Below are 123,152 nucleotides of genomic sequence, written 5' to 3' on the forward strand. Positions count from 1 at the left end.
GATTTCAAGGAAGTGGGAATTCGATTTGTCAAAAAGATTAGGAATTTAGGACTAGAATGGTTGCAAAATTTGTGTAGCCCACAAGTGGAAACACCATAAATGACATAAAACTTCTATGGTAAACATGCATTGACAACTATAAATATTTTTTATGGGCATTCACTTAAGCCTATCTCTGCCTATGGTACAAAGTTGTACTTGAAATTACCCCACACATTTAAATCTCCCTTCCCCACTTCTTTGGACTTGACATATTTCAAAACAATTGTCAAATTTGTCCCTTGTGCATTGCTCTGGGAAATTTCTAATCATTTGGTGTGTAGTGGAAAGCGTGCATCTGATAACATTCATCGCCTCAATACTACAACTAGATAACTCTATTTTGGGATATGTAGGGAAAAATGGCAAAATGCTGAATGAAGTGTATATTTCACAAGAATAACTTCGCTTAGATTGCCTCTATAGTTGTAGCATATTGAAGTGCATGTCCAGATAAGTCATTTCCTTCCCCTAAAATTGTGAAGAACTATATAATAGCGTTTGCTGAAGAATCATCAGATAATTTCAAGTAAGACTTTATATTTAGACGTAATTTTTTTTATCCAGAGTGCCTACCACATACCCAAAGGAAAATTCAGTGACTTTTCCTTGACTTATTTGGCAACATTAGCAATTTAACACTTGTTATTTGGTAATACTATTAACGATTTAACACTCAGTATTTTTGGCAACAGTGATTTAGCACTTGTTATTTGATGAAATAGCTCTCTTGCTTGCAAAATAACTTTTTTTTTAAAAATTTGGTGCTTTGACGATCAATAATATAAACCCCCTGGTTGTTTTTGTCGCTCACTGGGGAGATTGTTTTTACAGAATCCAACTCACATTCACGCTTTGAAGTCTGAAAACTATCTTCAGCTGACTACCACTGCACGATCGCGGTTGTTTATCAGGCTTTTGTGATGGAAAGACCAATAAAGGGATATGATTTTCTGCAATAGAACGGGAACTCTGCAAGAAATATGTTAACTTTTTCGTGACTTTTCCATGATGGTAGAAACAGTTAGTGTTTTTCTCATTAAGAAAGAAATCAGAAGAATCACTTCATCATTAACTGCACACACACAATTCTTTTGAATTGATAGCATAAATATAAACTTTTGAACATGCAGGTTCAAACATAATTTTGTAAAAATAAACTAAGCAGCACATTTCATTTCAGTGACCCATGACACAGTTCCAGAGAGAGCACTTAAGTAATGGGTGGCCTATTTATAGATTACTTGAATAACCTGGCACAGTTTCAAAGTAGTTGAGTGGCCTGCAGTATATTTCCACATCACAAGTGGCTTGCAGCACATTCTCAGATCACATAAGTAACCCATGGCACATTTCCATATGACAAGTAGCTAGCTGCATATTTACAGATCACCTGCTGCAAAGTTCCAGATTACTTAAGCGGATAGCTATTCAGTTCCACTACACCTAAGTTAAATGTGTCCCGCGTGCCACATTTTCAGATCACTTAAGTGAAACAGTATATTTAAAGATCAACCACTGCACAGTTCCAGATGACTAAATTGGCATGTGGCACGTTTACAGATCGCCTAAGTTGCCACTGACACGCTCTCAAACCAATAAAAGTGGCCCACACTTTCTGAAAGGTTCAGCCCCCGCTTTAGGAACCATTTAATATTAACTTCGTCGCCCCCCCCCCCTTGTATGGGTGCTCAAGTGAGATATGAAAGAAACAGGCAGAAATCAATGTTCAAGCTAGTATGGCTTTTTAACGTGGATTTAAAATTTAATATTAACTTCACAAAAAGAAATAAAACATATTCATGCAACATATATAAATTATTCAAATATATGGAATTTTCGAAGAAAACTATGCATATATAATTCAATATTGTATACGAGGCACTGGATGTTAAGTTAGTCAGCGGATAAATTAAAAAATACGATCCAGTTTACAACATTCTGTCAAGATTTCATGTCCTCCAAAAATGTGGGTTCTGCTGTAAGCGCCGCTGAAACGTCGTAAACCAATTCTGAACAGTACTGAGTGGGACGAATGTTTCGTTAGTTGGGGTCATCTGACTCTGGGTGATGGCGAACGACGCTACATAATTGAAGAAGTTCTCTAGCATTTTGTTGGAAAATTCCGTGAAGGAATCCATATTAGAGGGCATACTTTGTGGAGGTGGTGTCTGAAGCTCAAGCTGCTGAAGCGGTTCGACCGAAATGCCGATTTGCGCAACATGAGATATCGGTTGAACGCCAAATGGAGTAGTACTATCTTGAGCTGAAAAAGAAAAAATAACATTCAAAAACACATCTAAATTTTCTTTAATCATATATCATGCTGAAAAGGTTGGCAAAAATAGTGTAACGCTAACTTTCAACCTGTAACTGAGAATAGTTTGCATGAACAATCATGATTAAATTTGAACACAATGAAACAAAAACAATAATGAGGAATACATGATCCCAGATGTGTATTCACATGCCCGAGTGGCGCAATGGTAAGATGCTCGTTTTCCACTACAAAGGTTGTTGTCAACGTCTATGAGCTCGAATCCAGCCAAAAGAACATCCGAAAAAGTTCTTCACCTACTGAGCTGGGACGACCATAGATAAATGTCGCCTTCATTTCCCAGCCAACTCCATTAGTTGGAAATTGCCATACAGCAATATATGACTGGAGTTGGTGTGCAGTAAAGTAGTAGAGGTGTATTCATAGGAGGGCTTAGCTGGCTTTTAGCCGAGGGCAGCAAGTTCAGAGAGGTGGCGAATTTGAAAAAGGAATGCAAGCATCGTAGCATAATTGAGAGTTACAAGTATCTAAAGGAGAAAGGAAAAACCTAGAAAGGAGTGGTCAAGAAAATTAGAATGGAAGAAGGGAGGCCAAAATTTTTATAATAGCCCATAGATGACAAAAGCATATGTGTTTGCCGATAGACTTGGTCAGTCAGTAACCTACAGAGTTTCAAGAATGTGAGTGACCAGAAGAGTGAGGAACTAGGTCAATGAGCAACCAAAAGAAAGACTTGGAGTGTGAAGGAACAGGTCGGTGAGTGGCCAAAATAATGATCAATGAAGTGTGCAGGCATGTAACGAAAAGAAAAACCCAGAGAATATTTGAGCATAGGAGTGACCTAGAGAGTGAGGGACGATGTCTGTGAGCAACCAAAAGAGTAATTTAGTGGTACCCTTACAACCCTGTGGCCCAATTGAATTATTTTTTTGAGTGAAAGGCCTGGACATAAACACGAGTAATGGGAAATAAATGAAGATAAAACAATGAATTACTCATGGTCTGGCTTCACTGATGCCGGGGCCCGGCGACTGAGAAACGCTGATTTAGAATGTACAAACATACTAGTGACTAAAATAGTATGCAAGCATATGAATGATCAAAAGAGTTACCTACACAGCCAAAAGACAAAGTCAGTGAGCAACCAAATGAGTGACCAAGAAAGTGTGCAATCATGTGAATGACCATAAGAGTGACTTAAAGACGGGCATATTTACTAAGAGCTAAACGAGCTGTAGCCTAGGATGACAAATTTGAAGAATGAGTGGTCAAGAAAATTAGACGAGAATGTGAAAAGGGAGTCAAAATATTAATGTTGCCCACAGGCAGCCAACACTATAAATCCACCTGTGGTGGATTCAACTTGTCATGAAAAAAAAGTTGTAGGCTGGAGAACGCTTTAAATAGGAAATCTTGGTGAGAATTAAGAGTCTGAACCATGGAAATAAGTCATACTAAGCAAGAAAAGGTTTGTAACATATGGAACAAGAGGGAGATTAGCTGTAAGATGGAATTGAAGAAAATTAAGAGAAGTCATTGTTTGCAAAAGTCTCAGTTTGTGAGTTTGTTTTAACAATGAGCTCGTAACAACAGCCTTTTGCCCCCAAAAAACTTCCCTTCCAATTGACACAGGTTTTTTCTTTCTTTCAAACTGACTGGTCCAATTGCCAAAATGAGTTTTGCCGGAAGTGTGTATGTGTATCTAATAGTATGAGTACGCGTGTAGAATGCATGATGATTATGCATGAATTTTTAGTTCTGCCATCTATTGTTAAAACTGATTGAAGCGTAATAATTTTTTGAATATTTTTACCATTGTAGGTTCGTTTCTTTCTGTGGCAAGACTTTTTAATGGGAAGATCGGCTCATATTTGCCTGGAAGTTAGAAACCACAGCAAACTCACTTCAGCCGACCATCCCATTGCCCTTTAACTCCAAAAAACATCTCTTCCAATTGGCAAAGGCTGTGAAAACCTCATGAATTATTAACATATGGAATGTTCTTGCAACCAACAGTTACCAAATTGTACATTGTAAACATTTTCAGCATTTTGTGTTTGGGAAGTGCTGCCATCTGTTTTCCATATTGGTAGTGAGTGGCAGATAGTTGAATTTTCTTGTTTTTATACCTATTTTCTTCAAGGCCTGCCTACTCAAACGAGAACAAACTCCCATTTGCATCACGAAGTTGAGAAGCAAGAGGAAACCAATTTTAGCCAACCTCCGCTATGCCACCTGTGGGATTTGAACCTGGATCCTGAAAATAAGATACAAATACAACACCACAACAGGCAAAATGCCCAACGAGGTGTCCGAGAAAACACAATGGCTATACAGTAACTGAATGATCGCCAGAACTCCGCCTTTGACCTTTGAAGACTGGACACACCCCGCTTCCCATCTCAGAGAGATATTGAAGCGTTCCCGAAGGATGGGTGTACCGGAAAGTTTTATTATAAACAATAAAACATTGTCGCCTCAGACAATGGCAACAAAAATAAAATATATATAAAAACGATCGTCAATCAGAACTCTGCCGCTGGACTTATCCTGTTGTTGAGATATCTTCCAGCCTATCTTTGTGGCAGAATCAGGAACATTTTGAAAATTGAAAAAGAAATAAAATTTTAACAAACACAAAATTTTTACAATATATTTTCCCCAACAACTAGGTACCATCGCAATTAACATATTTTGTGATGATATAAGATGAGATGGAGTTGAGAGTTGTTGGAGAAAAGTTCCAGGGTTTCGTTAAGAATGAACATACATATTAGAATGAAGGTATATTTTAGACGCAATTGGGGGGGGGTGCCCATGGCATCTCATCTGTTATCTTACACTTGTCATATTATATACATAAAATACAACCTATACAGCGGCTGAATTTCTAGTATAAGCACTACTCACCTCCTTTGAGTTTTGATATTTTGAATATTGCACTGGGTTTGGTGTTGGCAATAAAGCCCAGAAATTGCCACGACGGTGCAGCTGTTGGATCAGGCCAGCTGAAGTATACTGAGGGAAAAAAAAGAAAAATTATGACAAACATGTATGCACACTATACAGTATAAAGCCTTGGTTTTTTACTTTGAAATGTCATCGAAAACAAAATGATTTGAGGAAAAACAGGAGTATGAAGCAATATTATTTGAATAGGAGGGAAGATGGGGAACAGTGAACCACCCCTTAAAAATTTAATCGTTTTTCATTTTTTGAGCTTGATATTTTTACTTATGTTAGGCAATTTCGTAACGAAGGTTTACAACCGAAAAAGTACATGGTCAAAACATATCTCAGCCATTTTGCAGAAGTTTGCTGTTTTTAGCTGCATAAAGTAAAATATTGCTCCATCAATATTTGAGATTTGTTAACAACAAAGACATGAATGAATGAACACCAGAACTTTGACACTGGACATTTATCCCATTGCTGAGATCTCTTCCAGCCTAGCTTCGTGGCAGAGTCTGGAACACTTTATTTTGTGTCAAAAAAGAAAAAAAAACATAAAATTTTTACAACGTATTGGGTACTGTCACAATCAACAAATTTCACGATTACAGACAAGATGGAGTTGGAGAAAAGTGTTGGGGTTTTGTTAAGATGGGATGAATGTACACCAGGGTTTAAGCTATGGTCACAGTTTTTGCAAAATGCGAAAGGAAATCTTAGAATGCGAAAGAAGTAGTAGCCACTTTTGCAAAACTGCGTACAGGAGGTACAAAACGACAAGACATCCAACAATAAATCATTGGCATTGTAGCATTTTGCTTAAAGCTTTTCCCTCATTTTCTCTTTTTGCTAAAGGAATTTTTTTATCTAAAACACATATTAGGATGGAGGCATATTTTAAAAGCAATTGGAGGGGGCCCCCCCATGCCATCCCATGTGTTATCTTACACTTGTCATATTATATACGCAGGATACAAAAAAACCCGAAATGATAATTTTATTGTGAAATATAAAATACCCATCATAGCGAGTAATTTCGCTTAACACCTTATTGGTGAGCAAATGGGTTTGATAACTTGCGGACTAGAAGCCAGCATCAGTTTTATTGGGTTGAGTTCACTCGTTCCGGTGGATTTGATGAAAAAATCCAAAATAGAAATATTGTGTGGTGGAATATACACAATTAGGGATCACCCGTGTCATCTTGCTTAGCACCTTATTCGGTGAGCAACATGAATACGACAATATGAGTGCGTAACAACAAAGAGAGGAAGAATGCAAGAAAAACACCAAAGCGTATGATACTCATTTACTTATAAACCTATATGAAATACATCTATTAATAGCAAATAAAAAATCTTGGATAATTTTCTTACTCATAGTCTACATGGAGTACAGTGTACCACTCAAAAATGGGGCACAGTGGACCGCATGTATGACAGTATATCTATTTATTTGTAAAATTTTTTTTATGATTTCAATTATTAAAACCTGGAAAAACAGATGCAAAACGCAAATTGTTAAAAAAATTATTTTAAAATTAATGCTATTTCAAGAATAGGTTCACAATACAATAATAAAATTTAAAATTTTGAAATACCGTATTATTTGGAAGTTTTAAAACCACTCTTAAACCTTGGAATAGTATTTAACAGGATATAGTTTGATTGTCAAACCAATAAAATGCAACATTTTTTCCCATCTTTAAAAAAAATATTTCGATCATTGCGTTCTCGTGTGATGGGTTTAAAATTATGACTAGTAATTTAAATAATTTACTCAGAAATGCACATTCAAAAATATTATTCTTCCTACGTACCCATACATAAACCAGGGTTACTTAACCCTCTTGAAACTAAGGAACAAAAATGCAAATGAAAGTTGCATAATTTTAGAATGACTTTTTCTCATACGCATTTCAATGTTCTCTTGTTGAACTTCAACCTTCCGTAATTTACATCTCATTTGTAGTTTTCTTGAATGATTCAAACTAAAATTCATTTCATTTAACGCAGCACTAATTCCTAGTACACCAATTCACACTCCAAACCTGTATATTTGTGTTGAAAATCTATTTCTATAGCATGGTCCACTGTTCCCCCCCCCCCCCGTCTGGGGCACAGAATTATCTCTTTAATTTTTTTTTTTTAAACTCTCTTAAATTCCTATGGATGCCATAGAAAAACAATAGGGATTGCGCCAACACTAAACACACCATACAATTTTCTAGTGAATGATGTTTAGGACACTGCTCTCAGTACTGCAGAGGTGGACACCTCTGACGTCCCCCAAAGCTGAACATGCTGAAAACTGTGTGACATATGTCGCAGAACAATAAGTGCTTTTACAGAACAATATCTCAGGAAGAATTTTAATAAAAGTGTGGAAAACACTATTAAGCCAGGATTACACTATAAAAGTTCCAAGTTTTTTATCAAACTTCCCAAAGATCTTTTATCAAACTTTTATAGTGTAATTTCAGCCTTAAAGCAATTCTTATCGCAGAACATTTTCAGTCAGCTGAAGGCTCATTGCAGAACAATGCAAAAAATTCTGCTTTAGCACCGACGTCATTCTACTTCCAGTAATATAAACTCTATCCCAGAAACAGTTCAGACCAATAACTATCCACTGCCGATACACATGGGTGCCCAGACTGTTATTATTTGACATAGTGTAGTATATGAAGTGAAATTGACTTACCTGATCCGCCCATACCATCAGGAAAAGGTATAGCTCCGGTCAAGAACACAACAATGTGATTGACGTTATCAGCATCAAGGATGTTGATCAAAAACTTCGTATTATCTACTTCTTGGAAATCGGTTTGCACCTACAGCCAAAAACAGAAAAAAAATGTGTTCACGTATCAAATAAAGGAATCTGTCACTGCAAACTGAGCCGAAAGAATTCATAATGATTGATTACATTAGAAGTCACAATCTATACAAGGTGGTGTTTGGGGAAAAAAAAAAAAAAAGTTACTGCAATCCAAGCCACTAGATGATCATAGGCACAGATTGACACGAAAGGCTGGAGGGCACTCGATAATGGAAGCTTGGGCATGATGATTGTGATGCCAATTCATGTACCGGGTGCATAGGTAACAGAGTGTATGGCATTTTACTGGCGAACCGTTGATCATAGAGACATACTTCCAAAAAATAGAAAAAGTATCCACATAATGTGTGTTGTTGAAGGAATGTGGCATCTGAAGACAAACACTTAAAAGATATAATTAAACATTTATTCATACAAGATATACGGAAGACTGGATGTTGTGAAGATATTTATTATTTGAGATGTTAATTTTTTTTTTTTTTTTAAGGAAGGAAAAAACTCATCTCTGCCTCTACCGGGAGAGATGAGTTTTTTCCTTCCTTAAAAAATTAACATCTCAAATAATAAATATCTTCACAACATCCAGTCTTCCGTATATCTTGTATTAACAAGTGGAGAGCGACATTCATGTCATAAACATTTATTATATAATTAACCTACCAAAATATACAAAGAACCTACAAGAATGAGCGGACCACATGACTGTCGGGTTCGAGTCACAAAATGCAAGTCTAGTTCCTCCATTGCGCTCCCCTTCCCACCATGCAGACAGCACCACCCAGTGGTGAACACTGTTGCCACGTGTATAGTAATCAGATATGCCATTCGTGTTGCAAGGAGTTGAATAGTTATTAAAATAAAAATGAAATCTTTCTATAAGCTCAAGAATGGGTATATATGCTGGGTTTTCCCAACTTTCCTCTGTTTTTGAATTCGAATATCTCAATGTTATATTTCACTTAGAAACATGGACTTTTTATAGTTGGTATCAGGAGAGAGAGAGAGAGAAATAACTGTCTAATTGGGTTTTTTGGGCACACCAGGAATGGTATAAAAATGTTAATTTTTTTATTTTAATAACCAAACAACCCCTTCCAACATGAATGTCATATCTAAGCACTACACACTAATTTGACACTTTTCCTAATTGGAAGTATGGCTCTGGCATAATTACATCATTCGCCAGTAAAATGCCATATGCCCCTGTATATGGGTGTACATTTGATCAGTCGGCTCCGTCATTGATACTGGGGGGGGGGGGAAGACATTGCTCCCAACATCTCTGCTCATGTAGATGATATTACATGAATCATGATGCACGAAAACTCTTTGACATACCCACATACACTAGAGAGCAATTGCGTGAATCGAATCAGAGATATGTGGGATTAGATCTAGTAAGACAATGGCGTCTATACCCCATAGTGAGGAAATGATTCTGGATGCAGTGGCCGCTTACACATTTTTGGTGCGCCAGCATTAATGAGCGAGTAATTTGATTAAGTCCCACAGTTAGTTGATGTACACATGCTTGCCATACTGAAAATAAATAAAACAAATAATTATTGCATCTGTATTATAATTAGTTAGAACACAATTTCGCTTTTACTTTGTTGTGATGGCTGGCACGGGGGACCGCTGGCCGTGTTTCCCTCACTTATCCACCACCTGACGCAGAAAGCACATCACGACCCTTCAGCCCCGAATATAAGGACCCCACCAGCAGGCTAGAAAAAAAATTGGCAAAAAAAAAAGTCTCCAACGAAATAAGCGATTATACTATAGCTATTTCCTGTTTTGTTCACTCGCATACTTGCACACTACTTTCGAAAACACCAACTCTGGCCATATCACTATATTGCAATTTAATGCCATTAATGAGATGGGTTGGAAATGAATGCGCTGTTTATCGGTGGTTGCCTCAAGTCCGTTAGGGAAAATATTTTATCTATATCCTCCCTTGGGTTCGAACCCGGGACAGCAACCTTCACGGTGGTAGACGAGCACCTCACCACCAGGCCACTCTCGGGCGTTCACATACTTGCACACTGGTCACTCACACGCTTGTAAATTTATTCAGGTTGCTCTTTTGTCATTAACATGCATTCTGACATAAATTGCTCCGGGCCTCCCAGACTACTTCATCGCATTCCAACTTCGGAACAGCTTTGGTATAAGAGACATGCCAAATTGGCTACTTTTTTCTGGCAATAAGTTGCCATCGTTGGCACACTCTGGATCGGTGTTGTTCTGCTGGGTTGTCGCTGCTCTGGAAAATCCTGCCAGGCGGCGTTAGTTGTCCTAGCACATCTTTTCAAACAGCGTACAGCCATATTGTCGTTTGTGCTTGTTCCGAGTGTTTGGATTACATTTTCGTCGCTGGTCAGGTTGTATTGTTCCCTTTTTTTCCCCTTTATTTAAACAGTGCCCGTATTTTATTTATACCCTGATCGCTTTATTATTTAAACAACGGTCCAGGCTTTATTTTAAACAATGCCCGGGTTTTATTTAAACCCTGATCGATTTATTATTTAAACAATGGTCCAGGCATTATTTAAACAATGCTCGGGTTTTATTTACTCTCCAGCGCGACCCAACCCGCAAGGGTAAAAGGCTTATATCCCTGGAGGGACAGAGCCTGGGCCGTGACTGGTTTTATTTAAACCCTGATTGATTTATTTTTATCCACAGTTTTATTTTTTAAACAATCCAGAGCTTATTTTTGTTTATACCATTTGTTTCCTATTGTTTTTTACTGTTTTCTATGCTGGCGATTTTTTTTCCCGGCGCACGTAGTGTCTGGCAGCTTTTTCTCGGACCATTGGATATATTTGGCGTCGGAAAAAAAGTCGCCAACCTGTCCCTTACACCAATGTTGTTCCCCAACTTCGGCCATATATTGCGATACCACAAAGTCCAACAAGTAAAGTTGTATGCAAAATGAAAAGTTGGGTGCGTCATTTATCAGTGATTACCCCCAGGTTCGGTAGGTAAAGAACTTATTTCTGATGGGTTCTGCCCAGATTAGAACCCGTGGACATTGACAGCAACCTTCATAGAGGAGAGCATCTCACCACCGTTGCTCGGCCTCCCTGGCTGTCAGCCCCCTGTGTAATCCCAATTTTTCAATTCTTGACCATCCACTTGTCACTAATGCGCATGCGCTCTCACATTAATTAGACACACAGAAGTTACGTCACCTTTTGCTCCGCCGTACACCGAATAAACGTCCGGCTCCGTGTACATGTCCACAACTTTCTTCTAAAATCGCCGTGGCGACAGGAGATTTGCCAAGCCCTGCCAAAATAAGGGTGACAAATCGCCAAGAATACACCTCCGAACCATCGAAACCGGTTAATTAAAAATTACAAATGAGATTTTAATCTCTTCGAAATCACCCCTTATTGATCGGAATGAGAAACATTATGAAATCAGTATAATTTTTAAATTATTCGATTACCAGTCTCCCAGAGACGATTACGCCAAACATCGGGGCAGCCATTCTTTGTTGAAAATGATGAGAAACAATGAAGTCTCTAAATGTAAACAAAAGGGAACTAATATTCAAAATTCCCACGGGAAAGAAACAACAAATTACTGCACCACTGGAAAAACAACGTGAGTAAACAAACTTTACACTTCCCGTAACTTGTAAGTTTACAAATATTCTACAAGCTACATAGCAGTTGTGGGCTTTTACGTGCTTTTTAGAACTAATCATTTTCATGCGCTGCCATCTAGGAGACAACACACGAAATACAGTTTGACGGTAGTTCAGCGCTATTTTTTCTCTTAAAAATACGGAAAAGCGGGGGGGGGGGGGTGTGGGAGCAAGGTCCCACACTTCCTAGAGCAGGGCCTTTAGGCTACCTTTTCACGGTCCCTTCTATAGTTAATCGCCGCCCTTGTGGGGGCCATAATTGGTGGCACTGCCCCACCACACAACGTCAATGGTAGAGACGACTGACATAAATACATAACGTCAATTCATATACTGTATATCCATGTATATATGAATCGACATCATCATGACCCACATGGGGAGGGGGCTGACAGGGTTCTATCCCTGGGGCTCGTGACGATTATCATTTTCTTGCTTTTTTTCTTTCTCGCTATAAATTAACTACAGAAGGGGGCCCGTTAAAAGTCTGACCGAGGGACCCGCAAAAGATCCCAGCCTAGGGGCCCCGCTACAGGATGAGGGGCCCCCCCCCCAGCCTTTCCAGTCTATCACCACCTATGGTATAGTTTTTCATGTATAGCATGCTTCTGAGCCGTTTCAACGCAAGGACATACCCGGCATGAACTTGAGTGTACAGGGGCCCTCATGCATAGCTCCAACAAGGGTGAAGCTGGCAGTGCTCCAACCCTGGAGCCCGAGACAATTACCGCATTTTTTTCCCTTCAATACTATGAATTCCCGCATTGATGGTGGATGGCAGCACTATACACATACCAAGCAATACGCAGAAACAAACTTCACGTTAGGCTCACAACACGGACACGCCCTTAGATGTTCCGCAGAGGAATGTGAACCAGAGGTGCATATGTGTGGTTTAGTGGTAATGCTATAAAATTCGGTATAGAAGAGCACATAAAAAGTCTAGCTTTTCAGTCCGCCCTCTCGGTGGCCATAGGGCAAAATTTTTCTTGGGGGGGGGGTCTCTTGAAGGGGTTACTATTATGTCAAATAAATGTACATTTTTCCAGAGCCCCTTCATTCGGCTCGGTTCCTTGAGGCAGTGCCCTGGTTGTCCCAGCCTAGTTACACGCCTGTGAGGAACCCACCAAAGATCTCACCCTAGGGTCCTTGCTCCCGATGTGGTCAGGGATAGCGTTAGGCAGGTGCGAAGACTTGGCTAAATTTTTGGGACCGCAAAAGGGGGATAAAAATATTTTGGTGACATTTTTACCGTAAATTCTTAACCAAGCATATGAACTTATTAATTTAAATGTAGTTCAAGATAGAGAACCACTAAGATTCAGTCATTGAACCACCTCACTTAGGGTTTGATAGACCCCCCCCCCTCCTCCAAGACAAGAAGGGGGTGCAGGTCGATTTAGTGTCCTAGGCATGGCCCCGTAGGCCGGGATCTTTTACAGGCCCCTTTATGATGGGTTTATAGCGTGAAAAAACAAAAACATGATGGAAATCATCCCGGGCCAAAGGGATGGAGCCTTGTCAGCCTACCCCTCGTAGGGGCCATGGTCCTAGGACCGGGAAGGGCACTAAATTCTTCTTTTAACCACCTATTCCACCTATATGAAGGAGACATAATGCGTGCTTACCCAGCTGAAAGAGTATCCAGTTGAGGCACTGGGTAAATTATCGGTTTTCTAACCCTTTACAGCTCTAACATTTGAGTGCCAGGGGGCACACTTCCAATTTTCTAGCTGGGCGGCGGACACTTTGTCCGTAATTATTGCTAAATGGCCTTTTTTATGACCATCAAATATAGTAGTTTGATAGTAATTCTCGGGGGAACCACAATTTTGAACCCACCAGACACCAGAGTACCTATGGGCACTGGGGTATTGGGGAACCCCCCTCTTCAGAGGACCGCGAAGCATTTTTTGCACCAGGTCGCAAATTTTTTAAGTTCGTCCCTGGATGTGGGAGAGCGCCCCCCCCCCAATGGCTCGAGATAATGAAGTTTGGAGCAATGATTTGGAAGAGCATGTATGGTACAAGAATTGGCAGGCAGGCTTTGTAGGGCTCTTAGTTCTATTAAGACGGCCTTGATCCTCTTACTCTGTTGTGGGGGTCCTACTAGATTCTAAAAGCAGTCACACGTTTCCCCACTGTATATTTTTTTCAGCTGAAATGTTTCACATCTGTTTCTTTGGTGGTCCCCCCATCCTGTAGCAGGGCCCCAGCCTGGGATCTTTGGTGGAGCCCAGGCAGATTTTTCACGGTAGAGTGAATTTATAACATGAAAAAAAATGAGCATTTTTTCGGGTCCTCGGGATGAGCCCTGCCATCCCCACCATTTGTTTATTTTCGCAGGTCTCGCTCCTGTCAGGAAGAGAAACACCTATATCAGGTGAGGACTGAAGTGAATGAAAAATTTCTTTGTTCCGAGGCAAAGAAAAGAAAGAAAAATAGAAAGAAATTCACCAAGAACTACTACTGCTACAGTTGAATCCCGTTATAACGAACTCCAGGAGACCGGAGAACCACCTCGTTATAGCGAAATTTCGTTATATAGGCATTCGAGGTTAGTCCTGCATTGTTCCTATGTAAACTTATCTGGGAATCAGAAAAGTGTTCGTTAAAACGAGATTTTCGCTATAACGGTATTCGACTGTACTAAACCATATATGCACCTCTCGTTCATATTTTCCTCTGCGGAACATCTAATGAATCCTGTTGGAATGTGCGTGTCCGTGTTGTGAAACTATCGTGAACGTTGTTTCTGTGTAATAATTGTTATGTACGGTGCTGCCATCTGCCATCAATTTCTCTAACTATGACTGAATAATTGTATCGTTGTAGGCCTGCTGCTCTCTATCGGCCATATTCACCAACACAGTTTAAATTGCAATCGCAGGTGAAAGGATTGGAGATCGAAACGGATTTTGGTTAAATTGAGGATTTTAACTAATCCGTGTCGATCGCTAATCCTGTAACCTGCGATTGTAGTTTAAACTGTGTTGGTGAATAACGGCCGTTAGGGGAGACTTTCTAACGGGTAGATCTGCCCGCATTTGCGCCTCGAAATTGCGATCCCCAGAAAATCAACTTCAGCAGACCGAGGCGACGGTGGGATTCGAACCCGGGTCACCGAGAACACTAGTGTTCCATGAGCGCAATCAAAGCCAAAGTCGTATTTACAGGGTGGCTTAGTGGGGGTATAGCTTAGGGATGCCGTTAAGTTCGAATGGCCGTTAGGTTTGGTTGAACGAGTAGTTAATTAGTGTAAAGGGAGAAGGGCGGCAAAATTTGTATAGCCCGCGCCTCCCTCCCTCCCGCTTCTCAACTAGGCGGGTCTGGTGACCTGGCCGCCAGACCGGAGAAGGAAAAGGGGTGGCGCAAATTTCACTCTTTAACCACTCTTTCTACATTGCAAGGGAGCGACAAATTGCGTGCTTGCCTCGGCTGACCAAGCATCTAGTTATGGCCCTGGCCCACACGTGGTGAAACTAAAGTCCCTAGATACTACCTAGTCTCCTAAGAGGGCTACCTAGACTCCTAGTCTATCTAGGAGGCTTTGGTAAAACCCATCAATCCGCCTTTTGTCTAGAGAATGAGGGACTAGGGCAGTCAATCACCAAACGGATTTGGCATAGACAGTTTACAAGGATGGGAGTGACCAAAACAGTGTGCAACCATGTGAACGACTAAAACAATGCGCAAGGCATGTGAGTGAACAAAAATGTGATCTAGATAAAGTGCGAGTCCAGGTCAGTTAGTGACCAAAATAGTGATTTAGAGCGTATGCAATCACGTGGATGACTAAAAAAATATCCTTAAAATCAATTGATTGTTGAATATACGTACTGTAAATCGATGTGCAGAATGAAAATGAACACAACATGTATTATGAAACTATTTTGTATTTTCATTCTTATGCTGCATATCGGTGCGAATTTTATGCGACAAGATACCGGTTAATAAATTTTAATGTTTTTCGCTGAATATATAGGGGCCGTTCAAGTATTACACATCTGCTTTAGAAGGTGTTGGCTGGCTCTGCCCCCTATTTCCTAACGCATATTGGTGGGATCAGAGACGTAGGGGGGGGGGGGGGAGCCCCCAAAAGGGGAGGCCTCAACGAATTTCTTAAAAAGATTTTGAGTGCTTAGCCTTCAAATGACATTGAAATTGTCATTTGAATGACATTGAAATTGTCATTTGAATAAATGACTAACCCATCTATGGGTTAGAGGGCTCGTGGACCAAATGTGGCCTCACCCCACCCCAAACCTAATTTTGTAAAAATGAACTTAGCGGCACATTTACAGATCGCATGACACAATCCAAGAACATTTAAGCGGCCCGTGCCACATTTTCAGATCACTCAAGTAGGCTCGTGGCACATTCACAGATCATTTAAGTGACCCGCGACACAGTTCCAGAACACTTGAGCGATCCGTGTGGCGCATTTAGAGATCCTTGAGTTAGTGACATGTGGCACAGTTTTAGAACGCATAAGAGGCCCCCAGTGCGGTTCTACATCACTCAAGTCCCCAGATTACTTAAGTGATGCGTGGCACAATTCCAGAGCACTTAAGTGGCCCGGACACATTTCCAGATTACTTAGATCCTCGAAACATTCAGAGATCACTAAAGTGGCTTTGTAGGGGACTTAGGAAGCATGTTAGTTCAAGTGCCCACAAACTATCGAAAGGTCTGTCTCGTTTTTGGGCACCGAGTAAGATGCCATTAAGAAATCTTTCATATTTTCTAAAAGGGTGGTTGATGACGTAAGCATCATTCAACGCCCTCCCCTTTGCCATCAAATCGGAAACCCCCTCCACCAATGCTGAGAAAAACCTGATTGTTACAAGGAGGTCCTAACGAGTAGCAATAACTCGTCAAGACCCTCTCCACGATCGATGCAGCACAGATACGTTAGCATAACATAAAAAACTCCTCATGTTGTTCATTTTTATTTTGCACATTGGTTTAAAACCAACATCCATTTTCTGTTAAGAATTAAAACAGATAGTTTTGTTTTTATTTGATAGATGGCAGCAAATATGTTCGAACAAATTTTTAATTTATCATTTTAAATTTCGAGTAATATTTATGCGTACTTCTCATCTATACAGAGAATATCGGTACGGGAATGCGAAGAGCTCGCTCATAATCCTCGATTATTTTCCTGTGTCTGGTAAAGGCATGTGCAGGGCAGTCTTAAGAACATCATGGGTCCCTGGACCAAGTGGTTTATCCTAAGACCCCTACCTAGCGAATTCTCAAAAATTTCAACCAGTTCTCATTTTATTGAGCCCACCCCCCCCTCCTCCTCCCTTCTCTTGAGGCCCTCGGGTCGAGCCCGGGGTGGGCCCAGGCGTTAAGACGACGGCACTGAGTGTGTGGCTCTGATTTAGCGACCCGCTGGCGCCTCCGTACCGTAATGATGTGCAAGATACATATTCTGTCCAAACTTGTGGCCGTGTTGATGAGAAAGCCCTCTCGAGAAAAAGGTTGAGGTACTGTGGTTTGAAGCTTTAAAATAAAACAATTTGTTTTTAAAAAAAAGTTATGTTGAAATTTTTTTTCTTGTGAAAGAGAATTTTATTCAGCAGCTTATACACTCATTGCCATAAAAATTTGCGCACCCAGAAGAAGTCAAAATGAAACGAAATTTTACACATGTAAGTACTACGTTGATATAAGTAAGTGATTAGAAAATCCAAGAAAAAGGATCATTTATTGCAGAAAAAAGTACAGATGAACAGAAGTTTTAGTACTCTGTTGGACCCCCTCTAGCGCGAATGCACGATGCGATACGAGCGGGCATTGAGGCATACAAGTTCCGTATGATGTCCCGAGACATCTCGTTCCACAGTTGCTGTAAATGCGCCTCTAGTTCGACCAACCTCGTAGGGTGTCCAACTTGCCGTCCCAAATGATCCCAGATATGCTCAATTGGTGACAAATCTGGGGATAGAGCAGGCCAGGGTGCTAATGTGGCGGAGGCAGTCTTGTGACATCCTTGCTGTGTGTGGCCTAGCATTGTCTTGTTGAAAAATGGCTTCTGGGAGCCCTGCCATGAGTGGCAACACATGTGGCTGAAGGATGTTATGGACGTACCGCTGGGCTGTCATTGTGCCATGGATCAATATTAGGGGTGACCGTGTATCGTAAGCAATGGCACCCCATACCATGACACCAGCTGTGGGAGCGGTGTGTCGCTGTAAAGCGAAGGCAGGATTGAAGCGTTCACCACGGGGCCTCCACACACGAACACGATTGTCATCACTGCTCAAGTTGAATCTCGATTCGTCGCTGAAGACGACCTGGTTCCATTCCGTTGCAGTCCAATCCCGTCGTGCTCGACACCACTCCAAACGGAGGCGTTGGTGGGTGGGTGTCATTGGCAGCACACGTAATGGGCGCCGCGATACCAGATGTCCTTCAGCCAGGCGCCTTGCGATGGTTCGGGAAGACACAGGGGCCCGTAGTGAAGCTGCTGCCTATGTCTGGATAGCGACCAATGAAGCAGTTAGCTCTACGCGTGCGTTTCGGATGATGTGACGGTCTTCTCGACGACTGGTCTGTCGAGGGCGTCCTGAACCTGGTCGCCGTGTAAATGGCGTCTTTTCTGTCCACTGGTCCCAACACCACCTCACAGTAAAATCAGAACGGCCTAGTTGACGAGCTACTCGCCGAGCTGACCACCCAGCTTCCATCATCCCGATGATTCTTCCCCTATCGAACTCTGACAACTGCTCATATGGTCTTCGACGGTGGCGTAACGGCATGTCTACCTCAGCATTTCCTTTGCAAACGATTAAATACACTCCAGCAAGCTCTGCTTACCTGTTTTATACTCCAAGGAGAACGAAGTTCAACGCCCTCTAGTGGCATTACGCAATGCGCAATCACGCTGCATTTCTAATCATTTGCATATCTGCCCGACATGTACCTTCAGGCCAACTTTCGTTTCGATCCCACAATTATTTCTTGGTGTGCAAATTTTTATGGCAATGAGTGTATATAGAGATGGAAGAAGAAGTTCCATCTTAAGGTCATAAAAATCTGAGCCCTAATTATCTGTAATAATCCAATCAATTTAATTTCATTGAAACTTGAATTAACTGAGAAAAACACCGGAAGAACACATGTATTATTCCGATAATCTCGAGGTACAAGGTAATCTCGAACTCGGAGTCCACTTTAGACTTGAAAGGACCCTTGATAGGAAAAAGCACACATTAGAAGACCTCAACTTTAGAAAAAATGTCTGACTTTTTTCAACAAGGATAATCTGTTTAAATTTGAAGCCCTAAATTCGTGAAGCCCATGCATAAATCAGGTCTAGCTCGAATAGTCCCTAATGTTTCAAAAACCTTAGTCAATAAATGAACTTTCGTTACTTAAACTGTTCTGTTTTGATACATAGGCTCTTTTGATGACTTTCAAGCATACGTCAATGCTGTTAACAAGCACCTGTTTTAAAGGGAGCCACAAAAATAATCTGGTCCTCTCTCACACAAACTTTTCTATAGTGACGAGTTAACCGAAATTAGCGACGAGTAAACGCGGGTTTAATAACATTGTTGTCTATGAAAGCTGGAAGGGAATGAAGAAAACCGACGACTTAACCGGAGTGACGACTTAACGAGGTTTTACTGTATTTATTTTTGGGATGTTCGAAAACGTTCATTAAATAAGTTCATTATATCCAGTTCAGACTAGCTCACAAGTACGGTCATTTAAATAAATCTGGTTCCATGTAATTCCGGTCATGTATCGCTATTTCCAAACTTCCAACCAGTAGAGTGGGTGGAAAATGAAAGCGCCATCTATCGGTTATCACCCCAGGCTCTCTAGGTAAAGAACTTGTTCCCGATGCTCTTGCCTTGATTCGAACTTGTGGATCTTGACGAGCATCTTGCCACTCGGGCGTGGGCGCAGTACTGCCTAACTGTACACGTAGCTCAAATATTCCTCTGCGGAATTTTTCACGAATCGGCACGTCCAGGAAAGTGTGGTGTGTGTGTATATGCGTAGCTCCTAACGTATTTATTTCATCAGAATTATGATTGTTTCGTGTTATACTGGTGCTGCTATCTGTCTTGCAGATTTTGAGGTAAAAGTGGCAAATGTCTGAATTTTCATGTTATGTAAGTTGAAGGTTGAAAGTCAACCTGCTCTCTACGGAGAGTTCTTTTTCAAATGGAAAACCGGATCGCTTTCGTACCTCGAAATTGGATTATGGGAAGACCGTCAACATCGAGACCCCCCCCCCCACTCCCCGTCAATGCTATCTTCATGTTGGCGCTTCTCTTCCTAAGAGCATGCGATTTTTCGAGCAATGTGTTCGCGGTCATACAAATGAAAAACAAAACATATAAACAGTGGATCCCGCTTATACCGTTATTTGAAAAACTTCCATGAAAAACAATGTAAGCGGGAAAACGCTTCTAACGGGAAATCTTAATGAGCATTAATAAGAGTTGGGAGAGCATGAAAATAAGTCATACTAAGCGATAAAACGTTCTAAGTGGCAATGTTATTAGCGGGATCCCTGTTGTAAGCGGGAGCAACAGGGTGCTCTTGCGTACGATCCGAACATAATAGAATTATTTCAAGTTTTAATCATTCTGAGGCCGGAAATTCTCTATAAAAGATTTAGAAACGTTCTTTTATAAAACTTGAAAATTGCAACTAATAAGCATTTTGGTTACCAATAGGCTTATCAGTTTCTTTCCAAGTGTTGTAAAAGATCTTTTAACCAGCTTTTACAGTGTAATTTACCGTCCTTATTATTACAATTACGAAACAAGCGTACTAACCATTTACACACAACCGCGATAAATATAAATAATTAATAATGTAAAAACGAAATTATTCGTCTCGCCGCGATTATTCTCGCACCGGGATCCCATACTAAAATCTAGTGAGGGTGGTCCTGGGAATAAAGCCGGGATAACGCCATAAAAGTTGGATAAAATTTCTTTTACAAAACTTGAAAAAAAAACCCAATCAATAAGCGTATTGGATACATTCACTCGAATTGTAATTGATACGCTTATTGATTGCATTTTTCAAGTTTTATAAAAGAGCTTTTTAAAAAATTTTATAGTTTGATCTCGAGCTTAGTGATATATCGAATTAAACTATAAAAGTTTCATAAAAGTTCGTTTATAAAATAGAAAAATGCAATCGATAAGGCTATCTGTTGCATTTTCCAAGATGTAACCAATGAAGTTATTGGTCGCATTTTTCAAGTTTTATAAGTGAATTTTTATGAAACTTTTATAGTGTGCCGGCCTTATTCCGGGATTACATTATAAAAGTTTTGTCAAACTTCTTTGATAAAACTTGAAAAAAACAACTAATGAGCCTATTGGTGACATTCACTCGAATGAAACCAATGCTCTTATTGGTTGAATTTTCCAAGCTTTATAAATACATTTTTATAAAGTCTTTATAGTGTAATCCCGGCCTTAGAAAATTTATTCTATAAAAAAACTTGAAAAATACTACCAATAAGTGTTAGCGAATAGCCACCAATAGGCTTTTTAGTTTTTTTTTAAGTTTTGTAAAATATCTTTTATCAAACTTTTCGTCTGTGTGTTCCTGTTTTTTTAGTGTGATCCCTCCGCCGGGAATCCATCCCGATGATAGAGACACACATAGGTATAATGCATAATCTCCGGAAAAAGTGATAAATTTAGGGAAATTTATCATACTTACCAAAACTGTCGGTGATTATGCATAATAACCGAATTTATTTCACTTAACGTAACGTATTTACATATTATTAGAAATGTAATACGTTGCATAAAAGCAGCGGTTCTCAACCTTTTTGACTCGCGGAGCCCTTCTCAGTATATAATTTCTGTGGCGGGGCCCTGTTTGACTCTAGGAGCCTTTTTTACATGTAATTTTTATGGCGGACCCCTGTAAACCTCTTTTTTTATTCATCTACCAAATTTACTGATTTATTTTCTTTTCCTCGAGTCGCCGCGGAGCCCCTGGGAAGTGCACACGGAGCACCGGTTGAGAACCGCTGCATAAAAGTATTATCGTGTTAATTGTCAATACACACACACACATAGAACGTCCTTTTTTTTTTCCAATGTAAACAAGTTCCAAAAACAGAGAAAAGACGCCAATCTAATATAAGGATCACGTACACCTTTTGGCGCTTTTCTTCCTCCTTTTTGGCTCGTTGATTGATAGAAGCTGAGCTTGGCGATGGGAAAGAGTTTTTTCCCCCCCCCCCCCGTATAAATGCGAAGGTTTTTTTGATAGTGTTGTCAGTGATAATCAGATCGATGTAGAGTTCGGATCGGGTATCATTTGTATTTCCTTATGGGCGAATGGGTATCGGTGTATCGTGTGGCGGTGGAAGTTTTCGCTTCCCTGGTAGGAAGGATAAGAAATGGTTCAGGTGAGACACACTTTGAACCAATTATAAAAATTACATTGGAATTTTAATTATTCTATTAAAAAAAATGCGAATATGATGTCGGTATATTTGTTGCAGTAAATGTTATAAATCAGTTATTAGGCATTAGAACCAATCACCTCGGTAAGTTTGATAAATTCATTTTTACCGGTGATTATGACACCCAAGTTTGTCAATGGTGAATTTGATAAATGCTAAACAAAATTATACGTGTGATGATAAAATGGTTCGCAATATCGGGATTTGTTCGAAGAATTTAAAATAGGACTTCGTAATATCGAGATTTGATTGTAGAATAAAATAGGATTTAATTGTATCGGTACCCGATCACATATAGACTTTGTTAAATAGGAATTTGTTATATTGGAGTCTGATTGTATATGTACAAATTACTTGTAAAAATCCGATGACGAACTCTCCTTTAACAAATTTTTCGATTTGTTGTGGGTACGACAGTGTAAAATTTGTTAAATAGTTCATTATATCTGGGCACGATCGTAAAATTTGTCAAAAAGGAGTTCGTTATATCGAGGTCCGATTTCAGAATTTGCCAAATAGTTGTTTCGGAGAAATTCGTGAAATCGAAAAATTTGTTGAATGGTAATTCGTTACATCGGGCACGATAGTAAAATTTGTTAAATATGGTTTTATTATGTTGGTGTATGATCGTAAATTTAGTTCAAAATGAGAGTTCGTTATATCGGGGTACGATCGTAAATTTTCTTAACTCCTATAATTAACTATTTATTTTTGGTTATTAAACGTTCATTAAATCAGAGTTCATTATATCCGGTTCAGATTCTAGCTCACAAGTACGGTCATTTAAATAAATCTCATCACGGAAATCGGACTGATCTATCATAATTACTAATACGAAATAGTGATAATGCGTAATAACCGGCAAATGTGATGCATTGGTGCGATTTGTTTTGCCAAAATGGTCGGTGATTATGCATAATAACCGAATTTATTTCACTTAACGTAACGTATTTTCGTGTTAGAAATGTAATTGACACGATAATATTTATTTCATGATTTTCTATTGATCTTATCTGAAAAGTTTGGGGTATTCTGACGGGGGTTAGGGGATTTTGAAGGATGAGGATTTTGGATAGGGGAAAATATGCAAATGTATTATTCTAAGTATGGACAGCTGCTCGATTTATCTCACCGTGTTTATAGAACTACTTTTTAAACGTGTGAATCATGTTGGAACTCACGATCCCCAGGAGTAAGCTATTCCATTTATTAATATCCCTATTAGTGAAAAATTCCCTGCGACACAATCTGGAATTAGCCTTTATTAAACGATACTGGTCTCCCCTTGTCGAAGCAGTTGATTGACGATGGGTAATAACTCGTGGTCCATCTTATCCATCCCGTTGAAAATTTTTAACACTTGATCGTGTCACCCCCGACACCTTGTTCTTCTAATGCAAACATGTTCAAGAATTCGGGTCTTTCTTCGTAGCTCAAGCCTTGTGTGCCAACAAGATTACGCGTAGCTCTTATCCGTACCCTCTCAACCAAGTCTATGTCCCTGTGTGTAGGTATGGGTCTCAAAACCTTACTTCATATGCCAGTGCAGGACGAACTAAGCCTCGGAAAAGTGGAAGGATCAATTTAGGAGAACGCGACGAGACCTTTTTAAGTATGAAACGAGCATTCTATTCACTTTTCTCACCACCACTGAACAATGTTCACAAAACCTAAGCCGCTAACGATGAGAATTCACAAATCGGTGACCCTAGTTGCATTCGGAATACTTTTAATACAAAGTTGATGTTCATTCAGCTCGTAAGTGAAACGTAGGTTGTTCGAACCAAATGGCGACCATGCACTTGTCAATGGTAAACGTCATGCTCTATTCATTTTCCCATGCTGCAGTCCTGTTTAGGTAGGTCTGGAGCAACTCCCTATCGCTTCGATTCTCTACCTACCTTCTCCCCCCCCCCCCATTAGCTTCACGGCATCTGCGAATTTGCTAACAGTCCCACCGATAAAAAGTGAAACTATGGGCCCAAGGACACTTCCTTGTGGAATCCCACTTTCTACACCTGTCCAATCCGAAAATTTCCCGTTCACAATTGGCCGTTGTGACCTACCTCTCAACTACGATTCTATCCAATTCAACAAGTTGCCTCTCCACTCCCAATCTCGTTAACTCTTCAAGAGTTTACCATGTTGGACCCGATCGAATGCGTTCTGGAAACAATAAGCAACATCGACATTTGTCATTTTCTAAAGTGATCGTAGAAATAGAGGGTTAGTTACACGTGACTTCCACTTCGGGAACTCGTGCTTGTTTTCTGACAATACGTCGAAGCTTCCAATCCCCTGGAGCGATACCCTCAGCAACATTACTTCTGCAAATCTGTGCAACTGGTCCCAACAGTTCATCTGCACATTCCCTAAGGATCCCGAGATACCTGGTCCCGATGCTCTGCTTCCACATACTTTTAGGGCTTTCACATTTGCCACCTGAATATCATTGAGGGTTTTATTGCCCCGGGACACACCCGTACTTTGGATACCATCTTCCTTATTAAAAACCGATGCGGGAAAAGTCATTGAAAGTGCTACAATGCCTACATTGCTCTCTGCCCTAGATCCTTCTGTTGAGAGAGGGACCAACTGTCTCCCTTAGCCAATAATTAAAATAAAAAGCTCGTTACGAGCTTTGGATGAACACGAGTCTCAGTGATTTGTAGTTGGTTGCTTGTCATAATAGAAATAAAATTCCCAATCGTTTAAAATTGTCATTTTTGGTATTCAATTTGAAATTTTGATAATTTTTGTTTCCTTCTTAGGGCCGCCCTTAGAAGTCGCAGGGCTCGGTGCGAAAATAATTTCTGGGCCAGGGACGTCTTAGCAGTCTCGGGGGGGGGGGGTGAACTGCATACAATAACTCGTACAATTATGAAGAATATATAGGCACGCCGAAAAATACACGCACAAAAAAATACAATTTAAAAATAAATTAATATAAATTTAGGAAATTTCGAATTGATAAATTCAGAACGGAAGAAAATTTTTAAACTAATGAAAAAAATAATTCACGAATTGATGAAAATTCAGGATCAATAAAAGAAATAACTTGAGAATTGTTTAGTGGATTATGTACAGGTTGACCCATGAATTTGTTAAAAATTCATGAAAATTGAACTCTCTTATGCAGTGCCAGCAACAGGAAAAATCAGAAACGAGCTGTTAGTCGTACACCCTGCATTTTATAGGACTCTGATTTGCATATTTCAAGTGATTTCTTGTCCTAATGTCATTCACGAGTTATTAGTTGATGTACATAGCCATTCAATATATGTATATACTTTTCAAGGAAGAACTAGTTTCCATAGAGCTCGGGGATTCCATAGAACCACTCGTCAAGGCAAACGAGACCGGATTTAGTCTTGGTGACATGAATTTTCTTCCTACAATCATTTCCAAATATAACCAGTCTTTACTAACGTTTCGGACAAAGAAGAGATTAAAGAAAGGTCCAGGTCCAAAATTCTGCTTTCGCGCTGCGATCTCTATCAACAAAAATTTAAACTAAATTTTCTTTCCTGCCATAAAAAAATCATCCTTCGTGAGAATGACTTTTCCGCAAACCACTTTCGAATATACCAATTCCTTCCAGTCCCGTAGCCAGAAATTTCGTTCTGGGGTGGGACCAAAATAATAGAATAGATTTGGCCATCTTTTTCCAGTCATTTTCTAACATTTCGTAGCGGGGAAGGGGGGCAAGTTCCTCCCCCCCCCCCGCTACGGCCTTGGGCAAACTTTCATAAAATTTTAAATTGTGTACGAATTTATGGGACACCCTGTACATTTAAAGCTAACCAAGCCAGTAGCATACGTCCTATATCATTCATTCAATAATTTCTCAATGTTACCAGTCTGGTCCTGAACTTTCCAGTTTTTTATTTCATAGCCCCCCCCCCCCCACAAAAAAATTCTGATTTTTCTATCGCGTATGCACGATCCGCATTCTGCTCATTGGGATGCTGGATACGGATTTTGTTTTCCTTTTTTTTTTTTTTATCCGGGTACGTCTCTCCGGGATATGGACTTGACGGGAAAAAGGTTAGTGACCGCCAAATATCAATATGGAAAGTCTGTATGAAAGAGATTCCCTCTAGGGGGGGACGGAACAGGAGATTGATGTCTGAATATGGTACGAGAATCTCGAAATAAAAGGGATATTCCCCCAATTCGATTTTCTGCTTCCATGGAATATCATTCATGTTTTTGATTACGCTCCTTCTCCTCTATATCTCACAAAAGAGCCCATCTGCATTGCAGCAAAAACCACGTTATGGACATTCTATCCCTGCGTATGCTCGCGTGTTATATACGAATTTGAATATTATAACCGAGATCGCGGAGATGTAGAATACATATTTTATGACTAATTCTATGCCATACGTGCATTTTATCAAATACTTATTCTATTTTTGATATCGGAGTGCGCATCGTAAATTTTGGACGTTTATTTCCTGTGTATAAAGCTTTTATAAAATGAGTCAGATGCTAGGATTATCTGGTTTTAGTTCTGAGGAAACCCAACTTGAGAATCCGGATATTGCGAGTCCGAATGCGGCCTCTACCTCATCAACCGTTCGTAGTAGAGGTATGATTTCTGTTCAAAAATCACTAAATACCAGTTTTGAGAGTGAAAATAGTCACAAAATAAAAAAATTTATATTTTTAATACGGTCTTCTAATTAGAAAATTATTATCCCGTATCTTCCGAGGCCAAAAGAAAAAATAATCTCGATTTTTCTGGTATATTTTCTCCCATTTTTTGAATTCAAATATACGAAAGGACAACTAACGGACACCTTTTTCCTGTTAATTCTGTTCTTTTCCACATTCTCTGATTAGGAAATTCAGATACCTCAGCGAATAATGCATAAAAGCATGTTTATTTTTCGTCTCCTGGTGACAGTATTTCCAATTTTCTAATTGGAAATTAGAGGCAGAGGACCGTATACAATTGATTTCTGGGCAGCCTTACGATCATCAGGGGTGGTATCTATAAGTCGCCAGACAGCCTGCAAAAGCTGGGCAGCGACGGAAACGTTCAATTTCAGTTTGCTGAAATTACAGAATTTAGTATATTAATAATTAGACTAAAACTTATTACAAAATACCCCGCATATACATTGTTTGTTCTATAAATTCGTAAATAGTTTAAAATTTTATAAAAATTCAAAAAATTGACGCTTGATTGCGATCCGAGGGAAAAAGATTCTCATTAAAGAGAATTTTTCTTTTTTGATACTGGAAAAAAAAAGTTCAAACTTTCACCAATAGAAAGCACTGCATAATTACGAATCACTAGAAATACGGAGATCGGAGTCTCCTATAAAATGCAGGGTGCATAACTAACAGCTCCATTTCTGATTTTTCCTGCTTGCGTAAAATTTCACCGCCACCAAATCAGAACATGACTCCCACTCTGACATAAAGTTTCATAGTGATGTTGACACTCGTGGATAAAGAGCTATTGCGAAAATTCTGCGTACGCCTATGCTTTCATCAAGAGGGGGGGGGGGGTGGTGGGTGGGTTTACATTTTTTCCTGAAAAATAACACTGTAATCTCAGCTTGGGAACCCAATCCCCCCTCCCCCCCTACGTACACCAATGGATGGAGGTTTTTAATCTGAGCCACGAATATTGCCCGCTGAGGCTTTACGAAATTTCCGGAGATTGAAGAAACGTTTAGAATTCAGTCGTTTGCTTTGGGGGCCATTCAAGTATTACGTAAGCAGATTTTTAACCATTTTTGACCCCCCTCCCCCCTTGTCGGCAGCTTAGAATATTTCATATCTTCAAAAAGGGTGGTTGATGACGTAAGCAACCTGCAACCCCCCCCCCCCCCTTTGTTATCAAAAGTCAGCAAATCCGAAACCACCTCGATGCTGATGTAATACTTGAATGACCCCTTTCGTGCAGTGCTGTCTACCAACAAAAATTCGGAACTTTTTCTGTTCCGAAAGAATATACCCCCCACCCCCACGTGATAACCTTTTCGCAAACCTCATTCAGATATACAGATTCCTTTAACATTTATTTTAAACTGTGTACGAATTAATGGACACTTTGTACATGGGACTTGATTGATACAACTTTTCTGATGTTGAAACGGCCTTTGATTCAATATCCAGTTTCAAATTGGGGTGCGTAGCCGTTTATCAGATACACGGAATTTCTACCACTCGCGGGTCAAAAACTGGCATATGTATATTCTGCGACAATGTGGCCCATATTTAAGACGTTCTCAAATTTTTCATAAATGTGCCGTATTTTCAACGAAGCTAAATTCAGCTTTTTATTTACTGAAATGAGGGATTGGATTATTTTTTCACGATTATCATAATTAATTGCAGCCATAAAAATATTCATCTCGCATATTTGTCCCGTATATACTTTTTTGTGTGGATATATTAATCCCATTGAGACTTGCAGTAGCCCTCTATTTCCTGCCTTTTGTACATTTTTCAGCAATTTCAGTAACCTTTCAACAACATTTGGTGATAATTAGCAGTGTCCCGTATGAATCCAGATTTCCCTTATTTTTATGATAGAGACATGGTCGGAGCTGAACACCTTTCGCCGGGCTGATGGAATCTTCTGGTGGGCCGCATTTGGCCCGCGGGCTATGGTTTGAGCATAAATCTGCTGTAAATGATTCAAGCGGTGGAAATTTTTGAATATCGATGACAATTTTTGACGTTATTTCCGTTTAAAGGAAAAAGTGACAAGTGACGTCAAAAATATACGAGATGACTGCTCAAAGCCTCTTATTTCAGTATTAACAATCCCATATATATTTTGTATAAAGTTGATTTCTTAATAGAACACTTTCTCCCTTTACCCCTTAGTTTGCAATTGCTGAAAATCTGAAGAAAGCCTAAAAATATATGGCATTTTATATTGGGGGGGGGGGGGGGTGTTTAGTGATTTTTGCTACGCTGCTTAAAGGATTAAGACCTTGAGTAATGTCAGTGACTACTCATAAGAATGTGAAGGAAATAAATTTTTCTGAATACTCGATTCACATCGCCTCTAATATGCATTTATTTTAAGCTTGACGTACTACGTGACGTTCATGGACGATCGGAAATTGCGAGGAGGAAAAATTACATTCTCTCATATGTGACCGTGACCTAAACCTGTCATCCTTATTAAATATAATGTTTCTTAGAAAAAATAACGTCTTTTCAAGTTCATACACTAGGTAGAAAAAAAATCATCTTTAAAGAATTTTTAGGGAATTCGTTTTAATAGAAAACTTGATTTCTCGAAATTGTTATTGGGAAGTGCTGTTATTAAATAATTTTACAACAAAAACTTAAAATATTCCAATTTCCCCTTTTTCTTTAAAACCCATTTTTGACTGACATTTGCGCAACGCTTCGTTATAATTTTTTTTTTTCAAATACTTTTCATCCAAGTTTTATATGAAATGAACATTTTTTGGAAGCTACAAGGTCTAATAAGTGTAGTAGTATTTTTTAAATTTGTTTACAATGTGTGAAATTTGGTTTTTTTTTATTTTAGGATTTTTCAAAAATGAAATTTTATTCTGATTTTCGATCTGAATTTTTTTATTTTTTTGACCATGAGTACAAATAAATTTTTTAAAAATGGAAGAATTTCCCCGAATTTTCTGTTACCTGGTACATGAGGTTTCTCAAAATGATAACTATTTTGATTAAACTAGGACCATTTAGATTAACTAGAAAATTAATTGTAAATTTACATAAAATTTTCTTTGTAACTAATGTCTAATTTTTTGAAACTTCCAAAATAGGTTATTTAAGCAGCCAGAATTGGCGAAGGAAAGTTTTCGCCATTGTTACATTGGAAAAATTTTGAAATGTAAAGAAGTACATCTTTATACCATGGGAATTAACAGCCACTTCCACAGGAACTAATATACACTGATAATTGCTGCTAACTAATTACGTGATAATGATGCAATATGAATAAACGATAGTCACGATACGATGAGTAAGCTGCTGAAGATGAAACATGTTAACGGTGATATAATTATTGATATGAGTATGGTAATGCAGATAAAAATAATGGTGAATAATACTCAACTTGAGGTTAAATAGGGAATATAATATGTGTAAGAGTCATGAAGCATTTATACAATGACTTATGCAGTGTATCGATTCTGACAGTACCAGACGAGAGAAATTAGTCATATAATACAAGTACATGTCAGAAACCAGGTTTGGACATCTCGAGAAACATTTTAGGTTCTAAAAGCAACAGTGCTATTTTAATTTGACTATTAACACCTTTGTGAAATCTCAGTTGTGTAGAGAATCGTAGCAGTTTCTGGAGAGCCTTTTGTGGCATAATCAATGATTGCTTCTATCTTGGTATCCCTACGTATATCTCGTGAACAAGGGCAACCCGGTAAAACCTCGGAGTGTTACGTTTTGGAAACGTTCAAGAGCAATAATATTAGGATTTCTAGCATTCATCCAGGCAAGAGCTGCGCAAAGTAATGTAGGACGAATTGATGAATGTTTCCTCGCACGTTTACAAATGCATTGGGGAGCTTAATTTTTCCAGTTGCTCAACGAGCGAGGTATCGAGCATGAAGCTCTTATCTCCCTTTTTAATAGTGGTAAACCGTCAGATGCAATTACTAATAAAGGAATACAATATGCATAAAAAAATCTCCCAAATTTAAGGTGCTAGTTACAGTAGGCTGACATCCGAGTGACATGGTGGTAAGATACTTGTTTACCACAATAGAGGTTGTCGATTGGTCTCTGGTTTGATTCGGGGGGAAGGAAGAATATAGATAACAAGATATTTCACTTAACGAGCTTGAGCTGACCACTGATAGATTGCACTTTCATTTCCAACCAAACTCGTTTATGGCAGCAAATTTCAGTGTAGAGATATGGCAGGAGTTGGTGAGTGGTGAAGTCGTTACAGTAAGCTATTACTATCATAATTAATTTGCAAGTTGCTTCAAAAAGATGAGGCCAAACAGCAATTAGTGGTAGAACTCGCACAAAGAAATTTAAGAGATGCATGGTCAAAAAATGAAACTGAAGGTGTAAGAGCCCCCTCTTGTGAGCAGCAAGCTCCCCATTCACTTGCGTTACATAGATTGCTCGTCATGACCATTACGGTTTTTTTTTTTTTTGCAGACAAAAACTCTGATAAAATTAGATTGCTGTCCGTAACCACACGATGTGACTGGTTCCAGTACAGTGGTTCTCAAACTTTTGCTACTCACGCGGCTCGCTAGTCCTGATAGTTTATCAGCGACTCCCCAGAATGAGCTACAAAAGGACCAGTTCAAAGCACTGAATAGGCGATCATCAATGTCGACAGCTCACTGCGACGCGCACTTTGGAATATACTGGTCTAGTAATACGCCATGCAGTTTGCCCATACTCTACCTCCGAAACGTTCACCATACTTGTAATTTGTTCAATGATTATGATGCGCTAGTGGGTCCAGGGCCGTCTCAAGAGCACAGGGGAAGGGAGTAGAAATGATGTTCAAGGATTATCTGGCTAATCGAAAATTTCATTTACTAAGCCTTCCTGTTAAGCAAACTATTTACTCTTGAAAATTTTCGTATATATTGCACCAGACCTTGTAATCACACCCCTCCCCCCTTCAAAAGCGTGTTAGAACGGCACTTGCTTGTATTTACTTTAGCACAATGTGTGTGGACTAACTACACACTGCTACCGTCTACTGCGGCCGCTGTCTTTCCAACGAGAGAGGAAGGATAGGAAATTAAAATCTGCATTACCTTTAGAACAAGGGTGCTCAACATTTTATGGGTGTCGTACGTGCCATTTAATTGATATGAAAACGTGTCGCGGATCAATTGAGTGTTATGTAAATGAGCTGTGGGTCACTTGAGTGATGTAACACTGCGCCACGAGTAACTTCACAGGCACGCGGTGCAGGCCCGCGTCACTCAAGTGCTCCGGAACCGTGCGGCGGGTTACTTAAGTGATGTTGAAATGAGCCTTTTAGTTCATTTTAACAAAATTAGGTTTGAGGTTGTGGGCCACACATCTCCGAGGGCCACATTTTGGCCCGCATGCCCTGGGTTTAGCGTGTGTGCTTTAGGATCTCCTATAAATCCAACACTCGTCCCAATCTTTAAAACATTAGAAATGAGCGACAGGCTCACACCCCCCCCCCCCAATGGTATCATTCGATACCATTTGCGGTTTTCAGTCTTCCCGTACTTTAAAGAAACCTCCAAAAAGTGCCTTTAAATAATTCAATTAAATTTGAAATTTTCTTTTTGAAAATAGTTTTTGGCATTTTAAATGTCGATAATATGTTGGATAATCACTGAAGTGACATCAGCATCGATTTACAATTCTCATGCAATAAGGTTGGCCATCCTTTGCATGGCCTATTGATTTCAGATATTAGCATTGTTTATCTGGATATTATGTCGAGGTTAACTAGGGAGGAAAAAAAGGTCGTTCCCTCCACTCACCGGGAATCGAACCAAGAACCTCTTGCATACCGGGCAAGCGCACTGACCATCACATCATAGATGTTTTTTCCTCTTGAATCACGCACAGTAGCGTGACTTGCTGAGTAGATACATTGCAGCTTCATTCAATTCCCGCGAATGGTGTGACCTTGCTGCCACCTGTGCGTGTTTCAAGGGGGGGGGGGAATCTCCTCCCTATGGTAGAATGGTCAGTGCACACCCAGTATGCAAGAGATCCTAGGTTTGGTTCCCGATGAGGAGAGAGTGACATCTTTTCCAAAGTTCACCTCGCATAATATTCAGATAGCCTATTCTCATGTATCGTAGCCGCGCAAAAAATTATCATCCAATCGTGATATCGTTTGTACTAAAACAAAATGAAATTCACCGAAGGCAATTTATTGTAACTTTATGCTTCAAAGTATCTGTAGAGTGTCTTATACCATGCGTAAAGTGTAAAAATTTCTGCTCGATCGGGTTTTTCCGAGGAATCTCGCGTTCAAAATCAGTCACGAACAAAGTAGACCTTTTTTTATAACTATGTTAAAGGGAAATTTGAATACTTAACCTTGTTTCATGTTTCGGCGACGACAAAACATTCAATTTTTCTTCTTTTCTTCAGAGAGAATTATGGCGGTTATATACAGTAAAATAGGGTGATGCCCGTTTTGTTTTTTGAATCCGGAAAAGGCATTTTTGTTTTAAAAGGTCGCGCGTTTTTTTCTTTGACGGCGACGTCGTTCCCATTCCGACAAATGGACTTATTTCGCGTGACACAAATACGACGTTCAACACTCGTATATTATTATATAATCGTAGTAGTTTGTTTTTTGTATTTTTATTTCAAGTTTTGTTTCGTGATTCAGTTTTTCTAGAATCTCGTCGAGGATTTTATTTACCCCGCATGCGTTTTCAGACAGGCTGACTAATCTGTGTATTTATTTCCTTGGTTTGAGGAAACACGCGATCAAACGGCGTCTTTTTATAAGCAAGTCTTGAAGATTGTGTTTTAAGACGTATTCAGGGTGTCCCATAAATTCGTAAATAGATTTGAAATTCGTAAAAATGGAAGGAATAGGTAATTCTGGATGCGATTTGGGAAAAATTTATTCTCACAAGGTGGGGGGGGGGCGGTGATTTGTTTTTGTTTGGTATAGAAAATATTCAGTTCAAATTTTTGTCGATAGAGGCACGGAAGTCCGGCAAGAGTGATTGGAACAGAACATTTCTCCAATCTCTTGTGTGTCTGAAACGTTCGTAAAGCTTCAGCTGCGGTTCGTAGCTGAGGTGAAACAACTTCAACATTTATCCACCAATGTCAACAACATAACCTTGTTGGCACCAGTAAGAGCAAAATTCAGAACTGAGCTGTTAATTGCACACCGTGCATTTTATAGGACTTTTCTTCGTATTTACAGTAATTTGTTTTCGTTCAGCGCCCTCCATTAACAAAATTTGAACTTTTTCCTGTATCCCAAGAAAATTCCCTTTCATAATTTTTCGCAAACCGCATTCAAATATACCTATTAAATTTTTATGCATTTTTGAAATGTTCCAGAATTTATGAGACACCCTGTATTTAATTAAGATACTAAACTTATTTTTGTTCAAAGATTTTGCTTAGAATTTAAAATTCATCGTCATTGCATTCCTAAAAAATTTAAAAAAATATTTCAGCTTTGCGGTATATGAATGTACAGTATTTTACTCGTGCTCGGAGCATTAATGCTCTTTACTTGGGATGAATCTGGGGGTTTTTAAGGCCAACTAGCAAATTTAGAATGAAGGTCCTCTGCTCTATGATATGGGAGAAGTCCTTGGGAATACACACTGATAAGGTAACTACCACTAAACAGTACCTACGTAAATATTCCTGAGGACTTTTTAACGAACCGGTACACGTGCCGGTGAGTTTGGTGCAGGACAGGGGTGACAAACCTGGGGCACTATCTCGTGAAGGCGCGGAATGGACCAGACTGAAGCAGCGTCATCTTTAGCTACTACTACTAAACCACACATGTACCTCGTCCATATTCCCCTGCGGAACCTCTAACGAATTGGTACATGCGGGAATGTGTGTGTACGTGTAGTGTTACCTGACGTAAAGTTTGCTTCTGTGTAATGCTTGTTATGTGTGGCGCTGCCATCTGCCACCAGTTTTTCTAACTATGAGTGAAGTGTGTAATGATTGAATAATTAATCGTTGTAGGCCTGTTGCTTTCTGTAGCGACTTTTTAATGGGGAGATCGGCTCGCATTTGCGCCTCGAAGTTAGAACCACAGGAAACCAACTTCAGCCGACCACCACTATGGACGACGGTGGGGTTCGAACCCGGATCCTCGCGATGCGAGTCCGTCATCATGACCACTCGACCACCACAGCGGCCGTCATCTTTAGCTAGATCTCTGCACTAGAAAGTGCTTGCCGAAGAATACAGATGGTCGTTAGAAACGTACGAGCGTAACCATGTATATGAGGGAACCCGTATTTTACGGGTCATATAAGATTCTTTTTCAAGATAAGACCGGAAAAATGGTCCCCATGTAAAATTACAATGAAACAGAGCATACACAAAATAAGGAATTTTGACATATTAAAAAACGATTTGTGTTTATTATCGCCAGTTTTTCTCCGATTTGAAGAAGGTAAAGACATTTCTTGAGTTTGCTTCAGATTTCGTAAGTTTGATTAAAGTGCCAATAACTTATATCTGTGCTCTATGCGAACGATTCGAATTATTTCGATTTTTAATCCTTCTGGGAATTAATCTTCACGTTCGAGACATTAATCTAAACACGTCTAGTCGCTCGAGGGCGTGCTTTAAGCACATGGCTAAAAGGACGGACGGATCATAAATGACCTAATGCCTTTAGTGACCCTTTGAATACCAAATATGTAATTAAATTGTGCGGCGACAAAACTGTTATGGAAGCCGAACTTTCAAAATAACGCCGTCGCTAGTAAACGTGCGTCGGGTGTGTTAATGACCACATTGTACGGCACGCAGTTTTTTTTCAACTCGGGGCTTTTCTTCACTTAAAATTTTAACTGTGGTTGATCTCGCTGGAATATAATCGAACGGCATTTAACATCCGCGAAAGATCTCCAGAACTTTACGGAGGAGGAGGTGAAGATTCAGCCTTCAAGACCATATGATGTTCCACTCGTTAAATAAAAAACAGAAAAAAAAAACCACAGGAAATCGTGGGTTGGAAAAAATCCAAACCACCCATCATCATCAAAGACATCATTAGAATATCCAACGAGGCTTTTACTATTCGGAAAACAAGACGCAAGAAAAATGGTTTTTTTTTTGTTAAATCGAGCTTCTGTTCAGATTTGTTTGCCTTTCGTCCATCTGGATATGTACGTAATCTGCGACGCGTAATACAGGTGCGTAACTTCGAGTGGTTTATCCCATCAATAATACGCAGGCACGACTTCGGAGAATTGATCTAGCGTCGATCTAGGTTTTGGGTGAGGCTGCAGATTTTCACGTGAAGTCAATACGAACGGGATTACAATAAAAGTGTAAGTTCTTTTGTAAAACTTGAAAAATTCAACCAATAAGCGGTTACATTCGAGCTAATGTAATAGGCTTCTTGGAGGTTTTATTCAAGTTTTGTGAAAGATATTTTATGAAACTTCAATACAACAAATGAGGGCATCGGTTGAATTTGCTCGAATGTAACCGATAACCTTATTGGCTGAATTTTTCAAGTTTTATAAATGCACTTTAATGAAACTTTTATAGTGTAATCCCAGCCTAATTCACGTTCAATAAAATGTTAGACTCGTTAAAGTGAATTTAATTTGAAGTTTGACAGAGATCAGTTAACGTAAATTTAGACTCCTTTGGTCAATTTAAAAAAAAAAATTCAAATTGACTTTCCAATAAACCCAATGTTATAACAGTAAAACCTCTTTTGCGGACACCTGTGGGACAAAAATCCGTCAATAAAAGGGGAGGGGCGATCGTTAATCAGGGTTTGAAATGCATAATTTTATTATCTAAGGGGTAATTATTTGGCCGTAAAAGAGGGGTGAACGCATCTCTGAGGGGTTTTACTTCTAAGTTTTGGTAAACGGTTTTTTTTCATGTCGATAGGCTCTTATATTATGTATATATGTAAAGGATTTTTAAACTTAAGATTGGATCAAAATGTTTAATTTTTTAATTATGTTGCCGTTGTTGGTACCTAACTTTGACCCATCATAGCTTCTCATTTAATACTTTAAGATATTTCTTGAACCTGGGCTCGTAATAAAACTTCAATTTTCGAAAAAACTTGTATTTCCACTTGTAAATATAGCTAATTTTATGATCGTTTCTTTAATTTTCACTTTATCTTAGGAGTCTTTTCTTGGGCTAATTTGTAACACATAAGAGGCTTTAGCGGTTTCATTATTGGGAGCCTATAACCCCACATTCCATCGTGACTAGCAAATGCTAGTTCTTCGGCAATAAAAACCTTGGGATGACCTGGTTTGCTAGAAAACGCATTTTTAAAATTGCTTTTAATGGTGCTTTTCGAGGCAGTTTTAAGTTATCTGCAGCTGGCGTTCGGTTTATTTCAACAGATCTAATAGCTTCTAAACAGTTTTGAGGGTGGTCGTTGCTGTAGTCTGCATAACTTCGACCTCCAGTGTAATACTTATACGCCATCTTTCCAGTCTGAAAACAAAAACTTGAAATAAGATAGACATCTCGTCTACAAAATCAAACATAATTATTTGATGCATAATTATGCTTTTAAGTGTAGCTACTCACAAATAAGTTACCAAGGGTTGCAAAAAAAAAAAAACAACCCTACTTCGGCCCATCAAAATGTTGGGCCAAAGTAGGGCTTATTTTTGAAGTTTCATTAAAGATTAAATTTTCAATTAATGTAAATAATAACAATGTTTTTTGGAAAAAATAAAATCATAAATAAAATTTTAATCATATATACTACAGTTAAAAGCATTAAATTTGTTTTAATTAGGCGACTACTATGTGTGTTGCCATGAATTTCTCAAACTATTAGTAAAGTGTAATGCTTGAATAATTGTACCGTTGTAGGCCTGTTGCTCTCTGCGGCGAGACATTTTAACGGGGAGATGGGCTCGCACCACAGCAAACTAACTTTAGCCGCGTTTATTCATGTCTACAGGGCCGGACTTTGGCAGGGCGCAGCTGCACCTGGCCGGTAAATTTTAGGGCCCGCAAAACGGAATAAAAACGCTTTGATTTAAATGGCTTCACAAGCAATAGCTCAAAATTACGTCGAAGACAGGAAATCCACAAAGCAAGAGTTTTGACAAAACCCTCTCCCAGCCATTGCATTAAGCTCGTGCTCTGGGCAAATATGAAATTTTAGGGCCCCCCCCCCCCTTCATATAAAGTGTTCTTTGAGACAGGAATGGGACTTCTGCCTGTAATGCAAAAGGCAGCCAGTTTCGTAGCCTTGAAAATTTGAGGGCTCTGAGCTCGTACCCCGTTTGTTCGTGCGAGAAATAGGCCCTGCACCAAGCCAAGAGTGTACGCGGGTTTGATGCCCCGGGTGCTGGATCGGAATGAGAGCTGAATTCTTCCTTTAGCGACGTATTTAAAACTATACGTGGGGGAGAGGGCGTCAGAATGCATGCTTTGCCACGGCTGAAAGAGTATTTAGTTGCAGCTCGTATTTAGTTGGGGTAGATAATCCGTCGTCTAGCTCTGACACTTTCCATTGTGGTGCACTGAGTGACATGACCCCCCCCCCCCATCTTTCAGCAGAGGTTCCTTAGAATGTGATCTTTTGGCGGGCCCTAGGACATTTTTCAAAGTCCCCTTTATAGTAAATTTATGAGGTGGTGGAAACAAATACGAATCTTTGCTTCCACCGGACTGGGACCCTGTCAGACCCACCCTCTTGGAGGGGGAGGGGAGGACTCGGTGATTATAAAATAGCGGTTCTCAACCTTCAATTGTTCGGGGGCACACTTGCAATTTTACTCATTGGGCAATACGCCAAAATTTATTGGAAAGTCGATTTTTTTTTACCATAAATACAAAAACTATACGTAAGTACATAGTTTGATAGTCGTTCTCCGGTGCTAATGTAAACCTGGCGTACGCCAGTGTGCTGAAGACACTGGAGGATTGGGGAAAAACCATTTTAGTGGGCCGCGAAGCTGTTTTCGCACCGGGCCGCAAAATACTTAATCCCTTCCCTGCCTGTCTATCTGATCAAGTACAGTATTTCACACGCACGCATCATTTTCTCTTTGACCAGGATCGATCCAGTGGTACTGTCAAAGTCAGAGGTGAACGAAATACTTTCCCGTGACGGTCAAAAACCCGGAGTCTATATACTGTATGAAGATATAGAAAAAGAGAGGGTCTGTCTCTCCTTCAGGTGAGTGCTCGGAAATATTTTCTATCATCACGGTGACTTCACAGTTAATTTTTCAACCGTCATTATAACCATACACCATTCATACGCAGGACGCAAGATGGAAGCATCGCCCACTATTCCATAGTCAAGTTGAACGATCTCTATTATTTCAATGACTTCCCATTCCCGTACCTGGAGTCGATCGTCCTATATTACAAGAAATACAAGTTCAAGGACACCAGGTTAACCCACCAGGTAAGTCATTTCTGCGAGACTTCTTTTTTTCCAATGGTGTTTGACCTTGTCGGAAGCTTGTGTAATCTGTTCCTAATGCCTTCGGGGCCACATAAAAAAAAAAAGACCACGGGGTCGCTCGAATGTTAAGAAACTGATGAATAAAAAAAAACCAAAATTGTTTTGGAGAATCTGGTTCAGAAATGCCGCCTATTGAGATAGCGAAGAGCCAAATCCGTGAACCCAAAGGCGAATAGATACATCAAAACGTAGTACGCATTGTTTTTATCTTTTATGTATTTTTCTTGGGGTATCTATATGATGTACAACGGGTATTGAAATTGATTCCATTGTGAAGTATATATTTTCAACGCGATTCTGGTCGGAATATTCAGTGGTGTTTTCAGTGTATGGGGCCGAAAAAAGGGGCCCCACCCCCTTCGTTAAACGTATTCTTAAATTATTTTATACTTAATTTCTAAATTGTTAATTTAAAACTTGTTTCAATTCAGTTTTTTTGTTCGGTTTGCTGCTGCATTTTTTGTTTAGGGGCCGTTCAAGTATTACGTCAGCAAGTTTTTAGCTTTTTTTGACCCCCTTGTCAGCAAAATTTCGTCGGCACTGCCCTCTACCTCCTAACGCATATTGGTGGGAGCAGAAGCGTACGCAAGAGGGGGGAGCATAGGGGGCTCGTGCGCCTCTCCCTAGACGAAAAACGTTTTTAATGCAAAGTTTAGAAAAAAAAAATCGAAAGAAAATACCTTTTTATGCTATAATCATTTTCTGTTACTTTCAATGCCATTTGAAGGGTAAGAACATGAAATTTGTCGTAAAGTGTGGGTCGTAATGAATTTCTTAAAGCCAAAATACGCTAAACATTTGACCCACAGACCAAATGTGGCCCTGAAGGTTATCTAATGCGGCTTGCCCCCTCAAACCCAATTTTGTAAAAATGAACTTGGAGAAAAATAAGAGGTGCAATAAAAAAACCAATAATTATGATAAAATATAAATGTACTACCCATAGAATAAGTCGGGGCCATGATTTTTTTTTTAAGTATGTATAGCTTCTAGATTGATAAAAACTGCATGTTAATTGCCAATAACTCCATGTCTCTGAGACGTAGAGTTAGTATTCTAACCTCAATTGTTAGAATCACGACTCCTGGAAGTAAGCTGTTCCATTTATTCGCAACGTTATTAGAAAAAATTCCTCGTGACGCTACAGCCTGGAATTGTCCTTTAGAAATCAATACTGGTGCCCCTCCCCCTTGCATTACGGAAAAGCCGGATAGGCCAGTTCTATAGATGCTCGCTTCGTACACCCCCCCCCCCCCCTCATAACATCAAAAACACCATTTTAAAACCAAAAACCAGCCGACTTTCTCCGGTCCCTATATATCCTTAAAAATCGATCCCTGATTCGGTGTGGTCATCACGTTGGCGTTTTTTTTTGGTTTTTGTGATAATTATGGCCATTTTTAAAATTATCCATATAGCTAACCATAACGATGAAAGAATCTGAATATCATATCAGTGATCCACTTACAGGGATTCGACGAAAGCACGAAATTCGGATATTGACCGAATCAACTGGGCCGGCCGAAGCGGTTTCTTCGTTTTTTGGCGGTATCATGCACATGATGTAAATGTTGCGTACTGTACGTTTTAAAAAATTTATTACAGGAAAATGTCCAGGAATATAAATATCCTTACGAAAGTTATGTGGACAACGTATATTTCTTATCATTTATGCCATTTTTCGCCTGCAAATAGTCATTATCTTATGTAGAAATTAAAATTTACTCATTTCTCTGTAAATATCGCCGAATTGGCAACAAACTTGGGGGAATTTGGGTGATAGCTCCGATAATTTGGTGACATCGTGGCTTCAAGAGACTAGACCGGGTTAGACCCCTTAATTTATATGAAGGCGTCTTAGGCCGGGTAGTCGAGATTCTATTGTGAATTGAATGGGGTCCCCTTATGGAGAGAATAAGCCTGTCCCGTAAAATGCAGGACATCTCCCTGAATCCGTGCTGGGAAAGTAGGTAGCAAGCAAACTCTAGTGAAAGCTTTGATATCTTATCGTACCGACTGAAAGCTTCGATACAATTTCGATTGCTTTGATCACTGACACAGATGTAATCGAATACATAATCACGAAAATTTCCGGTACTTTCTCTTGTATTTGTTTGCGCAGCCATCGTGAAAGCCAAAATCAAGGTTGCTTATTTCTCCGTCCATTGTCTAAAATGAAATGATCGCCATTGATGCGAAGCTCATCGTTCTCGGGAGAAAAACTCACGGAAATCGGTTTCTTTTTCTCGGAAACTTGAAGAAAAAAAAGCCGTTCACCTCTTTTTCTTGATTTTTATTAAGAATTTTTCCAAGTTCGTGTGTTTCTCGTCTTCAAGATATCACGGTAGGACGGACACGTCGTCCGGCCAAGCGTATCCTATGGGTAACGCGAATTGCTGCTTTTTCTTTTAAAGAAATAAGCCTTTCTTTTGGATAATGCATTAATTCTTGAGCAGTCTGTTCCGAGGTGAATTTACGAGCAATTTTTCGGTATTTTCGATCATGCACGAGTGTTTTTTCGGTTTGTGAAATTCTTGGTGGTCAGCGTGACGTGGAATTTTCCATTTATGACCGCTGAGAGAAAGTTCGACCGTAACTACTGAGAAAAAATTATCTTGGCGGATAAACTTGTATAGTTATTGGGAGAGAAGACTAATTTTTTTTGTTTATTTTTTCGGAATTATTGTGTGCGCGCACCAGTCGAGGACAACGATCTTGGGCAGAGCCGCCATCCTCGCTCACGGTAATACGGGTCCCATGGCCCTCCACAATGGTGGGGGCTGGCAGGGTGCGGAATGAATCTGATTAATATTTGTTTTTCACGCTCTAAATTAAGTATAGAGGGGCCGTGAAAAGTCTGGCCTGGGGGAGCCTACCGAAGGTCCCAGCTCCAAGATGGGGGAGGGGCCATGATTGGCGCATAGCCAAAAATGTGTTTCTGGGGGGAGGGGTGGCGGCAAAGTGATTAAACAAGATTTATACACGATATTCCATATACAGTCTCCCATAAATTTGGGCGGATCAAAAAAAAAAACTATAAAGCACCAAAAATTGACTTCGTGGGATTCGGTTTGTGCCCTTAGACTTTTTATTTTTTTTATAATAACGTGATACCCACGTATTCCCAACGGATCAGCATGATCCGTCCAGGGAATTTGTTAGTGTTAGTAAACATCCATGCCCGAACCGGGATTCGAACCCAGAGCTGCACAGTCCAACCCATCTCACTAATGGTAGTAAATTGCAATATAGCGATATGGCCAGAGTTGGTGTTTGGTGAAGTAGACCTGCTCAGTGAGCAGCTAGTTCCCTAACCACTCGACTGCCAGGTGGCCGGATATACATATGATGCTTGACACATGAAAAAAATAGTTTACATGGTGACACCTTTCTTTTGAAAAGAAATCAACAAAGTAGTACATGAAAAGCATCTAGATCAGGGAAATGAAGTAAGGGAAATTTAAATTATTTTGACAAACTTTATTATAATTGAGCATAACTATAGCAAAATTCAATGCAGTCAATTGTTGGTTAAGAAATTTTGGTTTAATTCGTTGTGGTGGATAAATTTTGTTCCGCTTCGAAATAGTTTCGGTATTCAGTCCGTGCAAAGATTAATTAGTTTCGGTTTTAAGCGTCATCTATTGTCTTTATCCAATACTTGATTTTACACAAATAAACTTTGGCAATCTATAATTTTATTTTCACACAAAAAATCAATTTTTCAATTTTTACAGAACATTTTGATTATTTTGTTAAGTCTCGCACGCTTTTTAAAATCTAGCATATTGAAATATCGGTTAATATACACAATGTCTTAAAATACTCTATATGCGACACAAAAATGCATCCAATTCTTCAGTCGATCGGATGTTTTTCTGCTTTCATGAGCCTGAACCACCGAAATAACGTTTATAAACTTGATGTTCGTTGCAATATATGTTGATCTTATTCAGTGTTTTTGAATGTAGGAAACGGGGCTAGACAAATCTACTGTGTGTGCCCGACATGCCCGGGTTATGTAAAATTTTGACATTCGATACATAATTTTCCTTATACAGTGAAACCTGTTCCCGCATGTACCAATTCGTTAGAGGTTCCGTAGAGGAATATGGACGAGGTGCATGTGGGGTGTAGTAGTGGTGAAACCTGTGTATAACGATAATGTCTATAACGATAAACCTGCTTATAACGATATTTTCTTTGGTTCCGGCGGAATTTGTATTTAATAGGAAATCGCGCAAACTGTCTACAACGATAACCCCGTTTAAAACAATATTTTTTTCTAGGTCACCAGAGTATCGTTATAGACAGGTTTTACTGTATCTTCCCAATCGTTAACGTTGGTGCTCATTTCGAAAATATTATTTTTTCTACTTGTAAAAATTTTCAGAAAGACACCCTACCGCTATCCTTTTAGCTTCATTGCGTGTTATTTGCAGAGATTATTTTCCGGTTCGTTGAAAATGTCTTGCAATGTTTACAGAATATCTTACAATGTCTCGATGTCTATTGCTCATTTTGACAATACTATATATGTGACTGTCAGAGCCCGAAGTGCGGCCAATTCGCGAAATGACAGTTTTGACCAAAGCCCGATTTGCAGAAATGGTTCTTTGGCCGTCCAAATTAAAGTGGCGGGAAATCCAATGTTCGATGTGCTGAGCAAGACGGTCCGGTTGGACCCAAATATATTTTTTCGCTAACGGGTGATTGCATAGCTATATATGAAATGTCCAGTTGCAAAACTCATTAAGCACCAAGTAGAAATTGAAAACGAAACTTTTGTAGAATATATTTTTTGAGCTGACTGCTCTTGAAATTTAAAATTTTAACGACATGATATTAACATTGTAACAAGCGTCAGCTCGAAAAATACTCTCTACAAAAGTTTTTTTTTTTCAATTTCTGTGAAAAAATCTGGTTGGTGTTTAACGAGTTCTGCAACTGGTCGACTCATAGTTACTGTATTGGATAAGCTGCATCTCACAGGAGAAATTAGAGAAAAACTATAGACTAGTGGTTCCCAAAATGGGGGTCACGACCCCGTGTCAATGAACTAGGGAGTGTGACCATTCTCCAAAATAAAAACAACCAAATAAGAAATTCATTTTTAATTTAAAAATACACCAAAAATGAAAAAACACGATGACCCCGAATCATGTCATTTCTTTTCGGACTTTAGCCGGGACTTGCCACTTCACGATCTGGCTGGCCAAAGCCCGAAATTCGGACATTGGTCGGGTCAACTTCCAACGAAATTGGCCAATTCGTGAACTGGCCGATTTCAGGCTTTGACAATGTTTCGGTAGATGTGATAAATCTGGTTGTTATGCATAATCGACGAGCATTTTGGTAAGTTTGTTAAATTTCCTCCACATTTCATCACTTTTACTGGCGATTGTGCATAGTACCCAAACGTCGCGTCGTTGGTAAACAAGATAAATCGTACTATGTGATGTACTACATACGATAATTCATATATGTACTGCATCATTATATCAGGGTCAGACTATATTCATCACGCATACTAGACTCATTTGAATTTTTTATATTTATCAAATTTACCAATGACACTAAGGTATTCTGCATAATCACAGATAAAGGCGATAAATTTCAAGTATTTATCAAATTTACCAACGACGCTTGTGTGGGCGTTACGCATATTCGCCGGTAGGAGTGATAAATTAAACTTACCAAGATGATTGGTAAATATGCACAATAACTAGCTATTATACATATCCGATCTATCACATTTACTACAACATATATGTAGCGTATTTTTCCATGTATACACGCTGGTTATAACATTATTCTTTACTATCCTTAGGCCGTTCTGAGTCCACGTGTGCGGTCGCAGAGATCTAAAAGGCTATCCGGTTACCTGAGGTTGGATACCATGAGGGATGTCGAACGAGTTTCTCATGTTTGAATGTTTTTCGGGACTTTGACATGCAAAAGGACAAGAACAACCGAAAGAATATGCACGATATTCACATTTGATTGAATCTGTTTTATGTTTGAATCTTTTTTGTTATATTTGATTTGAGGTTTTCCTACGACTTGGAGTAGTTTTTGAAAAGTCTTCCGAACTGTCTTTTCCGTCGTTAAAAAAAAGTACATTAAATGCAATAATGTACACAAGTGCTTTCTTGTTCGTGAAAGTACGCTATCCCCACTTTTTCTGATGTCCAGTACTAATAGTGTCGATAGAGACGAGTGTAATTGGAGTCAGCTGTATATATGTAATTTAATACCATTTGTAATAAAGTTATGTTCCCTTTATAGTGAATAACTCGTTATTTTCTCGATATAATGAATAGAAAATGGCTAATTTTCACAATTACTAAATTTACAGTAGAGGTAAGAAAAACTTATTCCTCCGGAATGGACTGCTTTACAAAAAGAGGGAAAATAACATAGTGTGTAGCATATGATAATTGTAGAAAATTTTTTAAATGTTTCTTTATCAACACACATTCAAGGAGTTATCTACATTTTACATTTTGGAAATGTTCAGTTTTGAAAAGTTTATCGAAATGTTACTTTTTCATTTAAAATTGGAGCTGGTTTAAGCCTGAAAAATTAGACATTTCTGTGCCACGTGTTGATTCCAGGTGGTTTCCACCTAGCCAAGGAAGGTACTTTTACTATCATTCGATGTCAGGGGTTGCCAATTTTGGCGCAAAAAAAAAACACTTGTGGGAAAATTTATCCACATTTAACAAATCATTTGAGTGACCCGCGATATGTTTTCAAACCAATGAAGTGGCCGGTGCTGTCATAATGGTTGAGCACCCTTACTTTAATCGCTGAGAAAAATGACATCGTATAGTTGTGTAGAAAAACCGATCAAGTTTAGTCACCATGATTGGCAGAGAAAGGGCCCATTCGCTGGTGTCTGAGTGTGAAGCATTCCTGCTTTAAAGCTTGCGTTGTAAGTGTTCCGTGTAAAAAAAAATGTCCATGTTTATAGTGTTCCCCGCCGTGACTTCAAAAAGATTGAGAACCAAGACTTTGTTATCGGATAAAATTTTGTTTTGTGGGGTGTCCGTTATCGAAAAGTTCTACTGTTAAATGCGACTTTCAAAACGGCACATTTTTCAGCTTTTCAGCTCAAAGAAATCGCTTAACGCAAGTCCAGGGTAACAGCTTTGTTATATTCCCCGTTTATATGTACAATATTGCGGTGGCATTGGGAGTTATAGCAAACGTTTTTGATGACTTCCTCCTCCCGCTCCCGTAGGGAAAGAAATCGGGAGCAGAAATTGCCCCTTCGTAGGGAAATCCTTGCGCGGAGAATTCAACCGGCAACGTGGCTTCTGATGACACCTGAAAAGTGGGAGTGCCGGTCCACATGAACGGGTTTTGGTTAAAATCCTTGAAGCTCGTTTTAAACCCGCTTTTTCCATTTCCCATGTAAACGAGGCTTTGAATGAAAAGGGTGAGTAACGCCTTATTTTTGATAGAAACTGCTGGCTTTACATTGTAATTTCTACCAAAATATCCGTTCAAATAAACTCTGTTGCTAAACCCGACCAAGCTTATCCTTAACGTTCGGAAACAGATAAAAATGAGTTTCGGAAGTTTCCTTTTGAAAAATTAAAACATTAGTTACACCCCTTACGTAGACAAACGTCAGTAATAGTTAAATGATTGTCTACGTAAGGGGGTGTAACTAATGTTTTAATTTTTCAAAAGGAAACTTCAGTAATAGTTAGAAACGTTTTCCTCGACTTTTATTTAATAGGATTACACCCGCATAGGGCATTACGGAGTCCCGTAGAAAGGGGATCGTCCTCCATTTCTTTGAACAAAACTATTCTACAGCACGCCAACTCTGGTCATATCACCATGCAGGAATTTACTACCGAGAGATGGATCGGAAATGCAGGTGTCGTCTATCTGTGGTTGCCTCGGGTTCATTAGGGAAAGAACTTGTTATCTATGTTCTTCCCCGGATCGAACCCGCAGACGAGCATCTTACCATTCGGGTGACTAACAATAATACTGGTTTTGCCTCAAGTGATTTCTTAAAAAAAGCAGGATGGGAACAACGATTTTCTGTAATGACGGTTTACAGAAATTTCGCCAATCCCATTTCACCCGCCCTGACCGTATGGGTGACTGAATGTTGTCTGAGTGAGTGCGACATTTCTTTCCCTAAATGTAAATATAATTGTTAGGCTGCAAAAAAGGGAGTAACACAGTATGATTTTTGAATACAGTAAAATTACGATGAAAGGATGCCATACTCTCATATCAGTCACTCATACTTTCAATCACTCGGCTACTCATAGGTCACCCATACAACCACTCACTCGTGCGGTTAGGGCAGGTGAAATGTACCGGGAACGAAATTTCCGCATCCCCCAATATTGACTTCACCCAAAGATTACTGATTAGTTGGCCAATGATTAGTATTTCAAGGAGCTCTAAGTCAGGGTTTTAATTTATCTGACATCTTTTTTCCGAGGTTTAATCGAACCATTTCTTTGAGAATTCGTTATCCATTACTGTTGATTTTTGCAGGTATATTAAACATGAAGGATTATTAGTGGGTGCCATCATGAACATTTCCGTCCCTAATTCTCTCTCTGTAACAAAGCTTTCCTCCTAGTTCTACTTCCATGATGGATAACGAGTTGTATGCATGATGGTTTTCTCTTTCGAAGTGTTCCGATGCATGTCAAATGATTCCTGAAACTACGTTAGCTGTAGATATAACTCTGGTTACGATCGGATGAACCGAAAATGCCATGGAAGGGTAGCAAATCCTACTAATAATACCACTCGTATAATAGGGTTTGCTGATCGCGCTGAGTGTAAGGAACTGGTAATTGAACGTAACTACGTGAATTCTATTCATTATACAAGGGAAAAGAGGTCTTAAAATCGGATCTTGGTGAGTGAACGCTAGCGGAGGAATCTTATTCGCGGAAAATATACAGGCGGCAAAGATCGCCATGCAATAGTTACTCTCGAGCAGTGCTGTCCGAAAATACAATCGAAATAATTTCACTCCTGTCCAAAATTATAAGGGATATTTTTTTTATCAGTGAGAAAAGTTCTATACTACAAAAAAAAATTATCTGATATTTGAAGTATTTTCACTCCAACGAAATTCGGAGGAGTAAAACTGAATTTCGATGCGAGAATCACGCATCAAGATGTGTAGTTACGAACACTGGTACCAGGCAGGGCTGTCTCAAGAGCATCGTGGGGCCCTACCTGGCATTCTCGAAAAATTCAACTTCTTATCGCTTTCTGAAACCCCTCTTCTCTTGAAGCCCACGGAACGTTAAGACGGTAGTGGTACCAAGAATCCCTTTTTTTCCGCAGATAGGGTGCATTCTGTGCAAACGAAAGAAATAAAATAGAATATGCGAAAATGTGCAAAATTCTGTTCAATTTCGATATCTCGGTGGAATGACGAATAACATGCTACCTTATTCAATATAGTGAATTTTTTCTTTTTTGCGCAGCAAAAAATTCTGTGCTCACGGAGCATTCCCATTAATTCCTAGACTCTAGAATGTCCATATTTTGTAAACTTATTCCCTATGGAAACATGGTGCGTTTCTTAGCTACTTTCGTCCAATAAACGGGTAAAAATAAAATTTTAGCAAAAATTTGTGCCTGCTAGAAATAAAACATAACTATATCCGTAGTACAGCAGTATTCGCCAATACGCCATTTAGATGCGTGATTCGCTCATCATAATTCGATTTTACTGCTTCAAATTTCATTGGAGAGTGAAAATACTACTTCAAAAATTTTAGGTATTTCTTTTACTAGTTATTTCTGTTTTTCTTTAAAAAAAGTCTGTTTTACAAAACTACCCCTTATAATTTTACAGTTTAGAGAAGAGTGAAAATTACATTTCAAAACTATTCTATCGGATAACACTACTGTGTAGTATTACATAACATGTAAGAAACCCCATTGACCTGGAGCTTCTGCTGCCACTTATCATATAAAACACAAAACTTTTAAAAATTTCCGATTAAAATTGGTAACAGGTTTTTATTCATGTGCCGTACAAAAAACAATGTGATATTACTAAATATTTTATAAGCAACATAGGCGTACGCAGAATTTTCTGGAGGGGGTTTTCAGATTTTTGTTCCTTCTGGGGGGTGTTACGTTTTTTTCCTGCCAAAATAACACTATAATCTGGGCTCGGGGTGGGGGGGGGGGAGTTAGAATCACAAAACCCCCATTTTGCGTAAGCCAATGATGAGCAATAATATTAGTTTATTAAGTTTGCATCGAAATTTTAAGTTATTATTTGTGTGTTATAACATAACATTAGTGGAGAAAAATGTAGTTTTCCTCGACTTTCAGTAATTGTAATCGAAAGCGGGGAACTAGAATCGACCTGTTTTTGGTCTGCTTGGTCACTCATAGAGTCAATCGCACACTCACATACGGTCACTCACTCCATTTATTACACAGTCAGTCGCTCACTCGGTCAGAGCAGGCAATATGTCAGGGACGAAATGTACCGGGAACGAAACGTAGCAGAGGCGAAATTTCTGGACCGCCTTTGTTTTTGAGTAACAGTAGACAAATTGAGATCAATGAATATCCGCAGATTTTCCCATGTATTAATTTTATCGCTGATAAAAATTTAAACGCAAAGAACTGATACATTCAAGGTGTTTGTACACGTTTTATTGCATACACTTTTCTTTTATATACACTCTCTGTATTGGACGGAGGTTTGATAAGGGTTTTCACTGATTTCAAATTACATCAGAAGTGGATCAATATACATAGAGGAGAAATGATTACAGTATTTACAGTTTATAAGAATATAAATAATTTACAATATTATATTCACGTTAAAAGCATTCAACAGGAACACCGCATCATTCAGGTATTGAAAGTATTTGGAATAGTTCGAATACAATTGTTTAGCCATTTCGAATCGAAAATATACATGATTATCAAAATTTTCATGGTTATACATTATATACATCTTTATACGAGCAATTATTTTGTAATAATCATTGAAAAATATTCCAGTAAATTGGTTATTAATTCCATTATTTTTCTCTAGAACTGCCAAGGGATCCCAAGGCGACAGACATCCCAAAAGATTATGACAAAATTTAAGTACATTCATCCAACCCAGAAACAAAAAATCAAACAACTAGCGGTGGAATGCAATTGTTAGCCTAAAACATTATTAAAAATGATAACAGTTGGCTATTCATCACCTTTTTTGCACTTCTTAGCAATATCTATAAAAAAAAATGTATTTTCCCTTCTTTCCTTCAGTTTCTAATTTTAAGTTATTTCTCTTTCTTTGTTCTGCCGACACCATCTATAACAGAAGGCCTACTCGCGAAGCTCGTGACGTCACTAAAGAAGGCATCCATCTCCCCTATAGCTATTGGATATAGCAGGCTAACGCATGCGCCTCCTTTACCCTTTTTTCTAGTATATCCAATAACTATAAGTGAGATGTGATCATCTTCAGTGACGTCACGAGCTTCACGCGGAGACCTTCTGTTAAAGATGGTGTATTGGCTCTGCACATGATCATGTGTTGTTTGAATGACGTCACTCTAACAATCTAGGGATGCGGAATTTTAAATTCATTCTTGGCCTCTACAGGTGTTCAAAATATTAACATTTCTTTTTTTTGAGTGACCTATAATCATTCCGCCGGATTTTTTTACATTTTTGTGCATATATAAATGAGTAGAATTAGTGGCAATTTGTTCAAAATGTTTTGAAGGAGTCACCTTGGGACCCTTTCCTTGTGAGTGAATTCTGTTTCTCTTGCTAGAGGACCCCAAACATTGTGTACAAACACTTTTTGTCAATCAGATAATGGCTTGAGAAATTTATATAAATTTACTTTCTCACAGAAAAATCCCTGCAAAAATTACCTTCCCTCTAGATGGAACAATAGTTCCTAACATTTCAATATTCAAGTAATCCTCGTAAATGCGTTGAAGGCGTGCGCACCCATTGAAATCTGGAAGTTTTTCATATCCCTTTATATAAAAGTCGTATGGGAATCGCTTAGCTCTAGACATGCGCATTCCTAGAAATGCGTAGGAGACTGACTGACCATTAAAAAATGCGTAGTAAGCGTTTGTACTCGTTCAAATGCGAATAAGACTTGCGTACCACTAGAATTTAGTGTGTGTATACTTTAAAAGGAGTAGGATACTTGCGAGTTCATAAAATTCTATCATTTTTAGAAGGCTTATGTATTTTTCAAAAAAGTTCCGAGATTTGTTTGCCCTTATAAATGCGTAAGAGCTTTGCGTACCTCCAAAAATGTCTGAGAGCTTTGCGTACCCCTTGAAATGCGTAGGGAGTTTGCTTACTCTTACAAACGTGTAAGGCAGTGCTTCTCAAAGAGTGCGTCGTGGCTCTTTGGTGCGTTGCCAGCGTTTCTCAAGGATGTCGCGGTGAGCTTCTCATATTAATGAATGCCTATTCAGAGTCATGCAGCGGTTTTTTTCGTGTCTATTTTTGGGAACCACGAATAAACAACAACTGAGGGCACAAAGGAGACGCAGAAGTTTGAGAATCACTGGCGTAGGGGGTTTGCTTACTCCTACAAATGCATAAAAAAGAGGCAAACAAACGTAATCGGACGAATCGTGGAGCATTTCATGAGGTTTCGCATTGATTAAGGTACGAGCATATCAGTTTTCTTGCCATTATCTCGATTACGTAAATATTTGTAGGCAATTTTAGGGTCTTTTTAGCAAGAGAATCACACCTGTATGATTTCAGGAGGGTCTATGATGAAAGACAATAAATTAGGGAAATAAATGGCTTATAAATTAATTTATGAGAGAAAATACCTTGAGGCTTACGGAGGTTTGGATCCCGTTATGGATTTCACGCCGGTCCCTAAATTATTATGCGTTCGCGGTTAATCGCCGCTGAAGTAGATGAGATGGGGTGATTATATGTGTATAATGGTGTAAAGTGACCTCTTGTTTCGTCTTCACCTGACCGTCGGTATCCGCATCCGTTTCTTCTTCTCGACTTTCTTGCCAGTGGCGTAAGGGTCGTCTTCGACGGGATTCTTCGATAATTTGCAATCGATGAGGAAAGAGGCGATCAACGGTAGACGCCACTTGCCTTTCGCTTTGGGCTTTGGCATGCCGAAAATTAGAAGCTTGTACATGCCGATCCTGGGCGGAGTTATCGTGTACGATATCCTCGTTACGACGCTCTCGTCTCTCTGGAGGATAGTTCGGGTCTCGACCTCGTTGCCTGATGCGTCGAAGACCTGAACGAGAACCGAAATGAGTATCAATTACCTCACATTATCAATATTTGATACAGGGGTGGACAAATTGCAACCGCCAGGTCACCATTTAGAGTAAAAAATTGGTATTGTCGCCAAAAAGTTTCTTAGTGTGGTTACTAAATTGCAAGCTTAGAGCCGCACACAATGTTTGGCATTTTTAGCAGCATATCTGCCAACATGAAAGTGAAAGAATGGCCATGCCCTCGAAAAAGTGAAAATAAACATTATTTCGCGGTTTTTTTTTCTTCGGGTAGAAGTTTTTTCGGCACTAAAATTGTTTTTTCTGGAGCCTAGATTTGTTTTTGCAATTTTTCCATTAAATGTTTCTCTTGGTATACGTAGACATAGGCGTACGCAGAATTTTCTCGAGGGGGGTCAGATTTTTTTCCTTCTGAGGGGGGTGGTTTACGTTTTCTCCTGCAAAATAACACTATAATCTTGGCTCAAGGGGGAAGGGGTTAGAACTCCAAACCCCCCCCCCCACTTTTGCGTACGCCAATGTACGTAGATATCTCTGGAAATTTCGAGATGGGAAAACACCAGAGTCTTCTGGTAACGTAATACTACGTATTTTGTTACTTATGGATGATGTTGAACTCAATAAATCACACCGTATAGTCTTTCCGCTATGCAAAAGAAGCTGTTATCTGAAACTAGCTTTGCACATTTTTCTGAGTTATAATGGAAAATCCACGCAAACGCGGATTCACCCCTTCCGGTCCCCCCATTCCACATTATCGGCATAGGCTTGAGAGTGGAAAATTCGTCCCCCCCCCCCGTCCACTATACAGCCACGCCTTCCACGTATCCGTTTATGATCTATCCTACGTTTTAGACTTGTCTGTGATTACTTTTCGTTACTAAGGCCGGGATAACACAATAAAGTTTTGATGAAAGATCTTTTTTATAAAACTGGAAAAATTCAACCAGTAAGCGCATCGGTTACATTCGAGCAAATGCAACCGGTGATATTATTGGTTGAATTTTTCGAGTTTTATCAAAGAGCTTTTACAAAACTTTTATAGTGTAATCCCTGCCTAACAGGGACGAAATCTTTGAAAGTCGAGCATTTTTCTGTCCTAGAAGGTGGTTTGATTCTTGGTTTCGCAGATGGAAATCTGCACAAGACACTAGAAAAGCTTAGCTTATTCAAAAGAATATGGTTCAGAACTGACCTGTTGAGAGATGAGCATCTCACCAGGTGCCTCGATAGCGAGCTTCCTCTTGCCACCCCAAGTCACGATTACCGGTCCAGCCTGGTTTATAAGCTTCAGCTTATAGTCAAAGAAACTCTGAGTTGGACCCCACGGGACATCATTCACGGGATAAGGGTTGATATGCTTCTTGGCCTTCACGCACTCCAGTAGAAAAATGGCGACGTTCTTCAAGGTCGTGTCGTCATACATTTGCCATTCTGGACGGGCGTAAATCTGTGAAATGTCATAAGCAAATTATTTAGATTATCGTTAGTTTTATCATCGATGTAGTCGTCAATTTATGAGATTGTGACGTAATTAAGGAGCAATTACTTTGAAATAATATGTCCCTTCAACAGGTGGGGATATGGCGAATGATCCGAGGAGTCTGTCTTCTTTCAACTGGCAGAAAACGTGTCCGTTCAGGGATCCGTTTTCCCGATCATCCGCAGAGTACAATTTGAACTTGTACCTCATTGGTCGATGAGCGGCAAGCTTCAGTTCCGTCTGGACGCGAACGACGACTGGATTCTGTGGCCTGGATCGGATCCTGAGGTTATACTCGAAGAAGAACGGAGTCACTTTCGGCAGGGCGTTGAATTCTTCCAGTTTCAGAGGTTTCTCCAGTAGCTGCCATCTATGGGCGAAGTATTGAGAGTCAATTCAACGAGAGAATTCGATCAAACAACAACATAATAAAAAAAGGAACGCTACACGAGTGTCCCAGAACTCTGCCGTCATAATGAGAGGGGCGATCAGTACACACGCCAAGGTAAACAGTTTCCCCGCAAGAACCAGGGGTCGTAAATAATTTTGTATCCACAGCATGTGTTGACATGCAATATAAGATAGGACTACTCGAAACTCTAGGCTAACTCGTTAGGAGTAGAGTATTTTCCCCCCACGCGAATATAATACGGTTACAGAGGGAAAAAGGGGACGATATTTTCCGCCCGTAATTGGATGTAGAGAGAATTTTATATTTTGTTATCGATTAGGTGTTGATAGAGCTCCTTAAAATACTAGGCTAGCTCATTCGCATCTTTAATGCACCTTGAAAAGAGGGCGGCCTCATCATCCTCCCTCCTAGAACAAAAAACTGGTTTTGTCGCTCCAAGTGACGTCAAAATAACTTGGAATCAGTGATGTATAGAAAAGTAATCACACACACTATGTAAAGACTTGGAACCGAGTTTTTTTGGTGGCATATTTTGCCAAAAGTCTAATAGAATTAAGGCCTTAAATTCACGCAATTTTTTTCGCATTTCTTTTCTGCACAAAAATATCAGAATTAATATCTCCACAAAAATATAGGACCTCTGTCGCCACCTATCAAGGGAAAACAAAACTATCTGTTAATTTTCAAGTAAAATTGGTTTTTGATTTTTACCGGTATGCAGCATAAAATTTACACCGCTATGCAGTCTGAAAACATTCAATGTACGGCATCGTACCAAATAGCGTTGAGGTTCATGATACGCACCGGTTTAAAACCAACAACAAATTTTACTTGTGAAAACTGACGAATAGTTTTGGTGTTATTTGATAGCAGTGCTTTTGCTCTCGTGCACAATATTAGAGCATATTATTGTTACACTAAAACTCCTGTTGCGAAACATGGCCTCCACATCCTGCAGCGCAGCAGGGTCCCTAGCCTGAAATATTTCTGGGAGCCCATATTGAGAATTTATAATTTATAGTGAGAAAGAAACAGAAAATGATTAAAAAATTATTCCGGGCCCTCGGGAAAAATAATGTTCTCGGGCCGTTACTTATAACTGGAAGCAAGAGCTTACGCATTAACTCACTCCGACAAATCAAGGTACCAGATCGATCCCATCATGTAGACCACCCCTATTGACATCAGTCTCTGGGCCATGCTTCAATGGATCCATGCGTTAAGATGGCCTGGTTTAAGCAGGGCCATTTTAGAATCATCCGGGGGGGGGGGCTCTACCTGAGTGCGAGTACCTGTATACCAATATGCGAAAAAATAGCATCAGATCTCATTACCATGGGGCCCCCCTACGTACTCAACGCTCCGGGCCTTGTACGGTAGGCCCATGCTTTAAGATCGTTAGGATCTAAGGGCAGTTCTGCTCGTTCTAAAGTATTCGCTTTTTTTCCCCCAACCAACCTGCGTCTAAAGTTTCATTTTTTCACATCTCAACACTTTTCCCACAGTTCTTTGTGGCCACCTTAGCAGCTTGTCCTGGACCCCCTTCAAATTGCGTATCACCTTTGGTACATCTCAGAATCACAAGGCCGGGCCTGTGTCATAACTTCAGGCGTTGGAAAAATGTGAATTTTTGGGGCACTTCATATACAACGTTCTTTGAGGTAGGCAGAGGCACCGGCATAGTCAGTATTAAGTCACTTAAGTGATATAAGAATGTGCCACAGGCCACTCAAAGTGCTCAGGAAACGGGCCGCGGTTCCCTTAAGTGATGTGGAATTAACCAGTGGGTCCCTTGAAGGGAAATTTGCCTCTTGGTTCATTAAAAAAAACAAAATTAGGTTTGATGTCGCGGCCACGACGGATGACTCTGAGGGCCACATTTAGCCCACCGCGAGACATGCATGTTGTAACTTATTTCACAAAAACAAACGTATTTGAAATTCCAGGAATGCCTATTAAACGAACTGCATGTTTCATTTTTCTATAATTTCCCACTGTTTCCAAGCTCTGCCATTTGAAAGTCAGGCAGTCTTTTCTGAAACACCCTGTATATAGCGTGGAGGTAATTTTTAATTACGTGTAGCCTGGTATCATCTCCTGAGAACAGAATTACACGGCGTATTAGGAATTTTTCAAGAAGAGTTTACTTGTTTTATTCAAGAAAAAATCCAAAGAATAAAATTGAAAAAACAAACAAAATGGCGAACGTCTTCAAGGAAAGTAAGTGCAAGGCGAAATAAGAAGCGATTTCGCGTCTCATTAGGCCATTACATATCTTTTATAATCCTCTTACGAACCATCTGTACGTGAAGTAATCGGTTTTGATGACGGTATTCGAAGCCATTGTCCATAACAGAACGAAAAAAAAAATTGAATACTTAATGAGATCGGTTTATTCTCTAAGACGTTCTTAATCACCGAAAGGAGGACGCGGTCCTGTTTAATTGGCATCAATAAAAGACATCGGATAATATCGAATCGTGCTGCCAATGTATGTATTTACTCAGTATTAAGTCCATGGATTGTGTATAATAATAATAATACAGGGTGATTATAATTAAATTTCTCTGTGAATAGTTTTTCTCAAAAACTACTTACCCGAATACAGCCAAATTTTTTAGGATATCTATATGAGACCATAGGAGAGAAATATATGAAATAAAAAAAAAATAGTTCGATTTTCGACCGCCGGGTGAAAAAGTGGAGCAAAATTTTTGATTTAAAATATATTTTTAGATGAATGCTAAATTTTTCATTTGAAAAATGTTTTTGCAGATCAATGCTAAATTTTTTTATTTGACAAATATTTTCGCAAATGAATGCTAAATTTTTCATTTGAAATATGTTTTTGCAGATGAATGCTAAATTTTTCATTTGAAATATGTTTTTGCATATGAATGCTAAATTTTTTTTTTGACATATATTTTTGCAGATGAATGCTAAATTTTTTTATTTCACAAATATTTTTGCAGATGAATGCTAAATTTTTTTATTTCACAAATATTTTTGCAGGTGAATGCTAATTTTTTTATTTGACAAATATTTTTGCAGATGAATGCTAAATTTTTTTATTTGACAAATATTTTTGCAGGTGAATGCTAAATTTTTTCATTTGAAAAATGTTTTTGCAGATGACTGCTAAATTTTTTTTATTTGACAAATATTTTTGCAGGTGAATGCTAAATTTTTTTATTTGACAAATATTTTTGCAGATGAATGCTAAATTTTTTTATTTGACAAATATTTTCGCACATGAATGCTAAATTTTTCATTTGAAATATGTTTTTGCATATGAATGCTAAACTTTTTTATTTGACAAATATTTTTGCAGATGAATGCTAAATTTTTTTATTTGACAAATATTTTCGCAAATGAATGCGAAATTTTTAATTTGACAAATATTTTTGCAGATGAATGTAAAATTCTTACCTTGAAATTTTTTTTTGCGAATAAAGGCGAAATTTCCAATTTGAATTTTTGGTTTTTTTTGTTTTTTGCGAATTTTTACGCATCCCTACCGATAATTCTTTGAAAAATGGATGGATATTATTCAAACCTGGAATAATTGTTCTCCATTTCGCTGAAAGGATAGTGTGTCCATATCATGACCTCGGGATCCGTCAGGAAGAAATGTTCGTTCAGTTTTCTTTGGAATTTTCCGGTATGGTCCGTATAACCTTCGATAGGAAAAACACAAAAGAAACAAGCAAATATTGATTTAGGGATTAAATTCATGCTAAACACTTATATTACCTAATTAGTAAATTATTTCTAAACAGATTCACAGCAATTGGTGGATGATATATTGCTCATATACACTTCGATGGTCGTTTTTTCTGCGTGAATTAGGGGTCATTCAAGCATTACGTCAGCATCGATGGGGGGGGGGGGTCCGATTTGCTGACATTGATGACAAGGGGGGGGGGGGTGTTTGAATGATGCTTACGTCATCTACCACCTCCATGAAAATATGAAATATTTTTAATGGCGTCTTACTCGGTGCGCCAAAAACGAGAGAAAGCTTTCGCTAGTTCGCGAGCGCCTAAACTTACATTATTCATATTGATAAGTCCCATATAGAGCCATTTTAGTGATCTTTAAATGTATCGCGGCTCCAAGTGATCTGGAAATGTGTCGCTCATCACTCAAGGAATTCGTGATTATGCTGCGGATCACTTAAGTAATCAGGGAATGTGCAGCGGGTAACTTGAGTGATGCAGAACCGCACTGGGGGGAGCCGCTAAAGTGCTCCAAAACTGTCACTCAAGGGATCTGAAAATGTGCCACGGATCACTTAAATGCTCTGGAATTGTGCCACGGGCCACTTCAGCGAACTGTGAAAACGTGCCGCTTAGTTAATTTTTTTTTTTCAAAATTAGGTTTGAGGAGGCAGGCCACATTTGGTCCTCTAGCCAAGGGTTTGCCATATATGCCTTAGAGCATAGTTTCCCAACCTTTTTTGTCTTATCGCCCCCCAACGCGATTTAACCCATAGGATCCTATGATATACCCGTAGCTTCTACCGCCTCCCAGGGGGCGTTAGCGCCCTTGTTGGGAATCACTGGCTTGCAATGAATTTCTTAAAAAAATATATATTTTGAGTTCTTAGCCTTCAATTAGCATTGAAACTGAAAAACAGAAATCGTATATAATAACACATGAAGGCGTTTTCTTCCGAAAAATTCCAACTTTAAAAAAAAATATTTTTTTGCGTAATTTTTGATCGTGTCTTACGGGGGGGGGGGGGGGCACGAGTCTTTCCTCCCCCCTCTCCCCCCGCGTACGTCTGCTGATCCCACCAATATGCGTTAGGAGGTAGGGGGCAGAGCTGACAATGGGGGCCGGGGGTCAGAGTTTTGCTGACATTTGCTGACAAGGGTGGGGGGGGGAGGGGAGGAGGTCAAAAATGGCTGATATTTTTGCTGACGTAATACTTAAAGGGCCCCCTACGAGTGAAATGATCGCGAATGACTAGGGTGACCATACGTCCCGTATTTCCCGGGACAGTCCCGGTATTTTCTGTTTTTTTTGGCCGTCCCGACTTTTTGGCAAAAGTGTTCCGGTTTTTCCCGTATTTTACACGACGCCTTCTTGAATTTTTATTCTTTATTGAAGTCAAAGATTGACATTATTTTTCAACTCATAAATTATTTTACGATAATTATAACTATATATGAGAATATTAATCTCCCACATTTGTCTTGAACGTTTGTTTTCGTGGAATACATTTTAATCCACTGCAATTTGCAGCGATGCATCATTTCCCGCCATTGTGATTTTTCCTTATTTCAACAATATTTGGCAACTTTGTTTGGTTTTGGCGTTGTTTTTGGCGATGTCCCGTATTTCCCCGTATTTGGAATCCCAATGTCCCGTATTTCTCTCGAGGAAATATGGTCAGCCTACGAATGACACGTGTGTATAGGAACTTATAAAGAGGATTCACGTATACTCCGGTCAAGGATGGTCAACTTCTCGACTATCCTTAGACAGAGTTTTAATACCTTATGAGTGTGTTCGATTTCGTACTCGCATGTCATCGATAGATGGACAGAAAGAGGACCGACGGAATAGATGGGCCGACCCTGGCCACCTTTTTCCACTGATTCAAGTTTTTTCCCCACTGATTTCTATAAAAGAAAATTTTTCCCTAATTCTATAAATATTTTTTCCCATTAATTCTGAATTTTCACGAATCTCTGTCTGGTATATGCTAGTTTTTATGTATTGCCGTTTTTCTTGAAAATATTTCTGTGCATTATATAATCACGTAAGCCCTCTGTGATGCCGAAAGTTTTCTGTTTGAATTTTTTGAATTGAGGGGTCCTGTCCATGGCCCCCACAAGGGGTGGGCTGACAAGTCTCCAGTCCTGGGGCCCGGTGTGATTTTAATCATTTTTTTGTTTTTTCACGCTATAAATTCATCATAAAGGAGCCCCGTGAAAGTCTGGTCGGGGGGCCCGTAAAAGCTCCCAGCCTAGGGGCCCTGCTTCAAGATGTGGGGGCCATGTTCCTGTCCCAAAAATTTGGGGCCCCCAGAATTCACACATTTAGTCATTAGGTCCTGGGTGTTCACATCCAGGGTACAATTCCATTGTCCACATTGATTTCAATTGTAAGATCAAGTTGGATATTTGTGGTTTTCTTCGAATTTTAGGAAAAATGAAATATCATTGGCATTTGCAATTTATTGTCGAACTGAAATTTCAGGGAAAAAACAAAATTCATCCGATTTTGCAATTTTTAGCGCTACCTAGTGAAAACTTTGTGAGGTTTTTATGTTGCAGTTTGTCTGATCGGCAGTAGATGGCAGCAGCACGCTTACTGAATATCGCTGATAAGGGTAACCAGACGTCCATGACCTCTACGGGTCTATAGTTAATTTATAAAAAAAGCGGAATGTAATTAGAATTGTCCCGGGCCCTAGGGTTAGAGCCCTGTCAGCCCGCCCTTGCGAGGGCAATGATGACACCCTCCTTTTTGATGTCATTTCGAGCGTCCTCCTTACGTTTTAGAAAATTCACCCTTTTGTCCTTCTTTTCAGGTTTCTGGAGTTATTTTTCTGAAACAGAGTCGTAAGAATGGTGGGGGGGGGGGGGGGGACAGCAGCCGGGTCTGGTGCCCCGGACCACAATGGGCGCGAAATTTCACTCTTTAACCTTTCCTTCAACGTTACAAGGGGGCGACAAAATTGGGTGACCAAGCGTCTAGTTTTTGTTGCGGCCAAAGCTGCATTAAGCCATCTTTCAAGTGGCTTTGGTTGCAGCTCTGCTCGGAAATATATATACAGTCGAATCTCGTTTTAACGAATACCGTTATGGCCAAAATCTCGTTTCAACGAACACTTTTCTAATCCCTCAAATACGTTTACGTAGGAACAATGCAAACAACCTGAAATGCCTTTATAACGAAGTGATTTGTCTGGTCTCTTGGAATTCGTTGTAACGGGATTCGACTGTATCGCTTGTTTGTCCCCCCCCCCTTCCCCTATATGTTTGCAGGTGTTGACCGATCGCCATCGAAATTCCCAGAATGCAAGAGCCCAAGTTGTCCCCCAAGCGGGGCAGATGTTATTCTAAGTATGGCTCACCCTGCTCCAGATAGACAAAGAAAGCCAGAGAGAACGAATCATTTCGTTTGTTCTTTTCATTTTTTCCTTTCAGAGCTTTTTGTTTTAGTTGGGGAAAAATTATTGCGGAAGCGATTTTTTTCGTTAGTTTAGTGGCGCCATCTGTCGTAAAAATTGAAAAAAGTGACTTTACGAAGTTTGCGCGCAAGCCTCCTCCTTTTTTGGTTTTCGGATCTGGTAACCCCACGTGTACTGAAGTGGGAGGGAATGAAGGGGACGGACCCCCCTCTGCCATCCCTCTCCCGAATAAAGAAAATAAGATGTAAAAACAACACTCAAATGCTGATTATTATGTCGAAATCACATCTAGAAAAACAAAAACGCTTTCGATTGGGGGAAAAAACCTTCTGAGGGTGGAGAATGAACATCTCTCACCTTGCTCCAGGCGAAATAATAAAACTGGCCAGACTGCGTGGAAAATTCATTATAAGCTAGGGGGAAGACGAAACGCGCGTTACTCATTTTTTCTCCTCTGTTTTTATAGCGGTTCTTGTTAGTGAGGTGGCGCCGTCTGTTATGGAAATTGGGGAAATTTACGTTAACAAGGGCGTGAGCTGAAATGTCTTCCTTTCTCAGTTTTTCTAATCTGGCATTGGCGTACGCGGGGGGGGGGGGGCATCTTAAGCAGAAATTATAGTGTTATTTTGCAGGAAAAACATACCTCCCCCCCCCCTCCCCGAGAAGAAAAAAAGGGAGGGGAGATGTACTGTGTGAGTAGGGGTTCGTTGGATCGTCCCGTATTTTACGAGGTACGCCAATTTTTTTCCCCTACATTGTTCGGTTCTTGGAAGGGCGGGGGGGGGGGGGAGTCGATCATGATCCATCGCCCCTCCCCCGGATCCGCGCCCTGCATCTACAAGTCTAAAACACTTCCTGTTATTAATGAGAAATATTTTAAATATTGATAATGGTATGTACCGACCTGTTCCCCAGGTGACATCCATGAGACGCCAAGCCCCGAAAATGAAGACAGCGTTCCACGCATGCGTTATGTCCTCTCCAGGATGGAATTGGTGTCCCGGGCGGTAGTCATAACCCTTGGCGAAACCGTGAACTCTCTTCACTCTGATATTAGACATCCTATGAAATAAATTGACAAGCATTAAATACTTAGAACAAGCTTCTAACACCAGGGCCGTAGCTTGGTTCCTCAGGTCCCCGGAAAGACTTTTCCTGGGGGCCCCCTTGAAAGAGTTATACTCAGAAAAAAGCGGGGGTTTGTCACTCCCCCACCACTTTTGGGGGAGGGACAAACCCCACCTCCAAGAAACTGTCAAAATGTCTAGGGAATATGCAAAATAAACATTGCTCGGTTGCCCCTAGCCTAGTTACGGGCCCGTGTAACACCCATCAGTAAGAGAAACGTCTGGAAATTAATAATACAGGGTGTCCTATAAGTTCTTAAATAGTTTAAAAATTCATAATAATTGAAGGAATTGTATTATATTCGAATGCGGTTTGCGATAATGTCATTCTCACGAAGGGGGAATTTTTTTTCACAATTTTGTCGATAGAAGGCGCTGAACGAAATCCCGGCAGAAGCGATTGGACCTGAGCCTTTCTTCAATCTCTTCTGTGTCTGAAACGTTCCTAAATGATTCGTGGCTGGTGTGAAACAACTTGATCAATAGCTCTTTGTCTACAAATGTCGACATCACAATTCAGAAATTAGCTGTTAATCGTACATACTGCATTTTTAAAGGACTCTGATTTGCATATTTCCAGTGATTTTCTTTCGGGCAGCACCCTCTATCGACAGAAACGTGAACTAAATTTTTTTCCTGTATTATTTATTTACGCAATAAATGTTGGCCGAGGCCTACAGGGTGATTCAGAAAAGATGAGGAAAAACTTTAACCAAGGTTATAGTACACACCAATACAAAAAAATTGTCATCAAAGAATGCATAGTCTAACATTAAACGCAAACGCGCGTTTCGAAACAACCGCGCACCGCAAACGTTAAAACGAGATTCCTGTTGAAATTTATCGGGAGAAAAAGAACACCATGCATGCAAATACAACCTGGGGAAGAAGAAGGAGAAACCGTATGCAAATCTGCGTCACAGTGAACAAAAGACGCGGACGCCATCCCGTACGTTGCAACTGTTAGAACGGTTGCACGCTGGGATAACTTCTTTTTTTCCTGCCAAATTTTGGAGACAAAAAAATTATTACCGCAACGTGACCGCTGTTTGATGGGTTGCCATAACTGACGTCACATGATTATCGCGAAAAAATTCGCCAACTTGACGATGATCCTGAATCACGTCTTCTGTTATCGGGCATCGGCCAGGGATCACCGGACACTTCGCGAATTCAATAGCCAGTTCGCGGGTCAATATTTAACGAAACTGGCAGTAATACGTACTTTTATTATACAAGGGGTAATTATTATTTGGCCGTAAAAAAGGGGGCGAGTGTCCGTTAAAAATGATTTCACTGAATATAAACCAATGTCTTAAATTTTTATCAATTTTTTTTAAACTGTTTACGAATTCATGGGAATATCGATCCGTGAATTGGTGTCGATCGAAAAAATTTTGTTTGCTTTTGTTTTTTTTTGTTGATTTGCCGGTTGCCATAAATCCTACAAAGATGCGTGTTTATTGGTAATTATTCATCGAAACGGTCGCAGGAATTCCCCATTCTTGACGTATTTGTGATCGATCCGTCGTATTGCATTAGTGTTGAGAGGGTTGGAAATTCTATTTTCAAAATACACTTATTTTGCTTTCGTGGTACACATTCGTTGCCATGTTTGATGATGTGTTCATTTAGTCCCAACGTTCATTAAAATAATGTCGTGAAAGTCTATCGGTACTGTAGCCAAGTGAACCATCTTAATTTAAATCAATGTAATATTTTGTGTCTGCGTATATGTGTGTGTATGTATGTATGTTATATTCATTAGATGATTTCTCTGTCTTGCGTTTTTTCATTGTTTTGTTTGTTACTTATTTATTTATTTTTTACTTGTTTTTTTGTTTAATTATGATTAGTTTATTATTAATATTTTACTATTCGTGTTTGAAAATTAACTTCATAATAATCGTGTCCACCAGTATGGATCGACAACGATCCCTTGGATGGATTTTCTTCGTTTTGCCAATGTAAGTTTTATGATGTGATGAATGAATTTGAATTGAAATTGAATTAAATTTGACAAATTTGAATTGAAATTGAATTAAATTTGACAAATTTGAATTGAAATTGAATTAAATTTGAGAAATTTGAATTGAAATTGAATTAAATTTGAGAAATTTGAATTGAAATTGAATTAAATTTGACAAATTTGAATTGAAATTGAATTGTGAAATTGAATTGAATTGAAATTGAGTTGAAATTGAATTGAATTGAATTGAATTGAAATTGAGTTGAAATTGAATTGAAATTGAGTTGAAATTGAATTGAATTGAATTGAATTGAAATTGAGTTGAAATTGAATTGAAATTGAGTTGAAATTGAATTGAAATTGAGTTGAAATTGAATTGAATTGAAATTGAGTTGAAATTGAATTGAATTGAATTGAAATTGAGTTGAAATTGAATTGAAATGAATTGAATTGAATTGAAATGAATTGAATTGAAATGAATTGAATTGAAATGAATTGAATTGAAATGAATTGCAATTGAATTGAAAGTCCTGTTGAATGACACCTAATTTTTTTTGCTATGTGTGTGTAAAAATACCAGCTGAGGGCCCATTAAGTCTAGAGTGGTCCAAGGCCGTCCTAGTAGCAATCATAGGTTCCCAGGTAGAGTGTTCTTGCAGGGCCTCTACCTCTGCTATGGTCGTATGCGCCCAGTGATTTACGTTCTTACTTTTGAAAACTGTAACCAGATCTCATTATCATGAGTCACTTGAGGGCTCAATGAGCTGCACTTGGGTTGCCCCCCCCCCCCCACCCATACGTCCAATACAGCACTGGAACGGTGTCTCAAATCTGAGAAATTCTGCTATTTCTTAGGTTAGGATTTTTCACGGAGGGGGGGGGGGGGTGTCTTTTCCCTCAAATTTGGAAATTTCGGTCACTCACCCAATCAGTTAGTCATTCATACGGTCAGGGCAGATGAAATATCAGGGCTGAAACGTCGGAAACGAAACTTCCGGATCCCGTCGTGCCCAGGTGGGTCCAAGCGTTACGATGTCCGTGTGGGGTCCATGATCAGGACTTTCTAACAATTTTTGGGAACTGGAGAGGCAAATTTAATTTTTTGGGGCCCCCCTCACACGTTTGTGATATAAATATCTTTGGTTGAACAATAAATCAAATTTTCAATAAGAAAATTGAGTGTTTAAACAACTAGAATTATTTTGTTGTAGTAAATTTGGAATTTTTTTTTTTAAATGGACTTTGGAGCCCTTATTTGTTACCACCCCGTTTCCCAACGTGGAGCTCACGCCCCACGGGGGAAAAATGTGATTTTTAAGGAGGACAATTTGATTTTTTAGTTGGAGCAATCAAGATTTATGAAAATTTATATTTAAGGAAAAAATAATTTCCCAGAATTAATGAAAATTTTTTATTTAATAAAAAAAGAGTGATCTTTGAATAAATAAACTTCAATTAAGCAGGCCTGTTGGATCCACACATTAAGACACAGTGTGAACAGAAATACCACGTAACTGGGAGACCATACGTCCCTTATTTCCCGGGACAGTCCCGGTTTTTCCTGCTTCTTTTGCTGTCCCGACTTTTTCGCAAAAATGTCCCGGTTTTTCACGTATTTCCAACAAAGCTAACTTGACTTTTTATTCTTCAAATTAACGATTATAATTACCTTTCCAACTCAATGAATTACATTACGATTTGTAATTACGACTACAAACAAGAATATTCATCTTAGATATTTGTTTCTTTGCTAATTCACTGCAATTTGAAAAATGTTGCTTCATTTCCCGTGATTGGCGACTTTTCTCTCAGTTGGTGACTTTACTTACTTTTGCCATCATTTTTGGCAATTATTGGCTATGTCCCGTATTTTGAAGCTCAATTTCCCGTATTTTTCTCGAGCAAAAGTATGGTCAGCATAGACATAATGATTTGTTGGTCATTGTGCTTCACGGAAATTTCATTTTTGGCCTGCGCAGTGGTCGCACACAGTACACGACAAGACAAGACAGCTTCAGACAAGCTTAGCCATTTTCGTTCACGTTCATTTGTATGGCGCAACGTTTCAATTTGTCTGACTAACTAGCGTGTGTGTTGCGCCATACAAATTAACGTAAACATTAATCTCTTCTGAAGCTGTCTTGTCTAGTCGTGTCTAACTGGTGTGCATCCAGCCTCAAAGGTTGAAAACCCATTGGCAGATTCTCAGCCCTTTTTACCTAATCGGTAAGACCAGGTTAATAATCTTTTGGGCTTCCTTCCTGTGGATAGAAGATCCCTCTCCAAATAATAAAGGCTACAGTAAATTCCTCAATTAACGGACACTCCTCGTTAGTGGACACACCTCCCGATAACGGACACTTTTTTTTAAAAATTACGTCGATGGGCCTCAATGTATTTTGATATCTATATTAAGGGATATTTTTTGATATCCTCGTTAGCAGATAACATTTTTATCGAGAGTTATATACACATCACGGAGCTGTATACGTCACAGAAAGGGACAGGAGCGTAAGTAGGACATACTTTTGGGGGGGGGGGGGAGAGGAGCACACGGTCTAATTTGAGGTTTCAGACGCTCACAGAGAGAATCTCTCCAAGGAAATATTTTGAGTTTTTAACCCTCAAAAAGCATTTTAAATTCATATAAATTCAATAAAACAGCAATTAAACAATTTTCATTCAATATTTTAACTTTTCTACTAATTTATCTTCAATTTCCGGTAGTCTTGCCCCTTACCCCAAAGATATCTCTCAAGGGAAGGGCATCAGGATTTCCACAAGATGCTTCGGTGGGGCATGGCAAAAAAAAAAAAAAAAGGTTGGGAATCATTGATCTAGCACAGTTTCCCTAACTTTTGGTTCCATATTGCCCCCTTCTACAGAGAACACCCCCTCCCCTCCCAAATCAAGCCAACCCGTAGGATCCTATTCTGAATCCGTCGCCCCTCGGGCCCAAGAGGCTGTTTCCAATGTGGGCAACACCGTTCTTGCACTACAGGATCTGCCTTGGCGTCTCCTTCGTTCTTGAAATACTTATTCATACAAAACAATAATCATGTACCTTTTATGAATGAAAAAATGTATCTAAAAGTATTAGTAACTCGCAAAATATTACGACTCTTAATAAATAATATTAAACACATTTTTAAAATTAGGAAAATGTCACAGACTACAGTATCTCACAGATATATGTTTTTAAAATTTATCTGCCTACTTATTCTACACTGCATAGATGGCAGCACTGAAATGAAAATTTGCAGTAGGATTTGCGGTAGTTGTTTTTTTTTTTACCCCTCTTTAAATTCTTGACCAAATTCCATAATTTTTACTTGTTACTTAAATGATATTGAGAAGTTGAAAAAAAATATTGAGCATTAATTTGGCATGCTTTTCTTTCTAATTGATGTAACTTTACTAATAATTGGCTTTGCAACTAATATAAATTTACTGAATTTAATAAAAATAATTAGTAATTATGATTTTGAGAAATTTATTGTGACCAAAAAAAATAAATAAATAAAAAAAAAAACCCTTTTTTTTCTGTCTTATACACGTCACAATTTTAGTTCTGTCCATGGTCATGGGGAAAAAAAATTCAGATTGAAAATCAGGATAAAATTTATGAAAATTTTAATTTTTGAAGTCAAGAATAATCAAATTTTAACTGTAAATAAATTAAAAAAAAATACTCTGGCACTCATTAAACTTTGAGTTAAATGAAATTAATTTTATACTAAAAATATTTTTAAAAAATTTTAATGTAAACTACTGTCAAACATTATACAGGGTGGATAAAAAGAGTAGGAACTTTAAAAATTCATAAGAACCAGAAAAATAATTGAAATAAAAAACGGTTTGCACAGGGATAGCATCACTAGGTCATGGAAATTTTTTTACAGGAAAAATAACCCTCCAAAAATAGCCGATAGGTGGCGATGACGTACACAAGTCAAAGAAAAGATATGGAAATAACAAACAGAATGCCTCCAAATCGTTTATTACAGCAGTGTGTGTTCCACATGTCCACAGGGAAAAACACATTGCAGACACATTGTTGACCGGAGTCAACAACTTGCAACTTCAACAACATGCAACTTTTCCAGAGATCACCAAAATTTACCCATATTTTGTGCAGTGAATATTTTTTTTTAAATACTTTTAATAGAAACTCCTCGTGTTAACGTATGTAACCTTGCCGCTGTGGTGGTCGAGTGGTTATAGTGCCGGACTCGTGATGCGAGGATCCGGGTTCGAACCCCACAGTGGTGGTCGGCTGAAGTTGGTTTTCTGTGGTTCCCAACTTCAAGGCGCAAATGCGAGCCGATCTCCCCGTTAAAAAGTCTCGCCACAGAGAGCAACAGTCCTACAACGATAAATCATTCAACCATAACACTTTACTCATAGTTAGAAAATTTGGGGGCAGATGACAGCACTACACATAACAAGCATTACACCGAAACAAACTTTACGTCAGGTTGCACTACACGTACACGCACATTCCCGCATGTACCGATTCGTTGGGGGGTTCCGCGGGGGGGGGGGTTGCATGTGGGGTGTAGCAGTAGTAGGTAGGGACTCAAAAAAATGGGTTGGGGATCCATGATGTTCTTAAGTCAACCACCTCGTTGGGCAGTTTGCCTGTTGTGGCGTTGTATTTGTATTTGTATTTTGTATTTGTATTTGTAACACCGTAGTGTTGAGAGACACACGAAGTTTCGAGACATTTTATATAATGAGTGGTGTTCGAAACATGTTCCCTCTCTAACAAACAACTTGGTTTTAAGAAAAGAACATTTTAATGTGGAAAGCATTAGCATATATATAATGCCTGCCAGCAGTTCATGTTAAAATATTTTAGAAATATTTCCAGTACAGGTAGAACAAAAACTTAGAGGTTAGAGGTAGAAAATTTCATATAGTATTTGAAAATTTAAAAATTCGAAAATGTATTTTTTTGGAAAATTTGTGTGCACCAACCCCCTCAAGTAATTTTGACAAAATTAAAATGTGTGTGTGTGTACGCATTTTATAAATTTTATACTCCTTTCGAGAGAGAGAAAATGGAAATATAAATTTATCGTTTCTATATTTACTTGCACATTTCACCAAACAGCTTACAGTAGTCCTTACAGACCCCTTCCCTAGTCCTGAGCATTTCTTCGGCGGTCAGTTTCACGTCCATGTATTTCCAGTCATACCTGTTGGGAATTATTTGAAAAGGAAATCGTTATAATTGAAATGAGACCCTTTTCAACATGCATGTCAAGGAAATTTGGTTAATAAAGAGCAAAAAAGTTTAAAAAGATGTTTCGACAGAGTTCCGTAGATTTCAGAAATAATGAATTCAATAAGGAATTGAAAATCCCAAATAAACCAATAGACTAATCTCAACATGTTGAGCATGTGTAGTGACCAAAGACACAATTTTTTATTCGTTTTTGGCATTCGCCTGATCCCACGATTTGCATAACACAGGTTCGCGATGAAAAAAATTTTCTTAAAACTTTATAATTAGTGTTTTTTTATTTGTTTTTTGGATGCCAAAATTATTGGAAAAAATAATTTAAAAATTCCATCGCGTGTAGTTTTCGATGCAAAGTGACAATTAAATTTCAATACTAATGCATAGGCAGCGTATAAACCACATTGAAACTGTGCGTTGTAAACAGATATAGTGAATCATTTCCAAAAGTATTTCAGTTATTTTAGAATAATTTTGGGGCGCTGATTCCAAACCTGGCATTAAATTGTTATATTGGCTCTACTTTTTTCGAGAAAAAGTGAAAATCAAATTTCAATGGTAGTACAGGGTGGGCAAAAAGTCCGTAAAAACTTTAAAAATGAATAAATAAAAAAACCGGAAAAATAACCAGAATAAAAAACGGTTTGCAGGGTTAGCATCGCTAGGTCACGGAATTTTTTCCCATAAAACAGCCGATAGGTGGCGCTGGCACGAGTGACTTCTGTGGAAATATTCAAATATAAGACGGCTATAATAACTTGCGCTCCTAGTCCACAGCCAGTTAACCGTTGTAAACCGTGTATGTGGGCCTGCTGCACTCTACCGTTGCTGGATTTGTGACTCGCCTGCAATGTGTTACCCCTTGTGGTCATGTGGAACACACTTCCTTTAATAAACGATTCGGGGACATTCTATTCTTTATTTGCGTATCTTTTCTTTGACTTGTGTACGTCAGCGCCACCTATTGTTTTAGTTATTTTTTTCCGTCTTAAAAAAATTCCTCGTGACCAAGCGATGCTAACCGTGCAAACCGTTTTTTTATTTCGCTTCCGGTTTTCATGAATTGTTAAAGTTTCTACGGACGTTTTGCCCACCCTGTACTTAAGCAGCGAACAAATCACATTGAAACTGTGCGTTATGAATAAATATACTAAATTGCAAATATATTTTATTGGATTTAGGGTGATTTTGGGACCTATCATTATAATGACAGAGTTAGGATATAAATGTGAATTATGTATTTATGAGATGAGATGAGATAAAAATAGCAATAAAAATTCCAAAGTACAGTCAAACCTCGTTAATGAGTCACTCTTGGGAGAGCAAAAATATGACTTAGTAAGCGGAGTGACTCGTTAAACGGAGTAAGCCATAGCTTTGCCAATTCCTACCTGAGGACAATTGGGACTTCCAAAAAGTGACCCGATAAGCGGAGTGACGTGTTAACCGGGTGACGCACTAACGAGGTTTGACTGTATTTGGATTTGAGTTATTTCCTCCCAAAATATGAAATCATTTTGTGAAAAAAAAAACCTTACGTGACAGAAAGAAAATGGATTTCATTTCTAGAATCGTCACTGAAAACACAGTATAAAAATCAGTGATCAAAACTAAAACAATTTTTAAAAAGTATTTTTTCGTAGACCTGTGTGATTTAGAGGGAGCCATCGTATACCGGGTGTCCTGTGAGTGAGTCCTAATTCGGCCTTTATCTTATCACCCGTTCGCCGCAAAGATTATGACTCTAATCCAGCGTTTCCCAAAGGGGGCAATATCGTCCTCCCCCCTCCCTCTCCCCCGGTGGGTGATGGAATGGTCCAGGGGGGCGATAGAAGCTACGGGTATAACATAGGATGGCATGGGTACGCTTGAGTTAGGGGAGAGGGGCGATGCGAGAAAAAATTTCTGTATAAGGGGGCGATGGAACAAAAAGTTTGGGGAACTATGCTCCAATCGAAAAAATTCTCGGATGTGTTTAGAAATCACCATGTTTCGAGAGTGGAAATACAGTGTACTGTGAAATAAAAAAAATAACTTTTTATATGGGCACCCTGTCCTCAAAAAACCCCAATAAAAAAGTTGTTGCCCTGTCTCTCTTGAGGCCAACAACAACAAAAAAATGTTTACTTTGAGATATTCGAATTAAAAAATGAAGCGAAAAAAGAGGAAAGAACAGCATATAGTGAGTTTGTCCGTTAGTTTATTATGGGGGGCCCCTGGTCCCGTCTATGGCCGGTCCGTTTAAATTTAACCAATGTAAATTCTCGGGGAAAGGGGAGTGGATGTATTAATTTTCTCAGTGATAACAATTCATACAAATGTTCTCACGTGATGTTGTGGGCGATCCACCTGAAGAATGCTCGGACTTTGAACAGCTCGTTCTTGGCACTTTCGGTCAGGTACGCCACCAGTTCGCGCAGAGATGACGTCATCGATTCTGGTGCCTGTCGAGAATACGAAAATACAATCATGGAAGCAATCAAAAGAGCGATGTTCTTATGGAATGCAGAACCTTACATTCTTAAGTCACGGCTTCTTGCCAGTCCTCAGGCAATAAATCTCCGACTGTGAGATTAGTGCACCGGCGTCAGCGTTAATGGTGCTACAGGTACTATTTTTACGCCATTCGCGACTTTTTTTTACTGCGCCAATCACTTAGCAACGCATAAAAGTGAGTTTTGGCATTTGAATTTTTTGAAATTTCGTTGCTGTAACCGCAACCGCGCGAAAGCTACAGTCTTGTTTTTCTTTTCGTTCTAGAGCACCTATATCACGAATTTCCTTCGCATTAGTTGATTCTTGCGGCCGTTATGGGCACGTATATCGGTAAAGTTATTTTATAACCACCCAGTACATGCCTTTGGCAGTGGTTGTCTAGCTATATTACGCTAAAGCGGTCTTCTACCACGAAGGTTGCCGACCACCAAAAGGTCCGTGTGATCGAACCTGGGGAAGAACGTAGATAACAAGTTCTTTTCCCGAATGAACCTGCGGCGATCACCGCCAGATGGTGCCGTCATTTCCAACCCAATTCCATCGGTAGTAAATTGCTGTAAAGACGATTCCTCCTTCTAACCAAATCATGGTCCGCCGCTCCGTCTCAATGAAGAGATTTTAGCAGGGCGATGGAAGAACACACGAACCGTGCTGAAGAATGTGCGCGCATCTGTTGTGAACCTAACATGAAGTTTGCCTTCTGCGTAATGCTTGTAATAGTGCTGCCCACTGCCATCAATATTTCAAATTATGAGTGAAGTGTAATGATTGAATAATTGTACCGTTGTGTAGGTCTGTTGCTCTCTGTGGCGAGCCTTTTTGGATCGCAGACATAGGCTCACATTCGCCCCTCAATGTTGGGAACCACAGAAAACAACTTCAGCCGACCACCACTGCGGCGACGGTGGGGTCCGAACCCGGGTCCTCGCGATGCGAGTCCGTCTCTATGACCACTCGAGCACCACAGCAGCAGCAGCAGGTGATATGACCGGAGTTGGTGTGTTGTGAAGTAGTGTTATAGCTAGGCAGAGAGAGTAAGTAGTCACGAATGCGAGCCGATCTTCCCGTTTGAAAAAAGTATCTCCTCAGAGAGCAACAGGCCTATACAACGATCCAAACACTCAATCATTACACTTCACTCATAGTTCGAAAAGCAGCACTATAACAGGCATTCCACAGAAAGAAACTTCACGTTAGGCTCACAACAAATTCCACATGCACTTATTTGTTAGAAATTCCGTAGAGGAATATGAACAAGGTGTGCGCGTGTTTTAGTAGTAGTAGTAGTGGTTTGTCACTTCTTTAATGCTGCCTGGAAAAAAAGAAGGGAAACCCAGCAGTGCCGCTTAATATTATAGCTAGTGCGATAATAATATTCATCCCGGGCTTCTAGGCTGGATCCAAATCAGTTTTACCATTTACATGGAGAGCCATATAACATTGCAATATAAAGTCGAGTACACTTATAACATACCCTGGATATAACATACGGTTGCGTAACCCTTGAAATTTGGCCCATTCACTTGCATATATTTTTACTTCTGTTATAACTAGAGCCCGGATTATATGCACTTAATATGCAAAAATATGCACTTAATATGAAAAAATATGCACTTAATATGAAAAAATATGCACTTAATATGAAAAAATATGCACTTAATATGAAAAAATATGCACTTAAAAAGGCAAAAATATGCACTTAAAAAGGCAAAAATATGCACTTAAAAAGGCAAAAATATGCACTTAAAAAGGCAAAAATATGCACTTAAAAAAGCAAAAATATGCACTTAAAAAGGCAAAAATATGCACTTAAAAAAGCAAAAATATGCACTTATTCTGAAAATTGTTTGATTTTATGCATTTATATGCGTTAATGCTAAAAAAGACCAAAATATGCAAATTCATATAATCCGTGCTCTAGTTATAACACACCCTGCTTAACCACACTGTGAATATGTTATTGCCAAAGTTTGCCACTCCGCGAAGTGGCCGGCCCAGCGTTCGAAATTCGGGCTTTCGCCGGCTCCTATATGTCGATCCCTATATATGTATCACTAATACATCGATTTCCAGATTCCTTCGATCGTAAGGATTGCTGTAGCCTGACCATAATTATTATGGTTAGCTACGGCTATATATAAAAACGGCCATAATTATCACATAAGAATACTCCAACGCGGCGATGAACCCGAATCATAGAGATCGATATCTCTATGTCGATACATAGGGGGCCGGCTAAAACCGGGCGAAAACCCGAATTTCGGACATTGGCCGGATCAATTGGGTTGACGTGAATTATTCCAATAAAGAGAAATTTCATTGCAAATGTTATTGCATTTGTCATCGTCAGATTAAGCGATTAACTTTTTTCCACTTTACTGACATCTGTCAAAAATAAATGTAACTATTTTGACAAAGAAATTTTCGGAGCAAATTGCATCATCTATCAAACAATTCGAAAACCACACATTGTGTTTTCCCCGAATTTTTACTTATTTTCCCATTTCTTTGTGATAATTCCCCTTATGGTTGGCAGTAATAAAAGAGAGCAACTGCTTCAAGTCAACTCAATCACTACGTTGCAAAGTTATGCTAATTCAAGAATATTGATTAGTAACAAAGAGTAAATATTGGGCTGAAATTTTCTAGAATTGGTTTCAGAATAAGTTGACGTTGTGTTCAACTTCAAGTTTTAGTACGAACGCAAAAAAAAAAAAAAAATTAACAAATTTGCTAATGTTAATTCAATGCTCTCAAATGTTAATTTTATTGCTAAATGGGGCATTCTAATTGCTAAACTCTTGCTAAATGCTGAATTCTATTGCTAAATGGTGAATTCTAGTTGCTAAATGCCAAATTCTATTGCTAAATGCCAAATTCTATTGCTAAATGCCAAATTCTATTGCTAAATGCCAAATTCTATTGCTAAATGCCAAATTCTATTGCTAAATGCCAAATTCTATTGCTAAATTATGTTGTTAAATGCTGAATTCTGTTGCTAAATGCTGAATTCTATTGCTTAATGCTAAATTCTGTTGCTAAAAGTTGAATTCTGTTGCTAAATGCCGAATTCTATTGCTTAATGCTAAATTCTGTTGCTGAATTCTATTGCTAAATTATGTTGCTGAATTCTATTGCTAAATTATGTTGCTGAATTCTATTGCTAAATTATGTTGCTGAATTCTATTGCTAAATTATGTTGCTGAATTCTATTGCTAAATTATGTTGCTGAATTCTATTGCTAAATTATGTTGCTGAATTCTATTGCTAAATTATGTTGCTGAATTCTATTGCTAAATTATGTTGCTGAATTCTATTGCTAAATTATGTTGCTGAATTCTATTGCTAAATTATGTTGCTGAATTCTATTGCTAAATTATGTTGCTGAATTCTATTGCTAAATTATGTTGCTGAATTCTATTGCTAAATTATGTTGCTGAATTCTATTGCTAAATTATGTTACTAAATGCTGAATTCTATCGCTAAATTCTGTTTTTAAATGCTAAATTCTATTGCATAATGGTAAATTCTGTAGCTAAACGCTGGATCATGTTGCTAAACGCTTAATTATGTTGCTAAATTCTGTTTTTAAATGCTAAATTCTATTGCATAATGGTAAATTCTGTAGCTAAACGCTGAATTATGTTGCTAAATGCTGAATTTTATTGCTATATGTATTCATGGAAAATTGAATTTCAATTACGAGTTGCACACAAGCTTATTTTGCCCGCGACACTCTCGATAATGCACTTCGTGAATACGTGCTCTTGCTACGTAAGCCGGATTCAAGACCTCGCTTATAACATTCACTTCTCGAATCACCAAGAGGGTATGTTGTAACCGAACTCGACTGTATATTACAGTTTTAAAGTTTAAAAATCTCAAGACGCGCAATCGGAAGTTTTGATGATGATGCAACAACGCACCTGGATGGCTCTCTCGTCGATGTCGTCGAAGATACTCTTATCCGGGATCATCTCCACTTTTTTGCAAGGCGGAGGCCTGGCTGCGTATTCCGGAGCCTCGTCCGTGATGGGGTCGTTGTCGGTCTGGACGCCGACCTCTCTCAAGCTGCCAGTGCTGTGCCTGACGTAGTGCTGGTTCAACGTGTCCTCGACGTCCAGCAGAAGCCTGGCGATGCTGTCCTGGAGTCCCCTGGTGTGCGCGGCGTCTTCTCTCGAGAATATCGGCTGCCCGAGCTCCTTCTGTAAGTGAGCGAATGGCGACAGAAGCTCGTTCACGCACAGCACTCCTGCTGCTTCGCTGTCAGCTGAGTTGGCAGCTATCGCTGAAACAGACAAAAGTAGGCACGGATGTTTAAAGTAAAACCGTAAATCTGCCTCTGTGTGGGTCAGGCTAGAGGCTAGGTCGGTGAGTAACCAAGCGAGTGACCTAGAGAGTTTGCAATCATTTGGGTAAGCAAAAGAGTGAACTAGAGACGAGGGACCAGGGTGATTGGTGAGCTATAAAGTTTGCAACTATATGAGTGATCAAAAAACAGCCTGAAAGCACGTGAGAGACCAAAAGAGTGACCTAGGGAGCAAGAGACCAGTCAGTGAGTGACCAAAACAGTGACAATCAACAGTGTGCAATCTCAAACCTAGAGCCGAGGGACCAGGTGGGTGAGTGACTTGGCATCAGGGGGTTTGCAAGTATGTAAGGGACCAAAACAGTGTGCCAGCCAGTGAATGACTAAAAGAGTGACCTGAAAAGAAAGAGACCAGATCAATGAATGACCAAAAAGAGTGACCTGAAAAGAAAGAGACCAGATCAATGAATGACCAAAAAGAGTGACTTTGGCTGAGTGCAAGTATGTGAATGACCAAAAGAGTGACGGGGAAACAGGTTGGTGAGTGAACTACAGAGTTTACAAGCATGTGAGTGACCCAGGAACTAGATCAAAGAATGACCAAAAAAGTGACCTACAGAGTGTATAACCATGGGAGTGGCCAAGAGCATATGTCATGTGTGTGACCAAAACAAGGTGCAAGCATGGGAATGACTAAAGTATTAACATAGCGAGTGAGGGATCAGGTCACTGACCGACCAAAAAGTGACCCAGAAAGTGTTGGAGTATGGTAGTCACTAAAAGAGCGGCCTAGAGGGTGTATAAGCATGAGTATGACATAGGAAACGGGGAACCAGGTCAGTGACCAAGAAAGTGTGTAATTATGAGAGTGACCAAGAAAGTGTGCAATTATGAGAGTGGCCAAGAAAGTGTGCAATTATGAGAGTGACCAAGAAAGTGTGCAATTATGGGAGTGACGAAAAGAGTGTGCAATTATGAGAGTGACGAAAAGAGTGTGCAATTATGAGAGTGACCAAAAGTGTGACCTCGAGAGTGTATAAGCTTGGGAGGGGGACAAAACTGTGTGCAAACATGTGAATAACCAAAAGAATGACTTGAAGGGTGACGGACAAGGTCGGTAACCGACAAAAAAACTGACCTAGAAAGTTTGAGTGACCTAGAACACGAGGGACAACGTCATTAAATAAAGTGTGCAAGCATGTGAGTGACCAACAGAGTAATTTTTATACCTTTGGCAACGGGGTCAGTCTGTGATTCCATACTGGTCATGACGGAAATCGGATCGTCATCGACAGAATACTTCTTGGCAGCTCCGACATTCCGACTGGCATCCTTCTGTTCTTGTTGCACCACCCGATTCCAGTTCGCCGGTTGCTCAAAGGGAACCAGATCGAGGCTTTCCGTTTGAGCCGAGGAGTCGCTCCTCGAATACTGAGTTTGGATGCCGACGCTCTCATACCCGGAGCTCTTGGACTGGTCACTCGTGGCAGAGTTCGTCAAGTCCATCTGGTAAGCTTTCGCGAGAATTCTCTCCAGCTCTTCGGAACCATCGTCGACGGGGGTCTGGGTCCCGGCTTCTGACCGCTCGCACGGGACCGGGTAATAAGCGAAGTCCGTCTGGACTGTGGTGTCGATGGCGAGAGCCTCGTGCTCCGTTTGCACTCCCGTGTTGGTCCCGAGCGGGAAGGGCCTCTCCCTCAGAAGGGTCTGTTTCTTGAAATGGTGGCCGTGAGTCGATGACCACGCCGTCGACGGTATCACGATTGCTTTTCCATTCGTGTGGATTGGGGTGACCACTCGCAGACTACGGCTGGAGCCACAACCCATAGAGCAAACCTATAATACATCATAAGTAGAGCCCAGATTATATTTGCATTAAAAAGAAAAATGGCGAAATACGCTATAAAAATATGCAATGAACTCGAAAATGTTATTTAAAAGCTTTAAGTAAATTTCAACTATTTACTTCGGGCTTCGGCCGGCCATTTCGCGAATTGGTTGTTTTTGAGACATTAGTCGTAAGGGGCCGTTCAAATACAAATACAACGCCACAACAGGCAAATTGCCCAACGAGGTGGCTGACTTAAGAACATCACGGATCCCCGAGCCATTTTTTGGAGGCCCTACCTACTACTGCTACACCACACATGCACTCCGCGGAACCCCCAACGAATCGGTACTTGCGGGAATGTGCGTGTACGTGTAGTGAAACCTGACGTGAAGTTTTTTGTTTCTCTGTAATGCTTGTTATGTGTAGTGCTGCTGATGTGGCTTGCAACCGCAAAGCTAATTTTGTAAAAATTAACTAAGCGGCAATTTACAAATCACTTAAATGACCCGTGGCACAATTCCAGAGCATTTAAGTGGTCCGGGGTACATTTTCAGATAACTGAAGTGGGCCTCAAAGATCATTTTCACATTCAAAGATCACTTAAGTAACCCGCGACACAGTTCCAGAACACTTAAACGATCCGTGGCATATTTAGAGGTCCCTTGTGTGATATGTGGCACAGTTTTAGAGCCCTTGAGCGGCGCTCAGTTCGGTTCGACATCACTCAAGTTATCCGCGGAGCATTCCCAGATTACTTAAGTGATCCGTGGTATAATTACGGATCACTTGAGTGATACGTGCACGGTTCCAGAGCACTTAAGCGGCCCGGACACATTTCCAGAGCACTTGAAGGATCCGTGAAACATTTAGAGATCACTAAATTGGACTTATGCTACAAAGTTTTTGGTCATATGAGTGACCAAAAACAGCCTGAAAGCACGTGAGAGACCAAAAGAGTGACCTAGGGAGCAAGCAAGAGACCAGTCAGTGAGTGACCAAAATAATGACAATCAACAGTGTGCAATCAATCATGGTGATGATCACAAGATCCCTCTTGCGATCATCAACATGATGATCTCAAACCTAGAGGCGAGGGACCAGTTGGGTGAGTGACCTAGCATGAGTGGGTTTGCGAGTATGTAAGGGACCGAAACAAGTGTGCCAGCCAGTGAATTAAAGAGTGTCCTGAAAAGAAAAAGACCAGATCAATGAATGACCAAAAAGAGTGACTTCGGCTGAGTGCAAGTATGTGAATGGCCAAAAGAGTGACCTAGAGACGGGGAAACAGGTCGGTAAGTGACCTACAGAGTCTTCAAGCATGTGTGTGACTCAGGAACTAGATCAAAGAGTGACCAAAAAGTGACCTACAGAGTGTATAACCATGGGAGTGACCAAGAGCATATGTTATGTGTGTGACCAAAACAAGGTGCAAGCATGTAGGGGACTTATCAATGGGGAGAATGTTAATTTCGGTGCCCAATAACTATCGAAAGGTGTTTCCCGTTTTTGGAGCACCGAATAAGAATATTTCATACCTTCAAAAAGGGCGGTTGATGACGTAAGGATCATTCAACCCCCCCCCCTCCCCCACTTGTCATCAAAAGTCAGCAAATCGCCCCCATCGATGCTGAGGAATACTTGAATGACCTCTAACACAAATAAATTTCTCTTTCGAAATTTCTCTGTGAGAAATCACAGTTTGTGGAAAGTCCCCTCTCTTGAAGTCCCACCAGTGACTTTGATTTTGACACAAGAGCTCTCATTATTTTTCATGGCAAGAGCCCCTCGGGTTCACCTGAGTGTGACAAATGGTCATCTCAATTGATCGGAACGGAAACATGAACAACGACACGAGTACACATGCCAATAACGTCCGAGACATGTTACTTCGGGGGGAGCTGGAAACACGGCGCGCGAACGCGTGAAAGAAAAACATTCGCGCTAATCACGGAATCTGTCATTGATCGGCCATGCGTCATATTTCATCATGACCCTGTCAATTTTAAACGTGTCTGTTTTCAATATTTTAGATTGGTTTTCTAAAGAACCTTCATATTCACAGCAGCTGCCCCATTTCCAGTTCCTCCCTATCATTTCTAGAGAGAAAATGTGCGTTTTTAGTACCCAATCTATTCCCATGTTAAGCTCCTTTCTGCCTACCGCTTTCGGGAAATGTAAGTTTTAAGCAGCCCTATATATAATAGATGGCAGCAAAATGACTTGTGGTCATTGTGAATGCAGGAACATGTTTCCCATGAAGACTCGGAAACGTTCGTATTTCTCATTATATTATTGAAAAGAGATTTCAGCAAGCGAGAGAAATTATTTTCCATGATTACACAAGCAGGGTTTTGTATGGGAAGTCACAAAGTTTCGGAACTGACTGACTGACTGACTGACTGAAGTAGATGCATTTTCTCAGATCTTACCGAGTCTATTGACTCCCACAATCTTCCCTGTTCGATGCTGCTCCGTACGAGCTGGATGAAGATTAGAAATTGTTTGTATGTGATAGTTGGGTGTACGGGTATGAGAGGTGTGTCAATAAAAGATAATAAAATATACAGCCTTAACTGAACTCAGGGAGTCAGTATATATTAAATCAATTAAGCAAATATGAATTCGATAAGTTGTGGCTTACTTATCATAGAAGTTGGAGAGCTAAGCTAAGTCCGAAGGAGGTCGAGAATATCTCTGCAGTATTATCTACAGGAAAATCACAGATGATATTACAGCCCGCGTAAAAACCTGAAAACGCGATGTTTTTTGGCTCTTCGCGATAAAACCCCTTTAACGCAGGCATCTTCAACCCGTTGCTCGCGACGTACCCAGCTCTCTGTACCCAGAGTGCACGATGCTCATCCCCGATTTCGTGCTCGCAACGCATCAACGTTCCAATTAAACACCTTGTACACATTGCATTCAATGATTGAAGTCATCCTGATTTCATGCATTTGTATGTCAAACTTGCCGTAAGGGTGCTCTTCTTTTGATAATGGGTACATGCAGTGCGCTCACGACTTGAAAAAGGTTGAAGACCTCTGCCTTAGAGCTTAGACTGATGGTATTGTCTAGAAAATAAAAACCCCAGTATATGTTGTTATCATATTTAATACTGAAGTATTAACTTCAAGAACATTGAGCACGATACCTTCAATGAATGGAGAGAGAATTACAACTATTTACACATTTTACACACGCGCCCCGGTATATCACCGAAGTATTTTATCTTGTCGTACTTGTAATTGCTTGATGACAGAAGGTTTTGCTGTGGAAAAGCATGGTGCTGTATATGCCTGGTCACCATGGTCTCGTTGAAAATCGGCACCATGGATATAAACATTAACGACAGAGTCTGGGAGACGAGACATTTCCAATTCGACCTCTAGTACCTAAAATGGGTGCTACCGTTTGTGATGACCATGTATTTGCAAATGAAACTCGGAATTTTACGTATCAGGATATTCGGCAGCTTCTGGAAATCGGAGTATCAAAGTACGTGCAAACCATTTTGCATCTTTTCAGAATAAAGTTTCGTAAGGTGCTACATCTATTGGCAGAAGCAGAGAGACCGACTCGATAGATCTGGTGAAATTTTATGCGCGAGATATTCCGCTATAGAAGTTTAAAATAAGGTACAGTGCACGCTGCTTTATGTGATTACATCGGCAATCTGGATTTAAGATAACACACACACAATAACCCCTTAATAACTACATTCCGAAAAAAGATGGAAATGCCTTATGTGTGTGTCACGAATTAAGATAATTTTTATAATGTGCGGTAGGTTATATAGATTGCCTTGTGAAAGTCTTCTAGCCGAGGAACGGCGAATGTGGTCAGTAGAAAGAAGCTGACTAAAAACTGAAGAAAGGGGGATTTTTGTTTTCACCTTACACTATAGAAAACCATTGCAAAATCACCGCTACGCGAACACGGATCATAGCGGCCTGATTAAGATATTGCGAACTGAGTACGGAAATTTTGGTCAACAAGGTAGTCTTTTGATCTCTTTCAAAGTCTTGCAGGTTGGTAACGATAAATTATAGAGAAAAAATAAGTCAAGCTCAACCCTTTAGCTTCAAAGTTGCCCAAAAAGAAAAAAAAAAACTTTCGATGAATAAAAATTGATAACGTAAACGGAAATCCTGATAACAAAAAAAAATCCCATATTATGATAATGCTTCGTTTCGTACTTTGCGAAAGTGATAACAATACCCGAATGATAACATTATCCATGGCTATAATAAACGGCATCGATTGCATCTACCATCGTTGAGATCATCCATCCCAAGATGATCACTCTGGGCGGTCAGCGGTTATGTCTGTATCTGTCATAGTCAAAGGTTACAGAACCTGGATTTACGCATATGATATGCAAACCCTACAGCAATAAAAAAAATCTGTGTATACGATGAACGAACCTCCTTCAAAAGTGATCGTTAGCGTAAACTTATATTGGATCAATGGGCCGAACTGTAATGTCCAGTATTTCAAAATACTTATTAAGAAGTAGTTTTGAAGAGAACGCATAAATGCGTGTTGAGAATGCTTTGAAAAAGATGTAGAAACTGAAATTAGCATTGAAAGTGTGGAAATGTATTTTTAGCAAAAACGTTTTTGGACTGACCCACGTGAGTTTTAAAAAATCGGTATTACACGATAATTCCATTTGAATATATAAAGCCTGGAAAATAAATGCCTTTCTGGAGAGTGCGGCTACCCCCACTTCCGTATTACGCATTCAGCGTATATGACATTACTCGTTGTAGGCGGTACATCATTATGGCTGAATGCCAGCTTACCTGGAAGATTTATGTCAGGAGTGACCAGCCGCTCTTCGAAAACACGATGGCCTTTAGAAATATGGCCGAGTATTGATCGCCATCTTCAATGTAGTAACAGGTCCAACATTATATTTTATGATGTGTGTGTGTGTGTGTGTGTGTGCGGAACCTCTACCGGACCCCCCCCCCCCCAACTCGATTTTTCTTATAAGGACACATAGTCAGTGGCGTAGCTTCTCGTTTCTGGCCGTAAAGACCAAACTAATGACTTCTTCCTTCCTCCCCCACCCCCCCCCCCCTTTTCAGACACAAAGTTTCGTGTCTCAGTACCATTTTGGAGAGACTTCCGACGTCATCACCAAGGGCTGAAGGACAAACACATGTAAGGGCAACCGGCTCCAAAGCCAAGAACCAAGGATATCAGACATCAGCCTTCAAGGTAAATACGGGATGATGAGCAGCCATCTTAACAGATAAATGGAAAGCTATAGTATACTAAATATGTTTCGAATGAAAACGAATAATATGTCAAATAAGAATTGTGTATACGAAAGAAAAGGGGGATACACAGAGAGATTATTTTACCACGATGTAGCTGAGACGTAAAGATGACGTTTAATGGCTTGATGAGACAATAACACGGGAGCTCTCAAAATAACCAAAGTAGAAATAGATGTTTTCCAATTATGGCAGCAGAAAAGTCCATTTCGGGCTTTGAACGCGTATTTATTGGTCTTCAACTGACAAGGAAAGGGTCCGAAGGTGTCGTTCTCAAAAAATTATGAAAAAATTTAGGTATGTTAATCTCACCGAGAAACACATAAAAACAAAAAATTAGTGTGGGAATGCAATTATTAAAGCTACAAAAAATTATAAAAAATGCCAACAATTGGCTACTCATCATCTCTGGCGCTTCTTGGCGATATCTATACAAAAATACTTCTTTCCCTCTTTTCTCCAGCTCTTTTTTTTTCCCCCTCCACAAGAAAAAAAACTCTCTCTCTCTCTCTACAGTTGCTTATTTTTTTCCCTCTCTTTTCCTCTGTCTGTGCCACAGAGTAAGAATAATATTTAAATAAGAATAATATTTAAATAATAATATAATTTAAATAATAATATAATAATATAATTTAAATAATAATATAATAATATAATTTAAATAATAATATAATAATATAATTTAAATAATAATATAATAATATAATTTAAATAATAATATAATAATATAATTTATACAAATAATATAATAATATAATATTATAATAATAATATAATTTATATCTTTAGTCTATGGTCTGTGCTAAGGCGACTTGATAAGGATTATCCTAGTGGCTATAGTCTGTGCTATATCTAATCTTGTATTGTTTGAATGACGTCACTCTAGGATTGCGGGATTTTTAATTTCATACTTGGCTTCCATTGGCATTCAAAATATTAATATTTACATTTTTTTTTGAGTTATCCAAAATTCCTTGCCGAAACACAAGTTCTATGGTTTCCTAATGAATCTATTATCATTATGAACCAATAACAAAAAGGAATGCGCTGGGCACTCGCTTCGCGATCCGTTATTATTGTCAACTTGATGCAACTGAACCACATTTGGAATTGTACGGACGGGGGTGGCCCCCCCCCCCGTATCACCAAGTTCGCTGTTTGGGATCAAACCTCCCCCCCCCCCCCCATCATTCCCGTGCATCTGAAAATTTTTGTGGTGAATTATAATATATTAAATCATACTTATCCTGTGCAACGGTTAAAAGAAATTAAATGTAATAAGAATTTAAATTTTTCAAACGAAGATGTTAGGAAAAAAAATTGGATGGGTTCGAAGGGACTCGAACTTATAACCTTCGTTTTATGCGTCCCGCGAGCGAACTTCCCACTGTACCAATGGTGGCTGCCGAGCTGAAGTTGAATTTAGTATATCCTTTATTAAATGTCGCCAGGAAATATGGTGGCGCCAAACGGATCAAAATTTGCGGTAGCCTCGCGGGCTACTTTGGCGTTTCTATGACGCTACAGTTACTCGACTCTAATTGGCTGGTAATGTGGAGATCTCAGAATTTCTAAGCGCTATAGCCGTAGTTGGGAAACTATGTTCAAAAAGAGCAACAAAGTCTATTTACTACCATTTTCATAACCGCATAAGAGATGGCTGCGTCGGAATTAATTATTGCAGAACCTAACACTTCATTTATATGACGCTAATTTTCATTTATATGACGCTAATTTTCATTTTTATGACGCTAATTTTCATTTCCATGACGTTAATTCTTCATTTATGTAAGTTTCGTGCATGTAGGGAGGGTTACAAGATTCGAAAACTGGCAAAGGAGGGCACCCGCACGCACAGTAAGAAATACAAATTCAATGGCCGCAGTGGACAAAATGGCCAAACGCGGTGGCCGAAAAATACCCGTAAAAAATATGGACGTCGAATATACAGTCGAATCCTGTTGTAACGAACTCCAAGAGACCGGAGAAATCACTTCGTTATAACGAAATTTCGTTATAAATTAATTCCAGGTTTCTATGTAAACTTATCTCGGGAGGGGGGGGGGGGGGTTAGAAAAGTGTTCGTTTAACCGAGAGATTTTCACTATAACGGTATTCGTTAAAACGGGATTCCACCGTATATCTGAAACTACATCAAAAATACAGCAACCCAATAAAAGCAAAAAAAAAACCAATAACTATGATAGAATATAAATATACTGCCCATAAAAACATTATGAATGTCTTATTATTCTAAGCACGGATAGGTTCCCGATTTTTCCCGATACTGTAGAATGGTACAATTTTGTGCCCCTTTTTGAGGTTTTTAAAGATTATCTCCTTCAATTTAGCACTTATTTGTCTGAATGTTTTACTCATTATACCTACACATCTCACCTATTGATTGATGTGTCGGGAAAAAACCTGTGTTTAATAGGAAGGGAAGGGGTTTTTTTTTCCTGCGGCACAATCTTGTACCCCTGCGGGTTACAACTTTGGGCCACCTCTTTTTCTGCCTTTAAAATTCATTACAAACTCGATCTGACACTTCTTGTCACTGCTTTCATCGTTCCTACGTTTATATCTGCTTTAATAAAAATCCTCCAAAAACATTACATTTCCCCAATTTTTTCTCCGTTATTTTTATTGAAGAATGAAAAATGACAGAAAACAATGAAAACAAGTTTAAATTAAAATTGTTTTATTGAGGAACTGTTTGCGTAGGTTTGATACACACAAACCTTTAAAATTTTTAAACCCCCCTTAGGGACCATTAAAGTATTACGTCAGCATCGATGGGGGGGGGGTTCCAATTTGCTGATTTTGAGGACAAGGGGGGAGGGGGGGTTTGGATGATGTTTACGTCATCAACCACCCTTTATGAAATATTATTAATGGCATCTTACTCGGCTCGCCAAAAACGAGAAAAACATTTCAATAGTTTGTGGGCACTTTTGAAGTGATATCCCCCTTATTGATTAGTGCCCTTCAGAGAGACTTTAGTGATCTCTAAATGTTTCGCGGATCCAAGTAATCTGGAAATGCGTCCGGTGTCCGGGCCGCTTAAGGGGTCTCACTACTCTTTCGACTTAGAAAAAGTCGAATTTTCAAAAATGACTTCAAAAAATATTTCATTCGATTGCAAGTAAAATATTAAAAATTTCGCGTCAATCGGTTAACTTGTTCTTCCGTAATTAAAGGAAGAAATACTGGATTATAGTGTATTACTATTTATACTAGATTTTTATTACTAGATTATAGTATACTAGAAATTTTTGAACGCGATTTTCTGATTGTAGTTTTTGAGCTCATCCGTAAGATTGAAAGAAAACCACTTCCCAAAAATTCTGAATTTTTATAGAAAATTTTAGTCGTTATTTAATGTTATTTGACGGCTATGAACTCAAAATGTATCTTTAATAAATTCATTACGACCCACCCTCTAAGCCATATAATGGTAAATCGCATAAAGGCCCTTGGGGGTTATCTGGTGTGGACTGCCCTCCTCAAACCTAATTTTGTACAAATGAACTAAGCGGCACATTAACAGATCGCTTAAGTGTCCCGTGGTACAATTCCAGAAAATTTAAGTGGCCCCTGGCACATTTTCAGATCACTTAAATGACCCGGGATACAGTTCCAGAACACTTAAGCGATCCGTGACACGTTTAAAGATGCCTTGAGTGACATGTGACGTGATTTTAGAGCATTTAAGTGCCCCCCCCCACAGTGCAATTCTACATCACTCAAGTTACCCGCGGCACATTCTCATATTATTTAAGTGATCCGCGGCATATAATTACAGATCGTTTGAGTGATGTGTGGCACAGTTCCAGAGCACTTAAGCGGCCCGGATACATTTCCAGATCACTTGGATCCGCGAAATATTTATAGATCACTAAAGTGGCTCTGTGGTTCACTTATCAATAGGGAGGATGTTACTTCAAAAGTGCCCACAAACTATTGAAATGTTTTTCCCGTTTTTGGCGCACGAGTAAAATGCCATTACAAATATTTCATATATTCATTAAGGGTGGTTGATGACGTAAGCATTATCTAAACCCCCCCCCCTTATCATCAAAAGTCAGCAAATCGAAAACCCTCTCCCCCCACCCCCATCGATGCTGACGTAATACTTGAATGGCCCCTTAAGCACCACGTGCCATCAAGAGCACACGTGGTTCTTCTCTGGACCCCTTCGACATGGGCGGAGATACGAGGGGGGGGGGGGCCGTGGAGCATCCCCCCCCCCAGCGTCAAAGGTGAAGTTGACTGATCTAATATATATATATGCATATATGAATTGGCATCATCATCATCGTGCCCCCCCCAGAAAAAATAACCATACCTCCCCCCCCCAGACTTCCAAGTCTATCCCCGCCTATGCCCCTCGATCACATCAATGTCCCTCTGTAGTAGGTAACCCTCTCCAAAACCTGACGGCATACTCCAATCCAGGACGAACTAAGCCCCGGAAAAGTGGACGGACCACATCAGGAGACCATTCTGGGAATGAAACCGAGCATTCTATTCGAGAACGTCACTTTTTTTTTTTCCAGTAATCACAACAGAATAAGTATTTCTGCGTCTGATGAAGCTGAAACGGTACAACAGCCAATCCCGAACAAACACAATGACGTGCTTTGTCGTTCGATGACAATGCAAAAAAAATCGATGCGAATCATTTTTTTTTGTACATGTTTCTCCTAATGAATACTTCCTCATGAACACGTGATTTTACACGCGCAAACACACACACTGGACAGTGGTGTTTCTAAATATAGACTGGCTATTAACGATTTCAGAGATTAGAAAGCCAGGTAGTAGAATATTTACTGCAATCTTCCTTGACCCTAAAGAGCTCACCCCCGTTTTTTTGGTTTGATTGTACAGTTCGCAGCCATGGCAGTAGGAAAGTATTATGTTATGAATAATTTCACAGCGGATATTGATAAATCACGGGGAAAGACCTTGACAAAACAGATTCCATCCAGAAGCGGCAATTTATGTGATAGATGGAGGCTAAACGCTTTTATGATGAAGAATGCTCTTGTCCCCTTCGCTGGGATTAATCTAAGATGGAGGATTTACTTCATGGCACCTTTTCGATACAGAATGCGCACCGCCTACCGTATAAACTATACGAGCCCGGATAATATGCAAACGCATATGGGGTCATTCAAATATTACGTCAGCATCGGGGGTGGGGGGGGGGGGGTTCGGATTTGCTGACTTTTTGATGACAAGGGGGGGAGGGGGAGGTTAGTGTTTTGCTGACAAGGTGGGGGAGTGGGGGGGGGTCAAAAATGGCTGAAAATCTGCTTACGTAATACTTGAATGGCCCCTATGTTCATATGCGTTTGCATATTTTAGCCTTTTTTTTTAGCATTAATGCATTTAAATGCATAAAATCAAAGAATTTTCAGAATAAGTGCATACTTTTGAAGGTTTATTTAAATTCTCAATTGTTTTTATAATTTTTCAAATAAATATTGTTCATAATATTTTCGTAACATCGGTTTTTTTCCCCGCAGGTGAAATTTAGTAAATTAATACATATTTATAAAATAATACATATATATATATATATATACAAAAATTAGGAAGAAATAGCATAAACTAAAGGAAAAAATGCTCTTTCCCCTTCATGTATGCCAGTGATTCCCAACGTGGTCATTAATGCCCCCCCCCACCGGGATTTATGGAATGTTCCAGGGAGGCGGTAGAAGCTACGGGTATAACATAGGATCCTATGGGTTATATTGCGTTGGGGGCGATGGGAGAGAAAAAATTTCGGAAGAAGGGGGCGATGGGGGCAAATAAGGTTGGAAAACTATGATGTGTATGTGATTTCTTTCGAATTTTTTGAATTCAAATATCTCAGCAAATATTGCACTCAGAAACGTGATTTTTTTTTGTTTTCCTCAGGAGAAACAGAGCAGCAACTTTCTAATTTGGTTTTCGATGTGGTGTGTTCATATAAAAGGTTATTTTCTTTTTAAAACTTTTAATAACTATAGAACCCCCTGCAATATCAATGACGCATCTGAGGCTCACACGTTATTTGGATACTTTTTATAATCGGAATTATGTCTCTAGGGTCTAGGAGCAACGGTTCGCCAGTAATTTGCGGTTCGAATGAGTTAGCTATGCGCCCTGCATGTAAACACCTACATTCCTTTGGGGAGTTTCTAATATCCCCCAGAATTACGCTTGTTTTCGTGATATACTAGTGCCTACGTCTGCCTTCCATAATTTGAAGAGAACATGACAAATGATTGAATTTTTCGTGTAATATAAGTAGCGTGTTGAAGGTGTGCCCACTCTTTATCAAATTGGAGACCGGCTCGCATTAGTGCCTCAAAGTTGGAAAACAGCAGGAAACGACCACCAACAACGGGGTTCAAACTTGGATCATCACGATGAGAGTCCAGCCCGATGCCCACACGACCGCATAGCGGCTAGAGAGACAGTTTACTACAATATCACCTCCGAAGAAGTGGGTCTGGAAATTATTGTTGGCTAAGGGCACGAACACGCTGGTTTCCGATTGTGTGAGTCGGCGTCTTTACGGATTGGTTAAAATACCTGAAATTCAGGTTTTTAACCAATCAGCAACGGCATTTTCGGTCATAAAAAAATCCGAGCCCTAGCCATAATATACAGCAGGGGTGGCCAACAGATGGCCCGCGGCCAGCATGTGGCGCACGAGGTGATTTTGGTGGCCCCCGACAAGGTGCATATAAAATTAAAATTAATAATTTACAATGTGTTAAGTCAAATTTGTGATCATTATTTGAACTATTCGATGGAAAACTACTTACATTCATTATTGTTAGCGACGGAAGTAAATTTACTCTGTTATCACCATACTGTTTTTTTTTTCAAACACACAATTTGCTCATAAAGCTCGGCACATGGGCTTCCCCCCGCCCATTTTTCCGTCTCCTCGTTTGGCAAATTGCCTATTTTGCAAAAATAATAATTAAAGAAAAATTGCAAATAAATGTTTCATTTCTGAAATTCAAACTATGAATGTGGATTTCGTATATGGAATAATCTGCAGAAGAAACTAATGTTTTTGCATTTTTGATGCATTACGCTGGGAACGCGACCAAATATACCAGTGGTTCTCAACCTTTTAAAGCCCGCGGCCCGGTTGCATTCATTTTCGCAGAGTCGAAGGCCCGGTCAAACACCCGACCAACGGAAAATGAATGAAGCGGCTAATCACTCGCGGCCCGGTATGAACGATATCAGGGGCCGCGGCGGTTGAGAAGCACCGAGATAAACAATGAATATGTATAGGAAGATAAAAGGGAAGATACAAAATGCCCACAGGGTAAAAGTTTAGCGAATTAACTGCCCGTGTTTCCAACCAAAATTACTTGCGATAGAAACAAAAACGTTCTAGTTTTTCCGGGTCATTTTACTGGTGCGGCTTATACACCGGAGTGGCACCCGTAACGCGGCCCGCGACGCTGCAGCTAACCATTTATGTTGGCCTTTGAACCGAAAGAAGTTGGGCACCCCCTGATATACAGTACTTCCGTACTCGTCTTGGACATGGAGGGGCCTTTGTGAGGGCATATTGAGAAGGCGTCATCTATCGGTCATCACTTCAGTGCCAGTAAGGAAAGAACGAGGTAGAAAACTCGTAAGATTTATTCAAAATAAAACGATATTAATTTTAACAATTAAGAATTAATAAACTTATAACGGTCTATTAATCAATAATAAAAAGTTTTTAAAGGTATCAAACAATTTAAATGTTGCAAAGTCTGTTACTCGCTATGGCGAGATTTTCTTCAAAGTAGAGACCATAAAAAAAAGCAGGTCTAGTATTTCGCATTACACTGTGTTGAGCTTTACGTTAGGTTCACGCAACACAGACACGCACATTCCAACATGTGCCGATCCGTTAGAAGTTCCGTAGAGGAATGTGGACGAGTTGCATGTGTAGGCTGGCCATATTCCCTCGATAGAAATACGGGAAATTGAGATTCCAATTACGGGACATTTCCAATTATCGCCAAAAAAGTGAACAAAGTTGCCAAATATTGCTGAAATTATGAGAAAATTACAATGGTGATAAATGAAGCATTACTGCAAATTGCAGTGGATTAAACTGAATTCCACAGGGAATAAAGCGTTCACCAAGACAAATGTGGGAGATTAATATTCTTATTTGTAGTTGTAATTATCATAACATAATTTAAGGAAAAATTGGGGGGAAAAACGGCATAAATTAACGGAAAGTTTCCCCCCAATTTTCCTCCCCTTTTTGAAACAACACAGTGATTATTTCACTTAGAAACGTGAAATTTTGTTGTTGGCCTCAGGAGAGGGAGGTCACCAAATTTCTAATTGGGTTTTTGAAGGACAGGGTGTCCGCATAAAAAGTGATTTTTTATTTTATTGCAATAACTATACAACCCTTTGCAATATGAATGACGAAGGTCCACGCGTTATTTGGATACTTCTTTTCTAACTGGAAGTATGCCTATAGGCATGAACGATTTTCGCCAGTAATTTGCGCTTCGAGGAATTGGCTATGCACCTTGTACAATATATGTACAAGTTTTTGGTATTGATATGAATATTGGTTGTAGGTGCAGAATGCTCTGAGCAGGAAGGGGGGTGGGGGATTTTCTGCGTACCCCTACGACCGAGCAAATTTGCCAATTTGTATTTTATAGGCACATTTAAAAAAAATACACTCACTTATATAATGCCGTTGATTTTCCTTGTATCAATAATATCTTGAGTAGTGAAGGACTTTGATCTGCAGAGCTTGAAAACGTGCCGCGGGCCACTGAAACGATTTGTAAGTGCCGCGGGCTGTTTAAGTGATCTGTAAATGTGCCGTGGGCCACAGAAAAGATCTGAAATTTTGCCACGGGTCACTGAAGTGAGCTAGACATATGCCGCGAACTACTCAAGTGATCTTTTAAACATGTTGCGTGTCAGTTAGATCAGGGGTGGCCAACTTCTTTCTGTTCGCAGGCCAACTTAATGGTCAGCTATAGCGTCGTGGGCCGCATCAGTGGTGCAGCTTCGGTTGTATAAGCCGCTCTATTATTAATTGAATTAATTAATTAGTTAGTTATTAAATTAATTTCATCACTAGAAATAAAGAAATTTGTAAGCAGTTTGTTAATCAAGAAATCTGCTGTTGGAACCTATAGTTCAAATAATGATCACAAATTTAATTTTTTCACGGTACTTTCACCTTGTCGTGTGGGCCGCACAAAATCACTCACAACAGCTGGCCGCATGAGGCCTGCGGGCCAGCTGTTGGCCACCCCGAGCTAGATTATCTGGGAATGTCGCGTGGACCACTCAATTGAACCAAGAATACGCCACGGGCCACTTGAGTGATCAACGAATGTGCCGCGGGCTGCTGAAGAGATCTGTGAATGTATAGCGGGCCGTTTGTGGAATTTTTAGATGTGCCGCGGGCCACTTAAGTTGTTTGGGAATGTGCCACGGATCATTCAATTCAAGTGAAAATATGCCTCGGGCAACTTAAATGATCTGCAACAGTGCCCCAGGTCGCTTAAGTGATTCTGTAAATGTGCTACAAGTCACTTAAGCGATCTGGTAAAGGGCCGCGTACCACTCAGTTGCAGTGACAATGTTCCGCCAGCCACTTAAATGATTTGGAACAGCACCCCCCCAAGTCAGTAAAGTTATATGGAAATGCACCACGGGTCACTCAAATGATCGGGTAAGGTTCCACTTACAGTTCATTTTTACAAATTTAGATCTGAAATTCCGGGGCCCACATCAAATCTCCCCGAGGGCCACATTTGGCAAGCGGGCCCATGGGATGAGCACGTACGCTATATATACACACATTCGCAAATCAAACAGATGTCTGTCCTTCACGATGCAATTTGACGGAACACGCGACGTTCTCGCCGTCCTCGATTTAATGAAAAACCATGTTAAAATTCACATTTTATCCACGGGCGGGACTTGGGCACGCAATTTGCGTCCTTGTGCGCGATCGTGTTGGAATCGTCTACTCACTAATGAGTACGAAATTAAACTAGCTTATTTGTCGACGAGGTTACCACTGGGGGAATCGAGAACTCTCTTGAGGAAGTTCAGCCTGAAATGTTTCACCAACTATGTGTGTCAACCAGACACAAATTGTGTGCATTATCGCTATTATTTTTAAATTAAGAGCATATAGTTCTTGTTTAGAGACAATGCACTGAGATACTCACGCGATGAAGTTTTTACATTTGCGTGATTCGAGACGCGTCGATCTGAATGCGTAAAAAGCACGGTTCATCCACCTTTTTTTCATTCTCATATCATTAAAGCCGGGTTTTCCTAGGTGTAGGATTTCTGCGTCGTGTGCAGCGTGAAGGAGGAGATTGATGGAAACCTGAAATATTCAGGTTTTTTTTAACCGATCAGCGTTTCTACGCAGCACGCATCGTAGAAAACCTGCTCCAAGGAAAACCCGGCTTTAATGTAGGTTTTGCGTTTGAAAGTATTTTCGAGTTGGGGGTCGGGATTACACTATTAAAGTTTTGTAAAAGCTCTTTGAGATAAAACTCGAAAAATTCAACCAATAAGATCACCTGTTGTATTTGGTGGAGTGTAACCGATGCGCTTATTGGTTGAATTTTTCCAGTTTTATAAAAGATTTTTTCATCAAAATTTTATTGTGTAATCCCGGCCTTAGCCAAACACTTTGATTTTTGAAGAAAAAAAATTATAATATTTTATGATAGATCTACACAGCCGGGGTCTCCGACGCATGGCCAGCGGCCCACACAATAACCGATTATTATGCATAATCGCCGAGCATTTTGTTAAGTTTTATAAATTTTCCTAAATTTACCACTTTTACTAGCGATTATATATAATGCCTAAGCGTCGCGTCGTTGTCAAACATGATGAATTGTATTGTACAGTATATACAGGGTGATCAGCGAATAAGCCCTTATTTCAAAATTAAATATCTCTACAACAAAGATCAATAGAATTATGCGGTAAACGGTACGTTTATTAGCAAAACTGTAAGAATGTTGTGCAAAAATTTCGAAAATTTAGTTTTTTTTTAATTTTTTTAAATTTAAAAAAAAAAAGAAGCAAAACTGGAGATTTTGGGGTTCCGAAAATCCTCATTTGTGTGAAGAGAAACCACTGCGTTCGTCTAAAGTTACTGCATGGGCTGCGGTATGCGCCAGAGGCATTATCGGCCCCTTCTTCGTGCGGGAAACGATTACTACTGAGCTTTACGTTACAATTTTGGAACAATTTGTCAGCACACATGGCGCATACCGCAGCCCATGCAGTAACTTTAGGCGAATGCAGTGGTTTCTCTTCACACAAATGAGGATTTTCGGAACCCCAAAATCTCCAGTTTTGCTTTTTTTTTAAATTTTAAAAAATTAAAAAAAAACTAAATTTTCGAAATTTCTGTACAACATTCTTACAGTTTTGCTAATAAACGTACCGTTTACCGCATAATTCTATTGACCTTTGTTGTAGACATATTTAATTTTGAAATAAGGGCTTATTCGCTGATCACCCTGTATATACTGCATACGGTAATTCATACTTGTATTGTATCATTATATTGGGGGTACGATAGTAATATTTATTATCATTAAGGCCCGAATTTTTATGGCCTAAAAATTTTCAAAATATTCAAGCATTTATGATCTGAAAAACGTGAAAAAATATGACCATATAAGAACTGGGCAGTAACTATAGGGGGGGGCAACTGTCCCGGGCGGCAAAATTCAGTGGCGGGGCAGTTTTAAGTGGGAACAAAGAAAACCATTAAAATATTATCGAATTTTAAAGTTGTGGAGGCAGTAAAAAAATGTTTCCCCTGGTGGGGAAAATCCTAGTTACGGCCCTGCATATGAGTTCCCCGTTATTTCCCATCTCTTCTTTTTCAAGGATTGCTTCTTATCTTATTAAGTTAAAAAATAAAAAATTAATTGATTTACCTTTTTAATTAAAGTTCTCTCACCAGATACAGATTAAAAATCACGCCTAACTTACGTTCTAGAATTGCTCTGCATTTCATGAGGTGCAGTTTCAAGTGTTTTACTATTATTTAATTTCAAGCGTGCTATTATCTAAAGCTTCTTCAAATTCAAAGAAATATGAAATATTTGCGGAAACTATGTATATATATACATAGGATAATTCAGAAAAGATGGGAAAAACTTTAAGAGTTGATAGTGCACACAAATACAAACAAATGTCATCAAAGAATGCATGGTCTAACATGCATGGCAAACGCGCGTTTCGAAACGGTCGCTCCGCAAACCTTAAAACGGCATTCCTGTTGAAATCTATCGGGAGAAAAAAGAACGCCATACATGCATGCAAATGTAACCTGGGGAAGAAGAAGATACCGTATGCAAATCTGCGTCGCAGTGAATAAAAGGCGCAGACGCCAGCCCTGTGAAGTTATTCCAGCGTGCAAACCCGTTCTAACAGTTGTAACGCACGGGATAATGGCACATTTTAGTAACATTGAAAACACAGACATGCATTTCATTTACGGAACTGCAAACGGAAGCACCACAGACGCAGCACGAATGTTCGGTTTTCCCCACAGGCGGTTGCCCAATCCGAAAACATTTGGCAGCTGCGCGAAACGGGATCCTTTCTTGGTTCCCAGTCTGATGCACTGTGAAGCAGATTTGCATACTTGTTTCTTCTTCTTCCCCAGGTTATATTTGCCTGCATGGTGTTCTTTTTCTTCCGATAAATTTCAAAAGGAATGCCGTTTTAACGTTTGCAGAGCGGCTGTTTCGAAAAGCGCTAGCGCGTTTGCATTTCATGTTAGACCATACATTTTTTGATTGATGACAATAGTTGTATTGTAGCCTACTATCATCTCTTAAAGGTTTTCCCCGTCTTTTCTGAATCATCCTGTACGTAGGCCTATATAAGTGAAAAATTATAACACAAAACAAAAAGAGAAAACCAGGAAAATAAATGTAATAATGAGGTCTTCATCAAAGCCCCCCCCCCCCCCCCCAATTGTCCCAAAAGCAACTGAAGTTGGGCTGGAAAAGATATCTTGGCAACGGGATAAGTCCAGTGGCAAAGTTCTGGCGTTCATTCATGTCCCAAAAGCCAAACATAGGCATTATTTACCATCCGTCCCTCCGACATTTTCTGCGAAGCAAGATATGGAAGTCAAAGAACATGAAAAAAAAAGGCAAAATTGAAAAAATGCAAAAAAAAAAAAAAAAAAAAAATCAATTTTGAAAAACACACAAAAAAGTGAAATCACTAGAAGTACACCAAAACAAAATATCAGTGACACATCAGTGACTGACACTACCACATAATATTGTGTAACACACACACACACACACACACACACACACACACACACACACACACACACACACACACACACACACACACACACACACACACTCCCTCTCTCTCTCTCTCTCTCTGAAGGTTACTATATGATAGGAAATTAAAAAATTCCTACCAGAGATTCATCTTCAAAATAAAAGTGTCACGAGAATGTGAAACAAAGGCTAGCAACTCAAAAAACGTGGGCAAATTTTGAATCCCATGAAGGAAGATGGTAAACCGTTGCCACTCAAGATATTTAAAAGATCAGAAAAGGCTTTAATGAAGTCATTTACATTATTGCAATAGATAGCTGTCTTCATAGGGAGAACGACGCGAGTGATTGATACTTGCAAGCACGGGGCAGGGGGACCGCTACTATTAATTTTTTTGACACAACCCTGCCTCTTTTGAGGTAACGGAAGTAAGTTGCTTTGCATCAGTCCGGGGTTGTGAGTGATTCTATCTATCTATCAACATTATTGCAATTTTTTTTTGATTCGTCATAGTTGCACAAAAAATATATTTTTCAAAATTTTAATACACTTATATTAGAATTGGAAAGAAAATCAACTTCAAATTATTTTCTTTTACCAATAATTCTGATAAATGTAATGCAAACATATTTTCAAGTCAAGGAAATCGGCTGTAAGAGGATCATGATTGGTTCTTTTGAGTGTCAAGTGTCCGTAGGGTATATTTCGCCACTTAGTTCAAGAAAATTTTCGAAATTAAATATTATGAGGTCATCAATGTATCTAAAGTCCATGATTTTATATTTAGCGAAAATATTAGTTTGATAAAAATTTGAAAAAAATGTTCGCGAAGGAAAGGCACTAGAAAAACATGTGCCCATGGGTATACCCTTGGTTTGTTTGAAAACATCGGTGCCATTTAACAAGTAGTTTTCAAAAATGCAAAATTTTACCAAATTGTTCCAATGACTATTTATTTATTCGTAGAAATTAGGGGTTTTTTTTTTTTACCAGAAAGAAATTTAATTGATATTATTATATCTCTAGACTTGAGACGCAAAAACGAATTAAGCGAGAATTTGAGTTTTATACGTTTAACACCGAAATTAAAATTAATTTTCAATCAAAAATTTTGGCAAAGTTTTCTTTATTTATAAATGTAGGGTGGGCAAAAAGTACAAAGAAACTTTAAAAATTCATAAAAACCGGAAAAATAACCGAAATAAAAAAACGGTTTGCAGGGTTAGCATCGATGGGTCACGGGAATTTTTTTAAGACAGGAAAAAAATTTACAAAACCAGCAGATAGGTGGCGCCAATGTCCATACGTCGAATAAAATGACGAACAGAATGACTCCAAATCGTTTATTGCAGCAGTGACCACCACCACAGAAGATAACACATTACAGGCGAGTCACAAATCCAGCAACGGCAGAGTGCAGCAGGTCTACATACTCGGTTTACAAACGGTGAACTGCTTGTGGATTAGGAGCGCAAATTCTCATAACCGTCTCATTTGCATATTTCCATCGAAGTCGCTCGTACTAGAGCCACCACCGGCTGTTTTATGAGTTATATATATATATATATTTTTTTTTTTAATTCGGTAAAACTTAGCAGATGGAGAAATGAATTTAAAGAACGCTTGCCATACAGCAGACAAAGACTGCAATCTCGTTTATTGTTTCACAAGCTGAATTGCAATATTGCTGCACTCTAAGCCGGTTTTGTGCTGGAACTTTTAACATATTTTTAAACAAAATAAAATACAGTGGTACCATCAGTCCTTTTATTTTCAAACGACGCGCAACTCCGGCCTACCGTCATTGGACAATTCACTACCATTTTATCCGCTTTCAGATGTGAGTTACATGAGCTATACCTAGCTGAGAGAGAGAGAGAGAGAGATTTGATGCACCTAACTGTCTGCGTGCTTATATAGTGTTGTGAGTACAGTTAGTGCTGCCATCTGCCGTTCAAATTGTAAGTGAAGTGTGATGCTTGAATATTTGTACAATTGCAGGCAGAGCCGCAACGAGGGGGGGGGGGACTGGTGCTCCGTACGCTGAACAAGAGAGTGTGCTAAGTTTACTTTGTGTTCGTTAAAAATTATGAGGAGGGTGTGCCGAAATAGGTACTTGCTAAGATGCACAGCAGCTACCGTCGGTGCTGAAAATCTTGCAGTTTTTGAAAAAATTCCGTGACTTTACTCTGAACACTCCAATTTAGGCAGAGCCAGAATTACAAGAAAGGACGAACCGGAGCAACTGCTAAACTTAACAGAGTGGCAATTTTAGGGATAAACAATAACGATTTTTTACTTTAAAGCATAATGCAAAAAACATTATTATGGAGCATTCCACAAGGTTATTATGGATTCGTACATATACCATTTTTCTCCCTAGTCATTGGGCTCAGCTGTCAATTTTAGTCAAATGGCTTGTACGAGTTGATAGCCGTCTTCATGGAGAGAAGGACGCGAGTGATTCGATACATGGGAGCACGGGGCAAGGGCGGGGGGTCATTGCTATAAATCTTCACTAACTTTTTCCGACACAACCCTGCCTCTTTTGAGGTACTAACGGAAGTTGCTTTGCATCAGTACGGTTTTGTGAGGGTTCTATCTATCATATATTTGGTTTTTTTCGCAGTTTTTCAGCAATTTTAACAAAAATTTGTGATTTCGCTAATTTATGGCAACGTTTTTGACAACAATTGGCGATATACGTATAGCATTTTATAACATTTTCAAGATCTCAGTTTCCCGTACTTTACCTCAATAAAATATGGTCACCGGATCATTGGAATGGTTTTTCGTGAAGTATATTTTTGTTTACTGCGATTTGTATCAGCCCTCCATTTATCTACCTTTCAGCAGTTTTAGCAGTAATTAGCAAATTTGTCGTAAATGACATTTTTGGCTGCAATTTTTGATATCCCGTATTTAGGATCAATTTCTTCGATCAGGTATTGCTTAGTAAGAAGGCATAACATCGATTTACGACAAAATAATCGAATAATTTTTCATTTAGCTGGAATTATCAAGTCTACCTGCGGATCATAGATTGAGAAACACTGATTTACGTCATTCATTCAGGGCCATACTCAAGATCGATCTTTATGGTTTGTGAGGGATGGGGTGCGGGGGAGGGGCTTAAAAAAAGTTGAGTTATTTTGCTCATTCAGAACAGCATTTAAATCAAATGAAATTGATTAAATTAGTATATAAAGGTATTATTTTTAAGTCATTATTTAAATTCAATTTTTTACGGGATTACATTAGCCCCATATGCCCCTTATCCCCCCTACACACACTGCGTACACCTCTGCATTTAATAGATTTTTCAGGACGAATAGTTGGTGCCGAAATAATCTTCGATTTAACTACTTAGGATTTCTAGACCCGTGATAGGTATGGATAGGAAATTGTAAATTAGCTCCAGCGTAATTAAGCTTCGTTTGTATGAAATGACACTGATGTAAAAACGATCGAACGATCGATTTTCTTCTTCTTTTTGAAATACTGTATGTGTTCTATGCAAAAAAATTTAAGAATTGTGTACTTTGAACGAAGAAAAATTTGAAAAATCATTTTTTTTTTCGAAACAAAATTGGAAAATGTTTATTTTATGCGAAAATCGAAAAATGTGTATTTTATTTCGAAAATTGAACAATGCGCATTTTGTGAAAAAAATATGTTTAAAAGTGTTTGTATTCAGAAGAGTTTTATTATGTTATCTTTTGAAAAATGCGTATTTCATGCAAAACGAAATATAAAAGTTTGTATTTTAATTAAGCATTAAGCAAAAAAAAAATCGAAAAGTGTGTATTTTATACAAAAAAAAAAACCAAAACAAATAAAAGGTTTTTTTGAATTTTGAAGAAATTTGATGGAGAAAAAAAATTATAAAGGAAAAACTGATGAGGGTATTTCAAAACAGCTGAATCAATTTTTTCTACATCAAAACATGTGTTATATATAGGGCAGTGTTTTTTAAAGTGTGCGCTGCCAACCATTATCAGTGGCGTCTCGGCGAGCTGGAGATACTTATTTATGTGTGCCTATTTATGCTTTGAGAAGGTTCTTTTATATGGGAAAACATCTACCAAACTGTTCTGGGGAGCCGCAGAGGAACCATAAATTGCATAAGAGAGACGCTTGTGACAAGAGTTTTTGAGAATCGGTGATTTAGGGGGGGGAATAAGCACTAATTTTTTTTATCGTCACTTGGTTTTTTTCTTTGGAAATCAAGCTCTAAACTCAACTCTGTGCCATCAAGTTGTACTTTTGCGGCATTTGTGCAGCCTATGCAGGCTGTATTAGTGATGTTGCGTCGATATTACCAAGGCGACAGCGTATAGGTGATTACAAATCGAGCTTATAAACCATTTGTAAATGAAACAAAAATCTCGATATTTGTAGTATTTCGTTAATGGATGGAGGAAACGTAAAAAACGTATATATTCGAACCTAATTGCCAATTTATTGTTAACAGTTTGGCGTCGTTCGAATCACTTTGAAATCAAACTTTGAGTAGTAACAATGTGAGAAGCGGTAATGTATTTTGGAAAGCTCTTATAAAGCTACTGTACACACTCGAGTTACATTATTGTAACCATATTCTATTTTCACTTTCGAGATATTGAAGAGATCATTATTATTTCGGAATGGTATTATTATTATTATTCCTAAATTTTATGACTGAAATTTCACTTTTGGTTCATAAGATTTTATAACTTTTCAATAATGACGAGATATTTCTTTTTTTTTTTTTTTGCAAAATTGTGAAGTGTTTGATTGTTTTTATACATGTACAAGGATAAGATTTTACAGTTTTTTTGTAAATCTTACTTTTCAAATTTAAACTAAATTTTTTTCCCATTCAAAATGGTGACTTTCGAAAACGAGATTTTTGAATATCCAAATCAGGGAGTGTAAAGCTATATCTGGGTCTATGAAATTTCGATTCATTTGACGTGAAGTTTCGTATTCTCTCACGATACAAAGCAACTAAAATACGGGGTAAGTTAAAGTAATTTCCCTGATTATAAATCATGGGCGGAGATACGCCCCCCCCCCCCCCAGCGTCAAAGGTGGAGTCGACTGATCTAATGCATATATGTATATATAAATTGACATCATCATCATCATGCCCCCCCCCAGACTTTTAAGTCTATCTCCGCCTATGTTATAAATGATAACATCCCTCTTTAACATTCATATCAAGAAAAAGAGTTTCACACACCATACACGGAAGATACTTAAATTCATTGCTTATACAGTAAAAGGTATCTGTGGGTAATATGCCAATGCTAAGTTTCGGCAATTTTTTCCGAAGTCGGTTGGGGAAATTGTGAAAAAACAGCAACAATAAAAAGCACTTTGAAACGTTTTTTGCAAACAAACAAACAAAAATAATCTGAGGTCTGTCTTAAAGAAAAATATAAAAATAATAATCTTCACGACGAGTCGATGTTTTGGCAATACAGTCGAATCCGGTTATAACAAACTCCATAGACTGGAGAAATCACTTCGTTAAAACAAAATTTCTTTATGAAGGAAGACCAGGTTTTTACATCGTTCCTATGTAAATTTATCTGGAGGATTAGAAAAGTGTTCGTTAAAATGAGATTCTCGCTATAACGGTATTCATCAAGACGGGATTCGAATATTAGAAAGAGTGAAGATGGTAATCAAGTAATTTGTTTTCCTAAGTTACGTTATATCAGCCAATGGAACGGAGATTTTACTCGAGAACTTCTTATCAAAAATGAAATGTGGGTTAATAAAAATTTCCAATAGAAAATAAAAAGAGCTAAAATTTAGTTTTTTTTTAAATTTAAAACTAAAATTAAAGCAATGAAACAAAATTTGAAAGATTGTCATGAGTTTTGAGGAGAAAACACTGTGGGGGGAAAAATACAGTCGAATCCCGTTTTAACGAATACCGTTATAGCGAAAATCTCGTTTCAACGAACACTTTTCTAATCCCCTAGACACGTTTTCATAGGAACAATGCACAAAAACCTGTAATTCTTTTATAACGAAGGGATTTCTTCGACTGTATATTCTAGTTATGATACGACACGAAAGAGAATAAGTAAAAATGAAAAAACCGTTGAAATTTCAGCGTAAGTAACAAATGCAGTCAATATGGCTAGATCCAAACAAATCCTAGAACTACCGGAGCGGTCTTTTTGACCGCTTTCACAGAAATTCATGATACCGTGTAAAATGTCGATATATTTTTAGATTGAACCAAGTGCCATAAGAACTGGGGTTGCCTGTTTTGAAATATTGTCGTATGAGGGTTTTTAGGGAAACTGGCCCCCCCCCCAACCCCGTGAAAAATGTCATGTTAATATTTTTTTCGAATTTACATTGCGTATTGTTCATTGATTTCAAAATTTCGGAATATAAGTTACTTCACGACAATCAAGTGACACCCTATTTTTCTACTATTCATTTATTTCCTGCCAGTTCTCTTATTATTTCCCTTATTTTTTGCCGGTCCGCAAAATTTTCTCCTATTTATTTATTCTCACTGATTCGCTAATTATTTCTCCCATTTAGTCATTTTTTTGCTGGGGGGAGAGGGTCCGCAAATTATTTCTTCTGTTATTTATCTTTTACTTGTTTATTAGTTCCTCAAATTATTTCTTCTATTATTTATCTTTTACTTGTTTACTAGTTCTTCAAATTATTTCTTCTATTATTTATCTTTTACTAGTCCGCAAATTATTTCTTATATTATTTATCCTGTACTAGTCCGCAAATTATTTCTTCTATTATTTATCTTTTACTTGTTTACTAGTTCTTCAAATTATTTCTTCTATTATTTATCCTGTACTAGTCCACAAATTATTTCTTATATTATTTATCCTGTACTAGTCCGCAAATTATTTCTTCTATTATTTATCTTTTACTTGTTTACTAGTTCTTCAAATTATTTCTTCTATTATTTATCCTGTACTAGTCCACAAATTATTTCTTCTATTATTTATCTTTTACTTGTTTATTAGTTCTTCAAATTATTTCTTCTATTATTTATCTTTTACTTGTTTACTAGTTCTTCAAATTATTTCTTCTATTATTTATCTTTTATTAGTCCGCAAATTATTTCTTCTATTATTTATCCTGTACTAGTCCGCAAATTATTTCTTCTATTATTTATCTTGTCATAGTCCGCAAATTATTTCTTCTGTTATTATCTTTTACTTGTTTATTAGTTCTTCAAATTATTTCTTCTATTATTTATCTTTTACTTGTTTACTAGTTCTTCAAATTATTTCTTCTATTATTTATCTTTTATTAGTCCGCAAATTATTTCTTCTATTATTTATCCTGTACTAGTCCGCAAATTATTTCTTCTATTATTTATCTTGTCATAGTCCGCAAATTATTTCTTCTGTTATTATCTTTTACTTGTTTATTAGTTCTTCAAATTATTTCTTCTATTATTTATCTTTTACTTGTTTACTAGTTCTTCAAATTATTTCTTCTATTATTTATCTTTTATTAGTCCGCAAATTATTTCTTCTATTATTTATCCTGTACTAGTCCGCAAATTATTTCTTCTATTATTTATCTTGTCATAGTCCGCAAATTATTTCTTCTGTTATTATCTTTTACTTGTTTATTAGTTCTTCAAATTATTTCTTCTATTATTTATCTTTTACTAGTCCGCACAAATCATTCCTTCTGTTTATTTGTTTTTGCCGGTTCACAAATCATTCCTTCTGTTTATTTGTTTTTGCCGGTTCACAAATAATTTCACCTGTTTATTTTTTCCCTGTTTTACAGGTTATTCCTCCGGTCGGTCTGCAAGTTATTTCTCCCATTTCCACCGGTCTGCGGAATTCTGTGGTGTTTGGTCAGAATATGATATCTCCAAAAATTGGCTTTTTGATCTAAAATTAAGTCTTGCTAATTATAACTTATTAGAAGTGAGATAAATGCACAAATACGTGGGTACGGCTAAACAACATGCTGGTGTGTGATATTTTAATTTATATTTGTGTGTGTGCTTTATTTTTGATGTTTAAATGACAATGTATATGCTTATATCTCAAAAATGTGATTTTGGAGTCATCATGTTCTGACCAAACACCACAGAATTGTTCAACTGTTTTCACTGTTCAAAAAAGTACAACTAGTGTTACTTCGGTTACTTCCCTCAGTTGTAAAAAAGGTTAAAGAATGATTTAACAATGAACTTTGAACATTCACACAGAGCACAACTCCGGTCTATCACCATAGGTAATTTACTACTGATTGAGTTGTGCCGGAAGTAAGCTGAACTTTGAACAATAAAGCCACACGAACATGACCGAGCTCTGCCGTCACTGTGATTCGAGTTGATAGATTCCGAAATTATTTTGAAGTAATTTCGGCCCAGTATGCCCTCGAGGTTGTAGAAATTCTGATGGCACGGCAAGCCAATTCAATAATCTCCAAGAGTAGTACGTCAACAAAGGTTTTACCATTATTTTAATCAAATATTTATAAAACTTTTGCATCGATATCAGGCAATCTGACTCGGCAAAAAAATATAACAACCATTTAAAATAGAAATTTATGAAATTGTTTTCAACACTCACGGTTTTTCTCAGGTGTAAGGTTGGCATTCAGAAACGGTGTCGGAACTCGGTTTCTTCATAGCTTGATCCGAAACACGATAATCAAATCCATATCAATGACACATGACGACACAAACCACATTCTAGAAATATCTATCCATCTTTTACAACTGCCATATCGGCCAATATATTAGCATGTATTTTTAATAACTACTGGTGAATATATGCACTGTATATTACATATAAAAGAGTGAGTCTGTCCAGCCTGTTGATTGTGATTTGTGTTACTTCTATTCCTAAAACGAAAACTCCTTTTCCGTTTTCTTTTTTTTTTTTTTGTCCAATCTACAGGTCCTGTTCACAAGAACGTTTTCATTTCATTGGTTCAATGGAGAGAAGAACAGACAAGGGCCGTGGTTGACAACTACTGTATATTAACTGTTAACGCGAGATTTTTGTGTGTGTGTGTGTAGAAAGAGTTTCGTGGCTGAAGGAAGAGAAAAAAAAATATATTGCTGTATTTTTTTTATTATTATTTTATTTTCGGTAATATTTCTTGGCAATGGACGATTGTTTTCAAAAAGTGAAAAACAGTTCCTATGGTGACTGAGTTTGCGCAGTTGACGGCACAATCGATAGTTGCAGCTCATGTGAGGATTGGCGCGAAACTGTGAAAATTCAGGTATCTATAGATGATGATACCGCACACACATTAGTATAGATCAGCGTTTCTCGACTTATTTTTATGGTCTACGACGATGGCATAGGTGGTCCGCAAGCAGACGTGAGAAAATTATTCATCCTTTGTAGTTGATATTAATAATATCCATATGGTTTCAAAAAAAAAATAATAATTATACCTTCATGCCTAGGTTCACCATACATCATTCAGGAGAATGCAGGAAATTGCGATCTTAAATACTGGATATCACTAAATTTTGACAAAAATTTCAGTTTATTGCTTTAAATGCAATTTGCTAATTAATTGCTGAAGGGTGTGGAAATAAACGGTGCTGTAAATCGCCAAAACTAATAATACATTTCACGAAAAGATCATACTAAAGATCTGATGACTATATCTCATTGAGAGAAATAAAATTCGGTAAACTGTGTGGATCTGAAATAAAAGTCCACTAGATACGAGACATCGCCAATTGTCGTCAAAAAACATTGTCAGAAGTAGGCACAATCACCACTCATAATTAAAATTCCAAAAAAATTGCGGACAGAACGTTAAACCTGATAAATATGTGAGATTTATCAGGTTTGGACAGCGATGGATGTCTTTATGTGGTCATAAATCACAATGAGATTTATATCACGAAAACACTATGTATTCCGACTTTGGTAAATATTAAAAATTCAAATAAGAGTGTCAGTGATTAAACGGGACAAATATATTGAAAAAATTGGAACAATGGGAATTATTGGAACGTCCCGTAATACGGGATAAAAGTGGTCCGCCAAACCGTTTCAGACATTTTACTGTTCCTTGTTTTCAGAAAGGTCAAGAAACACTGGTATAAATGAAACTTCACCCATGTGAAAACGTTTTGTGAAATTTTTCTTTATATGGTCATAAACCAACACCACCTATAGAGCAAGGCCTCCTCACGAAGTTTGTGACGTCAATGAAGAAGTTCATTCCTCCTATTGCCATTGGATATACTGCAAAAAAGGAGGTAAAGATATCGCACGCGTCGGCGAGCTATATCCAATGGCAATAGGTGAAATGGACTTCTTCAGTGGCGTCACGAGCTTCGTGCGGAGGCTTTGTTCATAAATACGAATTCCTCTCGATAATAGTATTTTTGTGTGTTCCAGAGACTTCGACAGGTCCGTACCATGCATTGCAAAGCCCTGCCCCGGCTGATTAACATCGGGACCCAGATGATTTTTCAGCTTGCTATTAGTTTAAATAGTCTTCCTCCCCACTTGAGACTTTGAATACTGGGGCAACAATTTCACCACTTTAAGCGGTTTTTAAAAATTTCACTGATCCAAGTGCCACAGTGGAAATCACTAACTCTCCGGTGAAATGCAATTGAACTATCCTGTAAAATGGAATTATTTTTCGCCGGTCCGCAAACTATCTCTCCCATTTAAGCGTGAATTCATTTTTTTTACCGGTATTGTTTGCCATCTTGGAAAAAGAATATTTTTCCCCCAACTCTGTGCAGGTGATAGTGCTCTCCCACCCAACTCCGGGAACAATATTAAAAACAACAACAACCGGGACAGAGAAATTCTAGCCTTTTCTATATCTTTGTACTGTACGCATATTCTTATACTACCCCCAACAAAATGAAAAAAAGAAACCCTCTCTTTCCTTCTATTATCGAACTTTGAGCAGAAGCTGACTCAATAGGAAATGAAAAACATGTTTGGCATATCAGAAAAACACAACGTAGTATCTGGGCTCGTAATTACCGAAATAAGAAGCTTTTAAAGAGGCGGGATGTCTCGTAATTGCCGAAATAAAAGGCATCAAGTTAGGTTAGATATCATTGCTGCTACTGTAAGGAATGATCCTATCCAGGCAATTTCGCGCCATCGGTGACGTCATTGACACGTTATAGAGCGACTTATAGCCACTACAATAGGAGTCCCCTATCCAGTCGCCTTAGAGCGACTCGCACTCCTTTTCAGCTGTACGAAAGCCTCCTACTTAACATTCACTGACTCGGTCACTCAATCATTTACTCACTCGGTCACTCAGTCACTCACTCAGTAACTCAATCGCTCACTCCCTCGCATTGAACTGTTGTCGGTGAATTGCTAGTCGGTGAATTTTCCTAGTGGTGAATTGCATGGCGGTGAATTGTCGGTCGGTGAATTTTCCTAGCGGTGAATTGCATGGTGGTGAATTGTTGGTCGGTGAATTTTCCTAGCGGTGAATTGTTGGTCGGTGAATTGCATGGTGGTGAATTGTTGGTCGGTGAATTTTCCTAGCGGTGAATTGTTGGTCGGTGAATTTTCCGGCGGTGAATTGTTGGTCGGTGAATTTTCCGGCGGTGAATTGTTGTCGGTGAATTGCTGGCGGTGAATTTTCCGGACACGGTTTTGATTGGGTGCGTCAGCCTTCTCTCACATTGCAGACACACATCACGGAGGGATACACAAATCTTCTACACCGGGGGGAGGGGGGGGGGGGTGTGCACAAAAAACTTTTATAAAATGTGAAAGCGCTTATGAATAGCATATGGGGGGGGCACACATACAAATCCAGCCCGCAAGCCAAATGCGGTTCACCAAGGGGTTCCATCCGACCCGTGAAAGTTTTTCCTGTATAAAAGTATCAATACACAACGCGATAAATGCCTAGGCTGACTATCTTTCTTTCATAAAAATACGGAATATCACCACAAAGTAATGAAAGCAAATAAAGTTGCCAGTTACAGCCCAAACAATTGTCCAAGCAAGTAAAGCCACCACTTACAGCCAGAAAAATTGCCTAAAGCAAGTAAAGTTGTCATTTATAGCCATTTACTTTTTCCAAATTTTCCTATCGAATTGCTCGTTAAATCCGAGCTACAGTGAAACCACTGCTCACCAGAATTATCATACGATTAGCATTTATCAAACAAAATGCATTAATTTGCTCATTAAATCCAGACTGTCATTAAAAGCGAGCTCGTTATAAGCGGGCCCGCTTATAACGAGCTCGCTCCAAAAGTGAGATCGACTTTTACAATGAGTCAGACGCTAACTGGATTGAATGGACCTGGACCTGCCTCTCCCTCTGCCTCTGCCATTCCTATCCATTATTCACAGTCAACGACTCGAGAAGTTGCCTCATTCCTCCACGACTCAGCCAAAGACTGCATCGGGTAGAAGGGGGTGCCCACCTGGGCGGGTCCCCCTCCTACTTTATCACACTGTACGTGTAATAGAGTAGTGGGTTCACTCCGGAATGAACCCAGATCAATGATACCCGATTGCCTCCTCAAGTGATACCATCCTCGTTCCTCTTCCTACATCCTCAGCACCTCTTCTTCATTGAAACGTTCTCGATCTACAGGCCAACTACACAGTCTTACAGCTAAATACTGTAATGTCCCGATCCCAATTAAACTTATTACAAGAATAGGTTTAATAACACCCACCCGAATTAAATGACTGCGAACTGACCAAAGCCTAACGCTTACGAAACCTTTTTAACATCTACTGCAGTGGGTCAATTTTAGACACCGGACAGTACCATTGGTCATATCCCGGTTTTTTACACCTCCTGCTTACTTTGATGACCAAGTTATGGGAATCTGTTCTGAATGAGTTTGATGCATGGCTTTTCCCCCTTTAAATAACAGTCGAAGTTCATTGTTGACCACTTTCAAGAATGACTGTCTCACGCTCACGTGCCAGAGTTTACCAACAATCAAAACGGCTGATAGGAGGAAAATCAGTAACAATGAAAAAAATCAGTCATTCTCAACTTTTGGCATGCGTGACCTTTTTAGCCGTACGCAAGCCTCTTTAATATCTAGTGTCATCCGTAAATTGCGCATGTGTTTCGATTGGGTGCGGCCTTCTACATATTTCTGATGTCTCGAATACACAGGGACGCAGGGGGGTGCTCAGGGAATCCCAAAAGCCGACAAAAAACTATAAGAAAAATTTTATATTTCGGCGAAAAAATTGAAATATTGAAAGCGAATATACCATTTACATGCTTATAACCGTAACCGTGAACAGTGATGTAGAGCGCCAGACCCAGTTATGTCTACATTTCCTCCATCATGGGGATCACTATTGGTTACACGCTATAATAACCAATTTCTGTTACTTTGAATGCTTTTTGATTTGGCCGCTATGGTGGTCGAGTGGTCATAGTGACGGACTCCGGGTTCGAACCCCACCGTCGCCATAGTGGTGGTCAGCTGAAGTTGGTTTTCTGTGGTTCGCAACTTCAAGGCGCGAATGCGAGCCGATCTCCCCGTTAAAAAGTCTCGCCACAGACAGCAACAGACCTATTAACAGCACAAATGTAATTCAATCATAACACATCACTCACTTCACTTCTGAAATGTAGATGGCGGCACTGAAAAATCAAAACACAACACTACATATGCATTCAGACTGTTAGGTACACACACAGTTACACCTCCGACACAACTCACTAGGTAGTAAATCACCCATAAATGGTGATAGACCCGAGTTGTGCTCGGTTTGAAAGAAAGAAGGAAAGCTTTTTGATTTGAAATTTCTTAAATTTTAACACTTAAATTTTAAAATTTCTTAAATTTTAAATCAAAATTTCTCGGGAAGAAAATTTGCCCCCCCCCCCAAGTTTTTGGTGCCTCCCCCTCCAGAGGTCAATGCTGCTCACGCCCCTGTGGAAGGATACACAAATCTTCCATTCCAGGGGTGTAGAAATACGGTCCGCGAAGTTGTTCCATTATCGCTAAAGTATCTGAAAAATCGCCAATCGCGGAAAATAATTGGGTATTTTGACTCGCCATAAAAAAAGAAAAAGTCGATAACATAAACTGAAGAGTTTTGATAACTTAAAACGAAATTTTACATATTGTAACGTTATCTCTAGAGATGTGTCACAAAAAGTGTTAAATTTTTTTTTAGAAATAGTGCCGAAATTCTTTTGTTACCGGTGTTTCGTTACTGAGCACGCAGCTACTGCAAACTAGAAATTAAAAATGATTAAATAAGAAATTTGTGGAAGCCATTTGCATACGCTGTGTATATGTTACTGCCAAAGCCCGAAATTGACAAAATTTCGTTGGCCAATTCTCGAAGTGGCCGGTGATCCCTGGCTTAATCCCGATAACAAAAGTCCGTGATTCGGGATCAACGTCAAGTTTTCGTATATTTTCGTAGTGATTATGTCCATCTTAATTATGACAATTTATCAAATAGTAGTCACGATGCGGTAATCATTTTGTCCCCAAAATTTAGCAGAAAAAAAAACTATGTTTACATAATTATTTTTATAGTTTTTTCTGCCAAATTTCACTGTTTACCCCCTCTCGTCACATGCAGCTAATCCAATACAGATACTATACATAGTCATGTGTTGGCGATAAAAAAAGAAAATTATGCGGCTCCTATCTGGCCACCTTACATCAGCACATCGAGCTTCGGCCAGGGAATCTCTGGCCACTTCGGAAAATGGCCGGCCAAAATCCGAATCATTTCAGCAATTCGGGAAGTGAAAAATAAAAACACTGAGAAAATAGAAAACATGCATTTTTAAAACATATCTGCTTTTTCCTTTTTTTTCATGGTGTTTTTCTTTTAATGCATATTTTTCCATTTTTGGTACATACAGTCAAATCCCGTTTTAACGAATACAGTTATAGCGAAAATCTCGTTTTAACGAACACTTTTCTAATCCCTCAGATAAGTTTACATAAAAACAATACAGAAACATGGAATTCCTTTATTACGAAATTTCGTTATAACGAAGTGATTTTTCTGGTCTCTTGGAGTTCGTTATAACGGGATTCGACTGTATTTTGGAATTTTTAACTTTTCTGGGTCTTTTAAGGTTTAAAATTTTGACATTTTTAAATGCGTATTTGAATGTTTTTAGAGCATCTTTAACCGTTTTTTCAGTACATATAATCCGGGCTCTAGTGATAACAATACCCGAATGATAACATTATCTGGCATTAAAATAAGCGACGTCTCTATTGTGATTGCTGTCTTTATAGAGAGAGCTTCTGGTTGCTCAGTAAGCATCCAAAATGTATTTTATATCAAATGCAATAGATGGCGACACTAACGGTAAATATGATAAAAATCGGAACTTTCACATCACGAGAAACAGTTCCACTGTTATTTTTTATCATTAGACTGCAGCGGATGCAACGGCGGGCACGCGCACGGGGCCCCGACTTCGAAAGGGCCCCAAAAACCCAAATTTCATACTTTTCTCTAATTTAAGGGACCCAATATTTTCTTTTGCTTGCGCCCCTGGGGCCTCGACCGACTTTATTTCCGCCACTGCCACTAGATAAGCCACTAATTATTTTTTGCTGAGCTTCAATTTTATTTTCAAAATTATAAACTTACATTTGAGTCTTCAAAAACAGATAATTGATAACTTAGGCTTGCTATTGTATAATTTTAATTTATGTGCAGGGCCGTCTTGAGAGCATCATGGGCCCCCGGGCCAAGTTGGTCTTTCTGAGGCCCTACCTGGTAAATTCTAGACAATTTCACCCGGCTCTCATTTTTGTGAGCCCCTTGTTTCTTGAGGTCCCCGGGTCGTGCCCATGCATTAAGATGGCACCGTTTATGTGAGACATACTTTTTACGGGGGTCTTCAACGTTTTAAAAAACGCGGGCCTGACTGAAATTGTCCAAAAAGCCCCCGGGACACGAAATTACACTGAGGTGATGTATTTATAACTGTAAGAAGAATCCGGATTTTTGTTACACAAGGGCTTACTCATATAATTTACAGTGACATCATAATAAAAGGGGCCAATGAGGCCCGAGTTGCGTTAATAAATAGTAGTAATTATTTTTTTTTAATTATTATAATTATTAATTAAAGAAAAATTATTATTTTTTATTAATTATCAGTTTTAATTGGTTCTGAAAACCCCTTTTTTTACCAATTCTGGAAACGTTTCTGATTAGATATTGATTAATTAAATTGATTATGGTTGTCTGAAATCACTTTAAATGATTCTTGTAATAATTCTGAAATAATTTCTTTTCAATAATTATGCAATTGTTAATTTATTAATCGTGAAATAATTTCTATTGCAAATTACGAAATTATTTTTCTCATTCATTTGTGACTTACTTTTTCTCTAATTCTGAAATTCTTTCTTTCATTCATTCTAAAATTACTTCTTTTGTTCATTTTAAAATTACCACCTTCATTCATTCTGAAATTATTTCTTTCATTCATTCTAAAATCATACCTCTCATTCATTCAAAAAATATTTTTTCATCAATTTCAAAATTATTTCTTCCATTTGTTCTAAAATTATTTCTTCCATTTTGTGCTAAAATTATTTCTTCCATTTGTTCTGAAATTATTTCTTCCATTTGTTCTAAAATTATTTCTTCCATTTTGTGCTAAAATTATTTCTTCCATTTGTTCTGAAATTATTTCTTCCATTTGTTCTAAAATTATTTCTTCCATTAATTCTAAAATTGGTCATGTTTCAATGTTTTCAAAAATTTTCTAAAAACGATTAGCGGGCCATGACAAACAACTCCGAGTTCCAAATGTGTCCCGCAGGCCATGGGTTGAAGACTCCTGCTTTATATAGTGTAAATGATTTTAGATCTATTCAATAAATGGATACATAATGACGATAACTCGAGATACGTGAAATTCGCAAATATAAAATCGAAATTTCACAAAAAAAAAAAAAAATCCATATCGCAAATTTCGAATTTATTTACAAAAACTAAGTAAACTGTGACGCCCAGTTTTTTTTTAATTAACAGGATAAGTATTAAAGTATTCTGCTTAGGGGTCATTCAAGTATTACGTCAGCATCAAAGGGGGGGGTTTGGATTTGCTGACTTTTGATGACAAGGGGGGAGAGGGTTTGAAGGTTTCTTACGTCATCAACCACCCTTTTTGAGGATATGAAATATTCTAAGCTGCTGACGAAATTTTGCTGACAAGGGGGGAGGGGGGGGGTCAGTGTTTTGCTGACTTTTGCTGACAAGGGGTCAAAAATGGCTAAAAATCTGCTTACGTAATACTTGAATGGCCCCTTAGTGTTGAAAGCTAATTTTCAGTAGTCTATATTCTCTTCCTCTAGCCTAGGGGTTCTAAATGCATCAATGGGCCCCTTGAGGGTCTTTGGAGAGATTTCGGGGGGGGGGGGGATTCGTAAGCTTGGCTGAGGGCAAAAAAAATTTAAGCCGTTTTCATATTGCTGTATACTGAATGTTATTTTGCTCTGACTTTTATTTAATTAGGTTTTGTGCAAAGTTCAAGAAGCAGTATCAAATTGCATTCGAAATCTGCATGACATCTACTGAAGACTCTCGGCTGAGTTTTACTGAAATTAGTTGCATGATTGTATTGATCGATGGGTTCACGTCACTGGGGGAAAAAAATTATTTTGAATTAGCTTTTTACAACAATAAATTTGGATTATAAAAACTAATGCGAATGTTGTCGCAGCTTCAGACGTACAAAATAACTACATGCTGAAAGCAGAGTCGCTCTTAAGGGATGAGCGACTGGCGTGGCCACCCAGAGCTTTGTGAGGCCCCGCACTCACGGTAAATTATTGGAGAATTTAACGTTATTTATTCTAAATTTTCTTCAAATCTGGAATTATTTCTTTCATTGATTTTTGAGTTTTCATCAATTCTGGAATCCCCCCCCCCCCGTTTTATTCTGAATTTTGATCATTTTTGGAATTTTCATTGGTTCTGAATTTTCATACTAGAAATGGAATTATTTCTTCTTATAAATTCTGAATTCTCATTCATTGTAGAATAATTTATTCAGTTAATTCCGAATTTTCATCAATTATGAAATTATTTTTGCCGTTAGTTTTGAAATTTCAATTCTGTGGAATTGTTTCTCTTTCATCAATTCTAGAATAATTTCTTTCATAAACCTCCGAATTTCCGTGAATTCTAGAACAGTTTCTTTAATCAGTTCTGGAATTTTTTCTCTAATTCTGAATTTTAATCAATCCAGGGATTTTTCTCTTATTAATTCTGAATTTTCATTAATTCTGGTAATTTATCTCTCATTAATTGTGAATCTTCATCAATTCTGGGAAATTTCTCTCATTATTTCTGAATTTTCATCTATTTTGGGGTCTCTTTTTTCATTAATGCCAAATTTTCATTGGTGAGTAGATATTTTTCACCATTCCTGCATATTCTGTGATAATGCACGAATCTTAGGATGCCCCATCCCCCCCCCCCCACCTTTGCAAATTATAAGAAAAGCTCCGAGATTATTTTCGCATCGGGACCCCGCATCTTATAATGGTGACCCTGGTTAGAATAACTCAAGTGCTTAAAAAAACGACGATACCTTTTTTCGTTAAAAATGGTAAATTATCAAGATTTCACGTAAAGTGGTAGAAATCAAATATTTGCAAATACGTAAATTTCGTATTTACGAAATAACCGCGACAAATGTGAAATTCACGAAATAAATGCAATATATGCGAAATTTGCCAATTTTGACGAATAAATGCAATAATTTGAATTTTTACTACTTTTTCTGCGAAATCTCGATCATTTAAATTTTATCGTTAATTCTTCCGTGTGTTTCCAAGCTATAAAATTGACACCTTAAAAAAATACGAAACTAAATACGAAAATAAAGGATTTATTATCAGACTCCACGCGTGTGTTACATGACTGCGTTCTTCAAATTATTAAAATCACTTCTTAGTGACAACATATTGCACTACCAATGGTGGGCGCATAAAGTGAATCTTGTGGGTGACGCATTCATTAAAGAATTCAAAGAATTTGATTCCGTTGTGGCCAAAAGACGAAGATAACCTTTTTTTTTCGCCCTCAAGGAAAATGAGCAGTCAAAAAATTGTCACTGTATAAGTAGGCTATTACTGGCAGCAAAATTCTTTCCGACGCCTGTAGTAACCAGGCAGAATTCGTTCATTTGAACCACGAATATCATATATTGCTGCTTTTCTCAATAAATATGGAGACGATTACTCCAGCATGTTTCTTAAAAGTAAGCTTTGGCAATGAAATTCTAGCTCCTAAAATACGGGTTCCAGTTGACTTTCGTTTCCGAGTTCTGTAGGAAAATTATGCTAATCGACAATTTGAAAGGATTAAACTTTCCATTCGCACATGTTTTGAGGAGTAAGTTAGTAGATTTGAAATCTTTTGGGCTCAAATTTCAAGGGCATTTTTACGAGACAAATGAGTACAGTAGAGTCTCGCTTATCCGACATAAACGGGCCGGCAAAACGTCGGATAATACAGAGGTGTTAAGCCTATTAAATGCCAAACTATGTTACAATTTTACGCATTACGAACCTAATTATCATGTTTACAGCAGAACAACAGAAAAAATTAAGTGAGAAAATGGACTTAGTTGCAGAATATTTTGAAGTTAAATACAGTACCTAAAAAGTTCAGTCCTGTGATGGTTTAAAAAAAATTTTGATCGTAGTCTGCTTTCCTGACGAGTGCTGTTTCTTCGCTGCCAAATCTCGCCATCTTTGCAGCATCATTATGTCGATTCCTGTGGCTTCTTTTTTGTTGCTCAATGTATTTAATTGCAATTTCTAGAGCCTTTATGTGAAATTCTGAAAGCTCAACAGTTGGTGCTTGATCTCTTCTTTTTTTTTTCGGTGGGACGACGGATAATACGGAAGGTCGGATAAACGAGACTCTACTGTATGCGAGAATTGATGAATGGCATAGTATTCTGCTGAAGACACAGCAGTAGTGAAGAGTTAAAATAATTGTGACTTTGCACATGACATCCAACCAGTGCCGTCTTAATGCATGTGTCCGACCGAGCACTGCCAAAGCCTCCTAGATACTACTCTCTAGGAGGCTTTGGCACTGCCCAGAAACCTCAAGTGCAGAGGGGCCTCATGAAAATGAGATCTGGTTCAAATTATCGAGAGTAAGCATTTCTAGCAAGGTAGGGGGAGGGGTGCCTCAGAAAAATCATTTTAGCCGAGGGCCTATGTGATATGCTATTTTTTTAAAAATATATTTTATTTATTTTTTCAAATTTTTATTTTTTGTGAAAAAATACAATTTTTTTTGTGAACAAATACGAAATTTCTGACCTGAATTTTTTTTATTTTTTGAGAATACAAATGAAAAATTTATGATTTTTAAATTTTTGTAGGGATGCGTAACCGGATTTCTAAACACGATATCCTACTGAGAAGAAATTGCCTATGCTGTCCTCTAGTGGTCAATAATGGCATACTACCCTAATTCTTCGGAAGAATCGAGTAAAAATAATAAAAACTTATTTTTTGTCATCACAAATAATTAAAAAATAATAATAAAAACAAAGTAATAAAACTATTCAACTGAACGCATTACTTATTAGTCATTACCATTGAAACTAAACTTAAAATTTTATATGAATATTATTCCGTTATAAAATAAGCAGATTCATTTCAGTTTAACTAGTATTCTATATAACTAATCTAAAGATACAGTTTCTAAGCATTTCTAAAGATACAGTTTCCAAGCATTTCTAAATGTTCGCATGCCTTTTGATCATTTCTAAATGTTCGCATGCCTTTTGAGCATTTCTTAGGAGTTCGCACGCCCTCTCACATTTCTAGACGTTTCCATTCCGTATAGTATCTCTGAGGCGGTGGTTCTAACCCGTTTTTACCTAAATGTTCGCGCATGCCACACCCTTTTGAATATTGTGTTGTCTCGTTGTTGAAAATGTAGCTTTTTTTTTTTTTCAAATTAAATTGATTATCCAATAATTAATTGTTATAAAAATTTTTAACAAAAATCCCCCCCCCCCTGCATTACAAAATTAATTTATTGAAGGTAAGTATATACGCACTCGGGTATCAATACATTAAAATCAAAATTATTGTACACATAGACTTTTAAGGGACTAACTTGTATTTTCTTTTCCACAATAAATGAAATTTTGAAATTGAGGTTCTTTTTAAATGGCTTCCTGCATATCATCGCCTACATTCAAGCGATTTGGATTATCATTTTCACAAGCAAAAGTGATGAAAACCCCCATTTCGGAAAGGAGTAGCGACTGGCAGAAGTGTTTTTGGAACGCTGTCTTCTTTAGCTATATGGTTCCAATACATCACACGGAAATTGTCCTAAACTAGAGTTTTAAAATTTCATTTAAATACGTGCGCAGATTCGCATTTAAATAAAACAATTTTTTATTAAATTACCATCATTAAGTTGTTTCAAAAGAAATGGATCTGAAGTCGCTGACGGAAAAAGAAACTTTAACAAAGCATCCGAAAACTGCACATATATGAGTGTTTTTTTTTCTTTTAAATTTTTTCCAAAACCTTCTCATACTTCCAATATCTCTAATTTTGTCTGTTTACGTGAAGACCGTCTACATGGAAGGGGTGGTGGAATTGCGGTGTTCGTTAAAAAGGACATTCCTCACCAAAAACTTTCGATTCCTTCTTCAACTGAAATGGAAGCTTTGGCAGTAAACATCTTCATCAACAGATCACCAATAACCATTTGTGCAATTTACAAACCACCTAATAACCATGTTGATATCAATCTCCTAAACTATCTCGTTAATATCAACAATCCGGTACTAATTGCTGGCGACTGGAACTGTAAAAGCCCTACATTCTTCAGCCATTCCACAAATAGACAAGGTAGAGTTCTAGAAAGATTTTGTAGGAATAATTGCTTGTGCATTCATTCATCGAACATTCCAACCAATTATCCTACTAGTCGATTTTATCGACCCGATGTTCTGGACTATGGAATCTCCAAAAACTTCAGGCACAACATCTTTTTCGAAACAACTGCCAAACTTAATTCAACTCACAACCCTATTATTTTCACCATCGATATAACTAGACCAAAGGATATTCCATATCAACTGGTTACCAACTGGGAAATCTTCCGCTCTACGCTGGAAACATTACCAGTGTGGAACTCAGCGGAATTGACGACGAACTGTATTGAAAATGCAGTAGTTGATGTGACTGAACAAATTAAAACAGCTATTCAAGCCTCTACCAGGAAGATTAAGGCAAAAGAAAACAGATTTGGCATTTCGGAAGAATTACGGGACAAAATCAGACTAAAAAACCGGGTCCGAAAACTCTGGCAAAGATTTAGAAGACGGTCTGACAAAACCACTCTAAACAGACTAGAAAAGGAAATAAGACAAGAAACAACTGAATATGTCAATGAGAGATTCACCCACTTCATTGAGGAGGCCACAGCATCCGATGGCTCACTTTGGAAGGCGTGGAAAATCTGTAAACGAAAATCTCCAGCGGTGGACAAAATTACAAACGAACAAGGTCAACTGTTGTATACAAATGAAGAGATTGTTGAAACGTTTGCTGATAACTATGAAAAGCAATTCATGCCAAACAGTCTGCAATCTCGAAGTATTGCTTCAGCTCATCATGGAAAAGTTCAGGAATTCCTGGATAGAGTTCGCTCGGATGCCTTGCGCGGAATGGGTGCTGCCGGTTTGACCAATGTTGACGAAATCAGGGGCATGATTAACAAACTCAAAACTAAAAAAGCTTCTGGTCATGATGAAATTTCAAATCTCGCTCTTAAAAATCTTCCTCTTTCTATCCTCAAATCATTCACTAATATATTTAATAGCATGCTTCAGACAAGCTATTTTCCTAATGTCTGGAAACTTTCTATTGTCAAACCTCTTCATAAATCTGGAACTGACCCACTTTTCTCTCAAAACTTCAGACCTATCAGCTTACTCAGTAACATTTCTGAAGTCTTTGAACGTATCTATATTTCACGTCTTGACGCTTTCCTGTCCTTCAACAGCATTCTTCGAAGTGAGCAGCACGGATTCAGGCGGGGGCATTCTTGCGTTACTCAGCTGCACAGAGTTACCGAGTTCGTGATGACTGCGTTCAACTACAAGGAACATGTCTGTGCTCTCTGTCTGGATATATGTAAGGCCTTCGACAAAACGAATCACACGACCTTATTATCCAAACTAATTGACCTGGGTTTGCCTGACTATTTCATCATCTTTTTAAACAGTTACCTTTCCAATCGAAGATTCCAAGTCAAAAATGGCAACTGTCTCTCAACTGTTAGACCAATAAGAGCGTCTGTCCCGCAGGGTTCTTGTTTGGGACCACTGCTCTTTGCGCTATACATCAATGACTTCCCAGCTCCTCAGCGCGGAATGCTTGGTCTATTTGCTGACGATGCTATCCTGTTGACCAATCACAAAAAAGGGAAAAAATGTATTGAAAATTTACAAGAATCAACTGAAGACGTTGAGGACTGGTGCCAAGACAACGATATAAAGTTGAATCATCAAAAATGTCAATATATTCTCTTCACAAGACGGTACAAGTTTCCAAGAACTCCCATATACATCGGCAATACGGTGTTGACAAGAAAACTCCAAGTCAAGTATCTAGGTTGTATACTAGATAAGTCGCTCTCATTTTCTCCTCAGGTGATGTACGTAAGAAATAAGGCCTCACAAGCAGTTGGGATGCTGTCCAGAATCACATTCCCACAGGCCAGGCTAACGTTGAGGAATAAAGTAATTCTTTTTAAAACTATTATTCGTCCTATTCTGACATATGCCGCCCCAGTGTGGGCTCATGCCAGTCTTGCAAATATGAAACGTTTACAGACACAGCAGAACATCATTCTTCGTCAGTTTACCAGAGCCCCCTGGTATGTGAGAGGAAAAAACATCCGTAAAGATCTTGACTTACCACTAATCTTGGACTATATCAAGGAGCTTGCCAATGCTCATTTTGACAGGCTACGATCTTCTGAACACCCGCATCTTAGAGAAATTGTCTATTATGACCCTAGAATACCCACAGTACACTCTAGGCCAATGGACTTGCTGAGCGTGGATTGGGTGACGAATTGATGTAATTTGCAGAACATTTTCATGATTTTGATTTTTTTTTTTTTTTTTTTTTCCAAAACAATTTATCAATCTAATGTCAGTTTTGTTTGATATTGCGGATGCTGTGATCGCAATTCAGAGGCTTTTATATGTTGTTGTTTTTTTTCGCAATTAATAATTTTTCTCATTTATTCATAATTTGCGCTTGCATAAAATGGTGCATTGGGTTCGTGTCGTGTTGAAACTGATGTTATTACAATACAGAGATGGTATGTGTCATGTCTTCATTATAACTTTTTCTTTGACGTTCTTGATTATGGTTATATGACTGATGACGGTTCAACAGTACCTCAAACATCTCTGGTTAGTGTCTCTCGATTATGTAAATATTTATAATGTTGGGGTTTTTGGGTAGCATATCATCAGTTACTGCCATTAAGACATTTCCCCCTTGTTCTTCGATTGTGTTGTGTTTTATCTCGATGAGCATTCATTTCGCGAAGATTTGTAAACAATACTCTCCTGGCTCATTCATTCTCTACACACACATACACTACATACCTTACACACATGCACAAACTTGTCTTTTTCCTTCTCATACCACCCCTGGTGATCTGTAAGTCGCCAGACAGCCTGCAAAGGCTGGGCAGCGACGGAAACGTTCAATTCTGGTCTGGTCTGGTAAATTTTTTCAAATTTGAATGTCCAGTGCGTTCCCAGTGCGCAAGCTTTGTGGTTCCCAACTTCGAGACGCAGATGCGAGCCGATCTCCCCCATTAGAAAGTCTCGCCACAGAGAGCAACAGGCCTACAACGATAAATTATTCAATCATTACACTTCACTCGTAGTTGGAAAAACCGGTGACAGATGGCAGCACACTACACGTAACAAGCATTACACAGAAACAAACTTCACGTCAGGTTTCACTACACGTACACGCACATTCCCGCATGCACCAATTCATTAGAGGTTCCGCAGAGGAATATGGACGAGGCGCATGTGTGGTTTAGTAGTAGTAGTGGGAAAGCTTAAAAAAATGACTTATAAAAATGATAAGTATGATTCATATTTTTGGAATGAAAAATTAAATATTTTGTAACGCAAACCTCCCACGCGATTAGAGAGAGACAGAGAGATGTTATTTTCTCAGCAACTCTAGCATTACAGAACATCTAAGAGACTATGTATAATAATGCTGCGATAAAATTTGGAAAGAAAATTTTGCTGCCTCTGCTGGGAATTGAACCCTAGGTCTTTTGCGCGCTGCGCCCCCCCCCCCGCCAATATACAGTCAATTCGTGATAAGTCGAACTCCGATGCCTCGGATGTTTGTATAAGTCGAAGTTTTAACTCAGCCCCTAGAACTTTTTCCGTATATTAGTGTTAAAATTTTCCCTCTACTCGAAGTTTTCTTCCTTTAAGTCGAAGTTTTCGGGAATAAGAGAAAGTTGAGAAACAACATTTAGCAATGTAATTGAGCATTTAGAAATAGAATCGAGCATTTAGCAATAAAATTGAGCATTTAGCAATAAAATTGAGCATTTAGAAATAGAATCGAGCATTTAGAAATAGAATCGAGCATTTAGCAATAAAATTTAGCATTTAGTAATAGGATTGAGCATTTAGCAATGGAATTGAGCATTTAGCAATGAAATTGAGCATTTAGCAATGGAATTGAGCATTTAGCAATGGAATTGAGCAATAGTATACAACTTTTAACAATATGATTCAGCATTTAGCGATATAATTCAGC

The 123,152-nt window shown here is 38.7% G+C and overlaps 3 protein-coding genes across 4 annotated transcripts; 1 reads left to right on the forward strand and 2 right to left on the reverse strand.

The window, feature by feature from the left end:
- Nucleotides 1–1,788: 1,788 nt before the first annotated feature.
- On the reverse strand, nucleotides 1,789–11,777 carry LOC149069117 (protein OPI10 homolog). Of its 2 annotated transcripts, none has more exons than XM_089251038.1 (4): nucleotides 11,571–11,777; nucleotides 7,973–8,102; nucleotides 5,228–5,335; nucleotides 1,789–2,305 (listed from the first exon to the last, which is right to left on the reverse strand). In XM_089251038.1, the coding sequence occupies exons 1-4, from the start codon at nucleotides 11,610–11,612 to the stop codon at nucleotides 1,992–1,994; spliced, it is 594 nt and encodes a 197-aa protein (XP_089107164.1). In that variant the 5' UTR covers nucleotides 11,613–11,777; the 3' UTR covers nucleotides 1,789–1,991. The 2 variants fall into 2 exon arrangements, with proteins under 2 accessions (XP_089107164.1, XP_089107162.1); XM_089251036.1 differs by lacking the exon at nucleotides 11,571–11,777 and adding an exon at nucleotides 9,529–9,649.
- Nucleotides 11,778–22,034: 10,257 nt separating this feature from the next.
- Nucleotides 22,035–45,676, forward strand: LOC149069118 (uncharacterized). The gene is made up of 4 exons (XM_089251098.1): nucleotides 22,035–22,185; nucleotides 38,975–39,097; nucleotides 39,187–39,331; nucleotides 45,222–45,676. Exons 1-4 carry the CDS (start codon nucleotides 22,115–22,117, stop codon nucleotides 45,321–45,323), a joined length of 441 nt encoding a protein of 146 aa, XP_089107224.1. The 5' UTR covers nucleotides 22,035–22,114; the 3' UTR covers nucleotides 45,324–45,676.
- A 6,263-nt stretch (nucleotides 45,677–51,939) lies between these two features.
- LOC149069119 (kyphoscoliosis peptidase-like) lies at nucleotides 51,940–106,331 on the reverse strand. Its single transcript, XM_089251132.1, has 10 exons — nucleotides 105,901–106,331; nucleotides 78,080–78,686; nucleotides 76,468–76,829; nucleotides 72,374–72,489; nucleotides 69,897–70,001; nucleotides 62,609–62,766; nucleotides 58,114–58,234; nucleotides 54,212–54,515; nucleotides 53,858–54,112; nucleotides 51,940–52,661 (listed from the first exon to the last, which is right to left on the reverse strand). The coding sequence occupies exons 1-10, from the start codon at nucleotides 105,925–105,927 to the stop codon at nucleotides 52,374–52,376; spliced, it is 2,343 nt and encodes a 780-aa protein (XP_089107258.1). The 5' UTR covers nucleotides 105,928–106,331; the 3' UTR covers nucleotides 51,940–52,373.
- Between the last annotated feature and the right edge of the window lie 16,821 nt (nucleotides 106,332–123,152).

The sequence above is a fragment of the Pholcus phalangioides genome, unplaced genomic scaffold (assembly GCF_987345545.1).
Source record: "Pholcus phalangioides strain wild (caught in Gottingen) unplaced genomic scaffold, Ppha-v1.0 ptg000024l_1, whole genome shotgun sequence".
Classification (NCBI taxonomy): domain Eukaryota; kingdom Metazoa; phylum Arthropoda; class Arachnida; order Araneae; family Pholcidae; genus Pholcus; species Pholcus phalangioides.

What these genes read in the sequence shown, in the direction of transcription:
- LOC149069119 (XM_089251132.1), bottom strand. Translation starts at nt 105,927, where the DNA reads ATGCCAACCTTACACCTGAGAAAAACC. An exon ending in CTGTTTGGTGAAATGTGCAA is followed by an intron (nt 62,767 to 69,896) that starts GTAAATATAGAA and finishes TTTATTTCATAG; the next exon opens with GATGTCTAATATCAGAGTGA. An exon ending in ATGGAGAACAATTATTCCAG is followed by an intron (nt 54,516 to 58,113) that starts GTTTGAATAATA and finishes CTTCGCCCATAG; the next exon opens with ATGGCAGCTACTGGAGAAAC.
- LOC149069118 (XM_089251098.1), top strand. Translation starts at nt 22,115, where the DNA reads ATGGGTATCGGTGTATCGTGTGGCGGTGGAAGTTTTCGCTTCCCTGGT. An exon ending in AGGGTCTGTCTCTCCTTCAG is followed by an intron (nt 39,098 to 39,186) that starts GTGAGTGCTCGG and finishes ATTCATACGCAG; the next exon opens with GACGCAAGATGGAAGCATCG. An exon ending in ACACCAGGTTAACCCACCAG is followed by an intron (nt 39,332 to 45,221) that starts GTAAGTCATTTC and finishes TACTATCCTTAG; the next exon opens with GCCGTTCTGAGTCCACGTGT.
- LOC149069117 (XM_089251036.1), bottom strand. Translation starts at nt 9,573, where the DNA reads ATGTGTAAGCGGCCACTGCATCCAGAATCATTTCCTCACTATGGG. An exon ending in TGATGGTATGGGCGGATCAG is followed by an intron (nt 5,336 to 7,972) that starts GTAAGTCAATTT and finishes TTTTTCCCTCAG; the next exon opens with TATACTTCAGCTGGCCTGAT. An exon ending in AATATCAAAACTCAAAGGAG is followed by an intron (nt 2,306 to 5,227) that starts GTGAGTAGTGCT and finishes TTTCTTTTTCAG; the next exon opens with CTCAAGATAGTACTACTCCA.